Source organism: Mesoplodon densirostris, chromosome 14, assembly GCF_025265405.1.
Source record: "Mesoplodon densirostris isolate mMesDen1 chromosome 14, mMesDen1 primary haplotype, whole genome shotgun sequence".
NCBI classification, from domain to species: domain Eukaryota; kingdom Metazoa; phylum Chordata; class Mammalia; order Artiodactyla; family Ziphiidae; genus Mesoplodon; species Mesoplodon densirostris.
The window spans coordinates 78,311,995-78,456,173 of record NC_082674.1 but is presented as its reverse complement, the minus strand read 5'-3'; the positions used below and the strand labels follow the sequence as shown (position 1 = coordinate 78,456,173).

Below are 144,179 nucleotides of genomic sequence, written 5' to 3'. Positions count from 1 at the left end.
AGAATGGAAGCTTTTCCAGAATATATTTATAGTCACGCATAAAATGGTACCCAAAATGTTACATCTCAAGACACGACTGTATACAATCCAATTTGGTGATGGTTTTAGTCTCATTTTTAGTTGTTGAAACTATTCTTAAAATAGGACCTTGATAACTACTGATATTTGCAAAGCACCCAATCATTCTGAGGGCTTTCACTTATGTATCTCCTGCGAGCCTCAGAATATCCCTGTTGGGCCAGTTCTATTGCCACTGCCATTTTACATAAGTAGCTCCACGGCTCATCCACAGCCATCAATAGAGCTGAGGCTTGAACCCAAATCTTAGGGTGCCAGGCCCAGTGTTCTGACGCACCCCAGCTTCCTCCCCACCAATGTTATAATCAAGCTTCGGCTGTGCATGCTCAGATATCCTCCAAGGAACCAAATTCTGCTGCTTCACAGCATCAGGCCTGCCCTTCTGAGCTTCCACCTAAACGACGTCTGTGCTCCACATTTTAGAGCCTGTCATCTTTGAAACGTACAATGATGAACTTCTGTGCGACGCGAGTGTGCAGTCGCTGAACTGCAAACTCCAGGACAAAGAGCAAAAATCCCTGGTGCTGGCTAGTCCATGTGTGCTGAAGGCTCTCCACCTCCTCGCACGGGACGTGAACCGAGAAGGTACCTGGGGACACCCTGCTTCTTTTCTTGGCCTCCTGGTAGCTTGCTAATTCTCTACACTTTCAACAGAGTAGATGATTCAGGCAAATGATCAACAGCAGTGAAATAACATATAATAAAGGATATGGTAGTGCCATGTCAGTGCTTCTTTTAGAAAAGAGTCATTTGATGGACAAGACCTAACTGCCTGTGGGTTCTTTCTTCCTGTCGTTGGAGTTGAAACTAGAATGGTGAGGAGATAATTTGTTCCCCCACCTCATTCCCAGCCCCGCCCCCTCACCCCTAACATCTTTCCCGCCCAATACCAGATGGTTCCTTAGAGGGAAACCTTACTGACAAGCAGGAACTTCTATCTCTCTACTGTCACTGGCAATTGTCTCAAGTCCGGGGGGCCCATGGGTTGTGGGAATCTGCCTGGCACTTTGGCACCATGGCTGAATCCTGTATGCAGGGGTGCGGTCAAGGGGGCAGCTGAAAGAAGCAGGCTGTTCTCTTCCAAGGCTGCTGACCTTGGAGAGAGGCATCACTGGGGGAAGGCTTCCTGGTGTCAGCCAAGCCAAGACAGCCCTGTTTCTTTAGAATTGCACTGTGAGCGTGACCTTGGGGCCTCCAAGTGAGACAGACAGCTATGACTAAGGAAGATTAAAATGCATGTCTCGGGCTTCCCTGGTGGTGCAGTGGTTGGGGGTCCGCCTGCCAATGCAGGGGACACAGGTTCGTGCCCCGGTCCGGGAAGATCCCACATGCCGCGGAGCAGCTGGGCCCGTTACCCATGGCCGCGGAGGCTGTGCTCTGCAACGGGAGAGGCCACAACAGTGAGAGGCCCGCGTACCGCATTAAAAAAAAAGAAATGCGTGTCTCTCTTTGCAGCCACTTTTCCCAGCTAAGCTCCTTTCCCAGGTTCTTCCCACTTCCTTCTCTACGTTCCTGAAACAGATCCGTGCCCGATGTTTTCCCGGGACCCAGCTTTCTCTCTTTTCTCGCTTTTCACGTTGATCAAATTGTTCTGCTCTTGTGGATGGACACATCACCCATCAGGGACAAGATGACTCTCTGCAGTTTCTAAAAATCAGACCCCCTGATTCTTCTTTGCCACTGTGGTGAGGCTCTGAGAAGCCCCTAAACCTTCTTTGAGGAAAAACCTGATTCAACCAACTGAACCTGCTATGATCTGCGAGAAGCCCCATTACCCTGTCTGTTAAGCCATAGGAACCTTGGTGTGGGTTTCCGCAGAGGATGCTAAATTGTAAGAGTCCCTGCAGTGCTGTGTGTCCCTAACCATAAGACCCCTTTCCTCTTCCCAGTGGTTTTCTGCATGAGCTTCGTGCAAGGAGATGAAAGTGAGGACAAGATACCTGTGGCCTTAGGCCTCAAGGAAAAGAATCTATACCTGTCTTGTGTGATGAAAGGCGGTAGGCCCACCCTGCAGCTGGAGGTGAGTGGGTACCAGGGGCTGAAGGCCCTTCTCAGGATCCTCTGAAGGACCCCTAGCCATCACTTTCTTCCAAGACAACTACCTCTTCCCCTTAGAAATTCTGGGAGCAGGGCTACTTGGTAATTTTGCATAGATGTAAATAAGTTTAATGTAAGTGTTAAATGCATGCAACTTCCACTCCCACCACAGAAAATGAAATCATTATGTAGATGTTCTTGTGTCTCGCCACTGTTACCACCCAATAGATTATACATTGTTAAGGTTGCTCCACTTGATAGATGACGCTTTGGGAACTTAATCTGCTCAGGGGACCTGTCACCTGTCATCATTTCCAACCCTCTCCCAAAATCACACCTCCCCTCCCCTGCTTTCCCAGCAAAAGCTTCATTTCCAAGCTGAAGGGCCATGAGGAAAAATACAGCAAAGTCCCTGGAAACAGATACACCTAGGAGCTTTAACCTAATTTTCACTTTTGAAAAACATTCCCACCTCTGTTATGCTCCCTAGCATTTGATGCTAAGTTTCAGAAAAGGATAAGGGACATCTTCAGTCACCACACAGAAACCTGGGGTCTCAAAGATAACTCAGGAGTCTGGCTCCTGGGCCTGGACCTGCATATCCATTTTCTCTGTAGCCGACCCAGAGAACATCTTTGTCCAGATCAGAGTAGAGCGTCTGTGTCCCTGCCCTCATGAAAATGTTTATTTCTGTTTTGCTGCAGGAGGTAGACCCCAAAACTTACCCAAAGTGGAAGATGGAAAAACGATTTGTCTTCAACAAGACAGAAATCAAGAATGTAGTTGAATTTGAGTCTGCCCTGTACCCCAACTGGTACATCAGCACCTCTCAAGCAGAAGAAAAGCCCATCTTCCTAGGACAATCCAAAGGCGGCCATGATATAACTGACTTCACCATGGAAATCATCTCTCCCTAAAGGAAGCTGCACCCAGAGTCCATATGGGCTGAATGACCCTGAGGGCTGGCAGAAGGGGAACCGAAGAGCATGGCTGCAGCCTGAACTTCACTGTTGTCTAATCAATGCCCAACTGCCCTCTGTATGTTCGTGCTAGGAGATCTCCTGCCCACCAGCCAGCAGGAATAACCCCACTCTTCTTCTGCCTGTCCTCAGACCCCATCCACTGAGCCAGCCCTCTCTCACCTCTTCCACTCGCTCAAAGCCAGCCTGGCAGAAACCATGGCACACTAGGTTCAAAGAAATCCTCTGTCCTTTGCACACAGCTTCTGATGAGTGACAATTTAACTATTTATTTATTTATTTATTGGTGGGTTAATCTATTTAATTTAATTCAAGGGGGCCAAGAAGCAGCAGAGTCTGTGAAAAATCCTAGTCTTCGACATCTATGGAACCAATTTCATTTGGGCTAGTGTGCCATCTTGATATTAAGTCCTTTCACTAAGCCTGAAAACATTTAAGCTCAGATCATTTAAACAGGAATATTTATGAATGAGGAAGGATGATCAGATTGTTCAATGATTTTGAAATAAATTTCACTGAAAACAAATTTTTTGCCACGTGGTCATTGACTTGTCTTGGATCTGACATAGAAGAGTCAAGGTAAATGGGGCCATGAGCATTCTCCTTGGGGAGTTAGAAGCCCATTCCTCATCACTGAATGCAAAATACTTAGGAATATCACTGGTCAGAAAAGACCAGCCTTGATACCTCTCCCTTTCGTTTCTATTGTTCATCAAAAGTATATCTGGTGCACAAGCTTCCTCTGATAAACAGGATCAACTAAAACATTATGGGGAGTAAGCATTGGTGGTAACAGCTGCCAAGTATTTCTCTATTCGTTTATCCAACAAACATGTATTAAGCAAAAGCTATGTCTTAAGGGCTGGGGGTACAGAAACCGGAAAGGTAAGGCGTTCCTAGTTAGATAGGAGAGGCAGACATATACAAACACACAAAAAAGGCAGCATAACAAGTAGATGAGGCAAAAAATGAAAGGAGCAGCTAAGAGGGTTGACAAGATCTGCTCTGGGGGACGGAGGGCCAAGTGGGGTGACATTTCAATCAGGCCTAAAAGCATGAGCAGGAGTTCCCCACACAAAGGAAAGGAAAGGGTACTCCAGGTAGAGGGAACTGTATGAACACAGGCCTGGAGGGTGTAGGAGGAACGAGACCAGGAGTAAATTCTCAGGATTGCAGAAGCCACCCGAAGCCAAGTCAAAACACAAAAACAAGCCAGGGGAAAAAAGAATTGTGTTCTCAGACAAAGAGATCATTTGCTTACTATATAAAGAGTTCCCTCAAAACATTAGAGAAAAACAAGAACAAAAATCCACCAAGACAACAGGCAGAAATTTAACAAAACAGTGTATGAACAGGCTCTCCACAGGAAAAGGAAATACTATCTGATCTTGGACAGAGTAGAATACGTTCGATATTACTTATAATAAGAAAGTTGAATTACCAGCACCTTGAGATACCAGTGTTCTCCTATCAGATTAGCAAAAATCAAAAGTTTAACATCAGGCCCTGTTGGGAAGACTGTGGGGAAACCTCCACTCTTTTCTTTTTTTTAAACATCTTTATTGGAGTAGAATTGCTTTACAATGGTGTGTTAGTTTCTGCGTTATAACAAAGTGAATCAGCTATACATATACACTTATCCCCATATCCCCTCCCTCTTGCGTCTCCCTCCCACCCTCACTATCCCACCCCTCTAGGTGGTCACAAAGCACCGAGCTGATCTCCCTGTGCTATGCAGCTGCTTCCCACTAGCTAGCTATTTTACATTTGGTAGTGTATACATGACCATGCCACTCTCTCACTTCGTCCCAGCTTACCCTTCCCCCCTTCCTGTGTCCTCAAGTCCATTCTCTTTATTCCTGTCCTGCCCCTAGGTTCTTCAGAACCATTTTTTCTTAGATTCCATATATATGTGTTAGCATACGGTATCTGTTTTTCTCTTTCTGACTTACTTGACTCTGTATGACAGACTCTAGGTCCATCCACCTCACTACAAATAACTCAGTTTCATTTCTTTTTATGGCTGAGTAATACTCCACTGTATACATGTGCCTTCAAAAAAAAAAAAAAGAACAGGAGGGCCTTCCCTGGTGGTCCAATGGTTAAGACTCCGCCCTTCCACTGCAAGGGGCATGGGTTCAATCCCTGGTCGGGGAACTAAGATCTCGCATGCCACGCGGTGCAGCCAAACAAACAAATAAATAAATAAATAAGAGCAAGAGACAGTGTTTATAGGATGCTAGCTTTTATGTAACAAACAGCAGAAGAAAATAAGGCGGTCCTTTCCAATGTCTTTTATCTGATTTCGAAAATTCTGGAAGCTACGTAAGAAATTTAAAAAGTAGCCATGAGGGGTTGGGGAATAAGATACAAGGGGATAAGGGTGGGAGCAAGACATTTCTCTTAATACTTTTTATATTGTTTGATTCTTGAATCATGTGACTATATTACATATTCAAATAAAATAGTACTAATTTTTTGTTTGTTTGTTTTTTGTTTTTTTGCGGTACGCGGGCCTCCCACCACCGTGGCCCCTCCCGCCGCGGAGCACAGGCTCTGGACGCGCAGGCTCAGCGGCCATGGCTCACGGGCCCAGCCGCTCCGCGGCACGTGGGATCCGCCCGGACCGGGGCACGAACCCGCATCCCCTGCATCGGCAGGCGGACTCAACCACTGCGCCATCAGGGAAGCCCTAGTACTAATTTTTTGAAAGCCAGCAGGGCCGCACCCCCCGCTCAGTCTGCTTCCTAACTGCAGTACAAAAGGATGGGATGGCTATGAGCAGCAAGCATCCAAGTGGTACCCATCCTCAACACGTAACAGGGCTCCTGGGAGGCAGGGAGCTGCTTTGGGGAGAAATCAGAGGTGCCCCTGGGAGCCCCAGCGGCGATACTATCCCCTTTCCTTGGTTCAGTGATACAATTCCACCCACCTCTCTGAGGCCCAAAAGGGAAGACACACCAGCCAAAATGACAAAGTGTGAAGGCATCTCACCTCGTGAGGAAGCCAGATTCCCAATCATCTCTGTGAGAGAAACTTCGTACCTCCATTTTGGAGGGAAAATTGACAGTGTCTAATTGATTTCTAACATGACTTCCTGTTGCACTATTTGGTGTCTTCCCTAAAGAAACAAATTTCAGGAGGTTTACTTTAGAATTGTTTAGGAAAAGTTTAACAGAATAAGCTGGAAACAACCTAAATGTCCTTTGGTAGGAAAAAGTTTAAAGAAAACAGCTAAAAAGAAAAAGAGAGCTCTGAAATGGAAGGAGATCCAGGCAAATCACTGTGAGAAAAAGTCAAGTTGCCGAACAGTAAGTACAAAATGATACCATTTACATCAAAGAAAAAAACACGGCCCATCCAGAATGCATAGCTATGTGCTTCTAAGAGCACGGCAAGCAGAGAGCTCTGGAAGAGTATGGACTGGACTGAAAATAGCGGTTACTTGAGGTGGGATGGGGCTGGGAGGGGGTCGTCAAGAGGAACTTTAGCTTTATTTATAAAGCTTGAATTTTTTTACAAGAGGACTATATTCATGAATTACATATATATATACATTTTAATCTTTTGCATTAAAATATTCAATTTGAAATGTGTTTCAATTCCTGGACCTGAGCCAAACACTAAAATAGATCTTCCAAGGGCTCTTCTATTCCTGGTTTGGGACCAAATTATTTCCCTGGGAACAGCTCTCCTTTCTCTACACTGGGTAGCCTTATCCTGGAAAAGAAAAATGGCCTATTTCTAAATGGAAAGGGTCAGATGGTTGAGTGAGGAGAGGCAGTGCCCTCCCCATGCCCACACTTGATCCAGCCCAGGAAACACAACCAGAAGTATGAAGGCTCTCCAATGGGCTGGGAAGTCTGTTCGTCTGTACCACACCAGCACAGCTCTGACCAGCTTTCAAGGAGATCCCATCCACGTACTTGGAGAGTAAGAGGTCAGCGCTTCTGAATTTGACTTGATGTCTTGGATTCTGTGTGAGGCAGACAGTAGGATTAGGGTGTGGCTCATCCCATAAGCTTGGACTGCAATAAGCAGGTGGGGGAAGGTCAGTGATGCAACGGTGGGTGGGAGCATACCTTGTCTGAAGGACAGGTTAGGAGTGGGTGACTGCTACAACATCCTGGTCAGAGGGGCAAGGGTAAGTCCATGTGCCTTCTGTGCAGACCTCCTCCCCACCCCATTCCTCACTCCCCAGTACAAACTTGCTGAACTACCCACAACCGTCTGATTCAACTGGATGCCAGGGTGAGGATGACCTAAAGAACTGGTAAGATGCCCGCCCAGGGGTGTGGGACCACATCTTGCCTCCTAAACTGGCAGTTTGGAAGCAAGCCAAGTGATTCAATTCTCTACCTGGGAAGTCCAGAAGCACTGCTTTGCTTACTTGTATAAGCATGACTGTTTGCTTACACAAGAATCATGAAAATTCACATCCCTCTCTGAAAGCAGGTCATAAAAACATGAAATGCAGCAAGTGTACCAGGAAAAGTAGGGCAGGAAGGGGCAAGGAGGGTGCCAGGGACCTGGGCCACCTTCTCTAATCAGGGACATCACTGTATCTGAGAATATTTTCCCTTCTGGCAAATGGGGCAGCTAGAGACAGAGAGGTCCAGGTTGTCCTGGGCAGGTGGGACCTTCTGGGAACTAAGGTGTGAGTTGTGACAGTTATTTGGCCACTCCCTTCCAAGTCTTGAGTTTCCCCACAGGCTGTTTGAAAGGGCCAATGCTTCTCTTTCTCTCCAGCCCCTCACCTCCAGTACTTGCACCCCAATCCCACCAGCCCTCGGAGACAAAGGGTATGAAATCCTTCATCCGCCAGGGATCAGGTGGGCCGAGGGAGTCCCAGCCACTGCCTGAGGTTCCTGAGGCTATACGTCAACCTGAAGAAGCACCGGTCAGAAGGGGCCACAGTGTTTACGTGTGAATGTTGGGTGTGGATCAGTCCTTGGACCAGAAGGATGTGTGGAATCCAGGAGCATTTACACACGCTATGGTTTGGCTTTAAAGTAAAATATATCAGGAACACCTGGAAGAGCTGTCAAACTTGGAAGGTGAGCCTCGCTGTCCTCCCACCCTTGGGGGTGAGACCCTTGTCCCAAGTAGGTAATGTCCTCCTGCTGCACCGTCTACCGTGAGCCTTACTGCCAGAGCAGCAAGTCCAGTTCCCTTCCCAAAAGGCCTTCTGGGGCCGTAATCCTTGTGGAATGTTAGTCTTCCAATATTTTAGCTTACATGCTGCAACCAAGCAGAACACTTTGGGGCTCACAACATTGTAAATCAACTGTACTTCGATTTTTAAAAATCTACGAAGGACATTGTAGGTCACTCCAGCCTCCTTTCTACTACTCATGGGGCTGCTGCCCTGGTGCTGTGTTCACTGGACTGGTTGAATAGGCCAAGAGTGACAGCCTCATGTCAGGGTGTCAGGGGATGGCAGTGACAACACCTCATCAAGTTCTGCTGCACAGTGAGGGGGAGAAGGCTGACGTGGAGGCCTGGGACCACTCTGACCTCTGGCTTCTTTTCTTCATCTGTAATGATGGGGGTGGTCTACAGCCGTATTAAAAAAAATGATGGGGGTGCAGGGAGATCTAGCATCTGTGGTTCAGTTCATCATCAGTGATAGGAAAGTAGCTTAGCTTTCTTAGGATAGAGAATAAAGGGTGGGTGCAATGAGAGGTGTTGTTTTATGTGAGATGGTCAGGGAAGGGGGCTTGAGCAGAGACGTAGGGAGGGTGCACATCTTGCAAAGATCTGGGGAGACGGCATGCCAAGGGGAGGTTGGTGTGTATGACGTATAGGAGAGGGGAAAATTTTTTCCTCTACCCTTCCAGGTTCTTTTTGGCTGGTCTAACAATGAAATTGACATAAAACATCAACCGGAGAAAACCAACTGAATTTAATTTCACACATAGAGGAACTCCAAAGATATAAGACTCAAAGAAGTGACCAAAGTAGGCAGCTTTTATACCTTTTAGATAAAGAAAATATGTGAAAATGTGACAAAATGTAGGGGTTTTTGCTTAGGGCAGCAGATTACTGACATAACAAAATTTGTTTGTTTCTACATCTTTCTTGGCCTTGAATTCCCTATCTCTGACCATAAAGATGCCTCCTGTCCTTCTGCTGTAGGTAGGATATCTTCCCATGGGAGATTTATTTCCTGTTTTGGGAGGGGACAAAAGAGGGTCAGAGCCTTCTTCTTGCACCGGCTGTTTCCAAAGTAACTTTATTTCAAAATAGTCAATATACCAAAGTGGCATATTTGAAGGCAGCCTGCTTTGAACCCCATCAGTTGCAGAGTAAGTAGTCCGATGTGGCGGAAGCAGAGTGAGCGAAGGGGAGGGGGCTGGAGAGGAGGATGGGGGCGGGGCAGGCAAGGGCCAGGTCTCTGTGTAAGGACTTTGGACTTAGTGTGTTATGCAAAGCATCCTACACACGGAAGGGATGACCTCACAGAAGTTTTATCACTCTTGCTGTTGTGTGAAGAATGGACCCTGGGGGCAGGAGGAGAGGGTGTCAAGAAAGAAAGCAGAAAGACCAGTTAGGAGGCTGTGGCAATGAACTACACAGGAGACAGTGGTACCTTGGACCAGGGTAATAGCAGAGAAGGTGAGAAGGGAGGTGTTCTGGGCATTGTGAGAGCAGAACTGGCTGACAGAGTAAATGTGGGAGGTAAAGGAAAGAGAGTAATCAAGGGGCACTCACAGGTTGAGAGCTGATTAACTGGGCAAATGGGGGTATTTAACAGAAATGGGGAAGACTTGGGAAGGAACAAGTATCATCCTGGGGGGAGGGGATGCTCCAAAAGTCCTGTTCTGGGCCAAGTTTCATTTGAGATATATATTAGACATCCATGAGAATATAAAATTGGAATCTCGGGGCTTCCCTGGTGGCGCAGTGGTTGAGAGTCCGCCTGCCGATGCAGGGGGTACGGGTTCGTGCCCCGGTCCGGGAAGATCCCACGTGCCGCGGAGCGGCTGGGCCCGTGAGCCATGGCCGCTGAGCCTGCGCATCAGGAGCCTGTGTTCCGCAACGGGAGAGGCCAGGGCAGTGAGAGGCCCGCGTACCGCAAAAAATAATAATAATAAAATAAAGTGTGATTGCAATGGGCTCCAGTGAAAGGTGAGCAAGTGGAGCCAGTGAGTAGACAAGGCTCCTTTGAGTAATTTTGCAGTAAAATAAAAGTGGGAGCAAGGGGGACAGAGAAATGCCATGGTAGCTGGAGGGGACTGTGGGATCCAAAGCGGATTTTTATGTTCAAGTGCATCCGTGCATCAGTCAGTAGGAGGGAGAGAGAAAGAGGATCAGAAGAGCCAAAGCCTTGGGTATCCCGTAGGGGAGGTGATGCTGGGCAGTGATGTGCATGGGAACAGATGCAAGTAGGTCAGTAATTCCTGGGATAGAAATACGAGGCGGCTCTTTCCTGACTGCTCCCATCTTCTGAATGAGACAGCTCAGAGTGCTCAGTGATGCTAGCTGTCCAGGTCCTTGAGGCTGTTAATCCTGCCCAGTCTGGGTTCTCCTCTCTTGAGCAGGACCATTATCACTGCTTCTCAGGTCAAACAGGCTGAGCCGCCCCAGCCGCTGTCATCTTCTGCCAAACTCGAAATGCTATCGTGCTTTACCAACAGCCCCTTTAAGGTCCTACTGGCTTCCAGAAGAGTCTGAAAGGCATCTCCCCCTTATTCATTATTACACGACGGCTGTGAGCATTGGCCATCACAGGCAATAAATGCATAAGAATTTATTCCATTGCAGGCATAAGAGTGCGGAGATTTCAAAGTACCTATTAATCAATACAATGAGTACAGAGTTGCAGTCATCAGTGAACATTAGGGGAAAAATCAGGTAGTAAAGATATTAGTTGAGTCTGATAAAACAATGAGAGATATTAACTACAATCCACACAAGAGGCAAGATTCTATCTATCTACAACAGGTGGTGAAAGGTTGAAAGCAGTTAAGATAAAAATTGCGTAAGGGTGCCATTTGAAAGACATCCATGGGACTTAGTTGTGACATCAACTCACAGCTAAAAAACCTGGTCTGAAGGCTTCCCTCTGACTCAGCAGCCTGCATCCAACACTAAGGGTTGACTGAGCGTGTTACCCTGTGGTTTGCGTCAAGAGTTATCCAAGAGGTCATTAACCCTGTCTCAGATTCTCAAACCAATAGCCCAAATCAAGTTGCTAAATCTTTGACGCAGGAACCTCAGGGTCAGAATCTTTGACCTAGGAGCCAACTGAGATAGTTCATCTGTAATCTGTGCCCCTGGGTTAAGTGGTTTGACTACACCACGTAAGTATTTAAAGGGAAAAAAAACAAAAAAACAAAAAAAAAACATAGAGCTGATGATGTAAATGAAACCCATAGCTTTAACATTTTTGTGTTTAGCTTAGAAATAAGTTTTGAGAGTCCCCTGGTGATCTGTCTTTGTTATTTAATGTGCCTGAAACAATGAAAGAAACTGAAACATTAAAGAATTTGACATATTAACTTTGTAATTCCAATTTGAAATGTGCAATTGATATTAGGCTTCTGATTTTCATTTGAAGGACAGAAAATTTGATTGCAGTTGCATTTTCAGAGCCTGATTTACTACATTTTTTATTTGCTTTCTCTGGAGTTACAGGCATGACTTAGGTGCTTAGAAATATTTTGCTCCTTAGATTTTTTTAATCCACCCTGGCAGGTTTTTGAAATGTTTGAAAAAAAAAATCACATACTAATTTTGTAGATATATTAAATTTGTAGTTTAAAATAGTTAAGGAAAACGCAATGAACTGTGCTAGAAAAGAGAGGTAAATATTTAGTGAGATTTAATATATTATGCTGTTGACTTTTTAAGAAATGCACAGCGTGAGAGTTGCGAGTTAAGTTTTATTTGGGGCAAAAGGAGGACTGCAGCCCGGGAGACAGCATTTCAGACAGCTCTGAGAAACTGCTCCAAAGAGGCAGAGGAGAGCTAGGATATATAGGAGGTTTTGCACCAAAGCGCAGGTAGTCCGGAACATCAAAATATTACTGTTAACTAAAGAAACTAGATATGTCAAGTTAAGGAATTTAGCACTTTTCTATATATGGGAGGATGCAAGAGTCTGGGCTCACTGAAATCATTCCTTTGATCTGCACCTCAGCAGTCTGGGGCCAGTATCATGTATTTTCACATCCTGTGTTTCCTCAGGGCTCACAGCGGGGAATGACTGCAGTCTGATGGCTGCTAGATGGCAGGTGTTCTCTCCTTCCCGAGCTCCCTCAGGGCTCACCAGCTCACCATCCGTGGTGGCTGCAATCGCTGATGGCTGTGACATCCTTTATTTACTGATATGGCAGGCAATATTCCATTTATCAAAGCAATGAAATAACTGAGCATTAATTTTTTAAAGTGAAAGTGTTTTTTCTCATTGTTGTACCAAAAACTAGCTTTATAAATAGAATGGCAAGATTTGTCATTTGAACTTATTAAGAAAAATCTTGGTTTTTAAATATATAACTGTAATAGTTGACTACACAAATTTAGGCTCAAATAACTATAAATGCTTTTCTATGCACACAAACAACTCTTTTTTTTTTTTCTTTTTTTGCGGTACGCGGGCCTCTCACTGTTGTGGCCTCTCCCGTTGCAGAGCACAGGCTCCGGACACGCAGGCTCAGCGGCCATGGCTCACGGGCCCAGCTGCTCCGCGGCATGTGGGATCTTCCCGGACTGGGCCGTGAACCCGTGTCCCCTGCATCGGCAGGCAAACTCTCAACCACTGCGCCACCAGGGAAGCCCCAATGTATTATATATATATATAATATCTGCTCTAAGAAGGAGAAAGATTAGACAAATGTGATGGTGAAGATAGGATACATCTATGGTCTGCTCAGCCTGGGGGCCTGGTTTTGAGTCCTCAGAGGAGGGAGGAGTTAGGACCAGAGAGCAAAACAGCTATTTCTTGAGAGTCTTTGTGTTTCATGCTATTTGGGGGAAGACAAAGACAGCACAACTACTGAAGTCCCCTCCCTACTCAACCTACAGACTGGAGCAGCTTTGGGCCGACCCCCCCCCACCCCCCCGCCCACCACCACTACCACCAGAGCTCAAGAAAGCCATGTGCAAAGGAGAGGAAGCAAGAACATATATGGACCTGCCCTGGAGCTCATGGGCTGCGCCATGACCTTGGGAAATTCCTGAAGCAGTGGAAGAGACTAGGCGAGAAGGCAGAGGCCACGCGTTAGCAAGTCCAGGCAGGAGCCCACATAACATAGATGTTTACCTCTCTGGCTGGTGAAGTCTAAGGACGTTGGTCTCAACGTTAGGTACCATGAGAGATTTATCAATACAACCACAGTCCCTTGGCCACAAAAGGAAATTAACTTTGGCTTGGGGGGTGGGGATGCAGGGGGGAGATTTAAGAACGTTTTTGTAGAGGTGGAATTTAAGCTAGGCCCTGAAAAACAAGAAGAATTTCTATTAACAGGCATAGGGGTAGGTGAAAAAGAAGCAAAGACGAGGTGGGAGGGGGTGGGGAGGTTACAGGAGACAAAGTTAGACGTGGGGTGGGGGCATGGCTAGTGTAGAAAATAAGACTGGTGTTTGGAAGAAAGAGAATGCCACAGGACAGTTTGGCTTTAATTGTGGGTGATATGTCCAATTAGTCACCCCCAAACCTTGTAACATGACTCCAAGACAACAGGGGTTTGTTGAATGTCTAGTTTCATCCCACCATTCCCTCCTTTTTACAAAGAAAAAGAAGGCTGAGGCGCAGAGAATGGCAGTGACTTGTTCCAGTAGCACTGTGATTTGGCACAAAACAAGGGCCAAAGCTCACACCCAAGTGTGCTGACTTGGGCTCCCTTCATTGCTAACACATCTATTTTAGCCTCTGTGGACTATCTCGAGAGCAATGTGTTTCACCAACATCAGAGCTTCAGCTTCCTCCCCCAAACGCCCAGCGTTAGTCATGAGGTACAGTGGTAAGAGCACTGGATTGGGATTCCCAGGTTTTATGCAAAGTAGCTGATTGACCCGTGACCACTCAAGTAACTTCTCCACTCCGTTTTTTCCACTTATGAGAGAAGGTCAAGATGGCAGAGTAGGAGGACATGGAACTCCCCTCCCCTCCCACGAAACACATCAAAAATACATCTACATGTGGAACAATTCTCGCTGAAAACCAGCGGAGATTGGCAGGAAGACTCCTGTACAACCAAGGCTGTAAGAAAGATCCACACAGAACCAGGTAGGAAGGGAAGAGAAGTGATCAGATCTGGACCTGTGCCCCTAGGAGGGGACTTAGAAATTACACAGGCACAGACCCTCCCTGGGGAGTGAGTGATTTGAGCCACAGATTGGGTGCCCCAGCCCTGGGGTCTGACCCAGAGAAGACAAGCTCCCTTAGCTAGACTCCACTTGTGAGGAGTGTGTGCACGACTGCTTGCTCCTAAAGCAGGTCAGAAAGGGAAGACTGAAAACTGCACCAGTGTCTGACCACCCCGGTGTGAAGCCCAACCTAAGCCAAGTGAACACTCCAGCTCCGCTTGCTTCATGACACAGCTCCACCCTGGGGTGATGGTTCAGCTTTAAGACACAGAGGTAGCTCAGACCTGAAGCAACATCTGAGCAGGGTGGGGATAGCCATTACTAATGCTTACACAGGCAGAGCATCAGAAGCAGCCCTGATCCCTGTCTGTGACTGGACCACCACAGCCTGCACCCTGACCCACCCCGAGTACCCCCACCAGCCCCACTTGCTCCAGCCCTCTTTCCCTCTGGGATGAGGGTGCTGGTGCCAGGAGAGGGGAGAGACCACACTTAAAGGGAACAAAGCCAGCTCAGACCCAGTCCTCAGAGCTTCTGCTACATTAGCTTGGGACCTGACTCCAACCCGGATAGGGCTGTGATGGTCACAGAAGAGAAGCTCCAGCTCACACCTGGCTCTGATCCTAGCCCCTCCATCTCCAGCCCCACCTCTTACCAAGGTGATAGCTGCCAGCACACCCTTTAGAAAGACATGACTTGTGTTCACATCACCTCTGGTTCTCCCACCAAAGCCACTGGGCACATGCAAACTGTATAGGGATGCTCCCACACAAGGAAACCCCTTCGAGACCACAATAGGTAACTGTTTCACCCAATTTCCTAGAGACACAGAAGGTTAAGAAGAATGAGAAGAGAAATTTCATTCAATTGAAAAAAGCAAGAAAAAAAACCCTGGTAAAACAAATAATGAAACAGAAATAAACAATTTACCACATAAAGAATTCAAAGCATTAATAATAAGAATGCTAACTGAATTAGGGAAAAGAAGATACGACCACAGTGACAAATTTAGCAAGGGACTATAAAACACACAAAAAAGAACCAGTCAGAACTGAAGAATACCGTAACTGACATGAAAAACACCCTAGAAGGAATTCATAGCAGGCTATGTGATACAGGAAAATGCATAAGAGGACGGGAAGATAGAATGGAAATCACCCAATCAGAACAGCAAAAAGAGAAACAATTTTTAAAAATGAGAACAGTTTAAGGGATTTCTGGAACAACTTCAAGTGCATCAACATTCACATTCTAGGGGTCCCAGAAGGAGAAAAGAGAGAGAAGGAAGTTGAAATGTATTTGATGAAATTATGGCTGAAAAATTCCCACAACTGAGGAAGAAAACAAGTATCCAGGTACAGAAAGTGCAGAAGGCCCCAAACAAGTTGAACCCAAACAGACCCACACCAAGACACATCATAATTAAAATGGCAAAAGTTAAAGATAAGGAGAGAATTCTAAAGGCAACAAGAGAAAAACAAAGAGTGGTATACAGGGAACCCCTATAAGGCTCCCAGCTGATTTTTCTGTAGGTACTTTGCAGGCCAGAAGCAAGTGGCATGATATATTCAAAGTGCTGAAAGGGAAAAACCTGCAAACTAAGATGCTCTACCCAGCAACATTATCATTTAGAATTGAAGGAGAGATGAAGAACTTCTCACACAACATTGTAAATTAACATTACTTCAATGTAAATAAATAAATAACTCAGACAAGCAAAATCTAAAAGAGTTCATCAACATTAAACCTACCCTAAAAGAAATGTTAAAGTGTCTTCTCTAAGTGGAAAAGAAAAGGCGATAACAGGAAGTAAGAATCTGTAGGAAAGGAAAAATCCCACTAGTAAAGGCAAATATATATAGTAAAGGCTGAGGAGCAACCACTTAAATGAACTAGTACAAAGATTAAAAAACAAAAATTGTAAAAATCAACTACAACTACAATAATCAGTAAAGGGATAAACATGAAAATGTAAAATATGACAAAGTGTGGGTGAGGCGAGTAAAAAATGTGGATCTTTTAGAATCTTTTTGAACTTAAAGGACCTCCATTTAAAACAAATAGATATAGTTATAGGTCAACGTATATATATCCCGTGGTAACCACACATCAAAAACCTACAACAGATACACAAAAGCAAGAGAGGAAGAAACACAAGAACACCACTCAAAAATATCATCAAACCTCAAGGGAAGAAATAAAAAGAAGAAGAAAAGAATAGAGAAGAACTACAGAAACACTGGAAAACAAGTAATAAAATGGAATAAGGACATACCTATCAATAATTACTTTAAGTGTCAATGGACTAAGTGCTCCAATCAAAAGACATAGGGTGGCTGATTGGATAAAAAACAAGACCCATCTCTATGTGGCTTACAAGACACTCACTTCAGAGCTAAAGACACACACAGACTGAAAGTGAGGAGATGGAAAAAGATATTTCATGCAAATGGTAGCAACACTCATATCAGACAAAATACACTTTAAAACAAAGACTGTAACAAAAGAAGAGCATCATATAATGATGAAGGGATCAATACAAGAAGAAGATATTATACTCATTAACATATGTGCACCCAATACAGGAAAACCTAAATATATAAAGCAAATATTTACAGGCACAAGGGGAGAAATTGACAATAATACAATAATACAAAATGGACTCAGTTGAACCAAATGGCATCTGAGGTCCTTTCCATTTATAAAAATAAATGGTACTAGTGTCTTGTTTTGTGTCTAACTTTGCTATTTTATAAAAGTAAATTCATTTTTGCCAATTTACTTCTCATCTCTGCTTCCTCTAGCCTTTTTGTTGAAGAAACCAACATTGATCTTCATTTTTCTCTTAAGACAGTGCTTTATCTCCTTAAGTACTTAGGGGATGAGAAGGGTCCAGATTACAGACTTGGAAAAGCCTGGAGGCAACAAAAAAGCAAGTGAAGTAGGCTAGTTATAATGGCAATAATAATAATAACAATCAACACTGTGAATTTTTTTACACAAGAAAAATACTCTCACTGAAGAGAAAGTAAAAAAAAAAGAAAAAAGATTAAAAATCCCCTGTAATGCCCAGTCATTGAATAGCCATATTTGTATAGATTTTAATGTTATTTTTGCAAACTTTACATTTTAGTCTTCATGGAGTGAGTTTAATTTTCAACCCAGCATTGGGAACAGTGCCCAGGACAAGACTTAATTAATGTTCAATGGAAAAATGATCTCACTTTTATTTTTTGTGTGACTCTTTTCCAGCTTTATTGAGATATAACTGACATATAATATTATATAAGTTTAAGGTGTACAATGTGATGATTTGATACACATGGCTATCATGAAATGTTTACCACAATAAGGTTAGTTAACACATCCTTCACCTCACACAACTACCATTTCGTTGTTGTTGTGTTGTTGTTGTTATGGTGAGAACATTAAATGTCTACTCTCGTAGCAACTTTCAAGCATACATTACAGTATTGTTAACTGTATTTGCCATGACGTACACTAGATCCCTGAAACTTATTCATCTTATAACTGAAAGTTTGTACCCTTTGGCCAACATCTCCCCATTTCCCTCACCCTCAGGCCACCATTCTACTCTGTTTCTATGAGTTTGAAATTTTTATTTTTTACTTTTTTTAATTTTGAAATTTTTAGATTCAACAGAATAATGAGGTCATACAGTATCTGTCTTTCTCTGTCTGACTTAGCATAATGTCTTCAAGTTTGCCCATGTTTACAAATGGCAGGATTTCCTTCTTTTTATGCCTGAATAATATTCCATTGTGTATAAATACCATGTCTTCTTTATCCATTCATCCATTGATGGACACTTAAGTTGTTTCCATATCTTAACTATAGTGAATAAGGCTGCAACAAATATGTGAGTGAAGATATCTCTTTGAGATATGACTTCATTTTCTTTGGACATATACAGTACCTAGAAGTGGAATTGCTGGATCATACGGTAGTTCTATTTTTAAAGGATGTTGATTTTTGTCAAATGCTTTTTCTGCATCTATTGAGATGATATGATTTTTGTCTTTTATCTACTATTGTGATGTTTCACATTTATTGATTTATGTGGAAACATCCTTGCAAGGCAGGGGTAAATCCCATTTGATCATAGTGTATGACCCTTTTAATGTGCTGTTGAATTCAGTTTGCTAAATTTTCTTGAGAATTTTTACATTCATATTCATCAGGAATATTGGCCTGTAGTTTTCTTTTCTTGTAGTATCCTTAACTGGTTGTGATATTAGGGTAAAGCTGGCCTCATAAAATGAGTTTGAAAGTGTTCCCTCCTCTTCTGTTTTTTGGAAGGGTTTTAAGAAGAATTAGCATTAATTATTCCTTAAATGTTTGGTAGAATTCACTAGCCATCTGGTCCTAGACTTTTCTTTTTTGGAAAGCTTTTGATTACTGATTCAATGTCCTTATTCATTATCAATCTGTTGAGATTTTCCATTTCTTCATAATTCAGATTGGTAGATTATACATTTCTAGGAATTTATCCATTTCTCTAGGTTGTCCAGTTTGTTGGCTTATAATTTTTCACAGTAGTCTCTTATGATCCTTTGTATGTCTGTGATTTCAGTTGAAAAGTCTCCCCTTTAATTATAATTTTATATATTGAATCCTCTCTCTCTTTTTTTCTTAATACATCTAGCTAAAGGATTGTCAATTTTTTTATCTTTTCAAAAAATCAACTCTTCCTTTTGTCACTCTCATCTATTGTTTTTCTAATTTCTATTTCACTTATTACTGCTGTGAATTTTGTTATCTCCTTCCTTCTGCTAACTTTAGGCTTAGTTTATTCTTTTCCTAGTTTTTTGAGGTGTAAAGTTAGGTTATTTATTTGAGATATTTCTTTTCTTTCTTTTTTTTTTTTTTTTTTTTTGCAGTACACGGGCCTCTCACTGTTGTGGCCTCTCCCATTGCGGAGCACAGGCTCCAGACACGCAGGCTCAGCGGCCATGGCTCACGGGCCCAGCCACTCCGTGGCATGTGGGATCTTCCCAGATCGGGGCACAAACCCGTGTCCCCTGCATCGGCAGGCGGACTCTCAACCACTGCGCCACCAGGGAAGCCCCCTTTCTTTTCTTTTAATGTAGGCATTTATCACTATATACTTCCTTCTTACCTCTGCTTTTGCTTCATCCCATAAGTGTTGGTATATTGTGTTTCTTTTTTTTGTTTGTTTCAAGATATTTTTTATTTTCCTTTTGATTTTTTCTTTGACCCATTGTTGTTCAGGAATGTGTTGCTTAATTTCCACACATTTGTGAATTTTCCTTTTTCCTCCTGTTATTGATTTCTAGTTTCATACCATTGTGGTCATAAAAGTTACTGTGTATGATATCAATCTTTTAAAATGTGCTAAGATGTGTTTTGTGACATAACATATGATCTATCCTGAGAATGTTCCATACATGCTTGAGAAGAATGTCTATTCTGCTGTTGTTGGGTAGAATGCTCTATATATGTCTGTTAGATCCATTTACTCTACAACATAGTTCAAGTTCAATATTTCTTTATTGCTTTTCTGTATAGATGAGCTATCCATTGATGAAAGTGGGGTATTGAAGACCCCTACTATTATTTCACTGCTGTTTATTACTCCCTTCATATATGTTAGTATTTCTTTAATATGTTCAGGTGCTCCAATGTTGGGTGCATATATATTTACAATTGTTATATCCTCTTGATGAATTACCACCTTTATCATTAAATAATTATCTTGTGTTTTGTTACAGTTTTTTACTTAAAGTCTATTTTGTCTGGTCTCTAGGTGGAGTGAAAATGAAGTGGGTCCTTCGGGCAGTGCCCCACAAAGGGTGATGAGGACTCTTTCTAGCTGGGGAGTTCCCTCTTGGTGCTGAACAATGCTGACTTGAGGGATGGGATGATGCAAGCTAGATGAAACTGTTCTTCCTTCCCATTTTGTGTAGTTATTCTCAGATTTCCTGTTCCTCTGTGTTGCTGAAGTTTCTTCAGTGGACTCCAGAGCTCTCTTAGAGCTGTTTTTGTTCATGGATAGCCATTTAATTGTTGATCTTTGTTGGGGGACAGAGGATGGGGTTTCCTATTACCATCTTGGTGACATCACCTCAATGATTCCATTTTAGATGAGGAAATTGAGGCCCAGAGAGGATAAAGAATATAACAAATTTCACCTATTCATTCAATAATGTTTAGTAAGTACCAGCCATGCGCCAGACCCTGTTCTAGGTGCTGGAGACACAGGATGCAACATTTTAATGTGTCGAGACAGACGGTAACCACGTAAGAAAATTAATTATTTCAGTTAAAGGTAAATGCTGTGTCAGCAATAAAACAGAGTGATGTGGTAGAGTTGAGAAGGGGGTTCACCAAGGAAGCTCATCAAGGAAGATGTCTCCCAGGAAATGACTCTGAACTAAGCTCTAAATGATAAGAAGGAGCCAACCATGGAAAGGAAGAACAACCCAGCTAGAGAGAACTATAAGTTTATCTAAGCATAAAGGCTCTGAGGCAGCAACCAGCTGGATAAGTGCAAGTAAAAGCTAGAAGGTCAGTGTGACTGGAGCATCATGAGAAAGGGGGGAATCAGTGGTGTTTTAACAACTGACCCTCTGAGAAAAAAACAAAAAAATCTTGGTTTGTAGCATTTTCCAATTTCCAAGGTGTAAATATTTCCACCATGGCCAACTTAAAGCTATCAACATGGTGTCACTAAATGCAAAGTTGGAAAGCCCTGCACACAGCCATCTCATGAACAGGTATAAGTGGCTTCAGGACACGACTGCAAGTGGTATGAAATGAAATTGAGAAACAGATAAGGGCCACCATCACTCAGGTTTTGTAAGCCGTATTGAGGAATTTGGACCTATGATAAGATTATCGGGGGACTTCCCTGGCGGTCCAGTGATGGGACTTCACCTTCCAATGCAGGGGTTGCAGGTTCAATCCCTGGTCAGGCAGCTAGGATCCCACATGCCTCACGGCCAAAAAAAAAAAGAAAAAAAAACCGAAAAAACATAGAGCAGAAGCAATATTGTAGCAAATTCAATAAAGACTTTAAAAATGATCCACATCAAAAAATCTTTAAAAAAACATATTATAGGGAAACCATTGGAAGATTTTAAGCAAAAAGTAACATTACCAGATTTATATGTTTTTAAACATAATTATAACCACTGTGTGGAAAATGGACTGTCCAGGAGCAGAAGTGGAAGCTGAGAGACCAATTAGGAGGCTATTGCACCATCCAAGGAATGTGGTGGCTTGGACTATCATACATCGAATCTTCTCTAGTGGAGAATGAAGAAAGAATAAAAATATTTTGGATACTAACTCAGAGGTAGAAGTAATGGTCATCCTAGTGGATTGGATGTGGGAATGAGAAAAATTAATGAATAAAAGATAACTTCTAAATAAACAAACTTACGATTACCGGGAGAAAGGGGGAGGGGGGATAAATCGGGAGATTGGGATTGACATATACACATTACCATATATCATAGATAACTAGGGACTTCCCTGGTGGTCCAGTGGTTAAGAATCCATCTTGCAACGCAGGGAACGCCAGTTCAATCCCTGGACGGGGAACTAAGATCCCACACGCCGTGGGGCAACTAATACGTGTACTGCAACTAGAGAGCTCACGTGCCTCAACTACAGAGCCCAAGCTCTCTGGAGCCTAGGTGCCACAACTAGAGAGAAACCTGCACACCGCAAGGCAGAGCCTGCGCCGCAACAAAAGATCCCACGTGCCGCAACTAAGACCCAATGCAGCCAAAAATAAGTTAATTAATTAATTAATTAAATATCTTTTAAAAACAGATAACTAATAAGGACCTACTTATAACACAGGGAACTCTACTCAATACTCTGTAATGACCTATATGGGAAAAGAATCTAAAAAAGAGTGGATATATGTGTATGTATAACTGAATCACTTTGTTGTACAGCAGAAACTAACACAACATTGTAAATCAACTATACTCCAATAAAAATTAATTTAAAAAAAACAAAAACAAACAAAACAAAGATAACTTCTTAGATTTTTCATGAGTAACTAGGTAAATCTTGGTGTCATTTACTGAGGAAGACCAGGAGGTGAACAGGCTTAAAGTACGTGGTGAGTCAAGGGTTCTTGTTAGGACATGTTTAGCTTGAGACACCAATTAGATATTCAAGTGAAGGTGGCAAACAGTCAGATAGATATACAAGTCTGAAGCTCAGAGAAAATAAACACAGGCTGGAGATATAAACTTAGGAATGGACAGCAAACAGAGGGTAAATGAAACATGGGATTAAATTAGACCTCCTGGGAAGAAGGCAGACCCAGAGCTGAGCCTGGCACATGCCAACATTAAAAGGTAGGAGAGGAAGAGTCAGCAAAGGTGATTGAAAAGGACAGCCAGGGGCAGAGGAAAAGTAAGAAGGAAACGAGGAAAATTAGGTGTCTTAGAGACCAAAGCAAAGGGGACTTCCCTTGTGGTCCAATGGTTAAGAATCCACCTTCCAATGCAGGGGATGTGGGTTCGATCCCTGGTCGGGGAACTTAGATCCCACATGCCCCAGGGCAAAGAAGCCCGCACGCTGCAACTACGGAGCACTCGAGCCACAACTAGAGAGCCCTCATGCCACAATTACAGAGCCCATGCACTCTGGAGCCCACGTGCCAAAACGAAGAGCCCACACACCACAACAAAAGGTCCCACATGACAAAAGATCCTGCATGCCGCAACAAAGATCCTGCGTGTGGCAACTAAGACCTGACGCAGCCAAAATAAATTAATAAATATATTCTAAAAAGAAAGAAAGAAAGAAACCAAAGCAAGGAAGGATTTCAAAAACAAGGGAGTCGTTACCTGTGTCCAGTGCTGCTGAGAGACAGGGACAGATGAGGACAGACAAGTGGCTACTAGATGGGGGTCAAAGGTTGCCTTTGGTATGAGAGTCTCAGTGGATTGGTGAACACAGCAACCCTACTGGAATAGAATGAAGAAAAGATAGAAGTACAACCCCCTGGGAAGGAACACCAAGAAGTGGGGTGGTGGCTGGAGAGAGACATGGGGTCAAGGGAGGACTTCTTCATGAGGGCAGACACTTGGGCAAAGACCTGGGAGAGAGGGAAGAAGGGATGACGTAGGTGAGAAAAGAGTCCTGAGCAGGCTGTGGAGGGGTGGGGTGAAGGTGGGGAGTAAAAGCCAGAGCTCAAGATAACTGTTGTCCCCAGGGACACCTCTTCCACTGTAATAGAAGCAAAGGCAGGTGGGTTCAGTATTTCAGGGGGAAGATAAGAGATTTCCTGCCCTATTATCTTTGTTGTTTCAATAAAGTACAAAGTGACAATTATCAGCTGGGCATGGGGTTGGGTGAAGGTGAAACTACTCCCTCTATTCTGCTTTCTCCCCCTTACCCTACTAAATGCAGTCACACTCAATGCCCTGAACTTTTCCCTCATCTTTTTGTCCTGGTCCTTCTGATCCTGCTCTGACTCACCATGTTATCTCTCCTGAGTAAGAAGTCTACATTTTTAAAACAAAGCATCTGGAAATAACACATTAGCTCCCCCCGCCCCGCCCCATAATGCTTCTCTATCACAGAAACATCTCAGCCTGGTAGGGGAATTTTGTTCCCCCAGACATGGTAGGAAGACCTTAACCTTGGACCTGATACCACAGCTATTCACGTAGACAAATGATGAATGACGTGAGATTCTGGCATGTAACTCTCCAGGCTCCAGTACAGCTGCATTACTCACATTTAACCACTGACCCTCCATCCATAGAAAGTGAGCTTTGGATTATCTGCCCCAAAGAGGGGAGGGACGCCCCAGATCCTTTTACAGTCCTCACCAACGCCTCAGAAGTGGCAGGTTGGGATTCAAATACTGTCTGTAGAATGTCTACAAACTTGACATTTAGCTCTATTTATTGTTATAAGTGGGTGGAACTCAAGCCTAGATAGCCACGCATTTCCTATTTCCAATAATGACATCAGGGTCGTCTGCCTCTGCCATCCCAGAGAAAGGTAAAACAGGCCTCCAAGCCAACCAGAGGTGGAGGCTCATGCCTGAAAAATGAATTCTTTCACCCACAGCTATTTTTTTTTCCACCAATAGAAATACTTCCAGGCTGAGTTGGCAAATGGGAGCCTAAGAAACGTGTGGGGAAATTCTGGTCCCTACTGCAGCTACTGAGTAATCGCTCTGAATTCATTTTGTCTCACCCAGAACTCTGCCTGCGCTTCCTTGGGAATTCCCCCAGAAGTTTGCAATAAACTTGATGTCATGCTATTTATTTCTAAGGCAGGAAATGGAATATTTGTGGAGCTTCCTTTGCAAGAAGAAATGATGACCTTTAAACTTTCATCGAAAGAAAAGGAAGTATATGCTGTAATAAGATTCCCTCAGTCAGTACTATCCAGCAGGGCTAAGAATCTCTTGCCTTTGGAGTGACCTCAGCAGAGCCCCTGAGAGACAGCTGGGCAGTGGCTCCATGGTTCCCAGGACCTAAACCCCAGAGACCCTTCCTCCTCCCACCCACCCTCCACTCACATGAGGCCTTGAATTTCATTTTCTAAGATTCGGAATGAAAGACACTCATCTATAAGAACTCCATACTCTCTACCTGAGCTTATTTCCCAAGCCTGTCCCTCCACACCCCCTTGCCCATCAGGCAGCTGGCGTCCCTGAATGAGGAAGGAACTTTCTACCTGGTCACCAAAAAGTCCTCCTTGGCCTTCAGGCTGCTCCTCATCAGCTGAGTTCCCGCCAGGCCGGGCCTCTTAAAAACTCTCCCTGAGACTTCCCTCGCAGTCCAGTGGTTAAGACTCTGTGCTTCCACTGCAGGGGACACAGGTTCGATTCCTTGTCAGGGAACTAAGATCTTGCACGCCTCGTGGTATGGCTGAAAAAAAAAAAAAACTCTTCCGGGCTTCAGGCCCTGGAATCCCTATACTCAGAGGCTTATCTTAACTCCCCTCCCCTTCTCCCTCCCCTTTTCCTGGCAGGAAGATCCATCCCTAACTGACTCCTGAGGTGCCTCCATTGACCTTCACACCATCCTGAATTGAGCTGCAGCATCTCTTCTATTCTCGCAAGATGTCGCCCTCACCCATGGGCTGGTGCATTCTCCTTCTGAGAAGTTTCCACAAAGCAGCTGCTGAAGTAAAAGGAGAAAAGGAAGGATAAAGGGAGAGAGGCGGGAGGGAAGGAGGAGAAATGACTTTTTACTGAGTACCAAATGTAACCAATGTATCAGGCAGGCTGAACTTCATGAATGACAAACAAGAAATGACTTTTTCCGCCTGCATCGGCAGGCGGACTCTCCACCACCGCGCCACCAGGAAAGCCCTGTATGTCGGTTTTACCTTAGTAAAGTTGTTTGTTAGAAGTACTGACAGGGCTGTGAGGAAATTCTCACTTGTTGCTGACTGGTTCAGTGTTTTTGAAGAATAACATGATAGTAATTTAACATCTGGATAATAATTAAAATGACATCAACAGTGAAAAAAATAAATAATTATATCCACAGATGACTTTTCCCATGTTAACAGAAGACAACAAGAAGACAAGAAGACTCTGTAAAGCATGTAAAATAAAGGGTCTTTGAACTAGGGAATACCAGGTATATTTGAAGGTGGGAGGAGTATCACAAACAGAGTAATTAATGACAGCATGCAGCATGATGCTGAGAATCCCAGCCCTTGCCCAACACATACCACTTGCAGAAGGCTGATGGCCAGGCCTTTACCCTTTAGGCAGGAGACAAAAAGAGGCTTCTCTGGGGAATCAAGCCAATACTGATACTAGGGCTTGTTCAACCCAATGGCCCTGCCAGGGCATCAAAGGACGACACTCACAGTCAACAAGCCTTACCCATATTCTCAGAGCTTCCAATCAGCTTTTGAGCACCCACTTTTGCACATAAGCAGAAAATCTAGGATTACTAAACATCTGCAGGAACTTTCTAGCAAGGTGGGTATAAAAACAAACCAGCTGGAAAAAAGCAGAGGGAAAAGAAGAGACTACGCAAAAGAATCAAACTTTAAAAGCAACAACAATAAAAACTATTATGAATGTCCTCGAAATAATAAGATAGTAGGATTGTGAAACGGGAGGAAGATACCATGGGGGAATGAGAGAAGGGTTGGGGAAGAATATTCAAAGAAAAAGAAAATATGGTAAGAGAAATGAAAATAATTAAAAAGTTGGGGGAATAAGTTAAACAAATCTCCCAGAAAGTAAAGCAAAAGACTAGACTTAGAAATAGGACACAATCAATAAGAATATTAGAGGGAAGATCCAGGAGACTCAGAAGCTAAAACTAGAGATTCCAGAGGAAAAGACAAGAGGAAAAATCAGAGAGGAAAGGCACTTACTCAAATAATTAATAAAGTTTTCAGAACTTAAAGGACAGGAGCTTTTCCGGTCAGTGGCCTGAGGTGACCTCTAAAAATGGTTCACTATTCACTCGACCCAGAAAATCCCACAAAATCATGCAAGTCGAGAGGTTCAAATCTTCGTGTTCACTTTAAGAACACTCGTGAAACAGCCCAGGCCATTAAGGGTATGTATATCCGAAAAGCCACCAAGTATCTGAAGTATGTCACTTTAAAAAAGCAGTGTGTGCCATTCCGTCGTTACAATGGTGGAGTTGGTAGGTGTGCCCAGGCCAAACAGTGGGGCTGGACGCAGGGTCGGTGGCCCAAAAAGAGTGCTGAATTTTTACTGCACATGCTCAAAAATGCAGAGAGTAATGCTGAACTTAAGGGCTTACATGTAGATTCTCTGGTCATTGAGCATATCCAGGTGAACAAAGCCCCCAAGATGCGGTGCAGGACTTATAGAGCTCATGGTTGGATCAACCCATACATGAGCTCTCCGTGCCACATTGAGATGATCCTTACTGAAAAAGAACAGGTTGTTCCTAAACCAGAAGAGGAGGTTGCCCAGAAGAAAAAGATATCCCAGAAGAAATTGAAGAAACAAAAACTTATGGCCCGGGAATAAATGCTGAAAAAAATAAATGCAAATAAAAGTAAAAAAAAAAAAAAAAAGGACAGGAGTTTCCAGATGGACATGGCCCATTGAGTGTCTAGCATAATGAATGAAAAAAGATCCACAGCATAAAATTTCAAGACACTGGGGAGGGAGACATAATCCTACAATATTCCAGACAGAAAACCACAGCCACATGGAAATAACGGGCATTTGAATGGTATCAAACTTCAAGCAGCAATATTGAAAGCTAGAGGAAAAGGGAGCAATGTCTTCAAAATCACAAGGGAGAATTAATTCCATCCAACCCAGAATTCTATATCCAGCCAAACTATCAACCAAATGTCAAGGTAGAATAAAGACTTTCTCAGACATGTAGGTTCCTAAAAATATTTTTACTTCTTTGGCATCTTTTTCCAAGAAGCCACTAAAGGGAGTAAATCAAGATAGAAGAATACATGGGAAACAAGGAAAGGGTGGCTCCAGTGCAGGAGTAAGGTGTAAGGAATCCTGATGGTGAAGGAGATCTCAGGATGAAGCTATATGCAGCAGTAAAGAGAGCCACCAGTCCCAGGTAGATCAGGTCAGAAAATCTAGGAAATATTCTTTTTCTAAGATAAAAGAAACTGCCTAATACATCTGAATGTCTTAAAATTTAAACAATTACTGGAAATTTAGAGTTGGATTAATAATCATCAGAGGTGGATTTACTGTGAAGCTAATCAAGCTTAAATCTCAAGACCCTTCATTTACAAGGTTCCTTGCAAAGCCTGTGCTTAGTTTGTATTTGTAAATTTTTTTAAATAAATTTCTTTATTTTTGGCTGTGTTTGGTCTTAATTGCTGTGTGCAGGGCTTTCTCTAGTTGCAGCGAGCTGAGGCTACTCTTTGTTGCGGTGCACAGGCTTCTCATTGAGGTGGCTTCTCTTGTCACGGAGCACAGGCTCTAGGTGCGCGGGCTTCAGTAGTCCTGGCACATGGGCTCAGTAGTTGTGGCTCACGGGCTTAGTTGTTCCACGACATGTGAGATCTTCCCAGACCAGGGCTCAAACCCATGTCCCCTGCATTGGCAGGCGGATTCTTAACCATTACACCACCAGGGAAGCCCTGTATCTGTAATTTTTATTTGTTTTCTTAAAAAGGGCTGCCAATAGAAACTATATCCAGCCCCAGTGATAAGTACATAAAAACTAAGCAAATGAAAAAAAGACAGTTATTAACTCAAGGGAAAATAACATGTTGAACTGGAAAGGAAGAGTTTACTAATTGGCTTAGGTCTGAATAGCACTGACATATTCATAATAATATAAACTCTTATTATTAATCTAAGAAAATTAAGATATAACTGTATTAGGAGGACTGGGAAGTAGGTAAAGAGGATAGTTGGGGCAGGACAGAGAACTGAAATTCTCATTCTCCAAAGTGGGAAGATCATCGTTAATGCCTAAAACTTAAAGTTCAGGAAAAAGTAAAGCAAGTATCTCATTAAAAATAAGAATTAAGTACCAAATGATAGAGATGGGAGAAGAAGAATCTGCTATATTTAATATATCTTATATTTATATTGATTAATATACATTTATATCTATTAATAATAATATATTAGTATTTAACAAATCTTCTAGAACTATTTGACTCTTTACATGCAGAACTTTGCTTTTAAAAACACACACACAGGGGCTTCCCTGGTGGCGCAGTGGTTGAGAGTCCGCCTGCCGATGCAGGGGACACGGGTTCGTGCCCCGGTCCGGGAAGATCCCACGTGCCGCGGAGCGGCTGGGCCCGTGAGCCATGGCCGCTAAGCCTGCATGTCCGGAGCCTGTGCTCCGCAATGGGAGAGGCCACAACAGTGAGAGGCTCACATACCGCAAAAAAAAAAAAAACACACACACAAAACAATAAAGCTGTACTTCCTTTTTTTTTTTTACTGGCTTACGTCAAAGATTCTCTATTTTTTTCTTTTTTTTTTTTGGCCATGCCACATGGCATGTACTATTTTTTAAAACTAGATTTTAAAAGGAGAAGAAAAAGTCTAAACAGTCTCATTTCGGTCATTAAAACTCCCTTCCATAACACAACATTGTAAATCAACTATACTTCAATTAAAAATTTTTTTTTTCTTTTTTAGATTCCCTTCCAGGTTAGTCCACCAATCTAAGTCAGAACTTCAAACTTGCATTCAAAATCAAAATGTCAGTCTCACATGTGACCAGTACACCAATTCCTTACTCTGAAAGGGGCAAAGAGAAAATAATTAAATGTTAGTCTGCCTCTGTGTGTGTGTGTGTGTGTGTGTGTGTGTGGTGTGTGAAGCAAATGTGACAAAACATTGAGGACTATTGCTTTAGGAAGATGAGTGTGCAGATGTTCATTGTGCTATTCTTTACACTTGTCTGGATGTTTGAAATTTTCCATGGTGAGAACTGAGGGGGAGGAAGGAAGATTACCAATCCCACAACGAATTCAAAGTTTCTCGGGATCCCTGCTCAGCCTGGCCTGTGGCTCTGGGAAGGGGGGCGTGTATCTTCCTCCACTCTTTCCTCCTTCCCCTCCCTCCAATGTCCTACCTTCCTCCCTGATTTGGAGCCTAAGAAGAAGTAGTGGCAGTAGGGAAAGTCTTCCATGTCTGGGGTTTGCCAGCCAGACCGAGTCTGCCCTGAGTGGTGGGTGTGCCCGGCGGAGGCCTAGGTCAAGCCAGTAGTTGGATACAACTGGCCCAGGCAGGTCAGATGAGGGGGTTTGGCAAGCAGCAGGAAGTCACTCATTGGCATGAGCTGATTTGAATGAGGGGGCAATCTAATCAGAGGAATCTGCCCGCGAGGAAACTGTGGCATCCTTCTTTAGTAGATGCCTCGGCTCAGGCACAGGAAGTCACGGGGAAGGGGCTTGGAGGCAGTATTCCATCAAACACTCCGTGAGACGTGGATATAAAAGTACCCAGGACACAGAGGCAGTGGGTAGGGACGTGATCTTCCCTCTTCTGCACTGATGCAGAACAGCCTTGGTGCCTGTACACACACGGGTCCTCAGAGGACAGCTGGTAAATAAAAACCAAAGAGTGGAAGGTCTGAGTCATATGGTAGATATATGTGTAAAGTTTTAAGAAACTGTCAACTTGTTTCCCAAAGTGGTTGTACCATTTTTCATTCTCACCAGCAGAGTATGAAGGTTCTATTCTTTGACATCCTCATCAACACTTGATATGGTCAGTCTTTTTCATTTTGGACATTCTTGTAGGTGTGCAATGATACCTAAAGAGTCTGGAGTTACACTGGTATCTTCTTTGGCACCAAGAAAAATGCCAGGCCTAGAGGAAATAGTTGTTGCTTGATTGATCCGTTTTTTTCAGTAAATGGAATCAGTTACAAACTGGTAGTCCCACGGGTTAAACTGTTCCTAATCAAAGGCACAGACACAGAGACAGTGAGGTACAGAAGACAGAGCAAGGGATTGGTAAGGAGATGACTTGGGCTCTAGTCCTGGCCCATCACCTAGTAAAGTATTAGTTAAGTAGCCATTAGTTAAGTAAAGTATTAGTTAAGTAGTCACTCAACTTCCCAGGGGTTCAATTTTCTTATCTGTAAAATGGGAAACATTAGGATAACTGATTTGCAAAAGTTTATGGGTGGTCAAAATTATGTATATCAGTGAAGAAGGCTTTTCTATATAATAGAAATTTTATTTTTTTGAGGGATGCAAATTTCCAAATATTTTAAGGACTACATCAGATGCAAAAGAAGAGAACTTGAATATTTTTGAGTCTTTATTTTTTACCCGGAAATTCACCTTTTGTTTGATTTCCACAACTACCTTACAAGGAGAGCTACCCCATTTCAGATGCTAGAAAACACCAATCTGTCAGACTCCAAAGCCCAGGTTCTTCTTACTGCAATGAGAAATGAAGCAACTCGTTCCCTACAGATGCATTAATCACTCAGGACCCCTGTGTATGTGCACTCTGTCCCCCAAACTGAATAGAGTTGCAGTTTCATAATAATCCCCTCAATCATCCTCAACCCAATCCTTAACACAAATGGCTTAATCAGGCCTAGAAACAAAGTTGCTGAGGATTTAAAAGAAGAAGAATATGTTACAAATGAGCTTATATACAAAACAGAAATAGAACCACTGACATAGAAAACAAACTTATGGTTAGCAAAGGCGAAAGGGGGAAGAAGGGATAAATCAGGAGTTTGGGATTAACATATATACACGACTGTATATAAAATAGATCAACGACAAGGACCTACTGTATAGCAGAGGGAATTATACTCAATATTTTATAATAACCTATAAGGGAAAAGACTGAAAAAGAATAGATATCTATATGTATCTATAACTGAACCACTTTGCTGTACACCTGAAACTAACACAACATTGTAAATCGACTGTACTACAATAAAAATAAAAAATTTTAATTTAAAAATATTTAATTAAAAAAGAAAAGAAAAGAAGAAGAATGTGCTTCACTTCTGCTCCACTGGAGAGAGCAGAGCATGAGAAGCAGAAAGACCAGCCCACACTGTCCTACACACCTGGAGGATTCAGGGGTCAACCATATTTCAGGAGGGCCATGGACAAGCTGAGTCTTCACTGAGGAGAGCAACCAGCTCAATGAGTGGTCTGAGAGACAAACTATGTGAAAAGCAGTTAGAGAAGATTCAGGGGGCACATGATCGATGCCATCACCTTCCTCAAGGTCTCTGCTGTGGTGCCATAACTTCCGTGCATCTTTGTCGATAGACGTTGGATCAAGAGAAGGGACTCACAGAGGTGCTTACAGTCTTTGGTTCACCAAAAGGGAGAGCATTCTAATAGCAGAGCTGTCCAGCAGCAGAGTGGGCTGCTTCACAAAGTCACAGGTACTCCATCTCTTGAATCACTCTCATCTCTGCCGGAAATGCAGCTGAAGGTACTTACTGCCACCCTGAGGAAGAGTCAGACTAGGAAAACAGTTCCAAAATTCTAAGAAGTAGAAGGTATGGTCACATACTAGGAGTTTTCTAAGGTCTTTGTTTAATGAAACTGAAGAGTTGAGACCGGAAATGCCAAATTAGACATTAATAGAGATTGCATTAAGACAACACAAGTAGGGACTTCCCTGGTGGCTCAGTGGTTAAGAATTTGCCTGCAAATGCAGGGGACACAGATTTGATGCCTGGTCCGGGAAGATCCCACATGCCACGGAGCAACTAAGCCCGCGAGCCACAACTACTGAGCCCGTGTGCCACAACTACTGAAGCCCGCGCGCCTAGAGCCTGTGCTCCACAACAAGAGAAGCCACCGCAATAAGAAGCCCGCACACCGCAACAAAGAGTAGCCCCCGCTCTCTGCAACTAGAGAGAGACCACACGCAGCAACGAAGACCCAATGAAGCCAAAAAAAAGACAACACAAGTAGATGGCAATGAAGTAATGAGTTCTAGGGTCTGGCTCAATTACAGTGGTGAAGGCTAAGTAGGAAGACTTCCCAAAATATTAAGTAATGCTGAGCATGGGGCCAGCTCAGCTGGACAGCAACAGACTGGAAGGACTTTTAAACAGGGGTCTACTACCCAAAAATCCACCAAGGTGTCCAACAAAAAGAGGCGTACCTACCCCCTTCAAGAGCCCACAAAAGTCCCAAGAACTGAAGGCCAGAGGAAGATCTCTTTGTAAAATTTTCATAAGCCAGTTGGGAAGACTTCTTTTGAATGTTTTAAATCTTTTAAATATTTTTTAAAATGTTTTTCTTATTATAACAAAAGTAATATAGGTTTGTTGCAGAAATTTTTCAAATAAATAAAAGCACAAAAAAGAAAATTTAAAACATCTGTGATTCAAAATGCAAAATATTTCTGTTGTTGACATACTGGTATATATCCAGCCAGTCTTTTTGTTTTTATAAAACAGAATCATAAATACTGCTCAGTAACTGAAATGCAGGCCAAAAGGAAAAAACATATTTGCTTCATCCGTGTCAATGAGTTTACATTACTATTTTATGAAGAGGTTTTAAAAGCTAACAATAAAAAATCGAAAAGGGTAAAAATCATGAACAAAATTAATGAAATTTTTAAAGTGAAAATAGCATTGGTGAAAGTGTGGGAAAATGGGCACTTTCATACAATGCTAGTGGCAGTGTATATGGACACAACCTTTCTGGAGGGCAATTGGGCAATAGAGTCCATAAACTTCTGGACCCTGAATTCCACTTTCAGAAATTTAGCCAGAGGAAAATTTATCCTACGGAAATGTATTCCCAAGATTATATAAATATTTGCCTTTATTTTCTTCTCATAATTTTATGATTTTTTTTTAATGTTTAAGCCTTTCATTTATTTGGAATTGAATTTGGCATGAGGAAAAAAATGCAACCTTTTCATTTTTTATTTTCCAATGGATTATTAGTTCCCAATGCACCATTTATTAATTAATTCATGCTTTCCCCCTCTGCTTGTAAATACCGGAAGTTTGGCTTTGACATGTAATCCACTGCCGTTCGGGCTACACTTCAGGAAATTTTAGACTGAAAGTCAGAACATCTTGTCTCCTCCCTCAAACCTATGAGACAAATAATATGTCACTTCCTCTCTTTTTACTTTGGTTATGAATTCCTTCTTTCCAAATTCTGCAAGGAAAGGCCACTGGTTCCATTGTATAGAAATTCCCAGGGCTGCAGACAAAGCAGAACTAACTAAAATGGGGAAATCTGGGAAACGCTATTGGTTCAACCTACCCTAAGTGGTTACTCAAACTGTCTAAAGCCTAAATCATCATCTCCCTCCCCAAACCATTTCCTCCTCCAGACTTCTCCATTTCTATTGTCCAGACTCAACATCTTGATGTCACCCTAGAGTGCTCTTTCTTCTCTCTCACACACCCAGGACCCAGCACGTCAGTTCCTCCTTCCCCACTCGGGCCTGTCAGATCCGCCCCTTCATCTGGTCCCATCACGGCTTCTCTCAGCCCACGCCTTGCTCAACTTTCACCTGGAGGAACAGACGCGTCTCCCTGCCTCACTCATTTCCTGTTCTAATCACTGTCAAAATGTTCTCCACCACAGCATTACTCTGCTCTAAGCGTTCCAGGGGTTCCTCCTTGCTCATAAACGACAGTCCAGATATCATATTGGTGCAGCAAAAACAGAAATGAGACTTTTCTGATAAACAAGGAAAATAAGGAAACAATGAACAGGCTGGGGAAACAACATAAACAGGCCTGAAAGAGTTAAGCAATCTTGGTTATTCTTTAGCTGTTACTACCAACAAACACTCGTAGCTAGACTTGTCCTTCACAAAGCTGATTACCCTCTGACTCCATCCAAATTACCCTTTGCACCTGGCATTTCTTCTCCCCCTACATTCCCTTGTAGCACTCTTCATTTCAGAAAGAAGGTCACGGGCCAATAACTTCAAGGACACCAGACCAGATAACTTCAAGGATGCCAGCTTTGGCCATGAATTTGCAGAAGAAAAGAAATGAAAGACCTTCACCAAATTGATCCTTATCATATACCCGGACTACAAGCCCCACCTATAAAATCTTCTCCCATTCCCAAAGGAGGGGGGCACAGTTCTTGAGGCGTTAGCATACTCTGTCTTCTCTTTGCCTGGCAAAGAAAATAAAAAGCCTCTCTATTTCTTGTCTTCCAATTCTCTGTCTCCGTGTTTTTGTTTGACATCAGTGCACAGGGAACCAGATTTGGCAACAATATCAATACTCAGCGATGCCCGCTGCGATTTGGGAATCCCACCCACCTCTTCAATCTTTTCTCCTTCCTCTGACACAAGCTCTCTGTCTATCTCTTAAATATTTTGTTATTTCTCTCCTCTTTTACCTCCAGTCTCAACTGGATTTAGGCATCTTTATTCAAGTATTGAATAAAGTATGACGGTGTCCACTGTTAATTTCTAAAATTTTAAATTACACTGCACCTTAATGCCCATGTATTTACTTTTCTCAGTGGGTCAGTAGCCCTCACAAAAGCACAGTTCTCAGCCCCAACGTAAGGCCTTGCTTTTTCCAAGCTCTTCTTTTTTTTTTTTTTTTTCTTTTTGCGGTATGTGGGCCTCTCACTGTTGTGGTCTCTCCCGTTGCGGAGCACAGGCTCCGGATGCGCAGGCCCAGCGGCCATGGCTCACGGGCCCAGCCGCTCCGCGGCATATGGGATCCTCCCAGACCGGGGCACGAACCCGTATCCCCTGCATCGGCAGGCGGACTCTTAACCACTGCGCCACCAGGGAGGCCCCAAGCTCTTCTTTTAAGAGACATAAATGTCTGCAAGTTGCACCATATTCGGTCCCGGAAATTTTGCATCAGCGATTTTATCAGACCACTTTTCTCTAAGCCAAGAAAGAGCTGGGGTCAGAATAGGGCACTGGGTGACTGAAATGAAAGGGCTGAAAAAGGTCAGAGCCAGCTGGAAGGAGCGGTAACACCAAAGGTGAGCCGGCAACGGTTTTGGCTGCACTGGGACCTGTATCCTCACGTGGATGGACCAGAGCCGGCAGCTCCTTTGCCTCCCAGGATCCCACACTCTCCATGCTTCCCTTACTTCTCTGGCTTCCCAGTTGCCTTTACTCGCCCTTTCCTGGGCACCTGCCCTCTGACCAGTCGGTTTGCCTACCGGGCCCTCTCACCCGCTCTCAAGTCTTCCACTACTAAGGATTCCACAACACCAGCTCCAGCCCGCTGTCTCTTCTGAGCTCTAAATGCATGCCTGCAACTCCTGGCTCACAAGCTCTTCCCACCCCACAGCCTCTTCTCCAAGTCTGCCACCATTTCTCTCAGAATGTGGTGCCTTGGTATTCCTCGCGGCTCCTTCCAGAATATGGATAACTCAAATACATCAGTCATCCAAGTGCGTAGTTTTCTTGGGGCCGTCTATCTTCCTCACACCCCATGTCTAACCAATAGCCAAGTCATGTAGATGCTGCCTTCTAATAACTCCAGTACATCATTTTCTCTCCACCTCCACTGCCACCACCCAAGTCCGAGCCATCCTCATCTCTCACTGGGAGGATTCAATAGGCTTCTCCCCTCATTTGCTTTCTCCCCTTTAAAAACACAAACCTGATCTTTTAAAAACACAAACCTGACTTTACCTGCTTAAAATATCTCAAAATGCCTTCAGAATAAATCCAATGTCCTTCGTATGTTTACAAGGCTGTCAGCGACCTGGCCCTGCCTACCGCTTCACCCTCAACTCATGCCACTTTGCCCCTCACTCTTTTGGCTTCTGCCAAACTGGCTCTTTTCCAGTTTCTCTAATACACAACAGTCCTTCTAGCTTCGGGGCCTCCACGCATGCTGTTCTCATTGCCCCAGACGTGAATCTCTTTCCATACATCTACTTGCACCTCCATCTGGCTAAACCCTCCCCTTCCTATCCATTCGGTTGCTTTCCCAGAGAGACTTTCCGTGACTTTTCAGAATAGATTAGGTTCTCCCCTCCCACTGCATCTATTGATATCTCCCTACGACCCTTTTCTTAATAACCACGCCCAACTGTGATCATGTGTGCAAGATATGGCTTCCCTGCTAGCAGAGATGCTCCATGAGATTCAGAACAGTGTTTCTTTTCATCATACCTCATGCCTCAGCTCCAAACATGTTCCTGGACCAAAGATCCCCATCTTCTATGAATGAATGAAAGAACTGATAACTTTAATAAGTATTCCAGTCTACTATACTCACTAGAGACAAGCTTGCATTCTACTTTAAATTCCTTTGACTGTAACCTGATTTTTGGTTAGCCGCATGTGACATTCCCTGCAGCGAATCTATGCTTTCCATTCTGCAACATGGAGAGACCAGGACTAGTAAGAAAAAGGTCTCAAATTCCATGGATGGAGGAAAGTGGCTAAATCCCAAAGAAGGGGCAGCTTGAGCACATGTGGAGAGATGGGAGAGCATTGGACATTTGGAAAGACGGGAAAGGAAACTAACACTAAACTGAACACTCTTACAGACACAACCTCATTTAATCCTTCCAAAGTCCTGTGAAGGAAGAATCACTAGCCCAGTTTTACAAATGAGGCAACCAAAGTTCTAAAAGTTAAGGAAATTGCCTAGGGTCACACGGTAGGAGAGACAGACATGAAATGTTACTCCTTATGCTTTTACTCAGACTATTTCGTCAGCCTGGGCTATCCATTCTCCACTATCTAAATCTAATTCTTCAAGACACGGCTAAAATGCAGCCTTCGGGAAGCTTCCCTAATTCTTGATGCTAGCTTCAGTCACTCCCTTCCTTTCTGTCTGTTTCTGTCTCTACTACAGCACTTCTTTTATTCTGCTTGTGCTATTGTCTTCTACACGGGTCTTGCCCACAAGTTCCAAGTCTGTTAAGGGCCAGTGGATTTCTTTGCCACCTCTTTCTCATGGCTTCCAATACAATGCCTTACACATGATGGAACCATGAAGCAGGTTGTCAAGAGGGCTCCAGGAAGGCTTCATGGAAGTAGGCTCTATAGGATCACCTTTTCCCCTCTGCCTCCAAGCCCCGCTCCTGAGTCCAGGCTCTCTTAGGCTTCTCCTCCAGGGGAGCCACAGTGCTTTGAGCAACCCTGCAGGGAATATAATGGCCTACTTGGGGACAGCACTGGATGGAAGACCTCCTGGATGGAAGAGTCCTGAAAAAGGGAAATTAAGATCATATTTTTTCCTTGGATATTCCTTTTTTTACCAAAATACTCCAACACTTGTCCAGCCTTTCAGGCTCAGAAACCTAAACTTCCTTTTCTTGAGGGTAATCGAGGGCTCCGATGGTCCTCCATGTATATCAAGCTTTCTAGAAAACAAGCCTAAGTCATCATCACTTAACAGATGGAGTAAAATTGCCATTTCCTTCTAATTTATCAGCAACTGTTATATATTTCTGTACTAGAAAAGGAACTTTTTTCTATATGCACTCAGAGTGACAAATCAAATTTGCCATTGAAGTAATGAAAAAGCAGGTATCTCTTTGTGACTCAACTGTACATGTGACTGAGAAAGGTTCTACAAAGGATAGTGAGGGGACTTCCCTGGTGGCACAGTAGTTGAGAATCTGCCTGCTAATGCATGGGACATGGGTTCAAGCCCTGGTCTGGGAGGATCCCACATGCCGCAGAGCAACTAAGCCCATGAGCCACAACTACTGAGCCTGCATGTCTGGAGCCTGTGCTCCACAACAAGAGAGGCCGCAACAGCGAGAGGCCCACGCACCGCCATGAAGAGTGGCCCCTGCTTGCCCCAACTAGAGAAAGCCCTCGCACAGAAATGAAGACGCAGCACAGCAAAAATAAATAAAATTAATTAATTAATTAATAAACTCCTACCCCCAACATCAAAAAAAAAAAAAAAAAGAATCTGCCTACCAATGCAGAGGATTCAATCATTCAAACCCAATCAATGCAAGGGTTCAATCCCTTGTCCAGGAAGATCTCACCTGCCTCTGAGCCTGAGCTCTAGAGCCCGTGAGCCACAACTACTGAAGCCCACATGCTTTAGGGCCTGTGTGCCACAACTACAGAGCCCGCGAGCCACAACTACTGAAGCCCACACACCTAGAGCACATGCTCCACAACAAGAGAAGCCACTGCAATGAGAAGCCCGCACATCGCAATGAAGAGTAGCCCCTACTCGCTGCAACTAGAGAAAACCCGCACGCAGCAACAAACACCCAATGCAGCCAAAAATAAATAAAAATAAATAAATTTATTTTTTAAAAAAAGATAGTGAGGAATGAGTTCAGTGTGGGCTCTATGTAACCAAACATAACATTTCAAGAGCACAGAGCTGCCATGAGGCAGAACATGGCCAAGTTCAGGGTAGTCATGAAATATGGAATGGACAGCCAGGGCTAGAAGCCTAGTAGTCATTCAGTACAACTTCCTCCCTTTATAGATAAGGAAGGCCCGGAGAATGTGTGGGAATTGCCAAAGGTCACGCAACTGGTTAGGGTCAGGGTCAGAGTCAGATCCAACTCTCTTGCCTCTCCCACCACACTGTCTGCCACCCCTGCCACTCCACACCCTGCCTGGGCCACAGTTGCTCTAATCAGGGGCCCATCCTCTCCAGCAGCCAGGAGTTCATAACAAAGGGAGGGAGGAGAGAATCATGCACTGGGCATGGGACCTTTGCAATTAACCATTTGCATGCATAAGTCAGTCTCACATCATATTAAATGCTCATATTTAGTTTATAAAAAATACTTTGAAAAATTGTAAAGTACCATACAAACGTTAGAGCTTTAATATAATTATTATGTGCTTTGATTCTGGGCTGTTACTTCAACTTTATAATTGGCTATTTTGTTTTCACAGTTAATTGATCTTTATATCTGGAATTGAAACTTGGCCAAAATGACCTTAGTGGAAAATTCATCTCCCAGAGGGTAAAGAAGAATGCTAATCTAGACACACTTCTGTCCAAGAAGATATTGATTATGTGAAAGAGGAATTTTGAGAAAAAAATGCGTGTGACTTTGGAGTTTGTGATAAAGGAAGGACAGTCATCCATAGTAGCAGTCAGAATAGGTTAGGCTGTACCAGAGTAAAAAATAAGCCCTGAAATCTCAGTAACTTAACACTAATGCAGGTTGTTCTAGTCTCATACATTTACAGCCACACCTCATGCATTTGTAACCACACCCTCAGGAACACACGACTTCTGAAGTTGCTGCATCAGGGGAAGTTGGCAATGACAGAGGCACGTACTGACCCTCGATTGCATCAGCCTACAGGGGTAACATATCACATCTGACTTCCTGTTCACAGTGCATTGGCCAGACAAACCATGTGTCCCTAATCTAACTGCAAGGGAGATCAGGAAATGAAGACAGACATTTATCAAGCAATCCCACAAATGAGTAGATGGATATTTGATTAGCATGGTCTACCAAATATATGTTCTTTAGATTTTAGGAAAGCAAATATTGAAATGCTTGGAGTATCTCATCTGTATCAAAACAAATGTATACATGCCTTGAAAAAAAAAAACTGAAAGGAAATACACCAAAATAATAATAGTGAATACTTTTTTTGAATAGTTATTCAATTGTTTGGGGGTTTTAGTTTCTTCTTCTCTCTTTTTTCTTCTTTGTATTTTTTGTATTTCCCTAGCAATATTTAATCAACATGTTTTAGAACCCAAAAAAGTAATACAAGTTTTTTTTTAATTGAGAAACAAGTTCAGGCCAGAGATAACTATGACTCCCATAAGGAAAATGACTCAAAAGAAAAGGAAATCTTTTAAGAATGCACTTCTAATTAGACAGTCTCAATTGGCCAGCAAGAAGAAAATGAGAGAGAGGTATAGACATGACTGTGCCACACAGGAAGCTTTCTGATGAACTATGATTTTTTTTAAGATTTTAAAAATTTATTTATTCAGTTCATAAAAAACCCCACCCTCCAAGTCTTCATCCATGGCATTTTCAGGGCCACACCCTATTCTGTAGCTTCCTTTACTGTCCAAATTGTATCACGTTTCTTGCTGGAGTCCAGGCAATCGCAAATAAACAGACTCACATCTGGGGAATCAACAGACCAACAGTGGCAAAACACAATACCATGAAACAGAAAAATAAAATGTTTGTTACAGGACTGCATCTCACGAGTGTGGCTCACTGGTGGCGGCAGCTATGTTAGCGTTTCTTTCTGCCTCAAGTTCAGAAACAAGCTGGCCTCTCTCAGAGTGACTGAATTTTCCTGCTGTGGAATTGTAGAAGTCCTGCAGTCTCCCAGGTTTGTTCTCAAGGTCTTCATATTCAGATGCCTGAAGAGTCCTTTCACATTGGTCCAGCTGCTTCACAAATTTAGCTTTTGCACTAGATTGGGTCTCATATTCTTCCCAAAGTTCATAGAGCTCTTTTCTGAGATCCTCTGGGATTAGCTGGGTTAGCTACTTCATAGCTTCTTCTTCTCGCCTATGTTTTTCTTCTTTGGGGATGTTATCTGCTGGTGCTATGTCCCCAACGACGCATTCTGCCATATCATGAACCAGGGCTAGGCGTACACATCGGTCTTTGTTAAGATGTTCATCTTTGGTCACCAGAGCCATAATTGCCATCCTATACATGTGATCTGATACACTCTCTGGCTTCTGGACATTTCTGTATGCCCAGCCAGTATATGGGACTCTCCTGAGCCGCCCCACCAGCCGCAGGAACGGCAGCAGTTTCTGGGCCCCACGGCCCGAGATGGGCGCAGCCATGCGGCTACCGATCCCGATCGTGAACTATGATTTTTCAAGTGTGTCTGTGAAAGAGAGAAAAAAGGACACAGGGCCAATGGAGAAGGCAAAGGGGGGGCACAGCTCTATTTACCACCATCTCAAGAGAAGAAAGAAAGAGAATTTAGAAACAATAAAAGCACATACATCAGGGAACAAACAAGCTTAGGGGAAGAAAGGGGATCACAGCTAAATGGGGATTTGCTGGCTGACCATGAAACTGTCACTTCTTCATCCTGTCAACTTGAATTTCTCCATCTGCTCCAAGCCACAGCCATCCCTATGCTCTCCGAGTTCCCAGAGCACTTGCCCAAAGTTCACCCAAAATTAAATGGGTAGAGACCTTAGTGGGGTCGACACAAGGTGCTGCCCGGCTGGCTCTTGCCTCCCTTCCCACCCTCATCTCACCACCTTCTTAACCCCCCTCAACTCTGGGCTCCAGCCTCAATGCCCTACTTTCATTTCATCATTTGATCCCCATGACTTTTTCTCTGCCTGGAATGTTCCCTCTTCCCTTCCCATTGAACTACCCACTCCCGATCTCAGACTAGCTCCTCTGTTCAATGCCCTCACAACACTTTTATCTCAGTTTGTACATATCTACTCATATAGGGGATTATTGATGAATGAACACTTTTGTTGTCAGCTTCCAGGACAGCAGAAACCATAGCTGGTTTTGCTCACTGAATGGGGTTTCATTTTTTTAACTCCTTTTTTACTTACTAATGAGGAGCCATAGAGAGATTATATCTTCACCTTACCTTTCTTTACTACAGAGCCAGTATCACTAGATAGCGGGATATTTTGAACTAGAAATCAAGAAACAGCGAGTTTTCATTTTTCGTTCCCACTCTCATCATGAACTCTCCATGTGACCTTGGGACATTGACACTCTCCCTCTCTGAGCCTACTTCCTCTTTTATGAAGTGTTTAATCTAGATAGTGTCTGAGGTCCATCCTTCTCCAACATATCATTCTAGGTCCTTCGATAGACTAACAAGACAAAGCAGAAGAAATTAGAAATTAACAAGAGCAAAAGAAAGGAAGAGGTCACACACTAAGAAAAAGAGAATCCCTCGTGGTTGACTGAGCCTCGGCTCTGGAATCTGAATTCCATTTCGGCAACTTGGTAACCTTGTGATCTTAGACAATTGCTCCATCTCTCTAGACCTAGACTTCCTCTTCTATAAATGTGATAAGAATACCGACCTCACAGATGTGATTATAGTATTAAAGGAGATAATGTTTTATAACACCTGGAACCTCAAAGACTAGGTTACCTGTTAGATCCTTTCCTCTTTCCCACTAACTTTCATGGAATTTAAAAGCAGATTATAACTAAATAGGGCATGAGTTGAGACAAAAAATCTCTGCATGTGATGGTTTACGCACACTTTATCTCTGAAGACGCTTTCCACCATCTAAAAAGAAATCATTGCGTTCCCTGAAAATTCATGCAGAGCTGTGTTTCTCTCTTCAATCAAGCACTCTGTCACCCCGTCACATCCAACTACATGCAGTGATTTTAAAGTTGGTTCCCAAGATGTTTACAGATGATTCCTGTCTTCGTGATACAATGACAAGAGCATCACCAAAGTCCCCATTCAGACTCCACCACGATCATGTACTCGATTACGCTGATCGCCTTCACCCCTTTCCTGTATTTCCAAAGAAAAAAGTGAGATTTCATAGAAGAAGAGAGGAAAGCTATTTCAAACCTTTTTTTAAATTTTTTATTTATTTATTTTTTTTACAAAGAACCTTAGAATCACTGAATGATAGGCTGTTTGAGGTAGAAAAGACCTTTAAGGACAATCAGTTTCAGCCCTGTCACTTGGCGTTGGTGGTGATAAGAGACTGGCACATCTATATGCAGTGGAAAGAGAAGCTTGGACTTGGAATCAGAAACCTGAGTTCAGGTGCTGACTCTGCCAGTTTTGTGACCGTAGGTTGGTCACTTAACCTCTTCAAGGGTCCTCAGTTGTGAAAGGGCGTGGTAATCACTGTCTCTCGTAGGTAAAGGGAGGAGCCAGTGAGACAGCGTGGGTGAGAGTTCTTGGTGAACTATGTAAAGCAGTTTTCAAATGAAAAGCGCCACCGTGACTGTTAGACCCACAGCCTCCAAGCTCATAAAGCGTATCCAGTCACCTGCCAAAATACTACATCCTCTCATCCTGCATACCTATATAATTTTTTTTTTCGGTACGCGGGCCTCTCACTGTTGTGGCCTCTCCCGTTGCGGAGCACAGGCTCCGGACGCACAGGCTCAGCGGCCATGGCTCACAGGCCCAGCCGCTCCGCGGCGTGTGGAATCTTCCCAGACTGGGGCTTGAACCTGTGTCCCCTACATTGGCTGGAGGATTCTTAACCCCTGCACCACCAGGGAAGCCCCAATACCTGTATAATTTTGTGAATCATGAAAGAAAAATACTGATGCCCAGCAAAACCCCTGGCACAGAATAAGGGCTCAATAACTTTTTTCTGAATGATTTAGATAAAAAGGACTAAAGAAGGATTTTTGAGGCCTCCCCAGAGTCAAGAAGTGGATACAGGAAACCACCCAAATTCCCAGTCGCAGGACAACCCACAAACACCCTTGGGGCTCCAGTATGTTCTTCTTTCTGTTCCCTAGAAAGAGGTGGTCTGGTGCTGAGAATTACTTGCAAGTCAAGCTTTGTTCACACTCACAGAAAAGCATGTTCCCCAAAACAAAGCAAGGACTTCTCACTCTCTAAACCTCACCCACATTTTTGTTCTTCCTTTAAAAACCAGTTTCCAAAAAGGTCATGTCCAGGAAAAAGTTAAGTGAGACTCAACCTGAGTTGATTGGCTAGAAAATCAGTTCAGACCCTCCTTGAGAAATTCAGCAACCACATTTGAGTAATTTTCTATGACAGAGATGTGACATCGGCCAGGATGGGTGTTGCCACTGATGGTGGAACCAAGGGTATTTTCCTGGATTACCAAAGAGGTGGTATGTATTCCTCCCAGAAACTGAACCCACCCTGGGTTTCAGTGGAGGCCTTCACCTGAAAATGTCCTCCCTGTTGAAGTTTCAAGTCATTATTTTCATAAGAACTATATTTTCTTCAGTGAACTAAGGCATTACAATGATGACTATACAGGGTCCCAAGTGACAGAAGCCATCATTAGCGCTGTTATTATTTTTGTTTAATTGCATCTCCATAGCAGCCCACATTCACTATGTGCTTTGCAACTGTTTCTTAGTAATAGTCCTCACAAGATCCGTAGGAGGCAGAGGGGATAACGAGTGTTAATATTTCTGTGTCGCCTGAAAGAGAAGCACAGACGTAGAGAATCAGCTGCCAACACCCTTCACGAAAGGATCCATCCTGAGACACCCAAGCTCGTCCCAATCTGGTCCTACATTTACATTGCCTGCATCCAGGATGACAATTATTCCTGTGGCTCTTATTTATAACTATTATAACACCAGGTCTGTGAGGAGGAGGAACTGAACTGGACAATAGAATCTGAACCAGAGATTTTGCACCTAGGAGAGACCTTAATGATCACCTAACCAACCTCATGAGTTACATTAAACAAGGCCCACACAGCATACTTTACTCAACTCATACCAAACCACTTTACTCCTAGCCCTTCTGAGTTTTTTGCTTTTTAATATCATGTTGCATTGTGGTGTCTTGCCTTCCTCTCTTTACTTTTTATATTCCTCCTCTACCCTCTTTTCCCATCCATTTCCTTTATTTAAAATTATATGGCTGGGCTCCCCTGGTGGCGCAGTGGTTGAGAGTCCGCCTGCCGATGCAGGGGATGTGGGTTCGTGCCCCGATCCGGGAGGATCCCTGGGCCCGTGAGCCATGGCCGCTGAGCCTGCACGTCTGGAGCCTGTGTTCTGCAACGGGAGAGGCCACAATGGTGAGAGGACCGCATACCGCAAAAAAAAAAAAAAAAAATTATATGGCTTAAACTCCAACCAGGAAACCTGTAACATTTATCTGCTAAGAGTCTGCCACCTGAACTGGGCCAGCCTCAGGATACTGAAAAAGTCTTTGATGATAACAGCCAGGCAACACTGAATCAGGGTCGTGTATAAGAGTCCCTGAGTCCCTTCCTTTCTCAATCTCCATTCTTTTTTTATTTTTGACCGTGCCACGCAGCATGCATGATCTTAGTTCCCCGACCAGGGATGGAATCCAGGCCCCTGCAGTGGAAGCATGGAGTCTTAACCAATGGACCACCAGGGAAGTCCCCCAATCTCCATTCTTTTTTTTTTTTTTTTTTTTTTTTTTTTTTTTTTTTTGCGGTACGCGGGCCTCTCACTGTTGTGGCCTCTCCTGTTGCGGAGCACAGGCTCCAGACGTGCAGGCTCAGCGGCCATGGCTCACGGGCCCAGCCGCTCCGCGGCATGCGGGATCTTCCCGGACCGGGGCACGAACCCATGTCCCCTGCATCGGCAGGCAGACTCTCAACCACTGCGCCACCAGGGAAGCCCTCCATTCTTTTTTTTTTTTTTTTTTTTTTTCAGTACACGGGCCTCTCACTGTTGTGGCCTCTCCTGTTGCAGAGCACAGGCTCCGGACATGCAGGCCCAGAGGCCACGGCTCACAGGCCTAGCCGCTCCGTGGCATGTGGGATCTTCCTGGACCGGGGCACGAACCCGTGTCCCCTGCATCGGCAGGCAGACTCTCAACCACTGCGCCACCAGGGAAGCCCCCAATCTCCATTCTTGAATCCAGCCACTGGCTTCCAGCCTTGTCCATACCTCCCTGAGTCTGCAGCTATCCTCACACACCTTGGGGTTATCCTAGAGAAGACCATTCTTCTCTTTGGGCTCTGGTAGAAGCCAAACATGGCCAGGAAGAGAGTTTTCTCCTAAAACTCTGTCACTTCTGTCTGAAATGGATTGAGAGCATTCAGAGGAGTAAAAGGATTGGTTTCTGTGGTTGACTATCATTTTTCTCTCCTCTACCTTTGCCCTAAGGGGAGGTTGTCACCCCATACCAGAGTGATGTATGCCTACTCAAGCAGACCTCCCTCTTCAGAAAAGATGGATCGTCTTCCCTCAAGAGCCACCCCTTAGCTGCCGGGGGGCTGCCAAGTATTCCATCAATTCATACTCGGCCCTGGGGTGCAATAAACAAATTAAGCCAAAACACAAACGACAACTCCTAAGCGCCCCTCCAACGCTAACCATCTACAATTCTGCTTTTAGGAGTTCTCCCTCCATCCCCCACCAAATATTTTTAGAAACTTAAGTTTCCTGTTCTTCTTCCCTTTTTCTAAGACTACATGTTTATAATTGTTTAGAGCAAAGCAATACATAAATGAACGAAGTCAGAAACTCCTGGAATCTCTGCAAACGCTATGATCAAGTATATTATTTGTCATTATTTTGGCCAGTATAAGGTTGAATGAACTTAAAAAAAATACAAAGCAGAATTTTTCCCTGTGAATTCCCAGTGGTGCAATCATGACCACACCCACTCCAGAGCAGACAAAAGGCGAAGAAAGCTGACTGGGGCTATAGTCTCCACACGGAAAGAGAGCCAGTCATTTCACCGCCGCTCGCTCGAGTCAGCAAAGGTATTGTCCTTATCACATCTTTGGCTCTTAAAATATTTTTTTTGTTTTTCTCCTTGGCTGTGATCTCTCAAACTGCCTTCTCTGAAGCTAAAGCCTCTTCCTTCCTTTCCCGTCCCTCTCTGGTTTGGTGTGTGAGTTAGAATCACAGTCAGATTTCAGAAAATGATTCTCTCTACTGGTGGGAAATTGAGGGTCAGAGGAACTGGTTACATATGAGGGCATTGGAGGGTGCAGCCAAGGCTTTCCTTGGAGGGAATCTCTACAACCAAAAACTATTAGGAAAAAACTGGGAATTTCTAACTCTGTCTTTCTCTTGCATCTGTGTAAGGTAAATGTCTCATCCTTGTTGGGGTTTTTTGTTTCTTGTTTTTTACTTATTCAAACTTTCATTGAATGCCTACCATATACAGTGCATTGGGTTGGACACATAAGGGTTACCAGGATTCTAAAAGTAGTTTACTGTGTAGCAGAGGAGGCAAATACATATGCAAATAATTCAAGGGAGTGAAAAGAAGAATGCTGGGTGTGAGCTAAGTCATTCATTAAATGTCTCAAGAAACACAAAGGGGAGGTGGTTCTCCTTGCTAGCATCTGGTTCAGAGGCAGGACTGACAGGTACTGGTGTTCTCTGTTGCAGAAGTGAAGATGACCAAAGTCCCTGACATCTTTGAAGACCTGAAGGACTGTTACAGGTAAGAAAGAGGTTCTGTCTCTTGTGATTTAATGAGGGGATCAAGGTACATTAGAATCCAGCTGGGATCACCGTAACCAGCATGGGCCACACCCGCAGAGGCTGTAAAGATGAGTCCTACCTCTGAAGTCAGGGCAGGTTCAGTGAAGACCCAGGGAAACAGCATCCAGAATGTAAACTGAGGTGGAATTGACAGGGAGGCAGCGATTTTAGAAAGATCACTTTTAAGGGCTGCTGAGTCCTAGTGGTTTTCAACATCTACTTAGACACAGCTTCAGTTTGGTTCACATGCCCTGATACAGTAAGGAGTTTTAATGGATTGTCAGAAAGAGAAACCTTTCTCAGGAAAACTTCTTGATCTCAATCTGGAATAGGAAATGGCTTCACAGCAATTTGAGCATGTGAAACACACACAGTCAATCTCATTCAGACATAGGAGAAAGATAATGAATAAAAAGTTAAAATTGTAGAACACTTTAAACTAACATGGTATTCCCATTACCTATTAAGATACACTAACCACAAACTAGACTATGGAAATGTTGCCTGGATATTTCACAAAGTATAAATTATTAAATCTCTTTCAGTAAATACATGAAAGCAAAGTGTAACATATAACCTATTTGGTTCAAATTTAAATGAGGTGCTTCAAAAGTATTTCTTCTCTCTTGAGGAGCTTAAAATTTTTCCCCGAAATTCAATTACAACTCTTCAATTGGTTAGCCAAACCTCGTTTTTATAGATAGAGCACAGGTAGAGTTCAAGGCCTGGCCCGATGATTACTAATTCCAAATTATCAAGTACAAATTACTGTATGGGTGTGTATGCACAGAGGTCCTTAATTTTCAAAGATGACTGTAATGGCCGTGTGTGTGTGTGTTACCCAAAGCTAATATAGTTATTAAAATATGTTGCCCAGGGCTTCCCTGGTGGCGCAGTGGTTGAGACTCCGCCTGCCGATGCAGCGGACGCAGGTTCATGCCCCGATCCAGGAGGATCCCACGTGTCATGGAGCAGCCAGGCCCGTGAGCCATGGCCACTGAGCCTGCACGTCCGGAGCCTGTGCTCCGCAACGGGAGAGGCCACAACAGTGAGAGGCCCGTGTACCGCAAAAAAAAAAAAAAAAAAAAAAAAAATGTTGCCCAGTGACTGTAGTGATATAACAAACAGAATTAAATTCTCATCCTCTTGTTTAACAGTGAAAATGAAGAATACAGTTCCGAAATTGACCATCTGTCTCTGAATCAGGTAAGCATATGACTGTAATTCTTATGAGATAGCTGTGTTTACGCAGTATTTTCTCTACTAGTATAACAATGGCTTGAATCTTAGATGCTTTTGTTTTACCTTCACTAGAAGTCCAGAGACATGCATTTCTTCATTATAAGTGAGACCAACTGCTTCTTTGCACTAACAGTTGATGGCATCGTTCATGGTCACCAGATTTTTCCAGAACAGAGCAGAGCTAACCTGAAACTCCAAGAATGGAGTCTCCTGGGTCAGCCTTCAATCAGAATGTTGGTTATGCCATACTGGGACAGCCCCTTTGGGCCACTTCACCAGGGGTCTGTCTCCTTAAGTGACGTGTTGTTGACACCTTCTCTAACACCAGAGATTAGAGATAGCCCTCTAAGTGTAATAGCCCATGAAGCTGAGGTGGAGGAAGCAGACCAGTTGAAAGTAAAAAATCTGCAGCCATTCACATGCTGTGTTATTTGGCTAGGGAGCCACAAATAGGTACTGCTTTGTGTGTCTTCAGTACTGGTTCTAAAAGCTATACCTAGAGGAGTATTTCTAAAATATTTAAGCATTGTCCCCTGAGGGGGACCTGACTGGAAGGGTACCACTTACTAAGATCACTTGTAGACCTGTTTCATTACAACATGTCATTTTTTTTTACTGAAGTATAGTTGATTTACAATATTGTGTTAGTTTCAGGAGGAGAGCATAGTGATACATTTTTTTTTCTGATATAGGTTATTACAAGATACTGAATATAATTTCCTGTGCTATACAGTAAATCCTTGTTGTTTATCTATTTTATGTATAGTAGTGTGTATCTCTTAATCCCATACCCCTAATTTGTCCCTCCCCCTTCACGTCTCCACTTTGGTAACCATAAGTTTGTTTTCTACGTCCAGGAGTCTATTTCTGTTTTGTATATAGGTTCATTTGTATTATTTTTTAGATTCCACATATAAGTGATATCATATAGTATTTGTCTTTCTCTGACTTACTTCACTAAGTATAACAAGATCTCATTTTTGAGTCTGTGGTTGGATGACAAAGACCTTCCCAGAGATCACATCTTTTCAGGGAAATCCTCAAAGGAGGGATGGGAGGAAGTGGGTAAAGAGGAAGGAGGCAGAGGAAAAGGAAAGGGGGAAAGGAGGAAGGAGGGAAAGCCTGATGAAACATGGGTTACCCAAGACCAAAATGGACATCCTTCTCTCTAAGTCTGTTGAATAAAACTCCTATTATAAAGAAGTCTCATTCTATGGCCATGGTCAGCCTCTCAGTTTTCATTTTCCTTCGTCACAGAAGTCCTTCTATGATGCAAGCTATGAACCACTTCATGAGGACTGCATGGATCAATTTATGTCTCTGAATACCCCTGAAACCTCTAAGACATCCAAGCGTACCTTCGAGGAAAGTGTGGCGATGGTGGCAGCCAACAGGAAGATTCTGAAGAGGAGATGGTTGAGTTTAAATCAGTTCATCACGGATCATGACCTGGAAGACATTGCCAATGATACAGAAGAAGGTAAGGGGTCAAGTGCAATAATATCTTTGTTTTCTATGTTTAAGCAAATGGGGACAGCAGAGTACAGGGGGAAAAAAAACCTTGAGTAACAAGAGGGCAACCAACCATTCGTCTGGTAACTATAAGAAAGGAAAATTAATTTTTAGCCTTCTCCAGTGGGAAGAGGTCAGCAGTGGCTTGAGTTTAGCGTATCTGCTCACAGGCTCACTTCGTGGCCATATTCTTAAGGTCATGTGACTTTGAGCCTTTCGACAGAAAGCAGTTATATACTGTTAGTGGGTGACTTCCGCTGTGGAAGTTATGCTCCTCCACATACTAATTATGTCTCCTTGGGCAAGTTACTTAACCTTTCTGTACTTCAATTTCCTCTACTGTAAAATGGAGGTAATCCCCTAACTGTTGTGAAGATTAAATGAGTCAATACTTGCAAGCTTCTGGACTAAAATAATGCCTGGCACATAGAAAATACCTAAAAAATGTTAGCTATTATTGTTATTATTAGCATTAGTATTATTACTACTACTATTTTGTTAATACTACCAACACTACTAACTTACTAATGGCTGCATTATCTCTAACCTTCACAACAATCCTACATTCTTGTTTTATATATGAGGAAATTAAGCTCAGTGAGATAGTGACCTGCCCAAAATCTCACAGTGTGTAAGTAGTAAAGTGTCAAACCAAATCAGTTCTATCTGACTATAGAAGTCATGATTTTTCTCCCATGCCTTCACTATACAAGCCTCCACATGAAATATAAACCTAATATTTTTAAAGTAACAGCTAAACATTGACACATGTTCACCTAGAAAATTGGAAAATACAAGAACGAAAATTAAAACCGTGCATACTACCCCTCAGAGTTTACCACTGCCAGCACTATGTTACTTTCCTTAAAGTCTTTTCTATGTGCATGCACACACAGGAATATACATGTTAAATATTATTAGGTCAATTGTATTACATACAATTTAATATCCAACTTTTTTCATTTGTCAATAAATAAAAGACATTTTAGAACTCCAGTTTTTTACCATTATAAGTAATGTGACAATGAAGAGCCATATCAATAAATCTTCATTTCTATCATTTATTTCCTTAGAATAAAAAATTCCCAGAAGTATAGAATTATTCAGAGCCATGAGGATTTGTGAAGCTATTGACATATACCCCTGTTCAGAATGGTGGTAGATAGAAAAAACAAAATAAAAAAAAAATTTTTCAAAAAATAAAAAGAAAGGTGGCAAACTATGGAGAACAGTATGGAGGTTCCTTAAAGAACTACAAATAGAACAACCATAGGACCCAGCAATCCCACTACTGGGCATATACCCTGAGAAACCCGTAATGCAAAACCAGTCATGTACCACAATGTTCATCGCAGCACTATTTACAATAGCCAGGACATGGAAGCAACCTAAGTGTCCATCAACAGATGAACGGATAAAGAAGATGTGGCACATATATACAATGGAATATTACTCAGCCATAAAAAGAAACGAAACTGAGTTATTTGTAATGAGGTGGATGGACCTAGAGTCTGTCATACAGAGTGAAGTCAGAAAGAGAAAAACAAATACCATATGCTAACACATATATGTGGAATCTAAAAAAAAAAAAAGAAGGTTCTGAAGAACCTAGGGGCAAGACAGGAATAAAGACACAGATGTAGGGAATGGACTTGAGGACACAGAGAGGGGGAAGGGTAAGATGGGACGAAGTGAGAGAGAGGCATGGACATATATACACTACCAAATGTGAAATAGATAGCTAGTGGGAAGCAGCCGCATAACACAGGGAGATCAGCTCGGTGCTTTGTGACCACCTAGAGGGGTGGGATAGAGAGGGTGGGAGAGAGATGCAAGAGGGAGGAGATATGGGGATATATGTATATGTATAGCTGATTCACTTTGTTATAAAGCAGAAACTAACACAACATTGTAAAGCAATTATACTCCAATAAAGATTAAAAAAAAAAAAAAAAAAAAAGGTGACAGACATTTAGACCTGCACCTCAGTGACATATAAAATTCCTAGTGGATTCATTTTTTTCTCAGAGTGCATTCATTTGAAAATATAGGTGGAGAATACAAGGAGTCTTCCTGGTTACTTACAAACCTCCAAACAACCAAAAAAGTTGTACAAGTAGGGGCTTCCCAGGTGGCGCAGTAGTTGAGAGTTCGCCTGCCGATACAGGGGACGCAGGTTCGTGCCCCGGTCTGGGAAGATCCCACATGCCGCGGAGTGGCTGGGCCCGTGAGCCGCAGCTGCTGAGCCTGCGCGGCCAGAGCCTGTGCTCCGCAACGGGAGAAGCCACAACAGTGAGAGGCCTGCGTACCGAAAAAAAAAAAAAAGTTGTACAAGTAATCTTTAAAAAAAAAAAACAAACTATTGCCTGAAGAATCTAAGTTTAAAAAGAAACAAATAAGTAACCACAGGGATAATCCTAGAACCAATTCTGCTGACAGGGTGATTTCACTTCTCTCTCAGTTTCCTCACCTAGACTGGGATATTCTTCATGTCCCTTCAATAGCTTGTATTAGAGCATGTATATCATCTATGTTTGTACTTGGACATTAATCTGAGCTCGTGATAACGGTTTTAGAAATCATCAAGCCCAGATCAGCACATTACAGCTTCCAGAGCAACATGAAATACAACTTTACGAGGCTCATCTACAACCAATGCACGCTGAATGACGCCCTCAAACAAAGTATAGTTCTAGATCTGTCGGGTCGACACCTCATAGCTGTGGCATTAAATAATCAGGATCAGGCAGGTAAATGGACAATTCTGTCATCTTCCCCCACCCTTTTTATTTCTGTATTTCTTTTAAGCTTTCTGCTTTTAAAGAATAAACCTCTCTAGATTCCTGGCTTTGCACGATTTATCTAGAATAGGATGAAGCACATCACCCCTTGTAAAAATTCTGGGCAAGGACAGGAACTTCAGCCGAATCTGGCAGCTTTAACAAGAGAGAAGTGTCTTAGCTATGAAAGCTCTAAGTGCAGTTTAAAGCTTTCTTAGCTACTGTCTCCTTTGGTTCTCTGAGATAATTTTATCCTTGATTTTAAAAGTAAATAAACGGAGCTTCAGAAATATTCAGTGACTTATGCAAATTTACTCAGAAGCCAATGAGGAGCCTGCTGATCAAACTTCCAAATAACACCAAACTAGGAAGAATCATTCTCTTTTTATATATTTATTTATTTATTTATTTCCACTGTGTTGGGACTTCATTGCTGCACATGGGCTTTCTCTAGCTGCGATGAGCGAGGGGCTACCTTTCCTTGTGGTGCTCGGGCTTCTCATTGTTATGGCTTCTCTTATTGCGGAGCACGGGCTCTAGGCACGAGGGCTTCAGTAGTTGCAGCATGTGAGCTCAGTAGCTGTGGCTCATGGGCTTAGTTGCTTCGCGGCATGTGAGATCTTCCCGGACCAGGGCTCGAATCCGTGTCCCCTTCATTGGCAGGCGGATTCTTAACCACTGCGCCACCAGGGAAGCCCAAGAATCGTTATCTCTGATAACATAATTGTGAGGCAAAGTAGCCAATAAGCTGAAAATATGTTCTGAAGAATGAAATTTAGGATGCAAGAAATTTTGTCACAACGATCCAATTTCCATGGTGTACATATTTTAGCTTAAGGACATGTCATCAGTAAACAAAATTATCTTCAGAGATCCAAAGAGGCTACTTTGTGATAAACAAGCAGGGCTCTTTCTGATTGGATGTATTTCAGCTAACATGCATTCCACTCTAAGACATTTACAAATTATTTTGTGTTCTACTTTCCTCCTTAATATTATTTCACACAATGTTCCCACATATTGACAGAGTATATGTATTTGCCATTTTTAATGGCACTAGAATATTCGATTATGTGGTTATGCTGGTGCCTTGGGTTTGCTCTAAATAATTCAGTTGCAAATGTCTTTGTTTAAATTATTTCTTTCTCTATGAGCTTATTTCTTTGGAACGTATCCCAGATGCTGGATTTCTAGGCATAAATAATTTTACAGCTCTTATTAAGCATTGTTCTCTAAGGAAAACTGAGCTACTTTCACTATCCTTAGCAACATATGAGTGTATCAGCTTCTACACCCCTCCATTTTACTCATGACTTCACAAATTCCAGGGTCTTATCTCACTAATATAATTATAAGAGATTCAATAAACATGCAGCCCCCAAGCATTCATTCAACATAGAAAATTCTAAAACCATTCACCAGGTATTTACCTACCTAGTGAATAAGGCAGACATTGTGAAGGATACAAAGATGTATAAATTCCGTTCCTGACCTTCGGGTACTTACACCATAGTTGGAGACATAACTGCACACACACACACAGAGCATTGTTTTTTATATATATAAATTTATTTCTTATTTATTTATTTTTGGCTGCATTAGGTCTTCGTTGCTATGTGCGGGTTTTCTCTATTTGCGGTGAGTGGGGGCTACTCTTCCTTGCAGTGCACGGGCTTCTCATTGCAGTGGCTTCTCTTGTTGCGGAGCACGGGCCCTAGGCACGCGGGCTTCAGTAGTTGCAGCACGTGAGCTCAGTAGTTGTGGCTCGCGGGCTCTAGAGCACAGGCTCAGTAGTTGTGACGCACAGACTGAATTGCTCTGTGGCATGTGGGATCCTCCTGGACCAGGGCTCGAACTCCTGTCCCCTGCATTGGCAGGCAGATTCCCAACCACTGCGCCACCAGGGAAGTCCACACACAACATCTTCATAAACACTTGATTTTACACAAATACAATGGATTTACTTTTTTTTTTTTTGGCTTTTCTCTTTGCCAGTGAAATTTGACATTGGTGCTTACACATCAGAAGACGATTCTCAATTTCCTGTGACTCTAAGAATCTCAGACACTCGAATGTTTGTGTGTGCTCAAGACGAAGACGAACCCATATTGCTAAAGGTCAGTTGTTCTCAGTCTCCAATTTACCTTCATTTACAACCCATGCATTTGTAGATGATCCCAAGAGGCAGACACCCCATAGCAGGAGGGCACAGTCCTCTATTCTTCCTACCACAGTCCTACCTGCTCACCTGCCTTCCCATCCTACTTCTTTTTTTTTTTGCGGTATACGGGCCTCTCATCGTTGTGGCCTCTCCCGTTGCGGAGCACAGGCTCCGGACGCACAGGCTCCGGACGCACAGGCTCAGCGGCCGTGGCTCATGGGCCCAGCCGCTCCACGGCATGTGGGATCTTCCCAGACCGGGGCACGAACCCGTGTCCCCTGCATCGGCAGGCGGACTCTCAACCACTGCGCCGCCAGGGAAGTCCCCATCCTACTTCTTACCCACTATATTCAGAGGCAGTTCTAAGCAGGATCTGTGAGAGAGCAAGATGGAGGTGGCAAAATTACATAAAAGGCAAACTGCCTTCTTCTTCTTTCTCTTTTCCCTGCCTGGTCCTATTCACCTCCCATCCCTGGGCATCTGTTTATTCCATCCCTGTTTTTTGTTTTTTTTTGTTTTTGTTTTTTTTTTGACAGTATGTGGGCCTCTCACTGTTGTGGCCTCTCCCATTGTGGAGCACAGGCTCCGGACGCACAGGCTCAATGGCCATGGCTCACAGGCCTAGCCGCTCCACGGCACGTGGGATCTTCTCGGACCGGGGCACAAACCCGTGTCCCCTGCATCGGCAGGTGGACTCTCAACCACTGCGCCACCAGGGAAGCCCATCCATCCCTGTTTGAGCTTTACTGACATCTACTATCTGACCTACATGACAGTAGGCTTTAGGACAAGGGGGTCTGCCTCCAAGAGTGTCAAATAAGCCACTGAGATCACAGAGTATTAATCACCTGCCAGTGGGTACAAAGCAAAAGCTGGGAGCCAAGGCTCAAACCCTGGCCTTCTGACTGCAGTGCCTCTCTCTTCATTGGTGCCAGTTTTCTCTCTCAGCCCAGCCTCATCTCTACTTCCACATTCCCCTCCAAACATACAGACACACACACATGCCCACTAGAGCCAAATGTTTTCTCCACTGATTAGTGGGTGACTCTTATTCAGTAAATGTGTAATCCAACCCCCGCTCCCACCCTAACTAGGATTTATGTGGATGCATGTGTCTCTCTTCCTGGATCAAGTCAGATGAAAGTGATGTCTATAGAGTAGGGCAGTAGCTTCGTTCGTGAATTCATTCAACAAACGTTGTTTATTGAGAGGCTTCTATTTTTCAAGCAGTGTCAACAGCTCAGTAGACAGTGGTGAGCCAAAGCCTTATAGAACTCACTCTTCTGAAGGGCACAGATAATAGACAAGCCAAACAACCAGCAAAAAGTTCAAGATGCTGTAAAGCCAATGAACAGGGTGCTGAGGTAGAGAAAATGAGAGCATGCTTTTTACACAGAGCTCCCTAGAGATGAGAGCTGCATGCCATCAAGGGCGGGGTTGGGGGGTGGGCTTTGCAAACAAAGGGATCTGAGTGCACCCAGCCCTAGAACTTCACAAGGCCAGCTTCAAAGATCAGAAGGGACACCTAAGGAGCTGGGACACCCTGAAAAAAAGGGAAGATAAATAGAGGAAAGGACTTCAAACAGGGAAGTATCCTGACTTTACTTATATTTTCTAACTCAGAGAATAGATCAGAAAGGAGGCAATAGAGAAAATCTGATTAAGATGTGGTAGTAACAGTCAGGGTGGGCAGGGGGCGGGAGTTGTGAGACAGGTGGAAAGGAGACAGAATCTGGTTATATTTTGGAGATAGAACCAACAGGAGGAAGAGGGGGAAACTGGGAGAGAAATAGGTTTGAGAAATAAAATCCTTGTTCACATTGAAAAACCCAAGGAAACCTCAAAAGCGTATTTAGTTCTTTTCTATTAAAAGAATAGAGAAGATGCATCTTAAGTTAGAACTTAAATTTTGTTTTTCCATGAAAGTACTGTTAAATTTTTTTCATACTCACAAGAGAAACAAGAGGAGTGTCGTCTAAAGGGATCACAATTTTCAAAAAATTGTATTGAAAGGATTCAGCTTCTAATATGCCTGGGGAGTTTTGTGTATGTGTGTGTGTGAGATTTGGGTTTCTTTAGTCTTCAATTGTTGACTTAAATACAGAGATAAACATGTCTAAATTCTAAATTATTTTCCCAAAGTATGTTTTGCACAGTTAGAGGTCAAAAGGTTCCCAGGTCTTAGAGTCCTTAGTGCTCATATCTGATGCAAAATGTTCTATTCCCATGTTCAGGCAGGACAAGAAGAATGTTTCACCCTACCTGTCAGGATACAGTGACACACTAGTGTCTTTGGCGATCTGCATGATGACATTGGATTTCTCTCCAGTTAACTGAGGAAATCAATTATTATGAATAGATGGGGCCATACATCTAACAAGCATGTAAGAAATGCTTTCTGAATGAACAAGTGAATGAAGAACCTATATCATGTTACCTAGTCATAGTCTTAAAGTGCTGTGTATCTCATGAAGACCAAATGCCAAGGGACTGAGCATCAGTTCTTTTTTTAGCATCTTCCTGTTCTCTTTTAACAGATCTTTGTTTTCCTTATCCTAGGAGATGCCTGAGACACCCCAAACCATCAAAGATGAGACCGATCTCCTCTTCTTCCGGGAATCTCATGGCTCTATGACCTACTTCAAATCAGTTGCCCATCCAAAATTGTATTTTGCCACAAAGCAAGAAAAACGGGTGCACCTGGCAAGGGGCCTGCCTTCTATCACTGACTTTGAGATATTGTAAAACCAGCCTTGACTGTGGAGTCTACTTACTTGTGAAGTGTTGACAATCTGTATGTACCATGTACATGAAGGAGTCAAATCCTGCACTCTTAGTCATTCTCTGAGCATGTGCTGAGCCTTTGTAGCTCTAAATGAATATTTACTCTCTTTCTAAGAGAGGGCACAAAGTCTAGTAGAACCAACACTAACATATAATGTTGCTTGTTATTTAAAGAGCACCCTATGCTTTGCAAACTACCAATCATTTTAATTATTATTATGCACACAATCTTGGAAGGGCCAGGGCTACTGACCGTGGCTGCCAAAAAGGCTCTACCCATATTACAGATGGGTTAACTAAGGCATAAGACTACTAAGAAATACCCACAATAGCATTTGGAATGAGAAGCCATGGACCCAGGATTTCATTCCAACTGCTTAGCTTCTGCTTGTAAGTTGCTGATGGACCCTTTATCAAACACTGTAAGTTTCTGGGACTTCAGTTTGATTATCTTCAAAATGGAGAGAGTGAAGGCTATATCCTTCCTGCCTCAACAGTATTTTATGCCAATCCGTGAGCTCGTTTTAGTAAAATACTTCTTTTTTTTTTTTTTTCTTTTTGCGGTATGTGGGCCTCTCACTGTTGTGGCCTCTCCCGTTGCGGAGCACAGGCTCCGGATGCGCAGGCCCAGCGGCCATGGCTCACGGGCCCAGCCGCTCCGCGGCATATGGGATCCTCCCAGACCGGGGTACGAACCCGTATCCCCTGCATCGGCAGGCGGACTCTTAACCACTGCGCCACCAGGGAGGCCCTAAAATACTTCTTGAAGCTGAGCCTCAAGAAGAAGGCAAAGGATGCAATATTATTTTAAATTATTATTTATTACACTTATATATTTATAAATATTATTTCTAAGATAATTGTAACATTATTATATTTATGGCAATTCTTTGCAATCTCTGAGTATGCCCATGTATCTTCAACAATAATAGACAGTGTTTTCCAGGCTGAGTGAGTTTCAGGTACTAAGGCACTTTGATCCAAGTTGTGCTTTTTCCATTGCTGTGAAGCTCCATATTCTGGTACCTGGGAGTTCTGTAATTACGATAATAAATTTATATTAATTACCTTGTTCATTTGAACTGATAATTGGCCAAAATCTTTCACTCCTCTGCCTTTGTCATTCTTGTGTCACTTAATTTCACCTGCTCTCAAGTCCTACTAGCTGAAATGGGATGAACCTAACTTTGGCAACCACAGGACAACTGTTATCTCAACTTTCTTTTCTGGAACATAAGCAACGTTTCTTCTAGGTTCTAGAAGTTGTGATCCAATCGTAGTGTTACATTACCATCAACAATGTGAACTGATACATTATTATCAATCATAATTGAATATAATTTAGAAAAAAGTAAATCTAGCACATAATTACATGTTGTCTTAATCATTATTTTACAGCATGGTAATTAGGAACAGGTAATAAAAGTAAATAACTATAAATAGTGTTACAAAACCATACCAAGACTTTATGGTTTTTCTCTCCCCTTTGTTAGCTTGCCAGTATGCATAAAAGGCCTAAGAATGATAATATTCCCAGGTTCATTTAAAGCTCATATTACACACAACACACGTGTTCATATGTCCATACAAACTCACACATTCAGAGCCACATTAAGGACTAATGGATCCTTTTGGAAAGCGTAGATACAAAGTATGTTGAGTTGGAAAAAGTTGAAATCAAGAGAACTTGGAATTAGATGTGGGAAGTAGTGGAGGAGGAGTAGTCCAAGATGACTCCCAGTTTCCTGCTACTGGAGAGTGGGTGAGCGGTGGTGTCTTATTAATCAGTCATTTTGGTGAAAATATGGAGTTCTAGGATGAAATATAATGAGTACCATTTTAGACACGTAACTTGAGCTACTGGCAGGACACCCAGGTGCAGATGTACAATGGGCAGATGATGATGTGTCTGGAACTCAAGAGAAGTTAGCTCTAGATACAGACTTGGAAGACATCAGCAGGTTTTTAGTAGGTAAAATCCTAAACATGACATCAGAGAGAGAAGAGAAGAATATGATGAACACTGTTGGTTGTCCACCCAATCACCATCTCCCCATCTTCCTTACTGACAGAACCCTGACTTCATTCAGAAGGAAATATGTCTTGAATTGGCTTAGACCAACTGGACTCAAAGAATGAGTCCAATTGGTCTGAACCAATCACGGTCATTCTGTCCTCCCATGACTAAGTTACGTTGAGTGAGTCCTGCCTAATGAGATGTCTGCCGGGGGCAATTTCTGGGAAAGATTTTCTACTCTGATAAAAGAGCCATGTAGAAGAAAGTCTTTTTTTTCTTCCTTCCTTCCTGCATGAGAAATGTTCTATGAGGATGTAGAGCTTGGAACTGTGCTAACCAACGTGCACTTGGGAAGACACAGTCACACGCTGAGGATGGCAGAATGGAAGGAGAAATAGAATCAGCATCTCTGATTACATTGTTGCACTAAGAATCTACTTACTGCCAGACTTTAAGACCACAAGAAACATTATTGCGATTTTTTTTTTTTTTTTGGCTGCGTCGGGTCTTCGTTGCTGCGCGCAGGCTTTCTCTAGTTGTGGCGAGTGGGGGCTACTCTTCATTATGGTGCATGGGCTTCTCATTGCAGTGGCTTCTCTTGTTGCAGAGCACAGGCTCTAGGCAGGCGGGCTTCAGTAGTTGTGGCACACAGGCTTAGTTGCTCCAGGGCATGTGGGATCTTCCCGGACCAGGGTTCGAACCCATGTCCCCTGCACTGGCAGGCGGATTCTAGACCACTGAACCACCAGGGAAGTCCCATTATTGTGGTTTTAAATCATTTCTATTTGGTTTGCTATTACTTACAGCCAAACTCAGCCTAATTGAGCACCACAGAATACAGACACAGACACAGATAGAGAGCACTGCAGAAAAACAGAGAGAAAAGGAAAAAACCTGTCCTCTTGTTTGTTTCACACTGTTCTGTCTAGTTGCCATTACTTTCCTAGGGTTTCTGTACCCCAAGTCTGGCTAGAGTAAGACTAGGTATCAATATTTTAAGAACTAGAGAAATACAAGACACTGAGCAAGCAATACCAATTCAAGAAATCTTAAAAAGCATCATAGCTGCTCAGTCTTTAATAGTGAATATTGAATCATTCTAGAAGTGGCCTCAAATATTATTCTAACAGGATCAGCTATGCATATCCCCTACTCCCTACTCCCCAGCTGCCTAAGCAGTGAGAAGGTCACCATGATGAGCTTCAACAATCCTAGCACTGAACTTGCTGGAGTCTATGTCTTTAATATGGTCTTATACATCAGTCTCCAAATTGATCAGAGTAGAGCCACATCACCTGTAAGTCCAAGGTATGGAAGGAAAAGGGAAAGGATATTTCCCTAACCCTCCCCCCAATTAAATCATCCCTCTGATGCTTACATATACCTACGCTTGAGCTTTTGGGGGATGATGGAAATAGTTGGGATAACAATAAGTACTGTGTTGGATGTAAAATATGCTTGTGTATCTATACCTATTCCTTGATTGTGTGGTGGTTTCATGACCATATACATTTGTCAAAATTGTCCTCTTGAGTCTTGGCCAATGTTGGCTTGTCAATACCTCTCATAAAACTTGTTACCCAGAAATTAGTATACTATTCAGGATATGGCCAGCCCAGCACAGCTTAGAGTGGGACCTTGTCCTTCCAATTTTAGACACCATGCTGTTTTAAGAAAGTGACATTAGTTTTTTGAAAGCAAGTGACATTGTTGATTCATATAGGGTTTGTAGGCAACAAAGACCTATAGGTTCTCATCCTAAATTCAAAACTTTAAATATATCCCTGTTCAATTTTTTTTTTTTTGGCCCCAGATCTTTCTAGATTGTTCCAGATTCTGATTTTTTTATACACTGACTCTTCCTCTTAGTTTTGTGACATCTGTAATTTGGTGAGCATGTTTTCATTTTGTACATAGTACATCATAGAGTATAAAAAATAGGTTACAAACATTTTTGCAAGAGTGCCTGAACCACAGTGACCAAGGGGAGAGTGGTATGAGCTGAAGCTGTAGAAGTAGGCAAAGGCTAGGCCCTGCAGGAGTTGTAGGACTTTAGCCTCAGAGCAATGGGAAGCCATTCAAGCCACAAGATGGATACTTTGCTAGATGAGTTGAGAATTGTTAAACCTATTTAGCTTTTTTTCCATATTTTGTGTCCTACAAAATAGTTCTTCAAATATCCAAAGAATTTAGAAAAGGGTGCAGAGTCAGCCCATGTTGCTCCAGAGAACAAGGACCAATGAGCAAGAGGCTTATTTGAGCTCTTTTTTTTTCTTTAATTTTCATAATAATCAGCATTGTCTAAAAACAGGACAAGTAGAGCAGCTCCCTGACCCAAGCAGTATTCCTGCAAAGATGCAATGTACACGTGGGATCTGTAGAATACTCTAGCACTGGGTGGTGGACAAGATGACTTCTCAATCTGCAACCCATTCAATCACTAAGATTCTATAAACACCAAGAGAACTCCTTTCACTTTTCTGAAACTGTACATGAGCCACTTTCTTACTCATTAACCAAAAATATTCTTGCCCAGCTGCTAGATTTAACCATTAGGCAAGGATTCATGGCACTAGACAAAGAGTCCAAGTTTTTCACTTAAGTAATTATCAGTTGTCCTATTTTAAACATATTTGTATACTACTAATGTGTCAAAATATATAAATCCAGAAATCCCAGCATGGCTCCCTCCTGAACACCCTGTTTGGAAACAAAGAGGAGAGCTGCCCCAATGGCTTCATGCCCAGCTGAGCACCCAAATGGTGAAGCAAACCGGGCAAAAATGGTTTTTTTTTGTCTGGGGAAACCAAAAATGGTTTCCCCAGACACAGCTCCACCTCTCTATCCACCACCTCTCTGGCACCTAGGGAAGTGGAACCCTAACACACAGAGTGCCAGAAGCATTTCCCAAACCTCTTCATGAAACTGTGGGCTAGCCAAAATGGGGAAATTTTTGAAAGAAAAAGTTTTAGGACAGAAATAAAAGGAATGAGGTGTGTCTAGGGACTCAGGAGGTCTGGACCTGCCCCCATTGTCCCTTCCTTGGTTACCCAGCTGATAAGGTCTAATCAAAAATATACATCAAAAAGGAGCCATCCCAAAAACAGTACGACGGTTCCTCAAAAAATTAAAAATAGAGTTACTGTATAATCCAGTAATACCACTTCAAGTTATATACCCAAAGAATTGAAAGCAGAGGCTCAAACAGATAATTGTACACTCATGTTCAAAGCAACATTATTCACCATAGCCAAAATGTAGAAGTAACCCAAATGTCTGTGACAGATGAATGCATGAACAAAATGTAGTATATACATACAATGGAATATTATTCAGCCTTAGAAAGGAAGGAAATTCTGTCATACGCTACAACATGGATGAACCTTGAGGACTTAATGCTAAGTGAAATAAGTCACTCACAAAAAGACAAATACTGTCTGATTCCTCTTAAATGAGGTTCCCAGAGTAGTCAAAATCATAGACAGAAAGTATAATGGTGGTTGCCAGGGCCTGGGGGGAGAAGGCAACAGGGAGTTAGTGTTTAATGGGTATAGAGTTTCTGTTTAGGATGAGAAAACTCAGGAGACAGATAATGGTGTTGACCTGAAATAGACTGCCAGATAGTTTCCCAGCAGAGATGGGTTTATTCAGGGTCAGCAGAGAATTGCAATTTGGGATCTGCAACCATGATGAGCCACATTGAAGTCAAGGGAAGGAAAATGCTTTTGCAGAGGGGGAGACGGAAGTTGGGAGAGCTGTAATAAACAGAGTCGCTGGCTTTTCATTGGCGAGTCCTTGCCAGGAAGCCGGAGTCTTTCTTCTTATGACTGGGCTCCCTGTGGTCGCAGAATATGAGGACTCCCCCTTCTGATCTCCCTACTCTATTTGAGGTACCTGTTTATTGAGTTTTTACAGTGGTGATGAATGTACAGCTTTGTAAATGTACATAATGACACTGAACTGTACACTTAAAAAGGCTTAAATGGTAAACTTTGTTTTGTATATCTTAGCACAGTGAAAAACATAAAAGGAGCCACACTGCAGTACTAAAAACTAAGATCCTTGGGCTTCCCTGGTGGCGCAGTGGTTGAGAGTCTGCCTGCCGATGCAGGGGACACGGGTTCGTGCCCCGGTCCGGGAGGATCCCACATGCTGCGGAGCGGCTGGGCCTGTGAGCCATGGCCTCTGAGCCTGCGCGTTCGGAGCCTGTGCTCTAAAATGGGAGAAGGCCACAACAGTTAGAGGCCCGCAAAAAAAACAAAACACAAAAAACTAAGATCCTTTAGCTTTAGAGACCCATAACAGGTGGAGATGTACACTCATGTGGAGCCGCCAAATTCATCATTTTGGTTTTATCTTATTTTTATGTGAACCTTAGCATCTAAGGGGGCTGGGGAGGCGTTGTCTATGGGGCCCGGGTGCTTCCCCATCGCCCATCCCCGCCGCCTTCTGCGTAAGTGACAGCACAACAGCCCAGAAACCGCATCCTTAAAAGGCGGGGCTTCTCCTCCCACCCAACCAGCCGCCCTCAGTGCCAACTGCCCGTTCAAGTGTACGTTCTTCCAATCAAAGGGCCCCCTGGGTGATTTGACTGGCAGAGCCAACCACAACGCGCCTATTTCCTTTTGTCCCGCCCTCCGCTGCTTCCGACTTGTGGGTTTCAAACCCACGGGAGCCAATGAGAGTGGGCGCACGCGCGACGCGCCGGTCTTGACTCGAGGCGCGGCCTTTGAAGAAGAACTGTTGCTGGGGAGTCATGGGGCGGCCGGAGCCCTCCGCCGCCGCGGGTGAGTATGACTTCGAGCCGCTGTGTCTTACGGGCGGGGGCGTCCCTTCGTCCCCGGTGAGAAGTCGGTGCCAGGGGTCGGGGAGGGTGTGCGCGGGGCCATGTGCCTCCCAGGCATCTTCCCAGTGACATCCGCAGCAGCTCTGCAAAAAGCTGTTATTGTTTGGGTAAAGAACCTGAGGCCCCTTGCCCGGGGTGGCTCAGTCAGTAGGAAGCCAGGCGCTCCTGCGGCCCATATTTGGCTGCAGGCGGAGCCCGGGTGTGGCCCTCGGGGCAGCGCCGGCCGCCCGAGTTGTGACAGCTGTCAAGGAGGGTCTCACCCCGACGCGGAGCTCATCTCCTCGCAAGCCCGTGCGCCCTGGTGGAAGCTGATGGGTTAAACGTGCGCGGAGGCTGAGGGTCCCGGGCTCTCTGACCTCTTAGATGTGCCCGGAGCCCTTTGCTGACTTTCAGCATACTCCTGCTCAGGTGCCTGCCACCTGCTCCAAAATGCGTACAGTGTTTTGTTGGTTTCGGTAATAATGCATGTTGACTGTCTCCCGGGGCCCGGGCACTGTTCTAGGCACTTTACACAACAGCCCTTCAAGATGGGCATTTCTGCCCCATTTTATAGGCTCAGCAGCAGCAAGGTTTGGTAACTTGGTAGAAGTCACAGAGCTGGGATTCCAGCCCCATCTCTCAGCCTCCAACAGTCCTCTTGACACGGCTGTCTCCTAGGGATGCATCAGAGCCAGATAGGAAAACACAGGTCATAAATACACTACCAAGTGGAAAATAGATAGCTTCTGCTCTGTGATGGCCTAGTTGGGTGGGATGGGAGGGCGGTCCAAGAGGGAGGGGATGTGTGTCTGCGAACGGCTGATTCACTTGGCTCTGCGGCAGAAGCTAAAACAACATTGTAAGGCAATTATACTCCAAAAACGAAAAACAAAAACCCCCCCAAAACACAGGGCAACTCAGTTTAAATGAGGTTGAGTTGTTTTGCTTTTTTATAGCTTTTTTTTTTTAAAACCATTACTGAATTTTAGCCTTTTCAAACCACCCAGTCCCCTCACCCAGTCTCTGCCTCTGGACTCCCATAGTTCTTTCTTTGACCCTATTTTATGGCACCTAGATTTTGTCTTATATTGTAATTATTATTGTGTTTATTTTATCTCCACTACTAGATTGAAACTTCTTGAAGATGGAAATACTGACTTTTCATTCCCTCACAGATGCCTTGCTTAGAAAGTCACCATATGGATAGATGTTTGCCATGAACCCCCTAACCTGGCCTATTTTGATCCTTAGTCCCAAAGGAAACCGTGTAAAGGTTTGGGGGCAAAAATCATCATTCCTGTTAGAAGGGATTAATAAAACAAGGCCCGGGCTTGCCAGCTTAGGTGGGCCAGTGACAGAATTTCTTCATGCAAAGCTTGATGTGTTGGAGCTGAGAACAGTGGCTGTGAGCAAGGGCTTTGAGTTTGGATAAACCTGGTTTCAAATCCTGGCTTAGCCACATGTTATCTGGGTAACTTTGGGCATATCATTTATCCTCTTCAAATTTCGGACTGTAAAATACCTCATAGGATCATAGTGCAGATGAAAGGAAGTAATATAAGTGTGAAGAGCTTTGTATGTGGCATATAAATGATATTGTTGATGTTGATGGTAACTTGGAGGCACATGTGTAGGGCTAGGGACTTTATAGCTTTATGGTCCAAATCCAGAATCATTACAGAAAGGTGTCATCTTTTAGAATATAAATGAACTGGTTAGAATCTCACGCGTTTGTTTGCTCACCTGTTTTGCAGAAGAGCGGCAGAGAAAGCTCCAGGAGTACCTGGCAGCCAAGGGAAAACTGAAGCGCCAAAACACCAAGTGAGTTTCGGTTATGCAAGTTCCGTTGCCCTGGTTGCTAATAGCAACTTCAAGCCTTTTCAACACATAGCCCTTTTGTTTGCAGTCTACTCAGACTTGCCTTGGGATCCTATGATTATTCCAAAAGGGCATTTCCAGTCCAGCCATGACAAAAATGTTGGCAAAGATTTAAGCATTACTACTGTGACAGTCTCCAAAGGCAGGAGAGGAGGGTCTACAATATCACCTGCAATGCTGCAAGCTTTTCCTCTCCCTGCTGCATTTCCTGGGAGAGTGATTCTTGTGAAGGCAGTGTTTGGCCGAGGAGTTGAATGATCCTGGTTCTGGTGCTTCTCTCTAAAGCAGGAGAGCCGGTTCAATCCATCCTCCATAAGCTGCACACCCACATCCTCCAGCCTGACAGTGCTCTTTGGTCTTCCTCTTAGCACTTACTCTTGAGGTAAACAGAATATGACTGCTTCACTTTGATCTTTTGTCAACATCTTGTCATCTAAATGGTGTTATCTCACTTGCCTTAGCATTGATATGTTTTTCTACCCAGCATGTTGCTAAATTTTTATTTGAAAATCAATTTTTACAAAGTTAGCTTTCACCCTTTGTTTTAGTTTCTTTTTACTTTGGGTTTTTACTCGACTCTATTTCCTTGATTAAATAAACCTAATTCATGTAGTCAACATATATTTATTTAATACCTATAATGTATCAGTCACTCTTGCTTCTGAAGGTATGCGGTCCCCGCCTTCCCAGGACTTACATCCAAGATGGGAGAAACAAGCATCAAGTCATGATCAAAGTCCCTGTTAGTCTTGTCAGTTTATGATCTGTGAAGATTGAGTCTAAATTCTCTGCTTTTCTCTTTTTTTGCATTTTATCTCTCACTAACTAGATTTCATATGTGCCTCAGTATTTTTTATTTATATCACTTTCCCCACCTGAAAATTCACTATTTGAAGATACTTAAAAAACAAGCAAGTTTTTTTCTTACTTATAGTTGATTTAATATAAATGAATTTATTTACAAAACAGAAACAGATTCACAGACATAGAAAACAAGCAAGCTTTTTAAAGAAGCATTTAATTATCTTATTTGGCATTGAATCTCTAGTGCCTGGCACATTGCAGTGTTCCCGGAATGATGTTCCAATGAGTAAGACTATGCAGATATGAAGAAAACACGTATTTTATTAATACTGTTAGAATGTTATGCTTATGCATAGGACATCTATGAAAGGATCACAGAAAAAAATGGGCAACGGTGGTTGTGGTCACTGAGGAGTAGAATAATAGGACTAAGGAAGGGATGATAAGGAGACTTTCTATCAATCATAATTTTTGAATTTTTTTTTACCATATATGGAAATTCTAATGATTTAAAATTCTAACCGTAAAAATTTTTAATCACTGTACTGTTAATCACTGTACTTCCCAAGCCTTGCTGATTCTTCTGTACCAAGAATTAATCTTATTTCATCTTTTACAGGCCTTATCTAAAAGCCAAGAATAATTGCCCGAATCCTCCACCTTCTAAATCTGTAAGTAGAAATTAGTCTTTTAAAAAATATCCGTTTTGGATGATTAGCAATACAAATAACAAACATGTTAACAACCTAAAGAACATCTTTTGCAAAGGTATTTACATAAATATAAGGACAGTTTGGTTTAGTAAGCAATAGTGTCATTTTTTGAAAAGTACAACATACTATAGTTCAGTTTATTAACCAAAACAAATCTTTAAGTGCACTTTGGTCCTCTTAACGTTTATTGAATACTTACTATGTGTCTGGCCCTTTTCTGACTTGCATTAACTCCTTGAGTCCTTACAACCTTATGAGGTAGGACTATTAGTAGCCCATTTTACAGATGAGGGAACTGAGTCACAGAAGGGTTAAGGTCACATGGTTATTAATCTCTTAATAGGTTGATAGGCTGTGAGCCCATGGTCTTAACTACTTTGGTATGCTGCCATGAAGTTAAATAGCTCAGTAGTCATTAAAAGAGAACATCTGTGTTGGATCTTCCAAGGTACTTAACAAGCCTGTGCTTCCCAGTCAGTTCGGTTCAGCTAGACTGTGGATGGAATGATAAAAAGATCCTAACATACTTAAGGTTTAAATGGGAGAAATTATCCTCCTGAAAATGGCCCAAATTCTTCATCTGCAATAAAATAATCAATAAAAACCCCAACTTTAATTTTTAAAACCATAGTTTTATCTAAGTTCAAAAGTGTAATTGAAATAATGTTGCCCAAAGTGTGACATTGGTGCCAGCTTTCATAAATTTTAATGATTCGGTCACTAAATGTACACAGACACACACACATATACATATATACTTATATGCGTAGGCATGTATATATCATATGTAGACTATATATGTTATGTGTACACATGACATCATTAGACACTGTGGAGGATAGAAAATGCATAGAAAGCAAAAGTGGTGCATGATGATGTGAACAGTTGAGAATTACTGGGCTAGACTTTTTTTTTATATAGATTTTTTTTTTTTTTTTTTTTTGGCTGTGTTGGGCCTTCATTCCTGCACAGGCTTTCTCTAGTTGCGGAGAATGGGGGTTACTCTTCGTCGTGGTGCGCGGGCTTCTCATTGAGGTGGCTTCTCTTGTTGCGGAGCACGGGCTCTAGGCGCGCAGGCTTCAGTAGTTGTGGCATGTGGGCTCAGTAGTTGTGGCTCACAGGCTTTAGAGCACAGGCTCAGTAGTTGTGGTGCATGGACTTAGTTGCTCTGCAGCATGTGGGATCTTCCCGGACCAGGGAACGAACCCGTGTCCCCTGCATTGGCAGGTGAATTCTTCACCACTGCGCCACCAGGGAAGCCCCTGGGTTAGACTTCTGCTTTAGGAAGATTGAACTGGTATAGCATGCAAGGCTTAAAAACTCTGTTGGAAGGGGCCCTCATTAAGAGCTCCCAGAAGGTTCACTCGAAGCTGAAAATACTGATTTCAGTAAATCATCTCTTAAATGAAGTGATACCTACCCTTTATGGTAGGTATCACAGTAATGAAGATAAAAATGAAGTGGGGAAGGCAATTATGGAACTTGGGAGAAACTCAACGTACTAGGCAAATAACTCATCATTACAATTGTATAAGGCTTCACAATTGATAAAACCATAACCATAGGAGTTAACATTTGAGTACTTATTATTATTATCCAGATACTGGGTGAGACACCTTACATATAATATCTCAATTAATATTCAAAACAACGCTATAAGCAGGGTGGTCATATGATTTAATGTCCAGAGACCTTTGAGAGTAAAAGGAAGTGCTATTAATATGTTGGGCCAACAGGCATAAATCAAAACTATCTTGCAAAAACCAGGACTTTATAGCACCTTCCCTAGATTATAGATATTATTATTATTCCCATTTCACAAATGAGAGGACTGAGGCTCAAGGAGATTGGCCACATTTATACAGCCAATAAGGGTCAGACTCAGGACCTGAACAAAGCTTTTCTGGCATATTCTTAGTGTACTGTTACCATGCCTCACTATTTGAAATTAACAGCCTCACCATAACTGTTTCAGGTTTCATTCTGGCACACAAAGGAACACACAAAAGAAGTGTTTCATTTTCTGTTCCTATCAGGAGTTTTAACATATTTGAAAAGATTCCTTGGAGCCATCCTCTTGGATTTATTGAGAAACATAATGTATAATAGTTAAGAAACTGCCTTGGTCCAAATCCTGACTCCTTTGTTTTCTAGCTCAGGGACCTTGGGCAAGTTATTTAACTTCATCTGTGAGATGGGAATAATAGGAGGTTTCTCATAGAGTTGTTTGAAAGGATTGAGTTAATGCAGATTGAAGCACATTTAGAAGTGTCTGCATATTGGGATATATGTTCCTCTGGAGGTGCATAAATCATCTCCAGCAGGTACACATTTTTTTTCTTTTTTTTTTTTATTAGTTTCTGCTTTATAACAAAGTGAATCAGTCATACATATACATCTGTTCCCACATCCCTTCCCTCTTGCATCTCCCTCCCTCCCACTCTCCCTATCCCACCCCTCCAGGCGCTCACAAAGCACCGAGCTGATCTCCCTGTGCTATGTGGCTGCTTCCCACTATCTATCTACCTTACGTTTGGTAGTGTATATATGTCCATGCCTCTCTCTCGCTTTGTCACAGCTTACCCTTCCCCCTCCCCATATCCTCAAGTCCATTCTCAAGTAGGTCTGTGTCTTTATTCCTGTTTTACCCCTAGGTTCTTCATGACATTTTTTGTCTTAAATTCCATATATATGTGTTAGCATACAGTATTTGTCTTTCTCTTTCTGACTTACTTCACTCTGTATGACAGACTCTAGGTCTATCCACCTCATTACAAATAGCTCAGTTTTGTGGCACATATATACAATGGAATATTACTCAGCCATAAAAAGAAACGAAACTCAGCAGGTACACATTTTAACAGAACCAACTTCCACATCTTCAACTTCCGTATGTGCTTTTGCCCAAAATTGATTTGCCGTCGAATGTGCTTCAGTCTCTCCTTTCCCACCTCCCTTGACACTCCCTGTCATCCTTCTTCCACTGTTCAGTTCTTTCTCTGCTTGTTTTGCCCTAGGATGGAAATACGTACCTCCAAAGTACAAAATCAAGGGACAGTTTGAAATAATGGTGGTGACGTTCAGAAAGCCTTTTGCAGTTCAAGCAGCTTCCAGTTCTTTGCATTCAACATTGTCATGTGGAAGAACATTAAAAATAATTATTTGCTGAGAGATCACTGTATGACTTTTAGCATATGCCTCTGGATGAGTTCAAAGAATTGACTGTAATTGCTGTAACAAAACATCTTCTATTCCCATCTACTTGATAATGTGAACAAATTTTCTGTGTTTCTATTTAAAAAGCCAAAGGAATAAAACTTATGAAGACCTCTGTCTCATTCTAGCAATAAATAATATAATGTCTTCCAGTGAATACATGAACTAATTGTGGGGGGAAGCTCCAGCCAACTCACTACGAGATATTTCCATTTCTTTATGAAAATGTATTTTACTTTCTATGTTTAATAATTATTGATCAAAATTGGTAACATTTATCTTCTTTTGCTGAATTATTTATAGTTATGGTAAATACAGAGTAAGGTAAATTTATAGACATATATTTGTTGAGAAGTATGATAGGGTAATGGATTATAAACTTCTAAGCACAAATATCTAGTATAAAAATTTTGTGGTGAACTGGAATGAGAACAGACCAGGAGAAAAAGGAAAGGTATTATATTTTCAGTTGTTAAAGAAGAGTATGTTTCTATAGTTTTTAAATGGGTTATAGTGGGTATCAAATTTCATTTCATCTTGAAATGTCAATATTGACAGTGTGCCTGAAATTACATATTCGTAGCTATTTAAACTAACAATGACAAAATGTTAGCTCTTAACTTTTAAAAGTATAGGAAGGTACCGAGTTTGTCAAAATTATTTTGGGAGTATATGAACAAAAATTCTTGAAAACCACCCATCAGATGAGCTCTACAATCCCTCCCAGCACTATTACAGCCCTCATGTCTTCGTATCATAATTTTCTGTTAGCACTCCTCAGGGGCACGTGTCATCTTCTCTCATCTGTATCCCCTTGCAGTCTAGCACAGTGCCTAGTACAGACGCAGTAAATCTCTCCTGATTTAAACCCTAGTCATATCCTTTGTGAATTTTCTCCCTTCTCTGGCTCCATATGTACAGAATGAAGTGACCAAATTCAGTTTGCGTCACTTGTTCCTTCTTGTACATTCTGTCTTTGTTTTTTTGTTTCTTTTTTTTTTTTATCAGATCTATCTGATGTGAGTTGTCTGAGGCCAGGAGTCAGAGACTGAAGTTCTATCCCCAACCCTGCCTCTTAACACCCTGCCTGACCTTGGGCAGCTCACGTTCCCTCTCAGATGAAGGGGCTCAATTTAATGATCTCCAAAATCCCTTCCAGCTCGAATGGTGTGTATTTGCCTATTGATTGCAGGCTATTCTGCTAGCCTAATGACTCTTCTAAGCCTAGTTTTTCTCTCAATGAAGTGCTTGAAACTAACTGCACGACCAGTTCTACCACTTACAGTAAGTTAGCAAGGCCAGGCTGATCTAAAATAAAGATATAAAAACTATACAAGAGGGCTTCCCTGGTGGCGCAGTGGTTGAGAGTCTGCCTGCCGATGCAGGGGACGTGGGTTCGTGCCCCGGTCCGGGAAGATCCCACATGCCGCGGAGCGGCTGGGCCCGTGAGCCATGGCCGCTGAGCCTGCGCGTCCAGAGCCTGTGCTTCGCAGCGGAAGAGGCCACAACAGTGAGAGGCCTGCATAACACACACACACACAAAAAAAAAACTATACAAGAGAGAAAATATTTGCAAATCTTATATATGATAAAGATCTAGTACCCAGGATAAATAAAGCACTCTTACAACTCAACAATAAAAAGACAGCCCAATTTCTAAATGGACAAAGGATCTGAATAGAAATTTCTCCAAAGAAAGTATACAAATGGGAAATAAGGACATGAAAAGATGCTCAACATCAGGGAAATGCAAATAAAAATCACAGTGAGATACCACTTCACACCCACTAGGATGGTTATCATCAAAAAGACAGATAATGTGTGTTGGGGAGCATATGGAGAAATTAGAACCCTTATGCATTACTGGTGGGAATGTAAAATGGTGCAGTACCTTTGGAAAATAGTTTGACAGTTCCTCAGAAGTTAATCATAGAGCTACCATATGACCCAGCAATTCCACTCCTAGATATATACCCAGGAGAGTTGAAAACAGATATACACACACACACACACACAAACACACAAAACTTATAGCAAATATTCATAGCAACATTATTCATAATAGCCAGAAGGTGGAAATGACCCAGATGTCCATCAATTGAATAGATAACCAAAATGTGATATAGCCATAAAATGGAATATTTATTCAGCCATAAAAAGTAGTGACGTGCCTGTGTGGGGACAAGGAATATACGGGAACTCTCTGTACTTCCACTCAAGTTTGCTTTGAACTAAAACTGCTCTAAAAATAAAGTTTATTATTTAAAAAATAGAGTAATGAAGTGCTGATACATGCCACAACACGGTGAATCTCAAAAACATTATGCTAAGTGGAAGAAGCCAGATTCGAAAGGCCACATATTATATGATTCCATTTATATGAAATGTCCAGAATAGACAAATTTATAGAGACAGAAAATAGATTACTGGTTGCCCAGATCTGTGGGGAGGAGGAAATGGGGAGTGACTTCTAACAAACGTGGGATTTCTTTCTGCAGTGATGAAAATGTTCTGGAATTAATGGCGATGGTTGTACAGTCTCGTGAATATACTAAAACCCACTGAATTGTACGCTTTAAAATGGTGAATGGGGTGCAAATTATATCTCGATTTTTTTTTAATATACAAAAAAGAACAAGTAAGGAATAGCACATAATTGGAAAGTTTATACCAACATCCCTGCCTCTTCAGTAAGCAGTAATGAGCAATAATGGGGAGAGCAGAGGTTAATGTAAATGTTGGGGCTCAAGGAGTAACCCAGCTGTAGCCGCGTGAGCACACCGTCTGTCTCTCTGCCTCCCGCCCCCAGCGCTCCCCTAGAGTACCCATGAGCAACAGTGCACACGCCCAGGCCATCCTAGGGTGGCCATCTCTTCGCCCTTAAGGACAAGTGGCTCTAGTTACAGACGTCCTTTACACGTTCACAAAGCTTACGTGGTGATTATTCATCATATTATCAAACCAAAAATAGAGAACGGTAACTCTAGCACTGCCATATCTTTCCCTGGATAGTCTACAAATCTCTGCCAAATTCTCCTTTCTGAGTAACTGCGTTCAATGCAGACGCTCCAGAATCCACAGTGGCCTGTCCCTGTTATTTACCATATTAATTCTAAACACCCCTCCCTAGCTTTAAAAGTTCTCTGCAACCTAGTCCTACCTTTCTTATCCAAAATTAAATCACATGACTGAAATACTTATTTGTTAATAATGTACAATCTAACCTTAAAACCCTTTCCTGACTTCACAAATGTGACTGACTTTCTGCTGAGATGTTAGGTACTTATTCAGAACTGTTCCAGACTATCTCAGGACTCCCAGCATCCACCACATATCCATACCACTGATCTCCAGGATGAGACAAAGTTTCTTGAGTGACACTCTGACCTTTACAAAGGCAGTGTTGTTTTAAGAAAATTAGTGTAGCAACACAAAGCACTAGGAGGAACTTGGGAGGTACCCTAACATAAGTTTATTATGTATGTATCTTTCCAGAGTCCCTAGAAGGACACTTCATTTGGTTATAATGGGCATTCAGCAAGTACTTGTTTGATGGGGCCAAATTTATTTTTTTTAAACAGCAATTTTTATGTGTTCACTGCATCTCTGCTGAATTCTATCAAGCTAAAAGATTCTAATATATTTCTAATAGGAACTCCAGTTATAAAAATCATCTATTAGTGAGTCTTATTTTCTCAGGATTCAGTTTTCTTAAATGAAATTATAAACACAATAACTAGTTTTTAGTGGACTGTTGTTATGAGTTTACTTTTTTTTATATCTTTCTTGTCTTTTTAGACTATTAGACCTAAAAAGGATATTACCAACCATGTTGCTTTGCCTGTCAAAGCTACAAGACCCATCAGCATTAAACATCAGTCCAGACCTGCCAGTATCACAGGGTCCCAGAGGCCAAAGTTGGAGCCACCAAAACTTCTGGGCAAAAAAAGGCTCACTTCAGAATGTGTTTCTTCTAACCCAAACTGTAAGCCTTCTGGAAGTAGTCAACAACAGCATGAATTTGGATTATCCACTACTGGAGAACTGTCAAGAAAAACCATGGGGTCACTTAATATACAGGAATTGAAAACTAAAAAGCAGCAGGTAACACAACAAGGAATTGCTAAATGTACAGACTCTGTGGACAATACCCATGTTGAAAATGAATCCTTGGGTAGCTGTCTAAAAGAGATGAATAAAGAGAACTTACCCCAAATCTTACCAGACTCTGAGAGGAAGCCAAATCCTGAATTAGGCACCATAAGTAAGCCAAAAACTAATCAAACCAAGAGCAGTATGGCTCCTACTAAAGAAGTCTTGGGCAAAAGGTCAGTGAATAGTGCTGTTCTGAAAAAGAGAGTTAACAAACAATTTCTTGAAGAAACACAAATCAGGATTCCACCAGAGAAGTCTCAGCAACTCTCTAGAGGAACAGATCTTGCAAGACCAGGGGGAAAACCCCCAAAAACAGTTTCCTCTCACTTTGTCCAGACACTTAACAGGACTCAGGCATCAAAGAAAACAGTGGTTAAGGACATAAAGAATATAAAGGTTAATAGGGGTAAGTATGAAAGACCAAATGAAACTAAGTTACAGTCATGCACTGTTACTGAACAGAAAGTAAAACACGGCAAACCCAGCACATACCCCAAAGTGCTTCAGAGAGGATGTAACAACAGACATCCAAACACAAAGCAAGATCGTAAACCCACGCAGGCTTGTTGTAGACGTCGGACATCATATGTACTGCAAAAATCAAAAACCATAAGCCAGAGGCCTAATTTGACAGTTGGCAGCTTTAACTCAGTCATTCCAAGCACCCCTAGCATAAGAGCAAATGGAGCCAAAGGGAATAAATGCAACAACAGCTGTCAACAAAATGCACGGACTTTGGACTCCAAGTTGAAAAGGGCTCTTCCCCAGAACTGTTTTCTAAACAAGACAGCTCCCAGAACTCAAGCTGGTGGCACAACCATAAATGGAAGAGGACTCCCAAATGGGGCCCAAACTGATCCAAATAAGAAGACCACAGCAGAGGATCGAAGGTACTTTATTTTAATTCCAAAATTTTGCAAATTAAGATGACTAGGCAAATTGGCAATCAGGAGTGCTAAAGTCAGGAGATGGGTCATAAATAATGGCTCCTGAGTAATTTTTAGCTGTAACTCTGCAAAAAAGACAAAGCAAATATGAAGACTTGCTAGAGCTGGGTGGTACATACATGTGTTCAAATTGTTCTCTGTAATTTTCTGTATGCTTGAAATAATTTATTTTTTTAAAAAGAAATTGAAACAGAATAGTTGAATAAGAAGTAGAGGTTGCAGAGGTAGACCATTCATGCAAGAAGTGCCCTGCAGGGACTGAACAGCAACAGAAGAGGCAGGGTAGGAGGAGCCAGAGTAGTGAACTTACACCGCTAGGAAGTGCGGAAATGGTAGTCCCTTGTCAAGCCAACTAGTGTGAAATCCAAAAAGTTATCAGAGAGGAAGGAGCAGGAAACTTCTCTGAGTCTGAGCAGGCCAAGTTTTGGAAAGTACGCTAAGGCAGAGAGAAGTAATCAGTTCACATACAGAGTTCACATGTTAGAAGTCAGGATCTCAGGCTGCTGGGAGTTAACATTAACATGTGTGATGCGTGAAACTGAGCCAAAGGATTTCATACACTTTCTGAACAGGACCAGACATATTCTCATGATGTGGTGAACCTCCCAGGAGAAGCACCTCTGTACACATGATTAGAAACTAAGGAGAATAATAAGGAGAATAAGGAGCAGAAAATAAGGAGATTCCTGGCAAGGGCAAAAGCAACGTGTAAAATTAGATGGTAGCTAAAAGGTATAGCAGAGTGAAGTGAGGGCAGGATTTATTCTCTGAATACAGACCTGAACACCACTGACAAGCTCTCTGTCCTCCTGAAGAGACAGAAAATAAACAACTTAATTCAGGGTGATGCGATTGAGAGAGGGAGGCTGGGATGACTTTAGATAGAAAGGTCAGGGGAGGTACTTTCAGCAGTGACATCTGGACTGGGAAAAGAACAGTGACAGGAAGAAGGAGGAGTCTTCTGAGCAAAAAGAAAACTGAATGCAAAGACCTTGAGCTGGTGAATGAGGAGGCCAGGGTCCCTACCCTGGAGCTTGCAGTGTAGACCAGATAACAGACGATGGATCCTAAGACAGATTACAGTTGGGCCAAGTTTGATGACAAAAAAAAGGAGTCTATGGAGAAGGATAGATCACTCTCTCATTCCTCGAGTGTTCCTTTAGCACCTATACTGGGAGATACAGTGGTGAGCACACAGTCATAGTCTACTATTATGGAACGTTTTTTCTGGTGTATATATGGAAAGTACTAGAATAATAAAGCCAGGTCCTAGGAATACGTTAGCTTTAGAAAAGGCAAGTTCCCTCTTCATTTATGATTAGAAGCAAGGCTAAGGAGATAAGAAGAATGCCGGGAACATAGGGGAAACACGTGCCAGATGACTCAGCTTCTATCATGAAGCCGGTGAACATAAAGGGGAAGTAGTTAGGGCTAATATAAGCACTGTATAGACTGTGCTGAGAAATCAAGGGAGAAACAAGAGAGTTAATAGTTACTGATTTTCTCAGGGGCTTCCCTGGTGGTGCAATGGTTAAGAATCCGCCTGCCAGTGCAGGGGACACGGGTTCAAGTCCTGGTCTGGGAAGATCCCACATGCCGTGGAGCAACTAAGCCCGTGCGCCACAACTACTGAGCCTGCACTCTAGAGCCCGCGAGCCACAACTACTGAGCCCATGTGCCATGACTACTGAAGCCTGCACGCCTAGAGCCCCTGCTCCGCAACAAAAGAAGCCACCGCAATGAGAAGCACGCGCACTGCAATGGAGAGTAGCCCCCGCTCGATGCAACTAGAGAAAGCCCATGTGCAGCAGCGAAGACCCAACGCAGCCAAAAATAAATAATTTTTTAAAAAATAGGTACTGATTTTCTGGAAAAAGCAAAGCTATAAGGACAGCAAAGCGATCAGTGACTGCTGGGCGCTGGCATGGGTGGCAAGGTTGACCACCGAGGAACACAGGGGCATTTTTGAGGGTGTTATATCTCGATTGTAGTCACAGTCACATTATTTCATGCATTTGTCAAAACTCACAGAACTGTGTACCAAAAAGGTGAGTTTTACTGTAATTAAACACTTCTTGCATTCTAGTGGAAAAGATAGAAAATCAACATGTTGATTAAGACAGAATAATTACAGAAAATTACCTCTTCAAGGAGTTATCATTTGAGCAGAGGACTGAAGACAGACAATACAAGACCCTGAGGGAGGAATGAGCTTGGGTCAAGTAACAGAAAAAATGCCAGAGCTCCTGGAAGGCAGTGAGTGGGGGGGAGAGTGGTGTGACATGAGACTGGAGAACTAAGCAGGAACCAACCTGCACTGCACCTCCAGCCACAGAGAACATTTTGAATTTTATTCCAAGAGCCATGGAAAGTTCCTGGCCCTGACTGGTTTACGTTATAAAGATCACTAGCTGCTGTGCACAGGATGAATTTGAAAAGGGTTAGAGTGGAAGGAAGGAGATGAGTTAGGAGGGTGCTGCAGCATTTCAGGCAAAAGGTGACAGTGATCTGGACAAGAATGGCGGTAGTGGAGATAGAATCAATACTGATTATATGATGATGTGTTGGACATGGGGAAAAGAAAGGACTACTCAAGACAACTCCTCGTCTTAGGCCCTAGCAACTGGGTAGATTGGGGCACTGTTTACCAATGTAGGGAAGGCTGTTTGGGAAAAGATTTGGAGATGAAAATCAAGAGCTTTGTTTTGAACACTATTAAATGTTAAATGCCTGCCAGACATCAAATAAAAGATATCAGTTAGGCACTGGAGTTTACAAAGTTTGGGACCCTAGAGAGTGATCTGGGCTGAAGTGTACGTTTGTGAGTCATAAACATGTAGTTGTAATTTAAAGAAATTGAAGAGCCTACATTCAGACGCTTGGGCCTCCATGTCTTGGTGCCTCCTTCAACAGTAGTCTATGGACTGCCTAGGAGCAGGAGTGGAGAGTGAACAGTGTGGGGAGAGCAAGGATTAGGACTTGGCACCATCAGAGACCAGCTACTTAAGAAAAGAGCCCTGAAATTATTGATCTCGTTGGGGGAAGAGGGGGTCATGTGTGGTAGGAGAGGGCTAAGGACCTGGGCAAAGTGGGTCACTTTGAGTGGCCAAGACCCTACTGAGGGCAGAATACAGGTTTGGTGAGTCTGGTTGAGTGGCAGATACAAAGCTTATGATAAGAGAAATGGAGTGCTGAGTTAATGATCTCAGAGATGGAGGGATGTCTTAGGACATCAATTGTCAGGAGTAGCATACAGGTAAAAGTTTTCAGAGAAAAATATTGAAGAATAATCAGGAAGTTAAGGAGTTTGAAGACTGAGATGCTAACCACCTGTTGTAATCCGACTAATCTGTCTGGCATCTGCCTTCTGAAGGGTGGGGGCAACCAGTGCTTCCAATACCAATTGGTAAATTATTTTTAAAACATTCTCCTGACTTTCTTGTTGAAGGTGTTCATTGATAATCTATGCATGTCATACTTTAGAAGCTTAACCATGTACCAAAAAAGACCCCTAAAACCATCCCCCTCTTTAATTGTATAACAGGAGACAGTTGGAAGAATGGCAGAAATCTAAGGGGAGGATCTATAAACGGCCTCCTATGGAACTTAAAACAAAAAGAAAAATAATAGAGGAAATGAATATTTCATTCTGGAAGAGTATGGAAAAAGAAGAGGAAGAAAAGAAAGCACAACTTGAACTATCCAGTAAAATTAACAACACTCTGACAGAATGTCTGCAGCTCATTGAAGGGGTGAGTGAGAACAATAAGCTCCCAAAGCTTTGCTGAATCATAGAGTTTTTTAAACATTTTTGTTAAATATAGTGTAGGGGAGATAACCTCTGTCTAAGCAGAAATTTAACTCCTCCTTTTAATAGAGAGGAAGGATAGTACTAATAATAAACATGTACTTAAATAATGACTCTTGTATGCCAGGTACTGTTCTAAGCACTTTACTTATATTATTTCATACAATTACATAATGACTATTATGATATTCACTTTACAAATGAAGCTGAGGCACAGAGAAGTTGGGAAATTAACCCAACCCAAGTAGTCTGGCTCCAGAGGGATTCAAAAGGAACTCTTGCCTTCTTCATGTATTGAGGTCCAAAGAGTAAACATTTGACATTTAGATATGAAGCTAAAGTCAAAAGGCAAGCCCTCATGTAGAATTAGATTATCCTAAAGTCTCTAGGTAGCTATGAATGGCATCCAAATTGTATCTTGGATTTTGCAGATAAGGATAAAGTAAATGGTAAGCAAAGGGTATGATCCTTAGGATATTCCTTGAAGGAAAAATATATTAATAAAAAATAGCTGGATAGACTTCTATACTAAGGTCCTTGCCTGAAGCAAACTCAGTTCTGTTGTTTGACTGGTAGTATTGTATATCAGCAAAAAAAAGGAAACCTTCAAATTAGGTCTACTCTGGGCAGTTTTTTCATTAGATTCAGTTAAACATTAACTACTTCTCTTTTGTGGAATTAAACTTCAGTTCTTTGTTCTTTCTCTTGTTTTCATTGCATTAAAAACATACCTGAATACATTTTTATTATTAAAAGCATTTCAAATAATACAGGTAAATTACTCCCAGCACTTGCACAGGCACACGCGCACACACACAAGGTACACACCCCAGGCTTCTCCCTGGAGGTGACCACTACTGCCCATTATCCTTCCAGACAATTTTTATGCATTTACTTAACAGTATAAGTATGTAGAGAAATGAAGTATATGATTTTGTGAGTTGCAATTATTTCAGATTTTTATGTGTGTTCTTTGGTTGTCTTTTCTTGTGTTTTCTTAGTATCAGTATGCTGGCTTTGTCAAATGAGTTGGGTATTTTCCTTTTTTCCTGTGCCTTGAAAATACTTTATTTACAATTGAGATTCATTAGAATTATTTTGTTCTTTGAAGGTTTGATAAGAACTTACCTATAAAATCATCTGGACTTTGGGGGATTTTTTAGAAAAATAGAAATAGAAAAAAATTTTCTATTTTTTCAAATTTTTCCATGGTCATTGGTCTCTTTAGGTTTTGTATTTCTTGAGCCAATTTTAGTAATTCTGTGCCTTTTATTTAAATCAGACTTGCTAAAGATTTCTCTATTCATCTTTTTAAAAGGCCATCTTTTGGGTTTTATTTTTTTCTCTTGCATCAGTGTCTGCATCTATTTTTATGTTTATTTTTCTTTTTCTAGCTTTTTTCGCTGAAAGCTTAGAGCATTTATGTCAGTCTTATTTTATTGAAAATATTTTAGTGCTATCAGTTTGCCTCTGAATTTAGTTTTGATCATATCCTTCATGTTTGACTAAGTAATGTTTTGTGTCAGTTAGAGTCAAATCAGAAAAACAGAAACACAAGGTATCTCAATAGAAAGAATGTAATATGAAGGTTGGTTTCACAGTGTCTTATGTGAGTTTCCTTGAAGGAGACCCTTCAAGGAAGAAAGGGGAACAAAGAGAGGGTGGGGATATCCGAACCTAGCAGCTAGGAGAGACAAACCCTGATGGAAGTGGGACTCCAACTCTAGGGAGGGCATACTACTAGCAATGCTGGTGCCACCGGAGCTGGAGGAGGGGCCCTGCAGGGCTGGGATTCAGACCTTGAGAAAACGATGCTAGCTACCCGGTTGGTGCTTTTGCCTCTGAAGGAGCACAGGGAAGCAGAGTCTGTGAATGCCAGGGAAAAAAGGTAGAGGCTAGAACCAACTGCTGCTGCCAGAGTGAAGGACCATTTCTGGGATGATGAAAGCAAATGGGAAAGAGGCAGTCGCCTCTTCTCCAGCCCTTCAACCTCCCTCTAGTGCCCCATACTGGCCGAGCCCATCAGAGAACTGCTGTCAGAGCAGAAAGTGATTTACAGAATTCCAGCACATTTACAGAATTCTGCACAACAAAGCAGAGGATAAAAGGTGCGTTTAGAGCTAAGAGATCATAGCCTAATAACTGACATGTTCTCGTTTTCGTTTCTAGTTTGAGATTTCCATTTTGAGTTCTTCTTTAATCCAAAAATTATCTTAGAAGAGTATCTTTTAACTCCCAGATATGTAGTTGGTTTTGTTGGTGTTGGGTTTTTTGGGGTTCTTTTTTTGTTTTTTCTGGGTGTCAATTTTTAATTATACTGCATTATGGTTGGTGAATGTTGACATTTTCTTTCTGGTCTTAATGTCTGATCAGTCTTGGTGAATGTTCCAAAAGTGTTTGAAAAGGATACGGATTCTCTATTGAACAGAAAATTCTACGTGGGTATCCATTGCTCTCTGAAAGAAATATGCCAGAGTCTGTCACTGGCACTGTGATTTGTGATTGATAATTTCATTTTGTATTTCTGTCAACATTTACTTTCTGTTTTTCCAAGTTATGTTGTTAGGTACTAAAGATTCATGACTTGCTTTGATATTTCTTTTGTCTGATATTAATCTTGCCACACCTGCTTTGTTGTTCTTACAATTCGTCTAGTAGATTTTTTTCTATCCCTTTATTTATAAAGGTATGTCTCATGAATACATACAATTTAATTTCTCTGACCAAATCTGGAACTCCCTGCTTTTAAAAAAGTGCATTTAGCCCATATACATCTATTGTAACAATTACTCATATGTTTAACTTTAGCTCTCCCACTTTATTTTGTAATTCAATTTACATGAATTATTTTTTGGTTTATTTTCCCTCATCTCTTTATCCAGTTTTTCTTTATTTCATAACGAAAGCATATAAATTGAAATCATAAAAGAAAGTGGTAAGTGTGAGTTCAAACATGGTATGCAAGTTATATATTCTTCTCATGGTTACTTTTCTTTCAAGTCTTCCACTTGAATTCTAAAGTTTGTTCACTAGTAACTTTATGTTTTTGAATGGTAAACTTTCTGAGTTGTTATGCTTGTAAAAATGTCATTATTTCACCCTCCTGCTGGATTCATAGTTTGGCTGGGGGAAATTTCTAAATCCACATGGTCTTCCTTGGAAAATTTGAAGTTACTCTTTCATTTTCTTTCTTACATCTGGAATTGTTGATTTATTAGAGTCTCATGTCAATCTAATTCTCATTCCTGTATAGGTAATCCTTTTTTTCCCCTTTCTGGAAAGATTTAAGATTTTCCTTTTATCCCTTTTTTTTTTTTTTTAATTGGCCATACCATGCAGCTTGCAGGCCCTTCGTTCCTCGACCAGGGATCGAACCCACGCCCCCTGCAGTGGAAGCATGGAGTCCTAACCACTGGACCACCAGGGAATTCCCTCCTTGGTTTTCTAAGTATGGGTCTTTTTTCATCCATCTTGCTTAGCTCTCTGAGGACCTTGCAGTCTGAACACTTGTTTCATTGTTCAGTCCTTGGGAATTTTCTTCTACAGCTGCTTTGAGTGTATGTTCTGCTTTGTTCTTTCTCTACTTTTTCTTCTAGAAATTCTATTACTTGGATATTGGAATTCTTGAGTAATAGATGTATCCTCCAGAACTCTTAACTTTTCTTTTATACTCTTCATTTCTTTGTTCTGTTGCACTGGGTTCTGGAAGAATTCCACAGCCAAATTTTCAGCTCACTGCTTTATTCTTCAACAGTGTCCATGCCACTGTTCTGCCTTTCTATTGATTCTTTTTCATAGCATTCATTCTAGTTTCATGATGGTAATATTCTCTTATCACTCTGAAGATGCTGACTACAGGTTTGTTTGTTTTTTTAACATCTTTATTGGAGTATAATTGCTTTACAGTGGTGTGTTAGTTTCTGCTTTATAGCAAAGTGAATCAGCTATACATATACGTATATCCCCATATCTCCTCCCTCTTGCGTCTCCCTCCCACCCTCACCCTTAGGTGGTCACAAAGCACTGAGCTGATCTCCCTGTGCTATGCGGCTGCTTCCCACTAGCTATCTATTTTACACTTGGTAGTATATACAAGTCCATGCCACTCTCTCACTTTGTCCCAGCTTACCCTCCCCCTCCCCGTGTCCTCAAGTCCATTCTCTACTTTTGCGTCTTTATTCCTGTCCTGACTACAGTACTCTTAAAATGTATTTCTCTTTGCTCCCTCAGCTGTTTGCTCCAGTGTTCATTCTTCTGGTTCTTGAGTTTTATGCCTCTTTCATGTAGTGTTGGTTTTCTCAAACATTAGTGATTCTTTTTTTTTTTGCGGTACGTGGGCTTCTCACTGTTGTGGCCTCTCCCGTGGTGGGGCACAGGCTCCAGATGCTCAGGCTCAGCGGCCATGGCTCACGGGCCCAGCTGCTCCACAGCATGTGGGATCTTCCTGGACCGGGGCACGAACCCGCGTCCCCTGCATCGGCAGGCGGACCCTCAACCACTGCGCCACCAGGGAAGCCCATTAATGATTCTTGACTGTGAACTTACCCTTGTGTCTTTCCCGTCTCAGGAGAAGTAGGAGGTGCTGCTTGGCTGAGTGTGCCAGTGCCTGGGTTTCTGGGCATGGTAGCTCTTCATATTCCTCCTGGTCCATGTCACTGCGCTGCTCTTGGTACAAGGCAGAAGGGAACCAAACCAGTGAAGCCATTTTCAAGTTCCTTTTTGTGGGATTTAACCCTCTTTATCTTTATATACACCTGTGTGGATCCCCAGCACACACACATATACACCCATGACCCTTGCATACCTTTGCCATCCTTCATTCTTCTGTTAGGGTCAAGCGGAAATTCTGGTCACCATTCAGTGTTCACATTATTTTGAATGTGTAAGCAATACATGAATGGCTGATTACTCCAGGGTTTGGTTTGGTTTGGTTTTGGTTTTGCATAAAAATGTAGAACATATTTCTTACTTTCAACTATGATAAATATTTTTCTATTTGGTCTCTTAATTTAAAATTTAATGATCAGTGTCAAAATTCATCAAAACATGCTATTTAAATGGGTGCATTTTGTATAAATTACTTCAATAAAATTGAATTTTTTTTAAATTCAAAAAAATATTGATCAGACTGATTTCTGCATACCTTCTATGATAAATATGAGGAGAGAATAACAGCAAGACAGTAATAATTACCTCTGGGTATTTTTCTTTTTTCCAGGGTGTACATTCTAATGAAATATTTGCCATTTTGTCCAGTATTCCTGAGGCTGAAAAATTTGCTAAATTCTGGATCTGCAAAGCAAAGTTGTTGGCAAGTAAAGGCACCTTTGATGTTATTGGGCTGTATGAAGAGGCCATTAGAAATGGGGCCAGAGTAAGTAACTACCTGGAGTGGGTGACTTCTTAACACGTCTCTTTCATATGACTTCTCTGTTGTTTGCAAAATGACGGTTATGTCATGTAATGTTGAAGCTTCTAATTCACTTCATAAACTTTATGCAAAATATGAAGTACAATATGTCCTTTGTGAACATTTTAATTAAAATATTTATTTTTGGGGCTTCCCTGGTGGCGCAGTGGTTGAGAGTCCGCCTGCCGATGCAGGGGACATGGGTTCGTGCCCCGGCCCGGGAAGATCCCACATGCCGCGGAGCGGCTGGGCCATGAGCCATGGCCACTGAGCCTGCGCATCTGGAGCCTGTGCTCCACAATGGGAGAGCCCACAACAGTGAGAGGCCCATGTACCGCAAAAAAAAAAAAAAAATTTATTTTGTAGAATATAGTGTTACATGTAAACCAATAGAATCACTTTCTTGTCAAGCGAATATGTCTCACTTTACACTCATTGTAGAAATAAGCACTTGTGAAAAGTAATAGCATAGAAAATTATAATGTAACGTCAATAGCCAATACTAAGAAAGTCATACCTCACCTAAAGAACCTAAAAATATAGTAAACCCAACACATCAATGTCCATAAATCAATAATTCAGGGCTATTTTATGAAGTAACTTTTAATCCTAAACCCTAGTAAAACCACTGTCTATATATAATTTTTTTAAATAAATTTATTTGTTTTTATTTTTGGCTGTGTTGGCTCTTCGTTGCTGCACGCAGGCTTTTCCGTAGTTGCGGCGAGCAGGGACTTCTCATTGTGGTGGCTTCTCTTGTGGAGCACAGGCTCTAGGCATGCGGGCTTCAGTAGTTGCGGTTCGCAGACTCTAGAGCACAGGCTCTAGAGCGCAGGCTCAGCAGTTGTGGTGCACGGGCTTAGTTGCTCCGTGGCATGTGGGATCTTCCCGGGCCAGGGCTTGAACCCGTGTCCCCTGCATTGGCAGGTGGATTCTTAACCACTGCACCACCCGGGAAGCCCTATATATAATTTTTTTAACAAAGACTGCATTAAATAGTTTCATAACTCTTTTCCCTATATCACTTTCCATGTCATCATATATTCTGCCATACCTTTTCCATGATTGTTCAGAATCAGACTTGTACATGGACATAGTTTAAATAAATAATTTGATAAGGTCTGTTCCATAAGGCCTCTGTTTCCCTCCCCTCCCATTTCCCACTTCTCACTTCCCAGAGCAAACTGAGTATTTTGTTACCTTGATAGTTTCAGATAACATGCTTATATTACTATTTCTTGATTTTTCTCTCTTTAGACATGATTTGTAGACATCCAACTATACAGGATGAGGATCTAACCTTCTTTCTCACACACACCCACACAGATCCCCAACACACACACATAGACACCCCATCACCCCTGCAGACCTTTACTGTCCTCCATATTTCCATTAGAGTCATATGGAAATTCTGGTCACTATTCAGTGTTCATATTGTTATGACTATGTGAGAAATATGCATTGAGCCATGTGGTATACACTGTGATTACTTTGCCTTTCAAGTACGGTTTTATAATTTTCCTGAAATTATTTTCTTGTTTTCCCTTTGCTTAGTTTTCTGAGTATTTATTATATAATTAATTCCCATACTCTTCTATAATTATCTAAATTTCTCCATACTTTCAAAGCATTAGATATTCTATTGATTTCTTTTTCTCAGAGACTTTTCTCCCAGACCCTTCTTGATCTGTTCCAGGCTCGACAGGTTGTTCTTTACCCCTGTCTTTATTGGCTGTCATTCTGGGATCTCCTTTCACCAAAACCCTCAGATTCCCATTTCTTCCTGCATTGCCTGATTCATCTGCAATACTTTTCTTCTCTCACCATTTTTTTTTTTTTTTGGTGGGTAGGGGGTTGTTCTCTATTGTTCATGAAATGCTTTACTCAGATGCCAGTGAAACTGGGCTGTTTCAATATAAGAGGTGGATTTTAAAAAGCTTGTTAAAAACTCTGGACACAGATGAGGCTTTACCATAGGGTGATTTGGCTGAGTCAGTTGACTGAAGAACCCTCAGTATCAGTGTCTTCAGGTCTTCCTTCTAAGACTGGTTATATTCTCTGAAGAAGCCTCATCCAGTCTTCTTCCCAGGAACTAGAAACCAGGCTACCAGGTGTTATGGAGCAGGAGAGAGCTGGGTGTCTCAACCTTCAGCGTGGAAACTTTCATTTATCCCTTTTTTCAGTAGGCACTCCCACCCTCAATCTTGCATGATATCCCCCAGAGACTTGGAGGATACATGCCCAGTGTCCTGTATGGATGAAGGTAGAAGGGGCACAGTCACCAGGCTGCATGGAGTTTAGGAATGCAGGGTGGATTTGGAGGTCTGACTGTATTTATTTATTTACTTGCTTACTTCCCGAGCCACGCTTGTTTGCGGGATCTTAGTTCCCCAGCCAGGGATTGAACCAGGGCCGTGGCAGTGAAAGTGCCGAGTCCTAACCACTGGACCGCCAGGGAATTCCCAGGTCTGACTGCTTTTTTTTTTTTTTTTGCTGTACGCGGGCCTCTCACTATTGTGGCCTCTCCCGTTGCAGAGCACAGGCTCCGGACGCACAGGCTCAGCGGCCATGGCTCATGGGCCCAGCCGCTCCGCGGCATGTGGGATCTTTCTGGACCAGGGCACGAACCCGTGTCCCCTGCATCGGCAGGTGGACTCTCAACCACTGCGCCACCAGGGAAGCCCCTGACTGCTTTTTGACAGATGCTCAAGAGCCCTCCTGATTTTGACCCCTCCATCCATTCCTCAGCCTTTCAGAGGCTCTGGGGTTGAATCAGGTTCTTTCTTAGCCACACTGCCACCTTAGAATTTGGCTCTTTCAAGTTGGTCATACTGCTTACCTCTTCCTTCTACATTCGAGCTTCCAAAATCTTGTTGCTGTTTCTTCTGTTCCCTGTGGTTATTGCCTCCTTTTTAATCCCTTTATTATAATTTCAGTAGAGTTTCTAGAGTGATTAGAAATAAATGTGTAAAAAAAAAGAAAAGAAATGTGTACTCAATGTGTCGTCTTTAGCTAGAAGCCTGTGAAAATATAAAATACACTTGATGAGTGTTTTATATAATTAAGACCTCTTGCAATATATTCTGTACATTTATTCCCATTTCTTAAGTTTACAGCCTTTTAGATTTTGTAAAAATGTACAGGTAGCTTTGCTTTTATGCTCTGTTGTCAGTTTGTATCTGTTATTTACTTGATACAGAGTCCGAGGTCAGGAAGACCAGGCTCCAAATATTATGTTCCTATGAGAACATACAGTTCATTTATGATGTTCTGCTTCATGGCCTGGTTAACATGCTTTAAAAAGGATGGCTATCTCAGATAATTTTATCAGAAAATTACTCTTCTATAATAGTTTTTTTTGTTTGTTTTGTTTTTTATGTTATTTTACCAAATAAAAGAAGAAAGAAAGGAAAGGCTGGGGGGAAATTGCCCAGAATGCTAACTAAAGGTTATATTTAGATGATAGGATTATGGGTGGTTTTCCTTTTCAAATTTGACCTATTGTTCAGTTTTCTGTAATAAGATATATGACTTTTGGGCTTCCCTGGTGGCACAGTGGTTAAGAATCCGCCTGCCAATGCAGGGGACACGGTTCGAGCCCTGGTCCGGGAAGATCCCACATGCTGTGGAGCAACGAAGCCCGTGTGCCACAATTGCTGAGCCTGCGCTCTAGAGCCTGTGTGCCACAACTACTGAAGCCCGTGCACCTAGAGCCCGTACTCCGCAACAAGAGAAGCCACCGCAATGAGAAGCCCACACACCGCAACGAAGAGTAGCCCCTGCTTGCCACAACTAGAGAAAGCCCGCGCACAGCAACAAAGACCCAATGCAGCCACAAATAAATAAATAAAATTTAAAAGATTTATGACTTTTATAATAAAAACAAAAATTCAGTTAAGACAGCACTAAAAATATATGCCAAATTTTCTGTTTGGCTCGCTTTACATCTTTGGATCAGAATCTTTATGTGGGAACACATCTTCAGTGGGGATTATATGTCAATAAGAAAACTGATTTAGAGAAATTTATTATTGACAACTTTCCATAAATACATCTCTTCATTAAAGTCAGGCATGCCAAAAACAAGATGGCGGCGGCCACGTGAGCAAACCCCCCACCCCACCCAGGTCTCCGCTGTCACTGCCACCACCCACGCGGCTAGCCCCTCCCGGCATTCCTCGCGCTCGCATATAGCGCACCAGCCTCGCACCAACCAAAAAGTGTCACCTCGGAGCACGGGACCCACCCGCCCCGGAGAAGCCCAAGTCCACGTGTCAGAAGCCGGCACTCCTCCCACTCGCACACCTCGCTCTCGCCCGGCGTGGCACACGTCAGTGGGGCGAGGAGCGGTCGCTCCGCAAGATGCACGCTGCTTACCTGGCAATTAAGTAAAAAGGCCGAAGAGACAGCTACCGCCAAGAAGCCGAGAGACTGGGAAGGGCACCGCGTGGGAAGACTCCTTCCTGATAAAGCTCTCCTGGAGCCAGTTTCTCGAATTCCCCACCAGTAGACCGTCTGAGGTGCCTTCTGCAGAAGAGGATGCTTCAGTCTACAGAAGGAGTAAATCCCAATCCAACAGAACGATTATTTGCTGTCACTCAGAGTTGCTGAACGCTTGATCCACAGAAAGGACGTCCACAATACATCAATGCACTTATCCAAAGCAAAGAGTGCCTGAGCCCACTCCCCACAGTTTGTTCTTGTTCAGCCTTCTGAGTGTGTGAACTACCTTTCCAATGAATGGATTTGACAGACTTTTCGTTTCTGAACTTGCCATCAAGAAAGAATGGGTTAGTTTGCCCTCAGAGACTCTAAATGTGTCATCCATAGAATGGACTTGTCCAGCCTGCTAAGGGTCAGGTCAGCACCCCAAACACAGACTAGATTTAACTTTTGGAGTACAGTATGTTATGCATCCACAAAATGGACTTGTCCAGGTTTTGCCATATCCAGACTTCTATGCCCAGGATGGACGTGAAGAGATATCACATTGTCCACATACGTGCTTGTCTTAGCCCTCTGAGAACGTGAGCCCCCATGCAAAAATAAGAGGTACCTATTTACCTCTCAGAGTGTCAGAGGTCTGATCATATTTCACAGTTTGTGACACATCGTCATGGTTGTTCTATGCAAAGCCTCTCATTTTATTTATTCTTTTATTCCTGTACCCAACTATCATTCTCTTCCTCCCACAGTTAACTTTATTGAGTTTACTGTGTACCTCTTGGTGTGATTTCATATAAAATCTGCAATTTTGTGTAAAAAAAAAAAAGAGTCAAGCATGCCAGCATTTAACCAACATTTTGTTTGTTCCTTTATTTTTCCCATAAAGCTAAAACTGAAACCTTTTAAATGTTATTTATAGTTAGACAAGAGATAAAAAGGGAAATGTTTTTGTTATTAATAGCCTATTTGATGTTGAACAACATCATAAGTTCCTTAGATCACTTTTTTCCATGAATGTTTTTAATACTGTTCATGTATTTTCTTCCTTCCAGCCAATACAAGAGTTGCGGGAAGTTGTCCTTAATATTTTGCAAGACCCAGACAGAACCACAAAAGGTACTACTATTTTGTATTTAAATTCATTCCCTCCAGCCACTCAAGTAGAAGTCATTGAGGAACACATAGCAGGTAAAAAAAGAATTGTAACTGTTAAGTCCCCTGAAATGCCTCTTGCTTCTTGGTTTCCATGGCCTGCCCTTTCGGCCTTCATCATCAGCTGATTCATTTCTATTCTATTATTACAAGTAAATATACTGATCAACACCAAACAAAGGTTTCCACCAGAGCAGCCTAGACTAGGGTGTCTTGCTTCCCTGGAGAGAAGGTGAGAGAAGGCAAGTGACTCTTTTTTTTTTTTTTTTTTTTTTTTGCGGTACGCAGGCCTCTCACTGTTGTGGCCTCTCCCGTTGCGGAGCACAGGCTCCGGACGCGCAGGCTCAGCGGCCATGGCTCACGGGCCCAGCCGCTCCACGGCATGTGGGATCTTCCCAGACCGGGGCATGAACCCGTGTCCCCTGCATCGGCAGGCGGACTCTCAACCACTGCGCCACCAGGGAAGCCCAGCAAGTGACTCTTTACCAGAAGAGACTGAGGCAAATGGGAGAGGTGCTTTGGTTTAAGTTACATGTTTCATCATAACAAGCCCACCAACACATATACATCCAAATTCATGTTATACCTTTAAATCATACCCATCTCAGGAATCATTTCACTTAATTCACCATTACTGTCATTGGCCAGAACCTTTAGAGAACTCTTCTGTGAAAACTGTGCCAAATACAGTGAGTGGCACATTAATTATAATATTTGTTATATGAATGGAAAAAAGAAAAGCTACCTTGAGAAAATAAAATGGATTATTTTTATAATCTTAGAAGGTGACAAATCTTTTAACTTTAAGTGTAGGTTTAGGGAATTCCCTGGCGGTCCAGTGGGTAAGACTCCGCGCTCTCACTGCCGAGGGCCTGGGTTCAATCCCTGGTCGGGGAACTAAGATCCCATGCATGCCATGCAGCCAAAAAAAAAAAAAAACAAAGGGGTAGATTAACCTTTGGGGAACAATCAAGTCATGAGGAATTACAGCCAACTAACCCATTACTTTTGGGAATAAGGTTGTAGAGTACCTATACTCAGTGGTCCTCTTGCTGAGAATGATGCTACAGTTCAGTTATTTGTTTATAATGTGTGGCAGTGTTCTTCAAAGGGATAAAAAGAGGAGACAGGAGGGCTTCCCTGGTGGCGCAGTGGTTGGGGGTCCGCCTGCCGATGCAGGGGACACGGGTTCGTGCCCCAGTCTGGGAAGATCCCACATGCCGTGGAGCGGCTGGGCCCGTGAGCCATGGCCGCTGAGCCTGAGCGTCCGGAGCCTGTGCTCTGCAACGGGAGAGGCCACAACAGTGAGAGGCCCGCGTACCGCAAAAAAAAAAAAAAAAAAAGTTAAAAGAGGAGACAAGAATCCATGCCTTTCCCACCTCTTGGCCCCTGTTGGCCTCTCTTGGGGTCTCAGCCTCCAGCCACAGTATCTGTCTGTCTCAGCCTGATATCCTTCCCTTAATTTTGGTTGTTATGGTTGGGCTATCATGCAAATTGTGTCAACACAAGACATTTTTTCACCTGCTGTCCAAGATGATAGCCATATGGTCACACCTGGGTAGGGAGGGATCAGAAGGTCAAGTGATGAGTCAGGAAAATTGATCCAAGGTGTGATGTAAGGGTAAGAAGAGGCCAATGATTAGTCACTAAGGGAGCTCCCTGGAGAGCGAATAAGAGATTGGGCATGTGTTCAGCATGTTGAAAGGGTAGCAGGGATCCATTGTCACAGGCCCCAAGGCTGCCTGGAGGGCTGGTTAGGAGGATGGCCTGATGAAGCAGGGTGTTATTACAGGGCTTAGCAGGGAAAACTAGTTGTAAGTCCCACTCCAAATCAATTACTCTTTACTGAGTATACGGAATCCATAAGGATCACTGAGAAATCATTGTAGATAACTGCTGTTTCATTTGATTGATTTTTTAGCTTCAGTATTAAATTGCTAAATCTTTTCTTTTTGACCTTGTATACACAGGAATTACCTCTGACTCTTTAGCTGCTGAAACTCATATAACATCAGTAGAAATGCTGGCCGAGAAGATGGAGTCTGGGACGTCTTGCCTTTCTCCAAAAGAGGGGGAACAGGTTTCAGCAACACCCCAAATAACCAAGTCAGAACAGGATAATCATCCTGGTATCAAATTACAGATCGCCCCGATCCCTAGGTAAGCAAACTCTAAAGCAGGCTTGTGTTCACAGGTCTAATTCAAGTCCAGTTCTCAATTTCTCCTCCACAGATCCAGGATACCATCAGGATTAGTGATACCTTCTGCCTCCTACGAGGACCAGGTGGTCTAATCCATCTTTGGTGTTAAGGGAAGGAGCTAAGGGAAGGGGAGGGTTGGAACCAGTGCCAGGAAGATCTGTGTCCTTTCTCAGTACACACGCCAACCCCCCCTCACACCACCCCCAAGGAGACCTGACCTGCAATGAGGAAGGAGCTGCCAGAGTCAGGATGGCTGCTGGAGTGGAGTGGTGACCCCTCCCTCCTGGCATTGGTCCTCCCACTTCACCCTCATTTGTGCTGCACTTGCAGATCCCACCCACCTTTCCAGCCAGTCCTGGGGGGCAGGAGCCGGGGTGCTGCACAAACTGCCAAGCACGGCAACCTCTGGAGCTGTGGGAAGGAAGGAGCTGTGAATAGCCCTGTAAGAACAGGGAGGCGGTCAGGCACGTACTAGTGAGAGACTGCGCATAGTATCACAAGTGTTTGGTTTTGAGACAAGTGTAAGTTTAAGAATCCCTAGTAATTTAAGGAACTGTGTCAGGGTATCGAAGTCATTTTCTAAAACATTAGTATAATATCAGTCTCTCTGTTCGTGCTCTTAAAAGGAAAATTCCAAACAAAAGCACCAAGACCACGGTTCTGTATCTTCGTTCTCTCGAAAGCACAGCTGGGCCTCTTCCAGTCTAAACTCCTGTCTCAGACCTGACATTTCCCCCACTGTAGTCAGCTCGTGGGTGGATGAAGGCAGGCAGCTGACGTGAAGACCACCTCTTATTGTCTCCGGAATTGATGACAAGCATTTTCAGCAGACTGGCCACGAGTTTTGTGAGGCTAATGTAATCAGTGGTTTTGTGATGTGTGACCAGGATTCGCTGCGTGGAAAGGTCTCTGCAGCTTACCCTCCAGGCTGCCTGTGATTAGAATGCATTCAGGTTTACCAGGAAGATGCCTGATTTGTTCCAGTTTCAACTTGTGGTTTGGTCCACCATCTTAAAAGATGTTTTTTGAATAATTTACTGTCAAAGCTAGAAAGAATCTTAGAATTCATTAGTCCAGCCTCATTTGGTGTTAGGCCCAATTTCCTCAAAACGTGTCAGCTCTTTGAAAGTTTATGGACTAAACAAACACCAACTGCCAAGTAGCTGACTTCAAATAAAACCACACTTAACACTTCATTCAATTAAATCCCTATGATTTAGGGATTTAAATCATAAAATCAGACACCATCTGAGAGCAGATGGACACCACCCAGTTCATTCTGACAATGAGGGCAAGTCCATCTTAGGACGAGAGCTGCTATAGACATGCCTCTTGTGTTTTATTAGGGAATAAGAAAAAAATAAAGACTAACAAGTAGAATTTTGAAAGAAGTTAGAAGGTTTTGAATGCATCTCTTGCTGTCTCTCAGAATAAACGGAATGCCGGAAGTGCAAGACATGAAGCTTATCACTCCTGTACGGCGTTCGGCCAGGATCGAGCGAGCAGTGTCCCGCTACCCGGAAATGCTGCAGGAACATGACCTAGTGGTGGCTTCTCTCAACGAACTGTTAGAAGTGGAAGAGACAGAGTGTTTTATATTCCGCAGAAATGAGGCTTTGCTGGTAACATTAGGGTTTCAAGTCCTTGAGTCGTAATTTCTTGATTTTTTTTTTTTTTAAAAAAAGAGAGACATTTCAGCCTCCACAAGACAAGAAATGCACTTACCTAGGTGGCCTGGGAGAAACTGTGTAATAGAGGGGCATCGTGGATGCAGACTGCGGGCCCCAGGGCTTGGAAAGTAATTCCCTGGGCTTACTCTCAGATTTTACACCCCCATGGGAAAGTTTGCTTATTTAAGACTGTAGTTTGCCACAGCTTTACAGCATACATAAATTTCAAACTTTGAAAATTAACTTACCCCACAAGTATGGTAAAAATTTGAATTTTATTGACCTACCTTAATCCCAACATAGTTTTTTTTTTGTATCGGGGGTCAATTCCACAATATGATAGACTTTCGTCCCTGCATCCACCTTAGCAGAGAGGGCAAGTCCTTCCAGCATGGAAGATCTGAGCGTAGAAACTAGCCTTCCCCACTAGGTGGGACGTGACAGACCATCTGGTCAAATCCTCTCCTTTTGCAGCTGAGTTTATGCTGGTTGTACCTTTCGCTCAGAGATCACAGATGACTTTTATGTGTGATCTTTGACTTCCGTCACAGATCCTTGGAGATGAGAGGTAATTCACATCCCTTCTGGGCCTGGCCTCCTTAATGATACACAATCCTGAACTGGGGTGGTCATCTAGCTTTTTATATTCAAACCTAATTGTGCATTTGTTATTGAGAAATGCTTCAAATAAAAACTAAAGGGAGCAGCAGACAGGGGTGGGGAAAGGACCCTTGCCTCTTCAATTCTTTGCTCTGCTAAGGGCCACCTGGCCTGAGAAGATGTCTGAGCCCCAGAGACTATCATCGTTCGCCTTTCCCTCCTCCTGGGCAACTGCTTGTGGAAATGTAAAATCAGAATCGTTGTGTAAATATAATGTATAGGAAAACCTAGTCAACATATTTTAGAGTTTGGTTTTCTTAATATTTATGTATCATCTAAAAAACAATTAACTTTTATATTGTTCATTGCTGCTTATTCATTTATCATTTATTACAGAAAACAGTGATGGTGGCTTGGCCTAGAGAATTAGGGGTTTGTCTGGGGAACACCAATAGGCTATCCCAAGAGGCCTCACAGGGAACACCCATTACCCTGGAGAACTCACCTTGATGTGGATTTTTCCACTGTGAGGGAAGCAGATCCATCTCTCTAAGTCTGATTTATAAAAACGAGGTTCATCAAACTGAGGTATAAAACCATAATGCTAATAGACTAACTTTTGATGAGAAATAGATTGCCACCACAACCAAAATGCAGGAGTCCACACAGCTAGGCGTTCCCTTCCCTTTAGACAGACTCACTTTCCCTCTAAAGCCAAATAATGCCCGAGGGGTTGCTTAGAAGTCCTGGAAGCTGAAAATGGGACTTGGGGAAATCAGCTATTCAAAATCACGAGACAAAAAGAGCCTGAGGCACGACCCTCCTTGTCAGGAACGGCCTTGCCTCAGACCTCAGGCACTCCGTCTCACATCCATGGACCAGTCCTCCGATCGGGCCTGCACGGCCGTCCTCTGTGCATTACCTGCTCTTTGGCTTCACACGGTTCATCCTTGCCACCTGATGCCCATCCTCCTGCCCAGACTGGGAATCAGCTGTCTATGGTGATTTTACGTCTCTCTCTCCTCAGAACATCGTCTTGGTATTACAGCTCAGTTCTCAAAAGAACACCTTGGCTATTACCAGTTCCCAGCAGGACGTCTCACAGTACCACCCTGGGTACTAACAATGTAGGCTGAACCACTGGCATAGTTTTCAAACTGACAAATTGGAGGTTTTAAACAGCTTGATTGGACTAAGTAGCATCTTCAGCATATAAAAGGATGTGGAAGTGATGGGGATGGTAATAGCACCTACAGAAAACGGCGCCGTGATTCTGGAGCTCTTTGTAGATTCTTAGTAACCCTCTTGTTTAGTAAATAGCTATTCCTATAGATACCTGGAGCAGGAGGGAGGGAGAGAGGGAAGGTAAGAAGCAGGCCCTTCATTACTTGGGAGGAAGATTCATAGGGATTTGCAGGGGAGATACGGGCCTCGGCAGAAATTAAGTCTAACGTTCAGCTTCTTAGACGGGGGGCGGGGGGGGGAGTGTAAAGGGAGTGTTAAAGGAAGATAAATAAGGATGGTTCTATACTGGCATCTGGGAGCAGAATGACCATGAACCAGAAGACGAGAGGAGCAGGCACGACAGTTCGCATTTATTACTGTTAACTAGGTACAGGTACTCATGCTCTAAAAGACATCTGTTGTGCCCGCTTGGGATGTAGCCCTTCTAATAAGAGTGCCCTCATTTCCTTAGGACCACCTCTTTCCCGCTCACAATCTGTCGCTTTAACAGGAACGGACTCCACCCACATGAGCACGTGGCCCAGGCTAGGCCAACCAGAGCCCAGTATCCTGGCCAGCGGCATTGATTGGACGATGGGGTTATTTCTCGCTCAAAACCAGCGAGACTCGTTTCCCAGACTTCTGTTGGGAGAGAGACCCCTTTCCTGGTAGAGTTGCTGAAAAGATAGGATGGAAATCTGTAAACCTTCTTATAACCATGGAGAAAAAAACCCTCCTGGAGCATGGCACCAACACAGAATAAGCCTGAGAGCTGGAGAGAGTAAGCTTACATCCAGTGACATCATTTGATCCCTGGCTAAAGCCTGGAGCTGGCCAAGCCCTGTACCTTTCAGTGATATGAGACAATTGATCCCCTTATTCTTAAGCCAGTTTCCTTTAGGTTTCCGTCAGTTGCTAGGGAAAAATCCTGACCAGTGCACATATATTCAGGAGTAGAGGAAACTCCTATTTCATGCTTGCTCTGGCCGCCTTCCAGGCATTTTGTCTCACTACATTCTCACAGTAGCCCTATGACATAGGTACGGAAACAGAAAGTGAGATAATAAATGACAGGCAGGACTGAAGTTTCAAACTCAGAGCGGCCTGGCTCCAAGTCCAGAGCTTTTAACTCCTATCTCTAAAGTATGGAAATGAGGACTAGGATGGTGATAAGGAAGGAGCGAATCTGAGAAAGAAATTCTTGAACTGTTCCCAACTTACCAAATAAGAATCACCGTGATAGCCAAAGTGCTGTCATTTATCCTGCAGATGAGGTGACCGATCACATTTTTACCACAAGAGCACTACCCCAGGGATGGTGCTTCTCTTCATTTCTGCCTGCTCAGGACTGGGTGCCGGAATTCGGATACCGATTCAGCCGGTATACCTAGTCACAACTAGAAATGCATCTCTCGCCCATCAGCAACCCTGGTGAAACAGCCAGTGCTCAGCTGTGCCAGGCCCACACCACATCTGTCTCGGGGCGCTGCCATCCCCAGGGTACAGCCTCATCCATGTGGACAAGCAGGGCTCTCAACCAGTTTCACATGGCAGCCAGTGGGAACAGGGAAGAGAGGAAGTGGAAGGCACACCCTCTCCTTTTAAGGTCACAACCTGGAAGTTGGATGCTTTATTTCTGCTTAGGAGGGGAGGGACCACAACTGGGTCACGCGTCCCCACTCATCTTCAAAGAAGGCTGGGAAATGTCTTCTGGGTGGCCACATGCCCAAGTAAAAATTCTTCCAGAAACGGGATACGACTATCGGTGTCTACCACAGTCTTAGGAGTAATGGAGTACATCTCTAAGGTGCAGATAAATGAGGACAGAGGTGACAACAGGATTAAGAAAATATAAACTGCATCAAAGGAACAACCCCCAGCTAGAAATATCTCCCACCCTACCCTGCCTCAGATGAGCTCCTAAGAGTTGAGGAGGTTCTAATCCAAAGTTGTAGAGCCCTTCCCCACTTCCTCTCGTCTCATGAGAGGTCTTGAGCCCCACCCTTTCCCCTGCAGTTCTACAAGCTGACCCAGAGTAATAATAAATCAGGTTACATGGTTCACTCAGTAAAACATACGGGACACTGGAAGCCAGAGATACAATGATGACCCAAACGACCTGTCACCAAGGAGCCTCAAGTCCAATGCGGACACATGTTAAAGAATCACAAGTGTCAAAAGTGTGATGATCCTGGGCTTCCCTGGTGGTGCAGTGGTTGAGGGTACACCTGCCGATGCAGGGGACACGGGTTTGTGCCCCTGTCCGGGAAGATCCCACATGCCACGGAGCGGCTGGGCCCGTGAGCCATGGCCACTGAGCCTGCGCGTCCGGAACCTGTGCTCCGCAACGGGAGAGGCCACAGCAGTGAGAGGCCCATGTACAGCAAAAAAAAAAAAAAAAAAAGTGTGATGATCCTGAGAAAGAGGTCCCTGGGGGAGAGATTAAGAGAAGGAACTGATCCAGTCAGGGAGGTGGGGAGGCCCCTCCGAGATGTGAGCGGGGAGCAGAAATGGGGGTGCTTCAGGCAGAAGGAAAGACACGGGAAGGGCCCTTTGGCCACCTCTTCCTTTTGCAGGTCTCTCTCCCCTCCCTGTCCCTTCCCCGCTTCCCCTCTCCCTCTCCCTCACTCTCTTCCTCACACCCCTTAGGGGTCTGCTGCCAGGCCCACTACCCCCAGGCCCTTCTGCATTCTCTCCACCCTGGGAGGGAATTCTAAGGGTTCAGTTTTGTAGCATTACAAAATACTTTTTGTAATACTACTGTATTTCAGCACCTTTCCAGAAAAGCATGGGCCCTAGGGTCTGAGCAGTTTTCCCGGTAAAATACTATCCTCTACCCCTTGAATAAAAATCTAGTGTTTAAAGACAAAAGGCCAGGCATACCCAGTTCTTGCCTGGAGAACCTACCCCTGCAGGACTTTGAGACCCAAAAGTCAACCCAGGAAGAAGAGTGAAAGGCCTGGAAGCTTCTGAAATGCACAGAGATTAAAAAAAAAAAAAAAAAGACTGTGAACTCTCTGAGCACGCAGCCTGTTGTCCCTTATTTATCCTCAGATATTCCAAATGTTTCCCTTGTTTATCCACAGAAAATAAAACTAGTGAGCTGTGCCACAGACCAATTCCTTCAAGAGTTTGTTTTGTCATTTCAAACATGTAAATATATTCCTTCTAAGCCTCCAATATTAATGCCAGACGATACACTAACAGGAAACGTGAACTCAAATCAGTCACAGAACAAGAAAGGCCAGGGCTTAACACCACGGAGGAGCTCCGACTAAAATAAAGAATCAAGTTTTTAAATCACGAGTAGGACTTACAGTTTTTAATGCATGTATACATCAAGTTCAAAGATGTCTGGGCATCTCGCTGTCTTTCATAGTGACCTGGAAAGAACAGTTAATGAGGTCATCTATAGCCGATTAGGTATTATTGTTACTAGTAATGGAATCAAAAGTGCACAGAAATATTATTTTTATTTATTTTTTGATGTGGACCATTTTTTTAAAGTCTTTATTGAATTTGTTACACTATTGCTACTATTTTATGTTTTGGTTTTTTGGCTGCAAGGCATGTGGGATCTTAGCTCCCCGACCAGGGATCGAACCCACACCCCTTGCATTGGAAGTGCAGAGTCTTAACCACTGGTCCACCAGGGAAGTCCCGGAAATAATATTTTTAAAAAGAAATGGATAGAAATAAAATTGGATGTGAAATGATACACTCAGGGGAACTGGCCAAAATAATTCCACTTGTTACACACAAATGGCTCAGAGGCCAGGGAGGGTTGCCTTCCAGGATGAGAGCAAGACACCTTCCTCCTACCCAAAAGAAGTGCTCTTGGGCTCCAAATCTGTTACATTTAGGAGATTTCAATATGGTTGCTTTTTCTCTCTTCCATATTTTTCCTGTTACCTGAAAAATATTTCAAGTGGAAGATGACCACGATGTCGGCCTGTGTCCTGGATTCAGTCTGCCTCCGTGCAGCCCTCCTGGTCCTCGCCTCTCTCTTTGCCCTCAGCCTTATAAGAAACAAAGAAAGCTGGTTATGGAACTTTCCCAGGTTCACACAGTGACTCCCAACCAGGGGTAGAAAATGTGTCAGAATGCCGTAGTCTGGGCTGGGATGGAGATGAAGGGATAGAGAAACCAACACATCCCCAGAGAACGCGCAGTTGCAGATGGGAGTGAGCCTAGCCCTTTGGTGGGCTGGGAGGGAAAAATAGTTGCAAAGCACTGATTAAAGTATTGAAGTGCTTGAATTTTGAGCTTCTCCTGGGCAGCAGTAAAGTGGCTTACAATTCAGTTTCTACCTTGTCGGGCATGCTGGAGATGCTTGGTAAAACAAACAGTGGGAAGAATGCACACTGACCCCGAAGCCACCAATCTAAGGGGAACCAATGAGACAGGCATTTTGAAAATCAAGGCCCAGGAACGCCAGGGTAGAAACAGGAACCCTCCTGCAGGGCTTGGGGCTACAGAACCAGGCTAGGAGCTGAGCCTGCCCCTCAGGAAAACTGGAGTCTGCACTCAAACGGCAGTCAGGCAGCACAAAGTAAGAGAGGGGTCAAAGCAGAAGCCCCTACACATTGTGTCCATAAAAGCTGCCTGGAGAGGAAGCCTGGCCAGGGAGAGCCAGCATTCTGCAACCTCTCCCAGGGCGGAGACGGATCTGTCAGAGAACTGAGCCAGAACTGGTGTGGAGAGGTGCAGGGCCCCAGTACAGTCAGCTGACCCCACTGAGCAGAACCTGTGAGTTTGGGCTGACAGCCAGTGGTTCTCGGCCCCCTTGGACCCAATGCCTCATTTTAAATCCAAATATTTTCTAACACAACATTGTAAATCAACTGTACTTCAATTTTTTAAAAATACATAAATATTTTCATTTCTTCTTTTCTATCCTGAATTGAAATTCATAGATAATATGATTGTCTCTATAATCTTAAAAATCAATATAATACCCTAACTATAACATAGGAGAAATGAAAAGCAATGTATAATAAAATAATATGTATTTCTATGTAAATACTCAGGAATGATTGCACTTGGAAGGCAAAAGAGCTCCTGCAAATCTCCCAAATGCCCGCTGGGGTTGATACTGCTCCATTGGGACCCCTGCTCTAGCCCCGGGGTAGCCCCTAAGTCGCTGAGCTCCTGGGCCAGCCAGGTGGCTCCTCCCACTTCTCAGCAACTCACCCTCTGGCTGCAGGAGAGGAGGTGGGCGGCGGGACCCAGATTGGCCCATTCTGGTTCTGCTGCTGACTCATGGGGCATCTGTAGGGACCAATGCAACAGGAGGTGGAGAAGCTCCGTCAGTGGTGAGGCCTTCCTGGAGTCCCCAGTTATGCATAGACACCGCCCCCCGCTCCATCCTCTGCCCCCAGCTGCCAGCTTCCTGCCCAGTGATGTCACAGAAAAAGGAGCCCAGGAGGGTCAGCTGGAGAAGGAAGGTTCTGGCAGATGGACTTCACTTCCTCAAAAATCCCAGGCAGCACAGCGGGGTGAAGGTCAGGTTTCTTTTAACTGTTTCACCTGGGTGCTCGGGATGCTTTTTCTTCACCTGTCTGGTATCTACTTTAGCAACAATGTCTAAGAGCACTATAACTATGCCTCGGACACCCAGCTTTGCCAACAGGAAATCTCCAGCCCTGCTCATCTAAAAGCCCAGAGAAGGGCTTCCCTGGTGGCGCAGTGGTTGAGAGTCCGCCTGCCGATGCAGGGGACATGGGTTCGTGCCCCGGTCCAGGAAGATCCCACATGCCGCGGAGCGGCTGGGCCCGTGAGCCATGGCCGCTGAGCCTGCGCGCCTGGAGCCTGTGCTCCGCAATGGGAGAGGCCACAACAGTGAGAGGCCCGCGTAACACACACACACACACACACACCCACACAGAAATAAAGAAGATAAAATAAAGTTATTAAAATAAAAAATAATTAAGAAAAAATTTTTTAAAAAAATAAATAAATAAAAGCCCAGAGAAGGGATGAAGCTGCACGGTGAGAGCTCAGTTCCCCCAGCATGTGGCAGGGTGATGCAGGGGGCAGAGCTTGTCCCCTGAGTTCAGCAGCCCTGGGTTCAAATGCTGACTCTGCAGTCTGTCTACCAGTGTGACAGCAAGTTACTTAGGTTCTCTGCACGTAAAATTCACCAGTGGTAAAATGGGAAGAAAACCTACTTTGCTGAGTTAAGCATTCAGCAGAATCGATTTTAAAAAACAAACACCCAGCCCAGAAACAAAATAGTTTTTCCTCCTCTCAAATATCAGGAAGGGAACTGAGAGTGACAAGAAAAGCAGGGCTCAGGGAGCCCCAGAGAACTAGTTTCAAGTCCAGATCCTTGAGTGCAGATGGCACACCATCTACGACGGAAATAATGACCGCCTGTTGGGAGAGGGACGGGTGTCCTCCGGGGAGCTCTGCACTGGTCAGTCCCACGGCCCCCATGAACTCCATGGCGTCTTCACCGCCTCCACTTCCCAGCTCTTGCCCCAGAAGCGTCTCCAGGGCTTCCAGAGGAAAACCAGCTGGAGCATTTACTGTATGGACTGCTGTTTGGTCCACTTCCTCTGCGATCACTGTATGTGTACTGAGGGTAGGGAGACCATAGCCTTCCTCCTTCAAACCAGTATCATATGTACTAGCGAGATAATGTGGTCTCAGTTTAAAGCAGGAGGGCAGGAGGAAAACTTCCCAGCAGAGGCATCGTATCTATACAACCGCAACCCCTCTAGAGTTTTGTTTTTTTTTTTTAACCGTGTGGACAGTTATCTGCAAGGGTTTGACCCGCTTGTGCCTAGAGGAGGGAGCGTGGGTCTGGTGACCTCAAAAGCTCTTGGCAGGGCTGGGGACCAGTGGATCCTTCTGGGACGGAGGGTCAGGGATGCCAGGGGGGTTTCTGCAGGGACCCACCAGCTCCGGGGCCGCCCGGTACAGAGAGCTGAGCGGGAGGTACAGGAAGTCGAGGCAGGTGGCCATGTAGAGGTCAGCGTAGCGCATCAGCCGGCTGGAGAAGAGCGTCTGGCGGAAGCCGCAGCGGAACAGGCTGCCCATCGCGCTGAAGCACTGGTCCAGCTCCTGGGTGACTCGCTGGCAGAGATCCCATCCCCGCCCACCCCACCCCTCCCCCCAACCCCCGGCCCCTGCAGCCCACGACGGGGAAGGGGCCGCCCTGTTGCCCGGCCAGCCGGGGTCTTTGGGAAGTGGGACAGCTCCCCGCTTTGCCAAGGACCCCACTTCCCGCTTCACAGTTAGTTTCCTGCCTGGCCCTGGAGAGCGACCACCCTGCACTAAATTCTCAGCATCACTTACCTTGTGATGCCTCCTCAGAGGGCTTTGCAGGAGGCCCACTCCGGCCCAGTCCCCACTCCAGCCCCCCCAACAGGCCCCCCCGCATCACAGGCCCTTCTTTTAGAGTCTAGAAAACTGGTCCAGACGTTACTCCCAGAGTGACTAAGCAGCACATGCTAGTTCCCCTCTCTGTGCCTCAGTTTCCCCGTGAGTAAAATAAGGGTGACGATCTTTGCCCAGCCCACCTCGCGGGGCTGTGGGAGGATCAAATACCCTACAAGAGGCTCAGCAACGATCCTTCACTATCGGTCCCAGCTGGGCCTGGGAAGGCCAAGTGGCCTGAATCCCCTTGATTGGCCTATGGGACTCGCCCAGCTTTGGTGACTGGTCAAGTAATACCACAAGGGAACATGTCCTGTCCACCGGCCCTAGATCCCGTCTTCTCAGGCGCCTTGTCTGGCTGACCCCAGACGCTAGCCGGGTGAAGTCGGTCACATGAGGACCCAACCCAGGAGGCCGGCACTTCTCAAGGTTAACGGTGGGGATTGAGGAACTGGCTAAGCCCCACCCATCACCCTGCAGGTCCTTTTAAGAGCATACTGCTGTCATTCGGAATACGGCCAGCAGGGGGCGCTGGCTGACAAGGCCAGGTGGCGCTCCTGGAGACTGGGGGAGTCGTAATTGGGCTCTGGGGTCTGGGACGGAGCGGATCCGGTCAGGCTGCCCAGAGGCACAAGCCCTACCTTCAGCCCCGCTGGGCCCATCCCCTCCTCCCTCGGCATCCCGCTCTTACCCGAATCTCCCTCTTGGTGGAGCTGATGAGTGGCAGCCCAGAACGGCTGCCATCCATGTGCCTGGTGCAAAAATGACCACATGACCCAGGAAGACAGGAGCCGGCCCCCCAGGCTCCAGGCACAACCTCCCCAGATCGAGTTGGGGACACCCTACGGGCACCCAGTGGGGGGTACTGGGCTGGGTGTGTGCCCGTGAGTGAGATGGTAAGCATCCTCAGTCCAGGCTGGTGGGTCAGCTGGAAGGGCCTAGAGGTCACAGTGTGAGTGTCCCAAGGGGGTCAGAGGGGTCCCAAAGTCCAGTTTACTAGGGAAGCCCACCCTGAAACAGATCGTGATTTCCTGACCACTCTGGCGAGGACCCCGCTGCCAGGCCTGGACGTGGACCATTACCCTCCATCCTGCTCGCCTTCCCGGGCAGGGGTCACAGGTCAGGGCTCTCACTGGTACAGGTCCGCCAGTTGCATGTCCAGCCTCTTCAGCTCCTCCATTCGCTCTGAAAAGTGGACAGGGGACAGGGGGCTTGACAGCCCTGCCCACCTTTGTCCCAGGCCTAGCTCAGCTAGTTGAGGTGAGGGTGGAAAGGTCACTGGGGTCTAGGCTCCCCCTGCTGAGCGTATAACATCCTTCACCCTTTCCTTACATCGAGGGAGACTCTGCCCAAGGCAGAGCAGGGACGGTTGAGGAAGCTGACAGGGAGTCAGGTGACCCGCCAAGGTCACAAGGCAATGACTCAAACCCAGCCCTTAGGACAAGCCCAGATTGTTTGGGTTCATAGCAACTCCTGACCCCAAGGATACAAGTCATTCCCGGCTGGGAGAGTGGACTTCCCTCTCACTAAGATTCCTCAGGGTGGGTAGGGAGGGTAGGTTCCGTGAGGAAGGAAACCTCGGGCTACAGAAACACCGCAGGACTCTGGAATCAGGAGACAGGATTTGAGTCTCAACTTTAGCCCTTCTGGTTGTGTGACTTTGGGCAAGCCGCTTAACCTCTCTGGGTCTCTGTTTCCTCGTGTATAAAATAGATCTGCTCTCACAAACCACAGAGAGGACGGTATTATCACGGTCACTACCAACCCCCCGCAGGAGAGAGGGGAAGATGTGACCATGGTGCCCCCTGCTGGCCCCCCACAGCTCACCCTGCTCTCAGGCCCAGATGTCCAGCTCCCAGGACAGCTCAGGAACCACCAGGCAAGTCCGCCAGCCCTGCCGCTTCTTGGACTTGAGGATGTCCCCAAAGATGTGGTCCCCGACGTACAGGATGTCTTTCCCCCGCACCCCAAGCAGCTCACATGCTGCATCCGACGACCCTGCCCGACCATGGGAGGACAGGCCCACTCACAGCCCTTCCTGTCCTGGTGGGCAGCCTGGCGACATGGGCTCCTAGCTAAGAGGTGGCGCCTGTGGAGGGACAGGGCGGGGAGCCGGTATCTCCAGAGTAGACGGCACAGTGCTGATGGGGCCCCGTGCTGGTGCCCACGCGGAGCTTGCCCGTGTCCTAGAGGGGACAGACGGGTGCCCTGGCCAGAGAGGGCAGGGGGTTGGGATTGGCAGGGGTAACCGTGGGGGGTGGAAAGAAGGAGGCAGAGGGCCCTGGAGGGCTCCCCTGCTTCCCTGCTTCCGGGGACAGACAGACAGCAAAGCAGCAGCTGCCAAGGGCAAGTCAAGCCTGAGAGGCAGGCTCCCTCCCCACAGCGTGGGCCACGGGTCAAGGTGGACGGGCCTCGGCCCCTGCATTACCATCTTGAGCTGTCTCAGCACCGTTCCCTCCAGAAAGAAGCAGGGCTTCTGTGTGTCCACCACGATCAGGTCAAAGTAGGACCTCCAGGGCCTGCGGTGGGGGGCAGGTGCAGACACACGCGCTCAGCCTGGGAATCTGACCCGCCGCGGCTCACAGGTCCTCAGCTAGGTCCTCGCCAGCTCCTACCCCGCCATACCCGGCCGGATGCCCGCTCAGGCTCCGCCACGCCCTGGCCCTGGCCCTCAGCAGGAGTGAGACGTCCTGGCGCTCAGGACCCTGGCAGTCTGGCCACCCAGCCACGCTGGCACGGAGGGCTCACGAGCTATAGCAGCAGAGGCCAGCGCTGGATGTCGCGTGCACCATGTCAGCCTCCAGAGCCCCTCACAGCACAGTGTCAGAGACCCAGGGGCACGGGACAAGAGCACAGTCCCCGAGCTGGAGACCCGCTCACCCACTTGCCTGAGGGTCCCCGCAGGGTGTGTCACCCGCCCCCCCAGGCCTGCTACAACCTCTTTTCACCCCCTTCCTCACCCACTTCCACCCCCTCCAGCCCCATCCAGCCCCATCCAGCCCCATCCAGCCCCATCCACCCCCATCCAGCCCCATCCACCCCCATCCAGCCCCATCCAGCCCCATCCAGCCCCTCCAGCCCCATCCAGCCCCATCCACCCCCATCCACCCCCATCCACCCCCATCAGCCCTCACCAGGCAGGTTGAAGAGCATGATGAGGATGTGGAACCGCTTCAGGTCATCCCTCTGAATGAACTTACTGGGGTAGAAGCTCCAGATCTCCGCCCTAGGGAAGGGGTGGGCTGGGTGCCGTGATGCCCCTCCCCAGCGCCTCCCAGAGGCCCGGACAGGCCCCGCCACTCTTTCCCGCCTCTACCCATCCTTCTCTCCCTCCTTATCCAGCTGGCATTGCCGAGCCCCTGTGGTGTGCCTGAGTCACCCCCCGCCACTGTCTTTCCTCCAGCATCCTTGCCCCCCACCCCGTTCCTTACTCCGGGAGGAAGGAGAAGCCATGGGTGCCCAGCAGCACATTCCTGCGGGCGTCCACCTTCAGCAGGTTTCCACAGAGCGCGTCAAACACCAGCCCCCTGGGAGAGGGCACCAAGGTTGTGGATGAGGCACCAGGGCCAGTGGCTGGGCCCAGCCTCCCGCCCCGTGGGCTCCCGCACCTGGTGGGGAAGGCAGGGTCATAGGTGCAGTGCAGGCTCTTGTGTGGGTACCCGATGCACACCAGGCGCTCCGGCAGCAACTTGAAGGCCAGCGTCTCAGTAGTTGCGGCGTGCGGGCTCTAGGGCGTGGGGGCTTCAGTAGTTGCAGCGCTCAGGCTTAGTTGCTCCGTGGCATGTGGGATCTTCCCGGACCAGGACACTGGGATCAGTCCCCCAGACTCCAAGACCCAGGGCCTCGCGTGTGTCTGGGCACATGTGTGTGAGTGCGTGTGCGAGCGTGTGCAGGGCTCCTTCTCAATGTGCGAGTGTGCTGGGGGCATCCCCGTGAGCGAGGATGCACCATTGTCTCTTTCCTGAGCTGATTCAAATACAGGTTTTTGAGTGGACATATTTTTTATGGGTTTTTAAAATTGTTTTATTTGGGAAAAGTGCGTCTTACAAAAGGGCAGCTGCAAAATAGAGACCTCTGCAACAATTACTTGTTTTTGCTTAACGTGAAAGAATGAGTGGTATCCAAGGAATCAAAGCAGTAGATGGACAAATCAGGGGCATCTCCAAGTTATTTTCAGGAAATAGAGCAACAAAACGCAAAGCTATAATTTCCGATCAAGGAATTCTTCTAACAATTTAACTTTAGCTTATCTCGTGGCTTACCACCCCTCCGTCCCCTTTTAGTGGAAAAGCATGACTGACTATTGCAAACCAATTACTCCACTACAGGAAACACCTTAGAACATAGTTTTGAATCACATCTGTCTAGCTGCAAAGCTCAGGGATGGAATGAGGCAAATACCCACAAAAACAAACACAAAAACCCGACAACAAAAACCCCTCAGTTGAGGACAAAGTTTTGTCAAAAAGTGCCTGGCCTGGGAAGTCTAAGAGATCATAAAACATTAAATACAACTGGAACTGAGACCCAGTTTGTGTTAATACACGAGATAACCAGATAGTTTGAACTTCTATGGCTAGGCCCATTTGTCTATTTATATAGACAGAGCTAGCCCTGCTCTATTAACAGCTACCAATGTACTGCTTTGTCCTTTAAGATCTATTTTGAGTGGACATATGTTTTTTTTCTTCCTTAAATATGTATGTATTTATTTGGCTGTGCCGGTCTTAGTTGTGGCACACAGGCTCCTCGTTGTCGTGTGTGGGATCTTCAACTGCGGCATGCAAGAGCTTTAGTTGCAGCATGTGGGATCTAGTTCCCCGACCAGGGATCGAACTCAGCCCCGCTGCATTGGAAGCACGGAGTGCTAGCCACTGGACCACGAGGGAAGTCTCGACACTCTTATTTTTAAAGCACACGAGTCTTCTGCCTTTGTAACCCCAATGTTTGCTTCACTCTGGGTTCTCTGCTACATTCTAGGTGGTTGAGGTCTTTGGGTGCATAAGCCCTAGAAGTGGAGGTGGCATAATATAGAAGAATTCTTCTTCCTTGATCGTTACTACTTTCTCTCTCAGAGAAGGGAGGGGATGCCAGAGACTGTCCTGGCTTTCTCCTCCTTCAAAGGAGGAAATGGGGGCCCAGGGTGGCGCCAGCGGGGTCAGTGGTGTCTGAAGTGTTTGAGGGAGACGGGAGCTGCTGGGCCTCACTGCTAGCGGGCAGGTGGCTGGGGAAGGGACCACTGTCTCCCCACTCCTGGCAGTGATGGCCTGTGTGGACAGGGGAGAGCCTGGGGCGCCCAGAGGGGAGACACAGGCCCTGGAGCAGGACTGGCACCAGCGGTGAGATGGGCATTTGGGATGGAGGTCGAGGGGATCTTACAAACACCCCATTTCCTGACATATTCCACACCATGGCAGCCCATACACAGGGATGGTGACACTCAGAACACAGGCAAGCCCCTGCACTCAAAAGGGGACATCCTTCTGTAGGTGGGCAGTGACCTGTCAGAGGGAAACCTGACAGTGTACACTTGGCAGGGAAGGCGGTGCTCTCCGCCCACGCACGCCGACGGGGTGACATGTGCTGCCCACCTGTGACAAACGCATACTGTCCGAACTTGGGCACAGTGACCCCACTCAGCAAAGAGACAACGGCACATCCTCGCTCACGGGGATGCCCCCAGCACACTCCCACGTCGAGACGGAGCCCTGCACGTGCTCACACACGCACTCACACGCATGTGCCCAGACACACGCGAGGCCCTGGGTCTTGGAGTCTGGGGGGCTGATCCCAGTGTCCTGGTCCGGGAAGATCCCACATGCCACGGAGCAACTAAGCCTGAGCACCGCAACTACTGAAGCCCCCACACCCTAGAGCCCACACGCCGCAACGACTAAGGCCACGTGCCACAACTACTGAAGCCCGTGCGCCTAGAGCCCGTGCTCCACAACAAGAGAAGCGACCACAATGAGAAGCCCACGCACCGCGAAGCCCGCACACCGCAACGAAGAGTAGTAGCACCCGCTCGCCGCAACGAGAGAAAGCCCGTGCGCAGCAACAAAGACCCAACGTGGCCCAAAACTAAATAAAATTAATTAATTAATTTTAAAAATAAAAATAATAAAACTGTCTAATAAAGAAAGAAAGAACGTAAGATTCTTGCTTTACACACAATTCTAACACACTTGGTTATCAATCTTCCCAGCCCAAGACCATTTAAAGAAGTAATTGCTAGAAGCATACCAGGAGCTATAAGAAGTGGCAGGTGACTAGAATCTCAGAATCAGAAAAAAAAAAGTACAAAAGTGAGTGTCAAAAAACAGAGCAATTGGGACCATTTTGTGTAGAGCTGGAAATAGTCCCTAAGGGTCCACAATTGCTGGTTTTGCAACAAAGCACAACAACTTCCATTCAGAGTTTTGACCTGGATCATCCAGAAAGACTTATAGGATGTGGCATGTCCTCTTTTAAAAAGGAAGACCAGCTTATGATACATTTTAGAAAATTTTCTCTACAAAATGGCCAAACTTAATGAAGTTAAGCACTTTTTTTTTTTTTTTTTTTTTTTTGCGGTACGCGGGCCTCTCACTGTTGTGGCCTCTCCTGTTGCGGAGCACAGGCTCCGGACGCGCAGGCTCAGTGGCCATGGCTCACGGGCCCAGCCGCTCTGCGGCATGTGGGATCCTCCCGGACCGGGGCACGAACCCGTGTCCCCTGCATCGGCAGGCGGACTCCCAACCACTGTGCCACCAGGGAAGCCCATAGGCACTTTTGAAGGGATAAAAATTATTTGGGGGAAAAAATGTATTTCAGTGAAATAGTTCCTTCCTTGGTAATTCCAGATGAGCAACTGTTAGGATGGTGAGGCAAGAGTATGGAGGCTGCAGGAGGTACATTACCTCATTGGATGGATCGGTGGATGGATGGATAGATGGATGGATGGATGGATGAATGGATGGATGGATGGATAGATGGATGGATGGAAGGACAGTTGGATGGACAGACCGATGGGCTATATATGGTAGCCTTTATTAAGGGTATCAGAGGAGAATCAAGCTTCAGAAATCAGCAGGATTTCCCAAGTCCCTTTCACCCATTCTGTGCTCTCTGCTCATCTCAGGGAGACCTTTTTAAAAGTGCATAGTTCCTCTCTGGTTCAGAAACAGAAGGAGGAATACCCGGTTATGGGAAGTCACCAGAAATTTCCTCAGCCCTCCCACTGGGTGTTAACATGGTGAGTGTGCAAAAATGTATCCTGCTTTTCCCATAGCTGAACTCGGGGGTCTATCCCAAGATTCTCTTCCACCTGAGAATAAGGAAGTCACCCAGTGACGTTCACATACACTCCGTCACATCAGTGGTTTCTCAGGCCACCTCTCCAGGTAACTCCTCACCCTCTCCTGGGCTTGACTGAACAGCGTGGGGTTTATACTCAGCCACGCTGGGAGCTGGGAGCTGGTAGTTGCCCATCACTTCTTGGTGGGGCCTCATGTGACTTGCACTGGCACAGCTGGGGAACCAGTACATCCCCACACTGCTGTGTGCTAAGGTGGCCACGTCCCCATTGGATCTTCAGCTGGGCAGTCTGTAGTGCCATTCCAGGATGTGGCCACCTGTCCAGACCGCAGTGCCCCTTGGTTGACTGCAGGTCCAGCTGGGGAGGACCACAGGCTGTCACAGGGCCCTCTCGGCCTGGCCCCTGGGCCACTGGCACCCTTGTGGGACTTGGTACATTTCAGAGCCCCTTCCAGAAGAGGAGATTTGTTACAGTAACAACAAGTGAATCCTTGCATTACTTTGACTGTGTGCCAGGCCTCGGTAACAACCCTACGGGGTAGGCCTTCCATTACTCTGAATTTACAGATGGCAAAACTGAGGCACCAAAGTCCTAAGCATCTCACCCACCATTACAAAGAAAAATGGCAGAGCGGACTTGAGCCCAGAGCCCAGGCGCCAGCATCTGTGCTGTCAACCCCTGGGAGAAGCCGCCTCTGCCCAGGAGCCCTCACAACACCCCTGGACTTTTCAACAGCATGAAAGACAAAGAAAGGCCAAGGGAATGTTCCAGATTAATGGAGGAGGCTAAAGAGACATGACAACTGAATGCGGTATCTGCTCTCAGATATTGAATCAGGGAAGAGGATTTAACCCAAGGACATCACTAGGTCAACAAATAAGACTAGACAACCGACAGCAGCTAAAAGTACTGGCTCAATGTCAATCTGTAAAGTTGATACCGTAAGAAAAATCTCTATTCTTGGAAAATACTGAAGTATTTAGGGTAAAAGTGTAACTTACCTTCAAATGGTTCAGGGAAAAAATTATGCATATAGAGACATCCGTGTGTGTGTGTGTGTGTGTGTGTGTGTGTGTACGTGCTTGGGGAGGCAAATGATAAAGCAAATGGAGTAAAATGTTAACAATCGGTAAATCTTGGCAAAAGGTATAAAGATGTTCTTTGAACTATGTCTTATTTTTACAACTTTTCATAAACTTGGAATTATTTCCAAATTTAAAAAATATTTTTTTTAAATAAGGAGTCCCATGGCCCCCATGTTACCACCAGGAACAGTCACTTTGGCTCCCACTTTCTTCTGAGCTCCCAGCTGGACGCCTCCTGTCCACCCAGGGGCAGAGTGGAAACAGGACCACTCAGCCCTCATGCCTGTTGATTCTCACACCCAGGCTGTGCCTGTTTAGAAAGTGTCCAGGCCCAGCACGTGATGGCTTTGTTCCCCGTGGCTGCCTGACCCTCAGAGAGGTGGCCAGATCCTAGGTGCCCAGGGTGTTGGGTGCACCTGTCGCCCCTCACACTTCACCTCCACCTTCAGTCGGAGGCATTATTCCAGCTCACACAGCTGGTGCACAGCTGGTCCACAGCATCGAGGACCTGGAGGGGCCTTTCATTCCCCTGAGCTTGGAGAAACTCTCTCGAGACCACCAGAAACTTACCGGAGATGGGGCTTCCTCACACAGGGGTGGCTGTACAGGGAGACTGAGGCGGGGACCAGAGCAGTACATCAGGAAGGTTTTTTGGATTTTTTTGGACAGGAAAGTGGGATTTATCGGTGGGTGTAAGGAGGGGGCGGCGCCAAGGCTCTCAGGAGTGCAGGGCCCGCCATGTGTCCAGGGGCCACGACTAGGGGTGTATTTGATCCCACAGGCATCCGGGATGAGCCGCTTTTCTGCCACCATGTTTTCAAATTCATCCACATTAAACTTAGTAAATCCCCACTTCTTGGAGATACAGATTTTCTGGCGGCCAGGGAACTTGAACTTGGCCCTGCCAAGGGCCTCAGTCACATGTTCCTTGTTCTGCACCTTGGTGTGGATGGACATTATGACTTGGCCACCGTGGACCCTGGCCACCGTGCCCTGTGGCTTTCCAAAGGCACCTCGCCTACCTGTCCAGAGCCTATCAGCTCCAGCCCAGGGCAACATCTTGTTGACACGGATGATGTGGAAGGGGTGGGGCTGCACTTGGATGTGAAAACTATCTTTGCCACAGCTTTTCATGACGTATGCATTGACACAAATACGGGAAGCCTCCGGGGCTTCAGAGGAGAGCTGCTCATCCCCATGTGACACCACGTGGCCACAGAGTGGGAGCTCAACCACTTTTGCCTTCTTCCATCCCAGGTCAAAGATGCAGATCTTGGGCTTCCCTGGTGGCGCAGTGGTTGAGAGTACGCCTGCTGATGCAGGGGACGCGAGTTCGTGCCCCAGTCCAGGAGGATCCCACGTGCCGCAGAGCGGCTGGGCCCGTGAGCCATGGCCGCTGAGCCTGCACGTCCGGAGCCTGTGCTCTGCAACGGGAGAGGCCACAGCAGTGAGAGGCCCGCGTACCACAAAAAAAAAAAAAAAAACAAGATCCAGATCTTAGCATCAGGGACACCTCAGCAGAAGCGAGACTTTGGGTACAGTCTGTTCTCACCATACCGGTAACACCGGGAGGGGCAGTGGCCCACAGCGACACCAGGATCTTCAGTGACGCGCCAAAGGGAAAGAGCCATCAGGAAGGCTTTTGAACAGAGGGGCGTCCTGGATGAGATCTTCAGGAAATGTAGGATTTGCGTTAGTTTAGAGGAGAAAGGGATTTCACGTAGCCGGCAGTGCGCCCAGTGCTGAGGGGCTGGAAGGAAACTGACCCACAGGAACAGCAGAGGCTGGGAGCTGCCTCCAGGGCAGTGGCCGTGGGAGCCCGTCCGGGCTGGAGGGTTCCTCCCCTCCAATGTGGCCACACAGCCAAAGGGCACGTCACACAGCCAAAGAGCACGTCCCGGGTTGAATGGGGAGGGACGGTGACTGGAGGGTAGACTCCACTTGCTGGAAGGGTCTGGGGCTGACATAGGGCCCACATACAATTCCGCCCCAATCCTGCCCCACCCAGGGCAAAGGCCGGCCCCCTGAATGGGTGGGGCAGCGTGGAAGGAGAGATCTGGGGTGAGACGTTAGGAAACTTCCAAGAACCTGTCTCTCCTGCCATTAGAATAAAGGAAGTCGCTGGGAGTCTGTGGTGTGTGCGTGCATATGTGAGTGTGAGTGAGTGTGGGTGTGAGTGTGTGTGCGCTGACGGCCCACACGGCCGACCTGACCATCCTGCAAGTGCACAGGATGGGGGCAGGGAGGCCGGGGCCGAGGCTCCCCTGTGGGGCATCAATGCAACACTTTGGGGCTCCACTTTCAGGTGAAATGGGCCCCTGAGGGAGTGAGGTGAGGTCTCATTTACACCTAAGCTGGGAAACCGGGGGCCTCCCTAGCTCAGCAGCTGTGCAGCCCTGCAGACCTTGGGTCCCCAGGGAATCTGAGGATGGCAGGAGGCAGAGGAAGCCTGAAGCACGGGAGACAGTGCCATCCTGTCCCTGAACTGTGTAGCTCAGTGGGGAAGGTGCACGATGGCCCCGAGCCAGGTCTGGGACAGGATGGAAGGGCATCCGAGACCTGCCAGACCTGCCTGAGGCCTGGCCAGAGGCCTTAAGAGCCACTGCCAGGGACAGGTCCCTCCTCCCGCCCCTGACAGAGACCCACACCTGCCCTTGCTGCGACCTGGAGAATCCAGAGGGGGCTAGGCAGGATGAGCACAGGCCAGAGCAGAGGGTCCCGGGGCAAAGGGAAGCTGCGTGGGAGTCAGAATGGGGCGTATTTCAGTATTATGTGCAGTATTTTCCTGCACGTAAATCGATCTAGTCAGACACCACGCATTCCTTCAGTATGCGCTTCATGCCCAGCTTATGCTAGAAGCTGGGTTTAAAACTATGAGGGGCCTCCCTGGTGGCGCAGTGGTTAAGAGTCCGCCTGCCGATGCAGGGGATACGGGTTCGTGCCCCGGTCTGGGAGGATCCCATATGCCGCGGAGCGGCTGGGCCCGTGAGCCATGGCCGCTGGGCCTGCGCATCCGGAGCCTGTGCTCCGCAACGGGAGAGGCCACAACAGTGAGAGGCCCACATACCGCAAAAAGAAAAAAAAAAAAAACTATGAGGAAGTGTTACCTGCCCTTAAGTAGCTGACAGTCCAAGAAAGGAGACAGACAACATGCATTAGTGGGAAACAGTGAAAAGAGAAAGCTGTGCCCTTAGAACCCGGGGAGGTCAGGGAAGGCTTCCTGGAGGAGGAATCAGCCACGCAAGGGCTGCCCCCAACGGCGCTGAGCGGCAGCCTGGCGAGCCTGTGGGAGTCACAGACATGCTTGGTTGCGGTGGGGAGTTGGGGTATCAGCTGGGGTGCACTGTGGCCGGCCTTCCAGGCCACACTGACAGGCGGGGACTTTCTCTTGGAGGTGATGAAAGTGAAGGAATGTAAGAGAAGAGTGACCCTCCCATGTGCCCAGGGGTGGATCTCCGTGGCTCAGGGTGGAGGAGGACACGTGAGAGGGCTCGGCCGGGCGGCAGAGGCCAGGCCGGCGCCTGGTGCAGTGATGGGGCAAGGGATGCTAAGCACCTGAACCCACACTCCACGGGAGTGATGCTGGCAAAGAGGAGGTGGGGGAAACACTAGGAAATAAACCAGGTCAGCTCACAGACGGATGAGCCATGAGGGTGAGGAGAGGAAGCACATAAGGACTGGAGCCTGTTGGTCTGTGCTGAAGGCACAGGGGTGGCCCGGCTCCTGGGGCGGGGGTGGGAAGCAGAGGAGGGCGAGAGAGTTGGGATCCAGACACAGACGGTGTGATGGAGGAGACTGAGAGGCCCCCTGGGAAACAGGCCTCGAGATTCATGAGCTATTGGGGTGAGCTGGGTGAGAAGGGGTGACAGAGCCTGAGAGGCTGTACCAGACTCAAGTGCGACCACTGATTCCAGGCTAGGACGGTGACGATGTTGTCAGGACAGGAGTGAATTAACCCAGAGCGCTGGGCGCCGCGGTGGGCGGCAGGAACAAAGCTCCTACTAGAACATTCCATCACAGACCTGGGCCTTTGGGAGCAGAATCTAGAAGCGGGACAAGAGGAGAGGCTGTATTTCACCAAAAACAGGCCTCTGTAGAGACAGGGACTGTTCTTGGCCTCAGCACTGCTGCAGTGAAAACCCCGTCAACCAGACAGCACGGCAGCCCAACCCCTGTGCTGGCTGCGCAGGCTGAGAACTAGCAGGGCCAGGGCGGTGGTCCCCTCGCTGGCGACCTTGGCGGCTCAGGGGCTCCCAGGGGTGGCTCTTCGTGTGCAGGTGTGGCTTCCTTCGTGTGCCTTCTTGGTGACACCACAGGTGACCGACCCCATATCAAGTCTGAGGCCTCAGGAGGGGGCCCCTCAAAGGCTGCAGTTGTGGACCCTCCAAATCCCATGAGGGAGGCACCTCGCAGGTGCCCCATGGAGCCTGGAGGCTGAACTCCAGCAGGACAGGAGGTCTGTGCCCAGCAGACTCACCAACGCTCTTAGAGTCCCAGTCAGTGCTTCCGAAACATTAACGTGCACGTGAATCACCCGGGAGTCCGGTTACAAGGCAGCTTCTAACTCAGCAGGCCTGGGGAGGGGCCCTGGAGTCTGTATTGCTAACGAGTGCCCAAATCATCACTGGCGCAATGCCGGTCTCACCGCATCTCAGTGACAGCAGTGGAGCACTAGCCAGCACGTTTGAATGACCTGGGGAGCTTGAAGACCTCTGATGAATGGGAAGCAGGCGGGCAAGGGCAGGTGGGCACATTCAAGCCAAGGAGGGCCACAGCCGGGGCTGAGTGACAGCCTGGTGGGGGGACCCCTCCCTCCCTGAGAGTCTCGTGGAACTGGTCCAGGGTGGGCCCCGGACATCGGGCATTGTTTCTCCCCAGGTGAGTCTAATGTCCAGCAAAGTTTCAGGACCTTGGCTTTCAAAAGTCATTTGAGGGACTTCCGTGGTGGTCCAGTGGTTAGGATTCTACACTTCCACTGCAGGGGGCACGGGTTCGATCCCTGCTCAGGGAACTAAGATCCCGTAAGCCGCACGGTGCAGCCAGAATAAATTTAAAAATAAATAAATAGCCTCTGTTTAAAAACATAAAGTGTAAAATAAAAAGTCATTTGACAAGTCCAGCCAACACTAGACGTTATGGGTGCAGTAGGAAGCTGAGGCCGCCCTACCCCAGGCCTTGGGAATCTCATCCCTCTGGATCCAGCATCTGTACAGAACTGACTGTGTCCTAAATTCATTTTCTCATTTGATTCTCACCTCAGCCCTGTGATATAAATATTATTACTCTTATTATCATCCTTTTTCTAGAGAAGGAAACGAAGGCTGAGCTGGGTGAAGGACTTTCTCTAGAAACCTTGGTCACTCCCTGGGGCCTTCACCTGTCCTGTCACTGCCCCTCCGCCTAAAGGTTGGCCACCACCACAGACAACACCACCACCGTCTTTGTAGGAAGATTCAGGAGGGAAAATTCACTTCCTGCCATTTTCTCTGCAGTCTGCCCTTGGGTATCAGTCACCACCCCATCCCGGCTTGTGGAGCAAAGGAGGGAGACAAGTCACCTCCCTTCTGGGGCCATTGGTCCCTCTTACACTTGGTCCATTAGCCAGATGCAGGGCAGGGTTAAGAACAGAAATGCCCAGCAATTGCCAGGAGCTCAGCTCAGGGTAGAAATGAGCGGAGGGCAGAAGGGAGGGATCACATCCTGATGTTTTGTCATCAGGTAAATCCTCTCCAAGCCTGGCCAGGCTCCATATCTGTTATTGAATCAGGTAGGACTTGTAGAGAGGATGGGACCTGGGCTTGTCCCATGGGCCATGTTCCTAGAATGACCACCCCCTCCTGCACACAGTGTTTGTGTCATCAACCACTCTCCCAAGGAGATGAGGCTTCCCTTCAGAAAACCACTTGGTACGTACAGATCTGGTCATGAAAATGTCCATTTCGTTCGAACCATCCCGTTCCAAGAATCTGTCCTTAAAGAATATAGAAAATAGAAAAAGCTAAATGCAAGAAGAGGACTCATGAAAAAACAGAGGCCCTTTTAATGTCCAACTAGAGGAGAGTGAATCTGTTATTTTTAAACGATTACACAAACTTTGCTAATTGTGGTTAAGAAGATGAACTCAGAAACTGTGAAAATGCTTTTCCCACATGGAGGGAAAAAGCAGAACCCAAAATTGTATTTGCACAGGCATGTCGACCATTTACAAAATGCATACACAAAGGACGGAAAAAATAACTCAAGTGAACAGTGACTTATTGTGCATATGAATCACCCAGGGGTCTGGGTAAAATGCAGGGCTGTATTTAACTTCTTTTTTTTTTTTTTTTTTTTTTTTTTTTTTTTTTGCAGTATGCGGGCCTCTCACTGTTGTGGCCTCCCCCGTTGCGGAGCACAGGCTCCGGACGCGCAGGCTCCGGACGCGCAGGCTCAGCGGCCATGGCTCACGGGCCCAGCCGCTCCGCGGCATATGGGATCCTCCCAGACCGGGGCACGAACCCGTATCCCCTGCATCGGCAGGCGGACTCTCAACCACTTGCGCCACCAGGGAGGCCCTGTATTTAACTTCTTATCTTCAGTATCTACATTTTCTGACATGTGGTTAAATAATGAAGATTCAAGTACATAAAATGACATAGAAACTTCAAAAAATGTTTAAGCTGTATACACAGTGGAATACTACTCAGTCATAAAAAAGAATGAAATAATGCCATTTGCAGCAACATGGATGGACCTAGAGATTATCATACTAAGTGAAGTAAGCCAGAAAGAGAGAGGCAAATACCATATGATATCACTCATATGTGGAACCTAAAATATGACGCAAATGAACTTATCTGTGAGACAAAAACAGACTCACAGACATAGAGAACAGATTTGTGGTTGCCGGGGGGAGGGGGAGGGGGTTAGACTGGGAGTTTGGGATTAGCAGACACAAACTATTACATACAGAATAGATAAACAGCAAGGTCCAACTGTATAGCACAGGGAACTATATTCAATATCCTGTGATAAACCATAATGGAAAAGAATATGAAAAAGAATGTGTATGTGTATATGTATATATATATATATATAACTGAATCACTTTGATGTATGGCAGAAATTAACACAACATTGTAAATCAACTATACTTCAATAAAATAAATTTGAAAAAAGAAATGCTTATGCTAACTGAAAACAGCAGAACACAAAATGATACATACGTTGATTCATTTTTTTTTTTGAGTAAAACTTTTTTTTTTTTTTTTTTGCATTTCATGAGCACTGCCCTGCTGAGCCAGGCACAGGGCACTGAGGGATGAGCCCATCGGTGCTGATTGTACCATCCCTCACCTCTACCCCCACCTCACAAGCTGATACCTCACAGGGTGTCCTGAGCACAGCAGGGCGCTGCCCGTGATGTCCAGAGGCAGCCAGCCAGAGGGACAGGAGAGCACATCTGCTGGGGGGGTGAGCGCAGCTCCGGGAGAAGGTGAGGCCCACCAGCCTCTTTTGAAAAGTGAAAGGAGCTCCCCGGAGACCACATGAGGAATTCCTGGCAGAGCAACTGCAGGCGTGAAAGGGAGAAGGGGTGTAATGAACACACAACTGTTCCTGGGGCCCAAAGGGAGTGGGGGAGGGGAGAAGGCGAGATTGCAAAGGCTCCTGTGTCCTAATAAAGAGCTTGACCTTGACCCAGCAGGTGGTGGGGAGCCCTAGTAGCATTTTGAGCAGGATGAGGACGTGATCCACCTGGTGTTAAAGCTGCCTCTGATGTCAGTGCAGGGAAGGTTCGGCCGGCTAGGACAACGGGAGCTGCCACCCATGGCCCAGGAAGGAGCTGTGAGCCCCTGAATTCGTGGGGAAGGGAGAGGGGAGGGACGGCCAGAGAGTCATTAGGTTATTCAGGACCTGGAAACTGATTAACTGGAGGGGATCCCGGAGAATGAGAAGCCAGAGGAGTATGTGGCCACCAACCCAGAGACACAGGAAGGGCAGGGGCTCATTGGGAGAGCAAAGGCCTCATCCACGAGCTGGAGAGAGAGTTCCAGCTCCACCAACGTTAACTTGAAACCTGGGGGCCAGATATATTTCAGAATTCAATATTTTCTAAGTTTAAGAAGGTAACACATGATTTACTGTATATATGCACGATCACACCTTGGGTGGAGTCTAGGGCAACAGCCCATAATCAAATCCATTGACATTCGTGCAGGCAACCCATGAATATTCATTCACACCAAGTGGGTCCACAAAGACAATAAACAACCTCATGTCGGAGACGATCAAGGCTGCCACCAAATAAGTTTGGAATCCTTTGGGTCTGGGGACCTGGGATTGAGGAGAGGGATGGTGCATCAGCATCCGTGGTAGCTGAAGACCCAGTGGCAGGAGGGCCCCTCGGAGAGACGGGAGCAGAAGAGAGCTGAGAACAGAGGCCTGGGAACAACCATGTAGAGACAGAGGCAGGAGAGATCCAACAAAAGAGGCTGAGAGGGAGCTGCCAGGTTTGCAGGGGAGAAGTAGAAGGAAGAGTTGTCCCTGCAACCCAGGGAGGAAAGAGAGCTGTGAGCAGGGACACCACTGCAGAAAAGCCAAGGTCAGAAAAGGCCCAAGGTCACAGGAGACCTGGACCCGTGGGGCATCAGTGGCAAGAGGGGACAGCAGTCGCCTGGGGGCAGAGGGCAGGGAGGTGGGAGCAGCGTGTGAAGTCCTGTCCTTGCAGGAGCCTTGGCCAAAAAAAAGCAATGAGACTGGGCTACAGAGCCAGACTGATCTCAGGGCTGCAGGACCAAGGGTCTCAATAAATGACAGAGAAGGCAAAGGATGGAAATCAGGTTAAAAGACATAACGTGTGTCCACAAAAAGACTTGTATAAGAATGTTCGTGGCATCTTTATTCACAATAATCCCAAACTGGAAACAATCCAAATGCCCATCAGGACCAGAAAGGATAAATACATGGCATCCTATCCATCCAATGGGGTAAGGAAGAGAATAAACTGTACTACCCACGATAACATGGGGGAATCTCACCGACATAATATCGAGCATAAGAACTCATGTACTGGGACTTCCCTTGTGGCGCAGTGGTTAAGAATCCGCCTGCCAGCATAGGGGACACGGGTTCGAGCCCTGGTCCGGGATGATCCCGCATGCCGCAGAGCAACTAAGCCCGTGCGTCACAACTACTGAGCCCACGTGCCACAGCTACCAATGCCCGTGCACCTAGAGCCCGTGCTCCACAACAAGAGAAGCCACTGCAGTGAGAAGCCCGCGCACCGCAACGATGAGTAGCCCCCGTTTGCTGCAACTGGAGAAAGCCCGTGCACAGCAACGAAGACCTAATGCAGCCAAAAATAAAGAAATCAATTTATTTTTAATAATATATAGGGCTTCCCTGGTGGCGCAGTGGTTGAGAGTCCACCTGACGATGCAGGGGACACGGGTTCGTGCCCCAGTCCGGGACGATCCCACGTGCCGCGGAGCGGCTGGGCCCGTGAGCCATGGCCGCTGAGCCTGCACGTCTGGAGCCTGTGCTCAGCAACGGGAGAGGCCACAACAGTGAGAGGCCCGTGTACCGCAAAAAATAAATAAATAAATAAATATTGTTTCAAAATCTCACGTACTTTATTATATGTACATTAGACCTCAAGGAAAAAAATTAAGGATGAGGGATTTGAAGATTGCAGATGGGGAGCAGCCTGGGAGAGGACCAGGCCCTGTGGTGCAGGGGAGAAGCAGATCCCAGGGAGGCTGATGGAGTCTGGGAGGGGAAGGAACCCATGCCCCATGGACAGGAAAGTCATTCAATTGTGAATGATTGTGAAACAGTGAAGAAAAACTATTTTGCAAAGTGGATGGTGCTGTGCTAGTTTATTCGCAGGCCCTGTTCCAATGAGGCTGTCGGTCCCAGCCGCCCTTTCCCTGTCTGTCCCCAGGTCTGGTCCCCAAATCCACTGTAGCATCTGCTGGAAAACACTGTGGACACCCACCTGCCCACACACCGCACACACTTACAAGGGCCAAACCTGGAAAAAGGCTTAGTGGCACCACAGGAACAGAGTGGCCCTGGCTGGCCCACTGACACCTGAGGCCCTGGTTAGGGTCAGCCTGGTCATACTGGTCTCCATTTCCTTTGGATTGAGCTCTTCCTTAGGAGACTTCTGGCTCTCACACACGAGATATTCCCCCATCCGCTCACCAGCCTCTCCAGGGCCTCCATGTATGTGACACGGGACAGACCTGGAAGGCCACAGGGGACAGTGAACAATGGCTGCCGGGCACAGCAGCTGTCCTCACCAAGGTTACAACCAACCCCAAATGGGTGGAATGCTTCCTTCATGAGTCTTCGTTTTCTCTTGAATAAAACTGCTAGGTCTCAATTAATTTTTAAGGGAGAGAGGCATCAGGGTGACAGTTCATAAATTTCTCAAATTCAGACTAAGCTAAAGGCAGGCAGCAGTCTGGCACCTGCCTGTGAGGCTCCCAGCTCAGACAGGGTACGTCCCAGGGGTTCGGGGCAGTACAAGCTAAGCCCTGTGCAAAGATTCTAGGTCGGCAGGAGAGTGACCTAATTAAACACACAGGCTTATTCTTAGACAAGGAGCCCCAATTAAGGCCCCTGGGCAGCCACAGTGCAAAGGCACAGCTCTAGAAGTAACCAGAATAATTATTTTTAAACAGCGGTTACTTACTTCTGATTATTAAAGTGGCACATATTCACCATAGCACGTTTAGAAAATACAGACATTACAGACAAGAAAATGCTACCCAGAGATAACCACTGTTTTTGCTTATTTCCTCATGGTGTTTTTTTTTTGTACATATTTACATGTTTGACCTTCGGGGAAATGTTTATTCACATAACGTAAGTGAAAAAAGATACAAAATTATAAGCAGTGTGATCCGAAATTTGTTAGGGTTGTCATAAGGATATAGTTCTGTATCCTGTTTCTTTCACTCAGTATTAAAACACAAACATCTCCTCCACCTCATTAAATATTCAGCTATTTCATTTTTAATGACTGCACAGTGTCCATCATATAGGATAACGTATACATTCTTCCATTGTGATGGGCATTTACATTGTTTCCAGTTTTTAAAATAACTTTACAGTGGACCTCCCTGTATAGCTCTGACTTTTTTTCTTGGGCTAGATTTCCAGAAGTAAACATTATTTAGGACTCTTATTATACATGACCAAACAGCTTTCTGAACATTGGAAGTGATTGACACTGCTATGAGCAATGTATGAGATATCATAGTGCCCAGGGCATATCTTAATTCCTGTAATAACAACCAGAACTCCTTTACCTACTGGTGGTAGATCCAGATCCAACCCAGAGGCAGTGTTAGCAGATACCAGTTCCTCAGAGCCACCTGGACTTTGTAACAAAGCACAGCCCCAGCATGAGTCAGCTTTCAGGAGGCGAGGCTGCTATAACAAACAACCCTTCAACGAGGAAGCTTTCTCTCTCACCCACTTTACTCGTAAGATGTGGATCAGCTGTGGCTTTACTCCAAATGCCTTCTTGTTCTGGGACCCAGGCTGAAGGAACAAGCCCCGTCTCCATTCCCATGGCCAAGGACAAAGAAACAGAGCAGACGCCCACCCTGGCTTTTAAGGCTTTGACGTCGACGTGGCAGGCATCACTCCCACTCACTTCCGTTGGCCCAGGGAGGTGATGTGGCCAGTCCAGTGCCAGTGAGGGGAAGAAGTACATTCCTCCCACAGGGTGGCACCGCCGGTCACACCCAGGTGTGCAGAACCCTCTACGGAGTGGACAGAAAAGAACTGGGAGCAAGAATACCACCGACCACAGCTCTGAGCCCTCAGAAACGGTGCTCAGTGTTTGTTATCACATCCTGGGACTGAACACGACATCAGGAATGTTTGGCAACCAGAATCCCTTTCATAATGGAAACTCCCGTGCCCCAGAGGGCTTCCCGCTGACAGATGAAGGAGGTCACCTAGGTTTGCCTTTTGTGCAAATACAAGAAAATATTGATATATATGTGTTTGCCTCTGTGTATGTATGTACATGTATTTATAAGTACCTCCATTTAAAATAGTAAAGATATATTGGGGCTTCCCTGGTGGCGCAGTGGTTGAGAGTCCGCCTGCCGATGCAGGGGACATGGGTTCGTGCCCCGGTCTGGGAAGATCCCACATGCTGCGGAGCGGCTGGGCCCGTGAGCCATGGTCACTGAGCCTGTGCGTCCGGAGCCTGTGCTCCGCAACCGGAGAGGCCACAACAGTGAGAGGCCCGCGTACCGCAAAAAAAAAAATTAAATAAATAAATAAACAAACAAACAAACTAGTAAAGATATATTCTTATATTTTCAAAAGTTAAAAGAAAAGCCTTATGTATAACAGGCTACTATTTGTTAAAAGGGGGAGAATATTTACACATAATACATATAATTGATGCTTATATATGCATAAAACATTTCCCAAAAATCAATAAGCAGCTGGTAACAGTGGTTATTTCAGGAAAGTGAACTAAAGGACTGAGGGCAGAGAGGGGAGGTTTTTCACCGTACACTGTTTGACAGTTTGAATTTTTTTCCTTGTGTTTATATTGCTTCCCCGCCTCCAAATGTTTTTAACTAAAAATTTTTTAAATGGTCCTTTTTCAATCTGCTCTTACCCATGTTACACAGTCTCTCTGTCTGTTCTTCCTTCATTGCTGTCACACTGGGACATGCCCGGATTCCCATGCCTTGTGCCTTAAAAAGCAGAGTTTCCAGAAAGCACTGGAAAACCCAGGAAGAGCAAATAACATCAGACACCACCCCCACATATGGCTGTGCAGGCCATGCTCTGTTATGGCCGGCAGGTAAGCCCCTCAGAGTAAGGTGAGACCGAAGGACGGGGATAATTCTCCTGCAGGAGTCAGGAGTCTTGCCCCCGTGAGGAAGGTGGAGAGATGGGGAGAAAAGGAGACAAAAGGAAAGCAGTAACGTGTGCAAAGGAAGCTAGTGGTGCCCCCGAGACAGGACACTCTAAAGACAGGGCTGCCTGCTGTGCCAACGGCTGCCCAGACCCCTGCTCCATCCTCCTTACATCCCCATGTCTGCTCCAAATCTTCAGAAAAGCCTCCCAGGGCTTCTCTGGTGGCGCAGTGGTTAAGAATCCGCCTGCCAATGCAGGGGACACGGGTTCGAGCCCTGGTTCGGGAAGATCCCCCATGCCGCAGAGCAGCTAAGCCCATGCACCACAACTACTGAGCCTGCGCTCTAGAGCCCGCAAGCCACAACTACTGAAGCCCGTGCGCCTAGAGCCCGTGCTCCGCAACAAGAGAAGCCACTGTAGGGAGAAGCCCTCGCACTGCAACAAAGAGTAGCCCCCGCTCACCACAACTAGAGAAAGCCCACGTGCAGCAAGCAAGACCCAACATAGCCAAAAATAAAATAAATTAAATAAAAATAAATTTTAAAAAAACACTGATGAAAGAAATCAAAGATGACACAAACAGATGGAGAAATATACCTATACCATGTTCTTGGATTGGAAGAATCAATATTGTGAAAATGACTATGCTACCGAAAGCAATCTACAGATTCAGTGCAATCCCTATCAAACTACCAGTGGCATTCTTCACAGAATTAGAACAAAAAAATATTACAGTTTGTATGGAAACACAAAAGACCCTGAATAGCCAAAGCAATCTTGAGAAAGAAAAATGAAGTTGGAGGAATCAGGCTCCCAGACTTCAAACTATACTACAAAGCTGCAGTAATCAAGACAGTATGGTGCTGGCACATAAACAGAAATATAGATCAATGGTACAGGATAGAATGCCCAGCGATAAACCCACACACATATGGGCACCTAATTCACAACAAAGGAGGCAAGAACGTACAATGGAGAAAAGACACCCTCTTCAATAAGTGGTGCTGGGAAAACTGGACAGCTACATGTAAAAGAATGAAATTAGAACGTTACTTAATACCATACACAAAAATAAACTCCAAGTGGATTAAAGACTTAAATGTAAGACCAGACACTATAAAACTTTTAGAGGAAAACATAGGAAAAACACTGTTTGCCATAAATCACAGCAAGATCTTTTTTGACCTACCTCCTAGAGTAACAGAAATAAAAAGAAAAATAAACAAATGGGACTTAATTAAACTTAAAAGCTTTTGCACAGCAAACGAAACAAGACAAAGACAACCCTCAGAGTGGGAGAAAATATTTGCAAAAGAAACAATAGACAAAGGATTAATCTCCAAAATATCCAAACAGCTCATGGAGCTCAATATCAAAAAAACAAACAATCCAGTTAAAAAATGGACAGAAGGCCTAAATAGACATTTCACCAAGACATATAGATGGCCAAGAGGCACATGAAAAGATGCTCAGCATCACTAATTACTAGAGAAGTGGAAATCAAAACTACAATGAGGTATCACCTCACGCCAGTCAGAATGGCCATTATCAAAAAAGCTAGAAACAATAAATGCTGGAAAGGGTGTGGTGAAAAGGGAACCCTCCTACACTGTTGGTGGGAATGTAAATTAATACAACCACTATGGAAAACAGTATGGAGGTTCCTTAAAAAACTAAAAATCCCACTGCTGGGCATATACCCTGAGAAAACCATAATTCAAAAAGAGACATGCGGGCTTCCCTGGTGGCGCAGTGGTTGAGAGTCCGCCTGCCGATGCAGGGGACGCGGGTTCATGCCCCGGTCCGGGAAAATCCCACGTGCCGCTGAGCAGCTGGGCCCGTGAGCCATGGCCGCTGAGCCTGCGCGTCCGGAGCCTGTGCTCTGCAGCAGTGACAGGCCCGCGTACTGCAAAAAAAAAAAAAAAAAAAAAAAAAAACTACAGATACCAATTTTCACCTATTAGATTGCCAAAACTCCAACAAGATAATGCATGCAGTGAGGATGTGGAGAAAGAGGAACTTTCACACATTCTTCGTGATAGTGCAGACTGGTACAGCCCCTTCAGGAAGGCAATTTGGCAGCATCTACAAAATTAAGAGAAATCCTTTGACCCATCAGCTCCTCATGACCCTTCAGAATGACTTGTACACATCCAAAATGACCACATGGACAAGGACATGGACCACACTGCAACACTGCTTATAATAGTAAAAATAAATAGGATATACTCATCAACAGAGGGCGGGTTACGTAAATAAGGTCCCTCCATAATGGAATATCATATACATATATATACACAACCATGAAAAAGAATGAGGAAGCTCTCCATCTACTAATAAGGAAAGATCTCCAATGTATTGCAGAACAAATAATGCACTACATTTGTGTAAAAAGAGAGTGAAAAGAATCCATATTTGTTTGCTTGTATTTTCATAAAGAAACACTGGAAGAATATATAAGAAACTAAAAACAAGGTTTCAGAGGACAGGGAAGGTGGTAGGAACCAGAAGTGGAGAATAAGGAAAAGAGACAGACTTTTCACAGGACACCAGCTCATATTTTTGGATTGTGAGCCATAAAATTAAATTAAAAACTACAGGGCAATTTTCATATAAAGAAAGTGCAATTATAACCAAAAACAAAATCATACCCTGAACCCAGCAGTCATTCTTTAGAATGAAAGACATATTTTTAACTTTATGTTGACAAGACAAAAAGCATACATAAGACCCAAACATTTCAAGATAACTTATTCCTAGAGTAATAACATGATGTGAATTAAAGCAAAAAGATGAATATAGTCAATAGTTGGATGCCAGAGAACCAGCTGGACCAACAAACTATGAGAAACTGTAATATACATTTTATTTTCATTCCTGTCATGTTACTATGGAAAAAGTAAAGTGTTTGCTTGTCTGTTTGTTACGTGGAAGGAAGCGGGGCGGAGAGGGAGAAAGGGAAGGGAAGGAACTGAGGAAGGGCAAATGGAGGACCAATGAGTCTACGGATAGGAATGTAAATTGGCACACCCTTTTTGCAGGGCAATTCTGCAATATCTATAAACACTTTTAACACACATGTCCTTTGACCCAGAATTCCCTTTTCTGGGCATTTACATAACAGATATATTCCCACAGCTATGTAAAAGATAATTAATGCGGCATATAAAGATTTTTAATGCAGCATAGTTTATAGAGAAAAAAAAAATATTCACCAATAGAAAACTGGTTAAATTATGAGGTGCCCTAAAATGCAACCCTCTACAGAATGAGGTAGGTGTGTCTATACCAAAACAAAAAGATGGCTGCGATATTAGCAAGTGAAAAAACAAGTTGCAGCATAGTGAACACCATAATCCTATTTGTGTAAAGATAAAATATGATTAAGGACAAGCATGTCTATAAAAATTGTCTGGGAGGATCCACTGACATCTGCCAATAATGGGTCACTCAGAGGAGTGAGACCGAGAATGGGGAAAAGGGGAAGAGATGGGGAAGACCGATTGGAAAACATTCGTCTTTTGAACAGGTTATGTTTACCATGTGCATGTATTACTTTGTTTTCATTATGGTAAAATGGTAAAATATACATAATATAAAATTTCCACTTTAACCTTTTTTTTTTTTTTTTCGGTACGCGGTCCTCTCACTGTTGTGGCCTCTCCTGTTGCGGAGCACAGGCTCCGGACACACAGGCTCACCGGCCATGGCTCACGGGTCCCGCCACTCCGCGGCACGTAGGATCCTCCCCGACCGGGGCACGAACCCGCACCCCCTGCATCGGCAGGCGGACTCTCAACCACTGCGCCACCAGGGAAGCCCCACTTTAACCATTTTTAAGTGTACAGTTCAATGGCATAAAGTACATTCACAGTGCTGTGCAATTATCATGACCATCCATCTCCAGAACGTTTCATCTTCCCAAACTGAAACTCTGTACCCATTAAACAATAACTCCTCATCTCCTCTGTGCCCCAGCCCCTGGTAACCACTATTCAATTTGCTGTCTTTATAAATGTGCCTATTCTAGGTACCACATGAAAACGGAAACATACAATATTTGTCCTTTTGTGTCTGGCTTGTTTCATTCAAAATTTTTTCAAGGTTCATCCATGTGGTAGCGTGTGTCAGAATTCTATCTCTTTTTTTTTTTTTTTGGGCCATGCTATGTGGAATGCAGGATCTTGTTTCCCGGACCAGGGATCGAACCCGTGCCCCCTGCAGTGTAAGCGCGAATCCCTAACCACTGGACCGCCAGGGAATTCCCTATCCCTTCTTTTTATACTGTAAAACTTTATTCATATGACTATGCCTGAGGACATTGTTATAACACTTTTTTTACTAAAGTATAGTAGATCTATAATATTATATTAGTTTCAGGTGTACAGTATAGTGAGTCAATATTTTTATAGATTATGCTCCATTTAAAGTTATTATAAAACATTGGCTATATTCCTTGTGCTACACATTACTACCTTGTACCTTATTTATGTTATACATAATAGTTTGTACCTCTTAATTCCCTACCCTTATTTTGCCCCTACTCCACCCTTCTCTACCTACTGGTATCTGCTAGTTTGTTCTCTATATCTATGAATCAGTTTCTGTTTTGTTATATTAATTCATTTTTATTTTTTAGATTCCAGAATTTCACCCCTTTTTATGAATGAGTAGTATTCCATTATAGGGATATGCCACATTTTATTTATCGATTCATCTGTGGATGGACATTTGGATGTTCCCACCTTTTGGCTATTATGAATGATACTGCTATGAACATGGGTATATACCCGTCTATTTGAGTCCCTGCTTTCAAATCTTTTGGCTATCTACCTAGAAATGAAATTGCTGGATCGTATGGTAATTCTATGTTTAATTTTTGAGAAACCTCCATACTGAGTCCCAAAGTGGCTGCACCATTTTATTGATACATTCCCAGCAGCAACACACAAGGATTCCAACTTCTTCACATTGAATGTATTACTTTTATAACTAAAAATGTATTGAATTTTTAGAATCCCACCGTTTTACTTCAATAAGAAAGTCTCTAATTTTTTTCCTCTCACTAAAAATATTGTTAGATTACAAATTCCTGGAGATCAGGGATCAATTTTTTTTTAATGCATTAACCATTTGTTTAAAAAAAACTGCAGTCAGTGGAGGCAGAAGAAAACAAAGGCGCAGTAAACCTGCAAAACATGGGCACCTCGGGACGGCGACCCCTCCCCCACCCCGGAGCCAACACCCCCAGCGATCCTGAGCATCCGGGTCTCACGGGGGCCGGGCGGGTGCTCCAGAGCCCAGGACACTCTCAGATTTGGAAACTCAGGGCGCACAAAAGTCAGCCGGCTGCCGGGGCCCCGCTGGGATCTGCCTGAGCAGCCTGGGGTCCCATGCGTTCAAAAAGGGACTCCGGGGCTTCCCTGGTGGCGCAGTGGTTGAGAGTCCGCCTGCCGATTCAGGGGACGCGGGTTCGTGCCCCAGTCCGGGAAGATCCCACATGCCGCGGAGCGGCTGGGCCCGTGAGCCATGGCCGCTGAGCCTGCGCGTCCGGAGCCTGTGCTCCGCAACGGGAGAGGCCACAACAGTAAGAGGCCCGCGTACCGCAAAAAAAAAAAAAAAAAAAAAAAAGGGACTCCGCTTGGGGCACCAAGAGCCGAGTGGATTTCCCAAGCCAGCGGCCGGATTTCTTATTAAGTGCGGCATCTTTTCGGCCCTTTTGGGTCATATGAGAATGAGCAGCTCTCTCCTGAGGCTACCGCATTTTACCTATTTACCTACCCCCTACTTCACCGCCAGGCTGAACTTCAGGAGACGCTTTGCAAGTTTGCTGGGTCTTTACTCTCCATCTCATCAACAATGACAGATGCAGAGGAAGGAAAACCCAGAGCCCCTGCGCAGGGTTCGCTGCCTCATTTCCCTGGAGACCCAGCTGGGGCTTGGAGGCTGGGCCCTTCGGGGATGGGCGATGGATGAGGGGCTGCCTCTCCCGCCTTTCCTCCTGGCTTCACTTCCAAGTCACCCCGCACAGCCATTGCTCCCTTCACCTGCCTCGACCCATTTTGCAGATGGAGCCGCAGAGGCTGCCAAAGCCCAGTGAAGAACTTGTTAGAGCCGCAGTTCCATAGCCAGCTTCATCCCTTTCCAGCCGGGCCCCTGCCCCCTCTCATCACCCCATCTCCCCTCTCATCACCCCCTCTCCCCTCTCATCACATCATTTATCTCCCCTCTCATCAACCCCTCTCCCCTTGCTCACGTTGCTCCAGCCACTCAGGCCTCCTGCTCATTAAAACCACCTACTCCTCCCTGCTTCAGGCAGGGATCTCGCCAGCCCTCCCAGATCTTCGCCTGCGCTCTTCTGCCTCGGGACAGGCAGGGCTGCTCTGTGGTCCAGACCAAATTCGAAGCACAGGGGGCCCTTCCAGGCCCTTCCAATCTCAACACTGTGGGCGCTCCCCTTTTGGACCTGAGGGCCCGTTCACAACCCTTCGGCCCCAGAATGGACTTAACGCTTGGAAACAGAAGAACCAGAGACAGTCTGGAGAGCCTCCGACCCGCACAAAGCACTGGTTTCTGTGAGCCCCGAGTCTCCTCACAGGCTTCCAGTCTGAATGCCCACCCCAGTTCTACTCCCTCAACCCTGTCGGAAAATCCTGCCCAGAAAACTCCCTCCTCCACCCTCCTGTCCCCCGACCCCCAGCCACAAGCCCAAGGACCAGGGCCGGCAGTAAGGGTTGACACGCACCCACTCCTGTGGGGATGACAGAGAGTTTGTGTCTCTTCCCAGGAGAAAAATAGCAGCGATGACTAACCTCGCTGTGTGGTTTTAAGCTGCTCAAAGCTCCTGTGCCATTTGATCCCCTCCACCTCCTCCCCAAGTATCCAGTAAGATAAAGAACACACATAATTATCATAGCCCTGGTATGGCAGGGAAGCGTGGTATCCAGAAGGTTTAAATACCTTGTTGAGGGGGCTCAGTAGTAAGTGGGGAGCTGGGTCTCAAATCCAGATTTTCTGATTTTTCTTTTTTTTTCAAAACACCTGTGTTCCATCCTCCTCCTGCTGGCTCTTTGCTAGGTCTTAATGATAAACAAATGCAAATGACAGTGTCTGGAGTTTAATGGGTTCGCCATTTCACTATTCATTTGCATGAAGATCTTGTATTAATCCAGGCTAGTAAAAGAGTGCTAAGTCAGGGAGATCAGCTCGGTGCTTTGTGACCACCTAGAGGGGTGGGATAGGGAGGGTGGGAGGGAGATGAAAGAGGGAGGAAATATGGGGATATGCGTATATGTATAGCTGATTCACTTTGTTATACAGCAGAAACTAACACACCATTGTAAAGCAATTATACTCCAATAAGGGTGTTTTAAAAAAAAAAAGAGTGCTAAGTAAGGAGAGCTTTCTGGACCCTCAAATCACAGAATCCTGGTGCTCACCAACGCGTATACACTCATTTCCTTCCTTAGGGGCTCCGTCCCTCTCTCCATGACTCACTGTCCCTCCATCTTCCCTCTCCACAGCTCTGCCCTCTGCTCCCCAAGCAGCCTGATCACAGTAGCCTCGGAGTGCCCAGAGGAAAAGCCATAGCGTCGGGGAGAAACTGAGCCCGATCTCTGGGGGTTAGATGGTCCCAGCGTCTCATCTGGGGGAGGGCCAAGAGACTGAGGCTCTGGAGGGAGAGCAAAGGCAGGCACAGAGGGTCTCAAGAAAATGGTCAAGGCTGGCTCTGACCACAGTCCCCAGGTTGGGTGCAGGAGTGAGGGAGGCCTGGGACGGGTAAAGCAGGGCTTGCTGTGAGGAGGGAGAAGCTGGTATGATGGAGGGGCGGGGCAGGCAGCAGAGGTGGAGTGTGGACCAGGCTGGACCAAAGGGTAGAAACAGGATGGATACAGACCATGGGAAGTTGGGGGAAGGGTGCCTGTGGTCACTGTTGCTGCCTCCCTGCAGAAGCCAGAGGTCAAGTTCAGAGTTGCCGGTCCTAGCAACAGAGCCAACAGGGGCAACCTCAGCAAAAATAAAAGCATTGATGAGAAGGAGGGCTCACAGAATGAAGCAGCAGAAACTAAAGTCAGAAAGGCAGGGCTAAGGGCAGCTGCAGGGGCCAGCTCAGGGAGCCAGAACAGGGTGCCTCTGGCATGGGTCAGCACGAGCCACGTTTCTCCGGTTCTCACGTCATCCCATGCAGGAGTCAAAGTCTAGGAGAGACGGTCTCGTTGGCCCAGATGGAGTCATATGGCCTCACACCTTGGCTAGCGATGATTGCTTTCCTAAAGGCACCTGACCTTGGACATGTATTTCCCCAGAAGGAAATGGGGCTGCTGTATCCAAAATAAAGAGTGAATGCCAAGAGGTCAAGCAACCAAAAGTCTTCATCGCAGTCTGATAGTGGAAGGACAAACCTCTGAATCTGTCCCTAAAATTAAGAATTTGAATTGCTCAATGGCTATCCAAATGTTCAAATGATATTTTGCCAAATTGCCAACAAGTTCCAACCACTTCCTCTAGCCATTTCACTCAGTCTTTTAGCTCAGGGTAATGGCAGCTGGTCACAGTGGAACCAGAAATGTAAAGCACTGTGCATATAGTTACTGTTTGGGTTGTGACATTTCTCACTAGATTTCTTGCCAAGCCTCACTCAGGTTTCTACATCCACCCACAAGGCATATGGAGCCCTGACTGGAAGCAGCCCCTGGGAGGCCCACCCAGCCCACCATAACTTCACACTCTGGGCATGTGAAGGGCTAAAATTCTTCCCCATATGGACTAGGCAATGTCCCTACTTACACAGGGGAGTAATATACAAGCACAAGGACACAGCATTGTTTGAATTTCAAAAGACTGACAACTTAATGCCCATCAGGAGGCAACGTATGAAATTAATCATGGTTCATTCACTATTCGGCCACCAAAAGGCAACAAGCAGTTCTCTATTTGTATTGAAATGGAATGATCTCAAGCTGTGCTATCAGAAGCAAGGTGCCAGATGTACAGAGTACAATACCACTTTTTGTAAAAAATGCACACAACTTTTGTTCCTCTCATATGTGTGTGTAGCAGGAACAAAATTATAAAAGTATAAGCATTTGGAGTTTCCCCGGCACCCCCTAAGGAAGAAGGGAGCCCCACAAAGCAGTAGCAGAGGGATGAGCGAGATGGAGAGTCAAGGAGACAGTCTGGATTACCTGCAATAATGCTGTTCCGCATTTTTAAGGAGTTTTGCAGGGTGGTACTATAGAAGGCAATTTCCATTTCTTTGGGCCATTCAGCATCTGAACTTCTGTCTATGATAAGAAAACCTCCTCTTTAGAAGGCAGAATCCCGGGAATCCCTTGGCGGTCCAGTGGTTAGGACTCTGTGCTCCCACTGCCAAGGATACAGGTTCAATCCCTGGTCGGGGAACTAAGATCCTACAAGATGCACAGCACAACCAAATAAATAAATAAATAAATATTTAAGAAATAGAAGGCACAGTATCCCCTTCACAATAGAAGCAGAAGATGCCAGAAGCTCACTTTCCCAATTCACCTTGCAGGTAGGGTGTGGACCCATGCATGGCTCCACCAATCAGACAGACTCACCCAGTGTTCGAATCAGAAATTAGGAACATGAAGCAGCCGTGACGGCAGGACATTCACTCTCCAGGGTGGCAGTTGCAACCAGGGTCCAGAGTGGGCATTGGTGGTGTTGCCAGCTGTAGTCACCAGCACCGTTGTCGGTGGTCATTGTACTTTAACCACACCAACTCTGGGACATGATTTGGGGGTGGTCTCATCTGCAGAGCCTCCCAGCTATGAGATATCCAGAGATTACATAAGCACCCAATACTGTCTAATAGAAAACAGTGATTTCTTTTTTTTTTCTTGGCTGCATTGGGTCTTCATTGCTGCACACGGGCTTTCTCTAGTTGCAGCCAGTGGGGGCTACTTTTTGTTACGGTGCACGGGCTTCTCATTGAGGTGGCTTCTCATTGTGGTGGCTTCTCTTGTTTCAGAGCTTGGGCTCTAGGCGCATGGGCTTCAGTAGTTGTGGCGTGCTGGCTCAGTAGTTGTGGCTCACGGGCTTAGTTGCTCCACACCATGTGGGATCTTCCTGGACCAGGGCTTGAACCTGTGTCCCCTCCATTGGCGGGATGGATTCTTAACCACTGCGCCAACAGGGATACCCGAAAACAGTGATTTCTGTTGCTTCCAATCAAGAATCCTGACTGAGGTGGAACAAAAACCACATTCACAGAAAGATAGACAAGATGAAAAGGCAGAGGGCTATGTACCAGATGAAGAAACCACATAAAACCCCAGAAAAACAAATAAATGAAGTGGAGATAGGAAACCTTCCAGAAAAAGGATTCAGAATAATGATAGTGAAGATGATCCAGGACCTCGGAAAAAGGATGGAGGCAAAGATCAAGAAGATGCAAGAAATGTTTAACAAAGATCTAGAAGAATTAAAGAACAAACAAACAGAGATGAACAACACAATAACTGAAATGAAAAATACACTAGAAGGAATCAATAGCAGAATAACTGAGGCAGAAGAACGGATAAGTGACCTGGAAGAAAGAATGGTGGAATTCAGTGCTGAAGAACAGAATAAAGAAAAAAGCATGATGAGAAATGAAGACAGCCTAAGAGACCTCTGGGACAACATTAAACACAACAACGTTTGCATTATAGGGGTCCCAGAAGGAGAAGAGAGAGAGAAAGGACCCAAGAAAATATTTGAAGAGATTATAGTCGAAAACTTCCCTAACATGGGAAAGGAAATAGCCACCCAACTACAGGAAGTGAAGAGAGTCCCATACAGGATAAACCCAGGGAGAAACACGCTGAGACACATAGTAATCAAATTGGCAAAAATTAAAGATAAAGAGAAATTATTGAAAGCAACAAGGGAAAAATGACAAATAACATACAAGGGAACTCCCATAAGGTTAACAGCTGATTTCTCAGCAGAAACTCTACAAGCCAGAAGAGAGTGTCATGATATACTTAAAGTGATGAAAGGGAAGAACCTACAACCAAGATTACTCTACCCAGCAAGGATCTCATTCAGATTTGATGGAGAAATCAAAAGCTTTACAGACAAGCAAAAGCTAAGAGAATTCAGCACCACCAAACCAGCTCTACAACAAATGCTAAAGTAAATTCACTAAGTGGGAAACATAAGAGAAGAAAAAGACTTACAAAAACAAACACAAAACAATTAAGAAAATGGTAATAGGAACATACATATCGATAATTACCTTAAAGGTGAATGGATTAAATGCTGCAACCAAAAGATGCAGGCTCGCTGAATGGATACAAAAACAAGACTCATATATATGCTGTCTACAAGAGACCCACTTCAGACCTAGGGACACATTCAGACTGAAAGTGAGGGGACGGAAAAAGATATTCCATGCAAATGGAAATCAAAAGAAAGCTGGAGTACCAATACTCGTATCAGATAAAATAGACTTGAAAATAAAGAATGTTACAAGAGACAAGGAAGAACACTACATAATGATCAAGGGATCAATCCAAGAAGAAGATATAACAATTATGAATATATATGCACCCAACATAGGAGCACCTCAATACATAAGGCAACTGCTAACAGCTATAAAAGAAGAAATCGACAGTAACACAATAATAGTGGGGGACTTTAACACCTCACTTACACCAATGGACAGATCATTCAAGCTGAAAATTAATAAGGAAACACAAGCTTTAAATGACACAATAGACCAGAGAGATTTAACTGATATTCATAGGATATGCCATCCAAAAACAGCAGATTACACTCTCTTCTCAAGTGCCCACGGAACATTCTCCAGGATAGATCACATCTTGGGTCACAAATCAAGCCTCAGTAAATTTAAGAAAATTGAAATCATATCAAGCATCTTTTCTGACCACAACACTATGAGATTAGAAATGAATTACAGGGGGAAAAAAACGTAAAAAACACAAACACATGGAGGCTAAAAAATACATTACTAAATAACCAAGAGATCACTGAAGAAATCAAAGAGGAAATCAAAAAATACCTAGAGACAAATGGTAATGAAAACACAACAATCCAAAACCTATGGGATGCAGCAAAAGCAGTTCTAAGAGGGAAGTTTATAACTATACAAGTCTACCTCAAGAAACAAGAAAAATCTCAAATAAACAATCTAACTTTACACCTAAAGGAACTAGAGAAAGAAGAACAAACAAAACCCAAAGTTAGCAGAAGGAAAGAAATCATAAAGATCAGAGCAGAAAAAAATGAAATAGAAACAAAGAAAACAATAGCAAAGATCAATAAAACTAAAAGCTGGTTCTTTGAGAAGATAAACAAAATTGATAAACCTTTATCCAGACTCATCAAGAAAAAGAGGGAGAGGACTCAAATCAATAAAATTAGAAATGAAAAAAGAGAAGTTACAACAGACACCACAGAAATACAAATAATCCTAAGAGACTACTACAAGCAACTCTATGCCAATAAAATGGACAATCTGGAAGAAATGGACAAATTCTTAGAAAAGTATAACCTTCCAAGACTGAACCAGGAAGAAATAGAAAATATGAACAGACCAATCACAAGTAATGAAATTGAAACTGTGATTTAAAATCTTCCAACAAACAAAAGTCCAGGACCAGATGGCTTCACAGATGAATTCTATCAAACATTTAGAGAAGAGCTAACAGCCATCCTTCTCAAACTCTTCCAAAAAATTGCGGAGGAAGGAACACTCCCAAACTCATTCTATGAGGCGAGCATCACCCTGATACCAAAACCAGATAAAGATATCACAAAAAAAGAAAATTACAGACCAATATCACTGATGAATATAGATGTGAAAATCCTCAACAAAATACTAGCAAACAGAATCCAACACACATTAAAAGGATCATACACCATGATCAAGTGGGATTTATCCCAGGGATGCAAGGATTCTTCAATATAAGCAAATCAATCAACGTGATACACCCTATTAACAAATTGAAGAATAAAAACCATATGATCATCTCAATAGATGCAGAAAAAGCTTTTGACAAAATTCAACAACCATTTATGATAAAAAAACTCCAGAAAGTGGGCATACAGGGAACCTATCTCAACATATAAAGGCCATATACGACAAACCCACAGCTAACATCATTCTCAATGGTGAAAAACTGAAAGCAATTACTCTAAGATCAAGAACAAGACAAGGGTGTCCACTCTTGTCACTATTATTCAACATAGTTTTGGAAGTCCTAGCCACAGCAATCAGAGAAGAAAAAGAAATAAAAGGAATACAAATTGGAAAAGAAGAAGTAAAAGTGTCACTGTTTGCAGATGACATGATACTATACATAGAGAATCCTAAAGATGCCACCAGAACACTACTAGAGCTAATCAATGAATTTGGTAAAGTTGCAGGATACAAAATTAATGTATAGAAATCTCTTGCATTCCTATACACTAATGATGAAAAATCTGAAAGAGAAATTAAGGAAACACTCCCATTTACCACTGCAACAAAAAGAATAAAATACCTAGGAATAAACCTACCTAGGGAGACAAAAGACCTGTATGCAGAAAACTATAAGACACTGATGAAAGAAATTAAAGATGATACCAACACATGGAGAGATATACCATGTTCTTGGATTGGAAGAATCAATATTGTGAAAATAACTATACTACCCAAAGCAATCTACAGATTCAATGCAATCCCTATCAAATTACCAATGGCATGTTTTACAGAACTAGAACAAAAAATCTTAAAATTTGTATGGAGACACAAAAGACCCCAAATAGCCAAAGCAGTCTTGAGGGAAAAAAACGGAGCTGGAGGAATCAGACTCCCTGACTTCAGACTATACTACAAAGCTACAGTAATCAAGACAATATGGTACTGGCACAAAAACAGAAATATAGATCAATGGAACAGGATAGAAAGCCCAGAGATAAACCCACGCACCTATGGTCAACTAATCTATGACAAAGGAGGCAAGGAGATTAAATGGAGAAAAGACAGTCTCTTCAATAAGTGGTGCTGGGGAAACTGGACAGCTGCATGTAAAAGAATGAAATTAGAACACTCCCTAACACCATACACAAAAATAAACTCAAAATGGATTAGAGGCCTAAATGTAAGACTGGACACTATAAAACTCTTAGAGGAAAACATAGGAAGAACACTCTTTGACATAAATCACAGCAAGATCTTTTTTGGCCCAGCTCCTAAAGTAATGGAAATAAAAACAAAAATAAACAAATAGGACCTAATGAAACTTCAAAGCTTTTGCACAGCCAGGGAAACTATAAACAAAGCAAAAAGACAACCCTCAGAATGGGAGAAAATATTTGCAAACAAATCAATGGACAAAGGATTAATCTCCAAAATATATAAACAGCTCATGCAGCTCAATATTAAAAAAACCAAACCACCCAGTCAAAACATGGGCAGAAGACCTAAATAGACATTTCTCCAAAGAGACATAGAAATGGCCAAGAAGCACATGAAAAGCTGCTCAACATCACTAATTATTAGAGAAATGCAAATCCAAACTACAGTGAGGTATCACCTCACACAAGTTAGAATGGGCATCATCAGAAAATCTACAAACAACAAATGCTGGAGAGGGTGTGGAGAAAAGGGAACCCTCTTGCACTGTTGGTGGGAATGTAAATTGATACAGCCACTATGGAGAACAATACGGAGGTTCCTTAAAATACTAAAAATAGAATTATCGTATGATCCAGCAATCCCACTGCTGGGCATATACCCAGAGAGAACCATAATTCAAAAAGACATATGCACACCAATGTTCAATGCAGCACTATTTACAATAGCCAGGTCATGGAAGCAACCTAAATGCCCATCAACAGACGAATGGATAAAGAAGATGTGGTACATATATACAGTGGAGTATTACTCAGCCATAAAAAGGAATGAAATTGGATCATTTGTAGAGATGTGGATGAATCTAGAGACTGTCATACAGAGTGAAGTAAGTCAGAAAGGGAAAAACAAATATTGCATGTTAACACATATATGTGGAACCTAGAAAAATGGTACAGATGAACCGGTTTGCAGGGCAGAAATTGAGACACAAATGTAGAGAACAAACGTATGGACACCAAGGGGGGAAAGCAGTGGGGCGGTGGGGGTGGGGGGGTGATGAACTGGGAGATTGGGATTGACATGTATACACTCATGTATATAAAATTGATGACTAATAAGAACCTGCTGTATAAAAAAATAAATAAAATAAAATAAAATGGAAAGAATCCTGACTGAGGCACATGTGTGTGTACTGTGAACCTCTCTCCATAATGCTCTCAAGAGAGCTTCAGTAAAGACCTAGCAAAGACCTAGACTGTTTTCAAAAGTGAAGCCAGATTTGTGTTTCTTGTGTACATATCACTGTACTAAGGCAAGAACATGGAGGCCTGGTTTTGTTTGGATTACATACAGCATGTGTATCGGACATTGTAAATGTTAGCAGAGATTCTCCCCAACCTGTTCCCAGTGGCTGCCCTAAGAAATGAAAATGATGTGGGGAGGAAGACTTTTTCTTCTCCTTTTACATTCTTCTGTACTGTTTGAATCTTTTTTTAACCATATTCATGTATTATTTTTAAATGTTTTTAACGTTTAAAGTAATTACTTAGGAAAGAAATGTGATACATCTACAGATATTATCAGTGTGTCTACATAAGATAAATGCTAAAGTAATATATGCATTCTGGCAAAAAGCATAGCCTTTTAAAGAACAGGTGGTGAGGGCTTGGTAGTCTGCTAAAGTCGTTGAGAATCTTATTTGGTGGGCTGTCAAAACTGCACACATTTTTTTTAGTTTTTTAATTTGGCATCTCTTGATGTTACTTTATATTACTTGTGCGAGAAATGGTTATTTTTTACACAATCTTGAGCATCAGAATAGCTGCTCCGCTCTGCAGCAGACCTAAGGCAAAGGAGGGGGCAGGGATGGGAAGAAAGGGCTCAGTTTAGCAGAAAGGAGTAGGAGATAAAAATCCAGTATAGGGACTTCCCTAGTGGTCCAGTGGGTAAGACTCCACGCTCCCAATGCAGGGGGCCCAGGTTCGATCCCTGGTCAGGGAACTAGATCCCACATGCATGCCACAACTAAGAGTCCACACACTGCAACTAAAGATCCTGCATGCCGCAACTAAGACCCGGCACAGCCAAAATAAATAAGTAAATATATATATTTTTTTAAATACAGTTTAAAAAAATCCAGTACATGTGTAGAAGTGGCCCAGAGGTTCACCCCCATTAGGAGGGGGCACTGAATAGACCATCTGTTGCAAAGTCAAAAATAAGAGGGAGGGCTTCCCTGGTGGCACAGTGGTTGAGAGTCCGCCTGCCGATGCAGGGGACACGGGTTCGTGCCCCGGTCCGGGAAGATCCCGCATGCCACGGAGTGGCTAGGCCCGTGAGCCATGGCCACTGGGCCTGTGCGTCCGGAGCCTGTGCCCTGCAACGGGAGAGGCCACAACAGTGAGAGGCCTGCGTACCACAAAAAAAATAAGAAGAAGAGGGAGATTAAAAATTGTGGTATACCCATACAATGAAATATTTCTCAGCAACAAAAATGAAAATACTACAGATATCCACAGCAATGTGCAAGAATCTCACAGACATTATTTTAGTGCAAAAGTCAGGCACAAAAGAATACACATTGCTTGATGAAGTTTATCTGAAATTCTAAAAAAGGCAAAACTACAGTGACAGAAAACAGGAGTAGGTGTATACATTTGTCAAAACTCATCCCACTGTCTACTTCAAACGGGTGCATTTTATTGTATGCAAAGTTAGTGTTAGAGTTTGGGTTAGGGTTTGATAAAGTTGATTTTTTAAAAATCGAGGAGGGGGTTTTGAGTGAGAACCTGATATGCTGGGTTACAGTTACTCTGGTGTGTGTGCTTGATGGTATTTATGAATGAATGGGAGGAGTGTGAGCCCGCTGTTGCAGGCCATGACTAGATGGAGGCCAAGTTTTCAAGGGTCAGAGAAGAGCCACTGGGCCTCTAGCCATCCCTCCCCATCCTTGGCCCAGGCACCAAGGGATACCAGGCAAAGATGAGCAGCTGGAGTAACTCTCCTCTCCCTGCCCGCCCCTGCAGGAAAAGAGGGTGAGCCATTCCCTGGATCATCGCTCTGAGCAGGGCCAACTGCCTTTGGCCAACCCCGAGCTCAGGACATCTTCACCAGGAAAGCACCATGTGTGTGAGTTGGCTGCAGCCTCCATGTTATTTTCAAGAATTGGCATGTATCCCTATGGGAAAAGAGATGAGCAACATCATGGGAAAAGCAGATTCAATAAGGTAATGACCATGACGGCCGCAGTCACTTCACGTCCCACCAGTCAACACGAGATCTGGGACCGCCAGCACCACAGCTACCCACTCCAGAACACAGCTCTGCCTGCGAGTGGCCCAGCACTAGCCCCAGTACCCCCTCCCAGGGCCCTGCAGCCAGCAGTCTCATGACCAGGTCCCACCAACCAGTGGCAGGCAGCCTGGGCACAAGGCAGAGACTGGGGCCTGCCACACCTACCAGTCCCCCCCACATAGTCAGCCTGCCACCACAGAAGGACCAACACAGCCTAAATAGGGGGCATCCCTAGAGCACTGGTAAAAGCAAATATACAGTAAAGGTAGTAATCAGCCATATATAAAGCTAGTAGGAAAGTTAAAAGACAAAAGTAGTAAAATCATCTATATCCACAATTAGTGGTTAAGGGATACACAAAACAAAAAGATATCAATTATGATGTCAAAAACAGTAAGTGTAGTGGATAGGAGTAAAAATACAGGGTTGTTAAAATGCATTTGAACTTAAGTGATCAGCAACGTAAAATAATCTCACATATACATATAGATTGCTATGTACAATAAATAGCTGTGTAATATCTTTGTATGGTGACATGACTAGAATTATCCTGGTGATCATTCTGATATGTATAGAAAAATCAAATCACTATGTTGTGTAACAGGAACTAACATAGTGTTATAGGTCAATTATACTTCAAAAACAAAGTCACAGAAAAAGAGATCAGATTTGTTGTTATCAAAGGTTGGGGGTGGGAGGGGGAGGGTATG

At 44.6% G+C, this 144,179-nt stretch overlaps 5 protein-coding genes and 2 pseudogenes across 6 annotated transcripts in view; 4 read left to right on the top strand and 3 right to left on the bottom strand.

Moving 5' to 3' along the window:
• The window catches only part of IL1B (interleukin 1 beta), a 5,855-nt gene extending 2,823 nt beyond the window's left edge, over positions 1-3,032 (top strand). The window contains exons 4-6 of the mRNA XM_060117337.1: positions 502-663; positions 1,968-2,098; positions 2,820-3,032. Coding sequence (XP_059973320.1) covers positions 502-663; positions 1,968-2,098; positions 2,820-3,032 — 506 coding nt within the window. The remainder of the gene's footprint in view (positions 1-501; positions 664-1,967; positions 2,099-2,819) is intronic.
• Positions 3,033-26,856: 23,824 nt separating this feature from the next.
• On the top strand, positions 26,857-27,412 carry LOC132501564 (large ribosomal subunit protein uL22-like). Its single transcript, XM_060117207.1, has one exon. The coding sequence runs from the start codon at positions 26,857-26,859 to the stop codon at positions 27,409-27,411; it is 555 nt and encodes a 184-aa protein (XP_059973190.1). The 3' UTR covers position 27,412.
• Positions 27,413-40,868: 13,456 nt separating this feature from the next.
• On the bottom strand, positions 40,869-41,578 carry LOC132501921 (5'-deoxynucleotidase HDDC2-like; annotated as a pseudogene).
• A 5,504-nt stretch (positions 41,579-47,082) lies between these two features.
• IL1A (interleukin 1 alpha) lies at positions 47,083-58,911 on the top strand. 2 transcript variants are annotated; one of them, XM_060117321.1, is made up of 7 exons: positions 47,083-47,164; positions 47,802-47,856; positions 49,055-49,103; positions 50,397-50,619; positions 53,228-53,401; positions 55,427-55,548; positions 58,152-58,911. In XM_060117321.1, exons 2-7 carry the CDS (start codon positions 47,810-47,812, stop codon positions 58,335-58,337), a joined length of 801 nt encoding a protein of 266 aa, XP_059973304.1. In that variant the 5' UTR covers positions 47,083-47,164; positions 47,802-47,809; the 3' UTR covers positions 58,338-58,911. The 2 variants fall into 2 exon arrangements, with proteins under 2 accessions (XP_059973304.1, XP_059973305.1); XM_060117322.1 differs by lacking the exon at positions 58,152-58,911 and adding an exon at positions 57,827-57,897.
• A 6,163-nt stretch (positions 58,912-65,074) lies between these two features.
• On the top strand, positions 65,075-96,574 carry CKAP2L (cytoskeleton associated protein 2 like). The gene is made up of 9 exons (XM_060117589.1): positions 65,075-65,180; positions 66,973-67,039; positions 68,520-68,571; positions 75,628-76,874; positions 80,476-80,683; positions 85,958-86,113; positions 91,648-91,711; positions 93,718-93,907; positions 95,378-96,574. The coding sequence occupies exons 1-9, from the start codon at positions 65,150-65,152 to the stop codon at positions 95,601-95,603; spliced, it is 2,241 nt and encodes a 746-aa protein (XP_059973572.1). The 5' UTR covers positions 65,075-65,149; the 3' UTR covers positions 95,604-96,574.
• Positions 96,575-100,751: 4,177 nt separating this feature from the next.
• NT5DC4 (5'-nucleotidase domain containing 4) lies at positions 100,752-113,846 on the bottom strand. The gene is given in 15 exon segments (XM_060116997.1): positions 100,752-100,825; positions 101,355-101,461; positions 102,636-102,713; positions 104,346-104,522; positions 105,517-105,577; positions 105,959-106,010; positions 106,653-106,823; positions 106,939-107,011; positions 107,254-107,344; positions 107,409-107,538; positions 107,960-108,051; positions 108,257-108,352; positions 108,434-108,513; positions 110,033-110,092; positions 113,778-113,846. Coding segments are annotated over 14 exon segments (1,284 nt in total). The 3' UTR covers positions 100,752-100,825; positions 101,355-101,407.
• Positions 113,847-113,925: 79 nt separating this feature from the next.
• LOC132501424 (large ribosomal subunit protein uL16-like) lies at positions 113,926-114,838 on the bottom strand (annotated as a pseudogene).
• Between the last annotated feature and the right edge of the window lie 29,341 nt (positions 114,839-144,179).

Coding starts and splice junctions, on each gene's coding strand:
- LOC132501564 (XM_060117207.1), top strand. CDS start 26,857: ATGGTTCACTATTCACTCGACCCAGAAAATCCCACAAAATCATGCAAG.
- IL1A (XM_060117321.1), top strand. CDS start 47,810: ATGACCAAAGTCCCTGACATCTTTGAAGACCTGAAGGACTGTTACAG. Junction 47,857..49,054: donor GACCTGAAGGACTGTTACAG/GTAAGAAAGAGG, acceptor CTTGTTTAACAG/TGAAAATGAAGAATACAGTT. Junction 49,104..50,396: donor ACCATCTGTCTCTGAATCAG/GTAAGCATATGA, acceptor CCTTCGTCACAG/AAGTCCTTCTATGATGCAAG.
- CKAP2L (XM_060117589.1), top strand. CDS start 65,150: ATGGGGCGGCCGGAGCCCTCCGCCGCCGCGG. Junction 76,875..80,475: donor ACCACAGCAGAGGATCGAAG/GTACTTTATTTT, acceptor ATTGTATAACAG/GAGACAGTTGGAAGAATGGC. Junction 93,908..95,377: donor CAGATCGCCCCGATCCCTAG/GTAAGCAAACTC, acceptor GCTGTCTCTCAG/AATAAACGGAATGCCGGAAG.